Here is a 142,292-nt window from a genome sequence, read left to right on the forward strand (position 1 = left end):
GGCAGTCACTAGGAAGTAAAAAGGCCTGTGCCACAGGAGTCTGTTCCTTTAAATAATAAGGAGGGTCTATGCAGGTCAAAGAGATGGAAATTTCATCTCCAGGGTATATGGTCTGAACCTCAGGAACAGTATGAATTTGTCCTGGACAGTTAGTTGGATCCCCAAGTATTAAGATGTTAGAGGGACCGCCTGGTGGTCCACGTTTCCCTGTGGGGACTTTGTAAACACAGTCACCTTTCATATATAAAGAGAGTCTAGTTACCAGTTGACGCCGAGTTCCCATCTGAAGCGCTCCACCTGCTGGGTTTAATATTGGGGCCCCCGTGGAGGCAGGATGGTGGGTTTGGCAGGAGGGGTGGAGCGGTGCGGCATTTGATTTGATGTCGAAGCGCGGGGCCGTCCCGCGCTCTGCTTGAAGTTTCCCGAATGCCAGTTCTGTCTGGGGAATCGTTGGTGGGCTGGTGGTTGTATAGAATGTCTCTCCGGACAGTCTTTGAAAAAATGTCCAGGCTCACCACAATTAAAACAACAATTTCTATTGGGGTCTGCAGCATAAGCTCCAGATATTGCCTCTGCCACTCCTTTTGCCACTGCAAGTGCCACTGTATTCTCACTTGAGGCAGAGGAGTGTTTGGTGCAGGCTTCAACCATCTGATCTATGGTTGGTTCGGGGTCCAGAGGGAGGGCTCACAAAACTGCTTTGTACTCCTGATTAGCATTGGCCATTGCTATTTTTACTAATAATTCCTTTTGTGCCTGAGGGCTCTCTATCTGTTTTTCAATGGCTATTTTTAACTTATCAATATACTTAATAAAAGACTCAGTTGCCCCCTGCTTAATATTGGTGAAGCACTGCGTTGGCACTTTATCATCAGGGGTGGTAAAAAGAGATATCTTGGCAGCATTAGCTATATCCTGTAAAGCTGCTTCAGGCAGATCCCTGGCCTGATCTCGGGGCTTTTGGAAATCTCCTTCTCCTGCTAATTGCTCTAAAGTAAAATTGGGTCTGTTAGCATCTCTTGCATAAACATCTGCCAATTGCTTTAAATGTTTTTTCCACTGCCTCTCCCACAACATGTATTCTGCTGGAGAGAGGAGGCAGTTCATAATATTTTTGATGTCATGAGGGACCATGACGTGGGCAGAGAAGGAGGCTTCCAGCAAGTGTTTAAAAAAATGTGAACTCCTGCCATGTTCCTCGGCAGCTTTGCAAAGTTCCTGCAGTTCCCTATAATGAAGGGACTCTCATGCAGCAACCTGTGCCCCTGTCCTGTCTCTCCTCCTTATTACAGGAAAGGCAAGTATTTTCTGGGACAGAGCTGAGTTCCCCGCTCGTGTGGCTTCCCTCTGCACTTCAGCCCAGTGATCTTCATACTCAGAATCTGAATAAGAAGATTCACTGCTCTCATCTCCTAGTGGAGATGGGGGGCGCTTGCTGGCAGCGCGGGGCCGGCTCGGGTGTCTAGAGCTGGCCCTTTTGTGGCCGGGTGGGGAAGCTGAGATGGCCCCGCTCTGGCTGGAGCCGTCCCGGCCTCCGGGGCACAGGGACCCTGGAGCGGGAGCGCCGCTGGGGACGGGGCCCCGGCACAAAGGGACAGGACCGGGGTCCATGATGGGGAGGGGTTTCCCCATGGATGGGGGAGGGCCCGACGCGGTTACACCCAACGACGCAGTGGGGGGGGAGGAGCCGCAGGACGCGGAAGGAAGAGAAGGGGTGAAGGCGGGAAAGTGGCCATTTTGGGCATCGAGGACAGGAAAACCGGGGTGGGAGTGGGACAAAATGGCGGGGCTGGCCACGCTGCTGGCGCCATCTGTGCTAACGCTAGGAACTGGGAGGGACACAACCGGGTGTGAGGGCATAGGAGAGAGGGTAGAGGAAAGACCCAGAGCGGCACGGCCATTGCCATCCTGGTACCGGTAGAGAGACAGTGGGAAGGTGTCAGGGAGTCGGCAGCAGCTCTGTGCCTGGGGGCAACGTCCACCCGCCGACCGGCTCTCAGATAGGGAAAGGTGTTCGGGGGCACTTGGAGAGGTGGACGGGGTTGGGGGATTTAACTGGGGACCCAAAACTCCCTCTTCTTTTTTTCCCTCTTTTTCCAATGAGAAAATCATATTTTGAAACACAGGAAAAAACTTTGCAACAGAAAAATCCCCTTTAGCTTGAACAGTATATAACTTTCTCCCCACATTATCCCAAAAAATTCCCGATTTAGCAGAGTCCGAATTAATCTTAAAATGTTTAAAACCCCAATGAATAAATCTTTTTAAATCCCCTTTAGAAAACTTAAAAGTTCCTGATTTTAGGGTATTTGCAACTTGGATATAAAAGTCCCTCTCAGGTGGGGTCAGTCTCTGTACAGAGGACTGGTTTCCCATCCTTTTTCACTCCCCACCCAGCAGTAAAACAGGAAAGAAAAAAAAGAAAAAGCCCGAGGAAAAAAAACCTTTGACTTACAATTTCTCTTCAGCAGATGCCGGCGGGTGAAAAAAAGCTGCTGGGTAGGTGGTCACCTGGTGGCCGGTCCTCAGGGGCTCTTCCTTGCCCCAGATGGTCAGACGAGGGTCCCGGTCGCAGCCTCTGGGATCGCCTCTTGCTAGAACGCAAGAAAGGCTTCCTCGAGGGGCGGCGGCTCAAACAGCGGCTCATCTCGCAGGTAAACTGCGGGCAGACGCTTCTTCAGGGCTCCTTCGAAGGCCCCGCGTTTGGGACGCCAGTTGCTGCAGCGACGGAAAGCCCAGAGCACCACGACTTCTCTAGATATTCAGCCCTGATAAGGCTGGGCCGAGGCGCGTGAGCAGCTTCGAGCAGGCGAGTGATTCGGCTCAGGCTCAGCGGTAGTTGAGTGATTTCAGCTCAGCTTAGCTCGGCTCGGCAGCAGCGGCAGGCAGGCAACAGAGGAAGCAGGGACGGGAATGCTGGTCCAGCGTTCCACCAAGGCAAAACCTTTTATTCAGGCAGAGCTTCGGCGAAGGGTGCCGGCAACAGCGCATCCGTTGAACAGGGGAAAAGCCGGGGTATTTATGGGGAAGGAGAGGGGCGGGGGGAAGCCCGAGATACCTGTATCGGGATGGGACAGCAGGCGGGAACACCAATGGGACACAACAGTTTAACATATCTAACTCAAAGACCCCTGGGAGTGACACATTGTCTTTCTCTTACAGAGAAGTATCTTGTCTCCAGGGTAGAGCCAGAATCTCAGGCCCAGCGGGCTCCTCCTTACCCACATTTCAATGATGTTATTTTGCCTTATTATTTCCTTCCCATAGAGTTGCACAGATTTGGTGCTGGCTCAACACTCAGAACATTGACAGCACAAAGTCGAGTTTTCGCACCAACTTCTCCAACCTTGGCACCTGTTGCAGTCCGCAACCTCAGGATCTCGGCCAGGGAAGCCGCAGGGTTCTGGGGACCAGCATGGAACACCAGTGAGACGAGCCTTTGTTCATGAAACCATTTCTTCAGCATGGGAACAAACTCAGATCCAGAACAGAGAGCCCCAAACAGAGGCAGGGCAGGGGTTTTTGAGGGACAGAACTCATGAGCGTCTCCACCCTTGAGGCTGGAGTTCAGGGTCAGGGACCACTAGAAACACAGCAAGGGAGAAACCCCCCAGGGATTCAAACCCAATCTGAACCCCTGGGCCGTCCTTCACAAGGGGTTTGGAGTGGGACAATGGAATTCGTTGCCTCCCCTGAGGCACATCACAACATCTGCTCCTTTTTTTTTTTTTTCCCCCTTCAAATTTTAATTTGGAGCTTAAAAATGTTTCCAAAACTTACAGCATAAAATCTTACCTCCTCCACAGCGCACCCGCTTTGCTCTGTGGGACACTAAAAACTCAATAACAAAACACGTTAAGCAAACAAACAAACAGAAAAAAACAAAATTAAAAACAAACACTTAAATTAAACAGTGATGGTACTTAATACAAACGTAACGGTTTTTTAGTTCAGTCTCTTCCAGTTCTGGAGTTTCTTTCAGGAAGGGCGCAGCTCTTAGATCTCCTCTCACGAGGGGCAGAGTTCTTAGATCTCCCCACCTCGAGTGCTGTGTCCAGCTCTGGGCCCCTCATGAAAAACAACATTGAGGGGCTGGAGTGTGTCCAGAGAAGGGCAGTAAGGCTCATGAAAGGTTGAGAAAATGTCCCATGAGGAGTAGCTGAGGCAGCTGGGTTTAGTCAGTCTGGAGGAGGCTCAGGAGGGACCTCACTGCTCTCTCCAACTCCCTGCCAGGGCCATGCAGTGAGGAGGGCCCGGTCTCTTCTGCTGGGCCTGCAGTGAGAACCAGAGGAACTAGCCTCACGCTGAGAGAGGAAATTCAGGTTAGATTTTAGAAAAAAATTGTCACTGTTCAGGTGTTCAGGCCTGGGAATAGGTTGGCCAGGGAGGTGGTGGAGTTGTCTCATCGCTGGAGGTGTTAAAGAGGCCTCTGGATCTGATATTCGGAAATGGTTTAGGGTTTGCACTGGCAGATGCTGGGCTGACGTTGAACTGAGTGGTCTTAAAGATCTCTTCCACCCCTGACGGTTCTACAATTCCAAGAGCTTCCTACCTGGCTGAGGGGAAGGCTCAGGGCTGTCCCGAGTCCGCCGCGCCCTGAGGCGCTCGGGCGGGGCTGCGACTGCGGCGGCTCCTGAGGGGCCGAGCCGGGCGCTGCCCTCAGCACCGCGGGGCCGCCGCTGCCCCTCAAGCCAGAGATCCCATCCCTCAGCCCGGCGATCTCACCCCTCAGCCCGGCGATCCCATCCCTCAGACCGGCGATCTCACCCCTCAGCCCGGCGATCTCACCCCTCAGCCCGGCGATCTCACCCCTCAGCCCGGCGGACTCACCCCTCAGCCCGGCGGTCTCACCCCTCAGCCCGGCGATCCCATCCCTCAGCCCGGCGATCTCACCCCTCAGCCCGGCGGTCTCACCCCTCAGCCCGGCGATCTCACCCCTCAGCCCGGCGATCTCACCCCTCAGCCCGGCGATCCCATCCCTCAGCCCGGCGGTCTCACCCCTCAGCCCGAGGGGCAGCGCTCGGCAGCGGGGACCCGCCTCGCCTCGGGATCTGCCCGGAGCCCCCCGCTCCGCCGGGTCACAGGTACCTAAAGCCTGTGATCCTGACGAGCCTGTGCTGTGGCCGTGGTTGGTGTCTCACGCTTCTGCCGTAAGAGCTTCAAGGGGAAATTCACAAAAGTTTAAAAGCAGAAACCTGGACTAGTTCTGAGTGTAGTTTCAGAGCAGTTGGTGTGTGACAGGACTGGGCCTCAGCAGGATGGACCAGCAGTGGTGTTCCCAGTGCCAGGAAGGGCTTGTCCCCTGCTCTTTTTATGGCAGATACTCTGTGTGTCACAGCTTATTCAACTCTCTCTGGCTCCGTGCTGGAGCTGATAAAGGTTTCTCTAAAAACGTACACACTGTCAAAATAAAAATGTTTCATTTTTTTATTGCTTTTTTATTTAATTTTAAACCAGAAAGAACTATTTTTAGCAAGTTATCAGTTATATGAATACATATGCAAATGAGATCACAATAAAAATTTATCTAACTACCTAATAAATTAGGAGGAACAGATTGGATAGACCAGGATTAAAGTACTAATTTTATTATGCTAATTATAAACCTTGAGATTTTGATATTTCTGCATCTCAGACCTCAGAGAAATGTAGCTTATCTACTCCAGGAGCTGGTAATGGAAGAAAAGAAATACAGGAGTCATTATTTCAATGTTTTAGGACACAATTAAATGAGCTTGGACCTCCGTCCTGTAATTTGTCTCAGTCATCCTTTTGTTTTCTTACAGAAATCTGAGTTCTGGTCAAATCATCCTGTGTGATGTAAAGCTCTCCTGCTGTCAATGCAGCAGGCTCGAGTCTCTAATGAAAATCTCTTTTTCTACAGAAACTTAGAGAAAGTTGCCAGTATTGGCTCCTAAAATGAATGTAAGGTTAAGGTGTGTGGGGTTAAAACCAACCTATTCTCCTTTACCATGTCTTGTTCTAGAAGAAAACCAGTGTGAGCTGCTTCAGAACAATGGTCTGCCACTTATGATTCAGGTATTGACAGAATCTCAGGACGAGGAACTCATCAAAGCTGCTACTTTTGTGCTGCAGAACTGCAGACACATGAGTAAGCTTGCAGATATTGCTTTCCAAATGGTTCTGTCCATCTCTGTGTTCTGCTGCTTCCCCAAGTGATTTTAACTGTGGCAGCTTTGTAATTCTGTGTACTCCAAGAGATGTTTGTTTTCTGCATAGAAAGTTGCTTATTTGTCATCAAGAACTGACTTAGGCAGCAAAAAGAGAAGTAAAAATTCCAAGAGTGTTGCAGTAATGCATCTTTCCCAGTTCTGATTCTCCAAAATACCTGGTTTGTTTGCAAGGCCATGGTTTGAAACTTGTTTCCAGTTCAGTCTCTCTCAAGAACACCTTCTCTATTCCATGGCATAGCTCAGTCAGCAGACCTTATCTCTGAGTTTGCAAACAGATGTTTGAGACTATGTGAGCTTTCAGTCAGACTTTGAGAATCCTCTGTAATTCCATTTCTCACAGACAGGCCACTGGTTTCCTGGAGCCTCCCCAGTCCTGTGCTAACACTCCCTGTTTTCTACAGCCACAAGCAGATAGAAAGGTTTGTCTAAGGCAGGAAGGCTCAATGCCAGTGCACTGACTAATTTCTGTTTTAAATCTTCAAACTTCTGCTCATCTTTTCCCCTCCCAATCTCACCTTCTACTAGCTTTTCATACGAGAGCTTGAGGGCCTGAGTGTACCCTTTGACCCACAGCCTACAATATCCCAACAAGTCTAAAAGTCTGCTAATCTCTCTCTTGGTTTTCGCTTGCAGGAGTGAGACTATCCCCTTAATTCTTTCAGGATTCAGTCTCTGGTTCCCTTGAGAAATTATATGTCCTAAGTATTTTACCTCACATCCTACAAATTGAAGTTTCCCCTTTGATACCCTCAGTCCTTGGTTTCCCAGAAAATTTAATAATGCTATGGTGGATTCCTGAGCCTTCTTTTCATCTTCTCCTGAGAGAAGTAAATTATCCACATACTGGAGAAGTTTTATTTCAGGTGTGGTTGAGAAAAGTTGTAGTACTTCCCCTAGTGCTTGACCGAATAAATCTGGGGATTCAGAAAATCCTTGGGGCAGCCTTGTACACATACACCACTGATTCACCACCTGCTACAGCCTCTGTAGGTTTGATTGATCTGATGTGTGTTTGCAGTTAAAAACCCCACTATTCTGCCTAGTCCTTCCCTTTAATTTGACTCACAAGCTTCCCTTTTGCATCTCCCTCATTCCCCACATCTTTACTCTCATTGGTTACACCAGGGCTCCAACCCATTTTATTTCTAGTTAATCTGATTAGGTAAGAACCTGGGATTGTGATGTCATTGCATTAGCAGAAGGAAGTAATACTTCCTGCAGGAAAGATGACAATTTTTACCTTTGAGAAGCAAGTCATGATCTGACTGGAAGATTAAAACAGAGCAAGCCAAACTGTGGTAGTAACACCAACTCATTCTGCAGGAGCACAGCTCAAAGAGGGAATTATGGCTCATGGACTGCAGGTAAGAAAGCAAAATGTCCTTGTGTTTGGTTATTTGCCTGGAGGGGGCTTTGGCTGAAGGGGGGGAAAGGTCAGCTTTAGCAAAAATAGCAGAACATTAGAAATACTGACTGTGTTTCTTCTATTTACTTGGCAGAAAAGATGGCTTTCAGAGCAGAGGCATCTTGATAGACTCACTTTTCTACAAATGCATGACATTATTTGACTTTAACATAGCTATATTCATATTCTTTCATTCTGTGCTGATGAAACAATACTTATGAATTCCTCTACTGTACAAAATTGCTGTAGTTCATTTTGTTGTTTTTTCTGAAACTCAGAAATCGACATCAGTAATTGAACAACAGATGATACTGAAACTAAATGAAACAATTAATTCCTCAAGTTGTAAACTCATGAGTTAAAAATTTAATGATTTTGTATGATAGTTTAGTAGATTTCTTTAGTATTATGGGCTGTCACTGTAGTATTCAGCAATATGCCACAAAGCAAAGGCTTTAATGAGCCTGTAAGGCAGGTTGCTGTGGTGCTCAAACTGATGCAGTCCTTCAAGTTCTGGTTTTGAACCTTCCATTAGGCTTTAAGAAATGCTTCAGACAGAGGATATTGCAGCAGATATTGTTTGTACCCAAGACTCTCAGTGAGCAGAGTTGTTAAACCAAGTAACAGCTACAAAGCTGCACTGCTAGACTAGCTCTAAGCAGTAATGACTGTTTACATCTGTGTGCCTCAAGATTACCTTCATTCCACGGTTACATGCACACAGACAAAGCTCATCCCTCACCTGAGCTGAAGCAGTTGCAGTGTCACTCATCAAGTGCAGCAGGAAGCTCAGTTTTGGTAAGAAAGCTGACCTTCCCCTTGCTGTGCAGAAGAAATGCTGTGCATTTAGAAATGCAACAGCAGATTGTAAAGCTGAAGTCCATTAAATACCACAGTCAGGATCATGATTAGGCAAAAGAAGCTGCTCAAATTGCAGAGAGAATTATCACTGCATTTAAGCTGCAGTTAAGTAGAATGCAATAGACATGGGAATCTTGGAGACAAAACAAACCCAAACAGAACAACACAAACAGCACTTTTATACTGGTGTCAGTGACTATCCTTAAAGGTGCTTTTTTTTGATACTTCAAATGATACAGAGATGGTGTTTATGTGTTCCAGTAGTCTCAAATAATCATTGTCTTTGACCAATGCTTCTAATTCAGTCAGAATCTCATTCCCAGCATGAGCAGCCTCCCAGAGGCAGAAACGGGCCAGTTTTGAGCTGCCCAGCTGGGCTGACCAAACACCAAAGCATGAGCAGCTCTGCACTCACTGAAGCTGCTCTCAGTGCTGTGGCACAGCCCAAGGCACAGCCCATGCCAGTGTCACTGCCAGCGTCTCTCCACGATCAACGAGGCACGAACAAACCTGAGCTATGGGCACCCTCTGCAGCTTCCCCTCTTCTCACTGCCATCCCAAAGCTTCTCCTTTTGGGTGAGCCATCTCCCCTGTCCTCTGAGAGAGTTAATGGCTGGAATGTCAAAGGCTCAGCTGTGAAATCATGCTTGGCAGGCAAAGCTTTCTCTTTTACACAGTGGAGAACGATGGTCAAAGTAGAGCAGCACCCCAAAGTGACATGCTGACCTGGAATCCCAATCTCCTTGCCTTACATTTTAATTTTTGCTTGTCTACCACACGAGCAAGCTACTGAGCTCTGCAGAAGGGCAAATGGAACAAGAGGGAAGGTTGTTATTATTTTGGGTGGCTTTTTTAATGAGTTGATGATAGCCAAGAATTGATTTCATAATGAGTGGGGCAAAGTACTTGTTATGCATTCACAACTCCATTCACAACTCAGCCACCAGCTCCAGTTATCAGATTGTGAATTGTTCTAGCAGAAAGATCAAAAACTCTCAGAAATATTTTTATTTTGACACATTATTGGAGGGGAGGAATTTTTTCCTCACACTGTCACAGACTGGAAGCTTTTTCTTGAATGACTTTGTTGCTAGTTTTAGATGTATTTCCCTTTTCCTTGCAGATAAGAGATGAGGAAAGTGGCTACAACAAAAATCTGTTTTGCATTCCTAAGCATTATGAAGAGGATTTAGAAAGAGTCTTCATTCCTCATGGACTCATCCTGGACAGGTATGAGGGTAAACAGAAAAGAATAGGGACAGTGATGCCAATTTTTGTCCCTCCAAATGAAAAAAGCCTGAGGTCCTGCCCTGTGCAGCCCATGAGAAACGGGGAAACCCTGCAGCCCAAACACTTCTGTCCTAAAGTCTGGTATAAGAGGGGGTTCATGGAGAGGATTCCTCTGCAAGCCCAGTCAAGCTTCCATGTTCCATCAACTATCTTCAAGCCCAGCTATCCTGCAATATTTGTGTTTATGGGTTAAATCTGCTTATGCTGTGCAAATACGTAATTTATTTTCCTACGACTTGCTGTGCTCACAATTTGCTAGTTATAAAAACCTAACAGCAAGATCAGAGTTTTTACTTGAACATTGCTTAATAGATGCACAAACAGCTCTGATACACAGAACACTTTCCAGAATTGCCTTTTTTTTCCTTCTTTCTCCCAGGACAGAGCGTTTGGCTCGAGATATCATGCAAGACATGGGAAGTCATCCCATTGTTGCACTCTGTGTCCTTAAAGGAGGCTATAAATTCTTTGCTGATTTGCTGGACCAGATAAAAGCACTGAATCAAAATGGTGATAAATCTGTGCCCGTTACCGTGGATTTTGTCAGAATAAAAAGCTACTGTGTGAGTAACTTTCTTTTCTTTGGAAAATTGACTCTCTCCATAGACTGGCATTCTAAATACTGATGGTTTGTGTGAGAACCCCACAAAAATTGAGTTTATGTGTACATTCTCTTCAAATTACATACTAAAAAGGAACTGATTTACTGGTCTGCCCCAAAGGGTGGATATTATATATTCACTGGAAGAAACATAGCAGAACACTCAACATGACAGAGCCAGGGGCAGATCTCAAACTCCTTCCTCTTGCAAGAAGCAAGAGCAGCTCACCTTTCAAACAAATACAGGACAACACTTTGGGGCATGCTTTATGTGACTTCCATCTCTTCTTTCTCCTTCTAGAATGAGTCACCTGCAGAAAAAATCAGTTTTATTGGAGAGGAGCTGTCTACACTAAGTGGGAAGGTATGAATTGGCATCTTCAGCTTTTAAAGGAAAACAACTGTTCCTGTGTATTTTCCAGGAAATCCATCTTTATTAAAGATTTTGATACTGCATACTTCCAGCCTCTTAACACTGATTTAAAATGCTGGGCTTTGAAACAGTGAATAATTCCCACTGATCTCAGTGGAAACTTGAAGTGATCAGCAATGAGTGCTCCCAAAGGTCCCATTCCCCATTTTATTCCAGAACCCCCAGAAATGAACCACACTCAACTGATTCATTCAGTGCCTCTAGAATACAGTGCTGTACACAGAGCAAGATATAGACCTGACACAGGTGCCTTTAGCACCATATTTTAAGCTTTCATAAATACTTACAAAAAGACTCTTCAGTAAGCATCAAAGTCAGTCAGTAGTTCAAGTGACAATCTCCTTTGAAAATCAAGGCAATTTCCTTGTAACTGAGGGTTTTAGTGTGCTTTTCTTGGCTGTATGGTTTGCTGAAAATTGCCATTTAAGTATTTTTTTTTCTTTCCCTTCTTTCCCTATGTAATCTCTTCCAGAATGTGTTAGTAGTAGAGGTAAGTAATGACTGAAGGAGGGGTGGAATGACACAGATTCTTTTCTCCCTTCTTTTCAAATGAATACATATTACATATAAAATAATAATTAATGAAGTTACTGGGCTGCCAGGTTGGTATGCTCTAATTTAATCCACTGACAGTCTGATTTTCCTTTCAAACTTGAAGGATAATTTTTTTTTTTTATCACTTTCAGGACATTATTGAGACTGGTAGAACAATGAAAGCACTGCTTTCAAAAATAAAAGACAAGAAACCAAGGATGGTGAAAGTTGTAAGGTACAAGGATACAGCTGCTAACTAACACATTCAAATCATTTGGGTGAATAGTCATTGTATGCTGCCAAGTGCTTGTTTGGCTTGAAGTTTGGGGGGAAGAAAGCAAATGCAGGAAGCAATCCTTACCCAGCTGCTGGAAAATTAAGTGTTTCTTGAACTGGGAAATTTACCTGTGCACTACCATCCTCACTGCTCAAATTAATAAAGAAAGGTTTTATGGCTCTTTCTGTGCAGTCCATGAAGTCTGATGGATTCCCTGTTTCTTACTTTATGTCTGAAGGAAATTGATGTCTTTCCATAAGTTTTCTAACGTTGCCTCAGTTGCCTCAATGCTGGAATGACAACACTCAGAATATCCCTTACTATCCTCAACTCTAGAAGTTTCCAGAATCTGAGAGTCTGTCAGCACTTGGAAGATGACTTCAAGCAGCATTCTAGATCTGCTTATAGTAGGTCTCTAAAATGAAATTTTGTGGACTATCCCTATGTCTGTCAAGTAATCACAATGCTTTATAAGAACAGTTGCTTTATGCACCAGTTATTCAGACAGGCCTTCTAGGGACTGTCCAGGAGGTTCTCAGTTTCTTCTGAAGTGCACAGGCAAACCAAGAATAGATAAGATTTTGCAGAAGAAATGTCCTTTTCTCCCTCCCTCCCCACTAAAATCATTCCCAGCCACTTGGACATGCTTCCCCCTCTGTGCTATTCCAGTGTCCTGAGGCATTGCTACGTGGAAGGGCAATGACCTGAGACACAGGATTGGAGGGAACTGAATACAAACCAGAGCCACTTGGACATAAAGAATGAACCTAGATCAGAGCCTTTGCTTCTCCCTCCACGACAAGGCTGAACACCACTTCTTTCTGTGAAATAATCTCACTGTCTTGATTTAATTGCATGATTTTAGAAGCTTATGGGGAGGTGTGGCAGAAGGGAAGTCTACAGCTTAGACATATTTTAAAAACCAATCTTCTCTGCTCTGCCTTACAGCCTGCTCGTCAAAAGGACATGTCAGAGTCCAGGTTACAGACCAGACTGTAAGTATCATGTTTTTCTAGTATTTTCCAAAACACAGTCTTACAATTTCCCTTCAGGCAGCACATCTGACAACTGCACAGAAGTTTCAAGAAGGCCAAGAGAAATGGGGAGAAACTACATAAAAACTCGTGAACTAATGTCCAGCTATGGCATCCTGAGGCCTCATGACCACCTTCTGTTTTTCCCCTGGCTGGCCTCAGTGCAGGTTTAGCTATTTGATATATAAATTTAACTATTTAGATAGCAGAAATGAATCAAACCTTAACTGTGTGTTGCTTTGCTTTGGCCCTGGAGGGCATTTGTTTTGACTCTGCATTATTAAACTTGCCTTGTTTCCAAACTGAAAAGTCCTACTGAATCACAGTTCATCTACTTTCACTCAAGTAAAATCTCATTCCTTGTCTCTTCTCCCAGGACTAACTCATAACCAGGTTTTAAACAATTATTTTGTTAATAAACATAACTCTCTTAACACCTTAATTATATTGCTGACTGATGGGAATGGTTTAGATTCTAACCTCTCTCATCAATTTATAGCTCAGATTCTTAAGGGAGCACCCTGAAAGAGATGATGCCTATTACCCTTGGCTCAAGTGTGTGTTGAATACAAGCTCTGAATTTAAAAGCTATTTCCACCACTGAAGTATAAAAAGAACTGTATTTTCTTACAGATAGAGGCTTTGAAATCCCAGATAAATCTGTGGTTGGATATGCTCTTGACTACAATGAATACTTCAGAGATCTAAATGTAAGTACATGCACATTCCTCCACTGCCAAGTATCAGGTACCCAGCAAGAAGATTTGCTTCTACTCAGAGCTTCTCAGCAATTAAAAAACCTTCAACTCCAGCTAGAAACTTCCAATAAAGGAGCAAAACCATTTTTAAGGTGCCAAGTTGGTAATGCAGTGTAGGTGCATGAGAAATGTTTGTGCTTCACCTTTTTATAATTCTTCTCCACAAGTCTCATGGCTCAGCCGTGCTGCAGAACATTCTGAACCCCCAGGATGGTGAGCAGCACACAATCTGTGACCCCATCTGAAAATAACTTGTAATTTGACTTTAATTGGATATTTGTCTGACTTAGTTCAACCCTGTGTTGCTCTTCAGCCACCAGGTCTTTAAAGCAGCCCTGCAGGGACTCTGGGTGAAGGTTTTCCATACACTTAGGGATAACATGTCTTATATCTTACATGTCTGTAAGAAATCTTCCCTTATTCCATTACAGCTTCTTCAGGCTGCACAGAGTAGTAGCCATGGAAACATCATAAACTGATAGGGTTGATCATTTTTACCTCCTTTGTTTTCCAAAGTACTTCCTTTATTCTGTTTAACTCAGAAAGTTTTTTACTTCAAAGCCTTTTTCCTAAGACAAAGCAGTCCTGCTGAAGACACAAACAGTCTGTGCTACTGCTCAGCAGCATTGAGGAGCATGCAGTAATTTAATAAACCTAAGTTCTTTAGAATATATAAACCTATATATTACAAATAAACTTGCAAAGAATACTAAGAGCTGGAGTTTACTGCAAGTAGGAAACTTCCAACTATTACGGTTGTAGTGTGTTTTTAGTACAGTGCTGGGAATACAGCTGAAAATCAGTCTTACACTTCATTCCAAGATAGAGATTGATAAATATTGTACTTTTTATTTTTTCTTTTTTTTTTTTCTTTTAGCACATCTGTATTTTGAAAGAGAACGCCAAAGAGAAATACAGGATGTGATAATCTCAGTCTTCTGGAGCACTGATTTCTGGCTGCTGATTAGGGGATATAAAGCATCCCATCGGGAAATTCCTTTTGCTACTTGCGTGTCCCGGAGCAGCAGGAGAAGCTCCCCGTTAGTGGCAGGAGCTGCAGCTCGCTCATTCCCCGTGTGCTGCGCGCTGAACACGAGCTCTGGAGACGCTGGGATTTTTCCTGCTGGAAGCAGCAGCAGCAGCAGCAGCAGGAGCTGGGTGCGGGGCTGTGGCCATAGCGAGAAACGTGCCCGGCTCGTTCCGGGCCCCGCAGCGGATTCCTTCGGCTCCCGGCGGGGCCCGAGGGAGCTCGGAGGGCGGAACAGGCCCCGAGCGGAGGCCGAGATGGAAGCCAGGGGCACGGGCAGGGCTCGGGGTTACCTGGGAACCGCGGCCGCAGCGCCCGCGGCGCTGCTGTTCCAGCTTCAGTTGCGTGGAGACCGCGATCCTCGGTGGGTGTGCGCAGCCTGGCCACGGGCACACGGCTCCACTGGGCCATTCGCCAGGGGAATTGTTCACAGGGAATGGGGCTGTGCGGGGCAATTCCTGCTGCTTTGCTCTCACAGCGAGTCCCGAGTTCGCGGTGCTTTGCTTTCTGCCAGGGAGTCCCCAATTCGCGGTGCTTTGGTCTCACAGGGAGTCCCGAATTTTGTTTAAAATTTAAAAAAGTTAAAGATTGACTAAAGTTGTACTTTTGGGTTTTGTCACAGCTCTGCCATGAATTGGGTTGTGGGTTTTCAGATCTGTTGTGTTCCTTTGCATCCCCTGCACTCATCTGGTCCAAGGCCTCAGGCACGGCTCTGGGGGCTCGCTGCAGGTCTTGGCTGGGTTGTGACACCCCCTCAGCTGCTCCTCATGGCAATGTCCCCTGGATGTGGCCTTCTTGTGGGGGGAGGTTTTAGAGCTGAGCCAGTTTGTGGGAGGGAGGATGGGTGTCCACTGCCTCTTACATTGGGGATGTGGCACAGCCACAAAATTTCCTCCTTGCCCCTCTGTTGATGGGAGGTTTGTGCGCAAACCTGGCCTCAGCAGATGAGTCTGTGCCTGTGACTTCCCCACCCTGAAGCCAGACAGAGCTGATTCTCAGGACAGCTGCTGCCTTTGGCTTTGGTGTGGATGCATTTTTCTCCCTCAGTGTTGATTACTTCTGCCCAGACCTGAGATGATAGGACAATAGTGCCACCTTTATTTTCTCTCAAGTTCCCTTAGGTGGCTTAACTCACAGTCCAAAGTTCCAGTCAGCAGGCATTTTCAGGGAAGGGTGGGCTTTGGTGGGCACAGGGCAAAAAATCCTTTAGAACAAGATTTAAGCCATGAGCCGTAACATTCCAGTCTCTCACACATCCTGTGAGGAGCAGCTGAGAGAGCAAGGGGTGTTTAGCCTAAAGAAAAAGAGGTCCATTCTAGCTATTTTTAAATAATATCAATATTTAAAATAATAATAATAATAATAATAGTAGTAGTAGTAATAATAGTATATTGAATCTAATAATATTAAAGCTACAGCTTTTACAGTCTGTTCTAACTATTATTAATGGTATTCAGTATTTTAGCTCCAGGTTTCAGTGTGATTCATTTTTGAATTGCACAACATAGCCATGTAGTTCAACTAGAGGCCTAACAATCCTGGCTACTCACACCAAACAAGCACTTGGCTACTTTTAAATACTATAAATTTTTTAGCACCAGTATATCTCTTGAGTCTGCTGTGAATTGGATTCTGGATTTTCAGAGTTCCATTCTTGCTCCTTCCAGTTTTCTTGAGGCATTGTTGATCTTCTGCGACTTCCTCCTTTCAAGATGCCTTCTGGATTTCCAGAAAAGACAACGACACCTCCTGAGCTTTTGCTCAGGGCAAGACTGAAGTCTTTCAGTGTAAGTAGCCTCTGGGGCTGTGTTAAGGCTGGAAATGGCCCTGGTGTCCCTCCTCTCCCTGCCCCTGCTGTTGTCCAGCAGCACTGTGAGGCTGCAGAGCCCTCCCCAGCTCTCTGTGCCGTGCTCCTGTTGCTGGGGGCTGTCCTGGTGCACTTGGGAACACCGTGTGTTGCTCCAGGGACACTCCAGTGTCTTCCCTGGCTGTGCCACCGGGGCCAGGTGAAACCAATGTCCAGCTGGAGCCCTGAGCAGGCGCTTCTCTCCCTGCCCTGTGTCACAGCAATTCCTTCTGTCAGGCTGGGCACTCCCCTGTGCTGCTCTCACAAACCTGCCCTTGAGCACCTGGGCAGCTCCAGCTCTGCCCAAAGCCTGGAGAGACAGGGCTGGTGCCAGCAGCAGAGGTTCCAGAGCAGCTGTTCTCTCTCATCTCCTGCGTGGGGCACAGATCCAGCCCTGCACACAGCACTGGAGTCAGGGCCACAAAGGTCCCTTGGCTGTCTGGAGCTCACTTGACTGAAGATGCCCTGCTGCTGAGGCTCTGTCAAGGAGATCCCTCTGTTTTCTTCTGTGGAGGGCTGTGGGAGCCCAGACAGAGGAAGCAAATGCTAATTAACAGAGAGAACTAAAACCTGGACACTTTCCTGTGCACCTCACTCTTGGTACCACTTTGCTTTCTTGCATCTCCTGGACTCACCCAGCAGCGCTGTCTCCTCGCTGTGAGCTTTGAGTGTTGTGCAGGGATGGAATTAGGAAGTTCTGACAGCTCCTCCCCACTCTCTGAAAAGATCACTGCCTCAATCCAGTGAAACTAAAGAGGAAACAAATGCCCAGAGAGCAGAAATCCCTAAACGTGTCCCATCAAATCATGGGGAAGCTGAGGGACACAGCCATGTGGTTGAAGTATGTGTATTCTGCTCTATTATTAATTTATTGATGCTAAGTATTTCAACAAGTAACTTAGAGAGCTTCCAGGACTGTCCTAGATGATGTGATCACCAATTAGTCACCAGTGCCACTTGTTCAAGAAAAGCCTTTCTGAACAAGCACATCTCTGATGCTTTTGCTGGGTTTTTTTTGCCTTTCAGCTGCTTCCCTCTAGATTCCCGAGAGAGAAGCTCAACAGGAATGAGGCCAGTGCTGGGGAGAGTAGTCTGCCCAGAATTGGTCCATTTCTACCCACGAGTGAGACTGGTCAGAAGGTAGCCTTTTCCTGCTCTTTTCCTTTCTGTCTGATGCAAAGTTTGAAGAGGGTGTGTGCTTGTGACAGGCTCACCTCCAGCAAAATACCTCAGTGTCCAGGTGCTGTTGTCATTGCAAACTGCTGGTAGTGGTGGACTTGGAGTCCTGATCTGCACCAAGCCAACACAAATAACTTCTGCTGAAACTGCTGGGGTTTGCTGGAGTGGAGCTGCCATTGCTGAAACAATGGGGGGAAGGCTGGGGACACAAAGGCACAAATTTGCCATTTTCCATTTTCCTGCTGAAAGAGCCACCTCTTGCTTTGCTGTGGTCACCATCAAATGCTTGGGATCATAGGATTCCCTCCACAGTGGCAGTGCTGGCCTTTGAAGGCCAAGGACCTGCAGGAATTACTGCAGATTTAACAAAAGTAATTGCATGAATGCTTTGGGTTGGAACAATGTGTTGGGAGCCTGAGAGATTCTGCAGGCTGCCAGGTGCACAGGGGACTCGCCCTGGTCAGGGGGGAATGGATGTGCTTTCTCTGGATCAGTGCCTACTTAGAGGTGTGTTTAAAGCTGCTTTTCCTGCAGGACTGGCTGGGTATATTGCACAATCCAGATGTGGTAGGTGGCCGAGGTGGGTGTTGAGCAGGAAATGGGCAGCAAGAGACAGTAACAAAGTGGTGAAGGATTGCCCTGGAGAGGGAGGTCAGGAACAGCTCAAAGAAGGGCACAACTAAGGGACAGTGAGCTGCAGCCACTCCCTTCAGCAGTGCAGTCCCACAGGAGAGCTGCTGGTGTGTCTGGAGTGACAGCAGTGTGGCTGGAGAAGGCAGACAACAGGGGAGAGTTTTCTCAAAGCAGTGTCTCTGCTCCAGAAGCATTTGCTGCTGTTGTGTCATTTCAGACATGCCTCTAGAATGGTATCAAATAAGATAGCAATAATAGACTACAAGAAAGCACCCATTTAAAGCTCATGGAAAAAGGAGATACTAACTCTACTCTTACCCAAGTTACTGAGAAAAGAACTGACCCTTATCCTCATTCAGTATTCACCTCATTTGTCTTTTTCCTATTTTCTGTGTTATTTTATTTTTGCCTTTACCTCTGTTAGGAACACACTAACTTTTAAATACAATTAAAGGGGACAAAGTTGTTGAAGCAAAAGAAAACTGTTCATTAGTGACAATTCAGCTGAGCTGGGTATCTCCCTGCCTGAGAGCTGAGCACACACACACCCTCCACCAAAATGGCTTTTTTTATACCCTTTATGCCCTTTTATATGGCTTCTTTTATACCCTCTATATCCTTTTATATGGCTTCTTTTATACCCTGCTCTGTGTGGCCCAGCAGCTCTTGAGCAGCTCAGAGCAGAGGTGGCTGAGCTACTGTTTCCCCAGTGTGGCCTGGGCAGACGTGCTCACCCAGAGTCTGTACTTCACTGGGGATCAGAGTAAGAGTCTCCTTCATGAACATTCCTCCCAGCAGCTGAACCTCTCCCTGCTCTCTCTTGTCTCTCCAGTTGTTGCCAGTTCTCCCGAAACAGAGCTTGTTTCGTGTTTCCCCACCAGAGCTGGTGTTTCAGAACTTCGTGGCTCATGAAGTCTCTGAAATGGAACTGTCTCTCACAAATGAGAGCAAGGTAAGTGCTGGGGCCTGGAGCTTTAACACCGTGCTGGAAGAGGGGAGTGGTGTAATTCCCATGGTGTACAGCAAAGCAAGTTACCTGCTGCAGCACATCCAGAAGAAAATGTCTCAGCACCTTTGTTCTGCAGGATGGTGGAAATCTTGCTGTGCTGGGAATTCTCCCCTGAGTTTGGCTATGCATTGATGGTATCTATCCCAAAGGATTTGCTTTCTCTTGAAAGCTCTGGATTGATAGGAATGTTGAGGGCTGTACAGTTCTAGCCTGCTTTCATGCTTTGCCTTGGGTCTATACCACATCCTGTGTCTCCTTGGTTAATCTTGGTTCCTGGTAGGAATTTCTGCCTCTCTCAGCCTGTTTGACTCCCTTTGTGCAGCTCACAGTCAAAGCTCATGGGCTGAGTCTTCTCCACTTTCTGCTGGAATCACTTATCACTAATGGCATTGGTACTGCAGGAAATGTGTTGTGAAACAGCCCTGGAGTCAGACTGATGCAGCAGAAGCAGTGAGAGGCCTTTAGGTGCTACTTCAGGCTCCTGCTAAGCTTCATCCAGCTCTGCTCAGGTTTTCCAAAATCAACGTGGTGCTCTGCTTTCCCTTTGGAGAACCACAGCACATCCAAAGCCATGTGCTCCTGGAGGATTTCACCTTCACTTGAGGCAATTGTGATTATTTTGCAGTTTTCCAAGAGAGTTGAGAGGGGAAAAAGTTGAAAAATGTCAGCAGTTGTGTTCCACTATAAAGAGGAAAATTGAAGCCATTTGAATTTCAGTCGGGGAAACATTTCCTCAAATGAGGCTTGTGCCAAGCGTGGACTGGTGGGAAGAGCCAGGAGGGTCAAAATCATCTGGTTTAGACTTTTTGAGAGCATTTTGGTGCTCGGGGGTTGATATCTATGTGCTAGAAAATGCATGTTTGCTGTGTCTGTGTATCCCAGAGGGCAGAACCTGTCCTGCTGGCTGAGGGCAGGAATGCCCAGCAGCCCAGCTCACCTGCACAGGCAGCAAGAGCCCCTGGGGAGCCAAGATTGCTTTAATGCTGGAATGTGAGTCAACACTGGTCATGTTTGTCCAGGCAGAAAATGCCTTTGCAGCCCACAGTCAATAGGCACAGCCTGTCTGTATTTCCATCACTTTTGGCAAAGCGATTGCTGTCATGGCTTTATGATTCTTCCTTGCTGCTTTAGTTGCTCATTTAAATTCTCTTTTGCCATCTCCATGTTTTAGGGATTGTCTTGCTGTGTTCCTTCTTTGCCTTTTCAGGTTTGCTTTTATTCCCAGTGAGGCCACAGTGTTTGGTCTCTTCTCTTGTTGGTCTGTTTGCCTGACTGTACCCCCAGAACTGCCCTAGCCAAACCTGATCTGCTAGAAGGGAATTTTTTCCTTCTCCCAGGATAATGTGCTGCTTTGCTTTCAGGTAGCACATCCCCTGTCTGGAACACCACTGCATGGCTGTGTGCAGGCAGAAGCCAGCAGGTTTTTTGGCCTTGTTGAATATGCAGATGACTTGGTGCAGGTGCTCTGTCTCCATCCTGCTGGTGCTGACCTGCTGGGCCCTTCCTTCCCACCGGGCACTGCCCTACTGCCCCTGGCCAAAATGAGCCAGACAGAAGGGATTCAAGTTCTCCCTTGTGAATGATGTGCCTGTACCTCCACAGCTGAAAGTGCTCTGGAAAAGGGATCAAGGAAGGATGTCACCAGGGCACGGACAGGTCTCCTCTCTACCTGTTTCCACAAGTGGCAAAATCATTGTTTCATGTCTTCCCTGCAGTGTGTTCAGCTGGTGCAGGTCTCCATGCAGAGCTCACCTTGTTTCAGGCTGGTGTGCCCCAACGAGGCGTACCGTGCTGTGCCGCGAGGTGCGACTGCCCGTGTGCGCATTCAATTCACCCCCAACGAGAGCAAGGTGAGACTGGAGGAGCCAAAACACACAATTATCTCCAAAGCCACTGTTTTCCCTGCACTCTGGGACAGCCCATTCCATGCTGTGAGCTTGGCTCCAGGCTGGGGGCAGGCAGCCTGCAGCCAGGCTCAGCTTGGCACGTGCTGCCAGGCGCTGCAGCCAGGCCTGACAGGCCCTGCTTCCCTCCCTGCACATTCCTGAGCATTCCCAAGGGAAGATGCACAGGGAACAGGATGAAAATGACAGAGGGCTGTTGAGAGATGTTTGGCCATCTCTAGGTACAATGGAAGGGTTTCATTATTATGGAAAACACTGGAGGAATGAAGAGCTCAGAGAGCTTTCCTCCTTCCTGACTGGCAACAGCTTCCCTGCCTCACCCTGGGCTGGAGCAAAGTGGTGATTTCTGCCCCCTCTGTTGTCCAGCCTTGCAGCTGGGCTGTCCCGCAGCACAAGTGACCAAGGTACAGCTGCAAGGCCAGGGCAGAGGCTGTGCTGTGCCTGTGAGCCCAGCCTGGCACAGGCACACTGAGCTCTAGGTGCCCTTAGCAGGAGCTTGGTGAGCTGCAGGGGACTTGGACACCTGCTGAAAGAGCTGGTGTAGGGCAGGTACAACCTGCAGGCAGAGCTGTGAGCCCAGAGCCTGTGGCAGTGACACTGCTGTGGCTCTGTCTTCATGCCTGTCACTGTGGCTGCTCTGTCAGCTGGCACCCGTTCCGTGCCAAACGTGCTTTGGTGGGGAGATTTGAGCAGCAGTGCTGAGGCCCTGGAGCTCTGATCTCAGTGCTGGGATCTGGAGGTTTGTTCATACAGAAGGGTTTAGCACATGGCATGGAAGGGAGGAAGGGAAACAAACAACATCCAACAGCATCCTGCTACCTCTTAACACTGTTCTTCTGACTTGCTTGGAGAGGCAAAGTTAGAGGGGAGTTGTGAGCCAACTGATGTTTCTACACTAGACCAGAGGTGCAGGATCTTTTTGGGTGCAGCTGTTTTCTCACCTTCCTTTCCTTTTGCTGCTTCGAGTCAGTTTAACACTTTGTCCTATTCTCAAACAGCAGGAATACAGGAACCTAAAGAGGAATGGCCTGTGTTGTTCCCTAGCTCCATGTTCCTTAGAAGGGACTTGGAAATTATTTAACATCATTAAAATTTAGAGTAAAAGTTGTGGCCTAGGGCAGTTCTCTGTATGACCCTAATGGCATGAGAGCTTAATGCCACTGAGATATGTTTTGCAAAGTGCACTGGTGCCTTTAATAATAATAATATTGGTAGAACTTAGTGTTCATTTAGGGGTAGAATAGAATAGAATAGAATAGAATAGAATAGAATAGAATAGAATAGAATAGAATAGAATAGAATAGAATAGAATAGAATAGAATAGAATAGAATAGAATAGATGCCCTTGAAGGGTTCTAGGACATTGTTTTCTTCTGCCATGGGAATGGCACTAAATGCCCTATGCTGAGCTAGTTTCTTTTCCTGCAGGATTATTCCCATGAGCTTGTCTGCATCACCAAAACAGAAAGGATAGTTGTGCCAATCCAGGCCATTGCTGCCCGAGCTATCCTGAACATCCCAGACCAGCTGAACTTCTCGGAGTGTCCAGTCAAGAGCAGCACCAAGAGGACTCTGCTGCTTCGCAACACTGGCAGCCTGGAGGCTCATTACTACATCAGCACCCAGAGGTGAGGCAGCTCCCCTGTCCTTGTGCAAAACACCTTTGGGTGATAATAGGCTTGGGAAAGAGCAACAAAAGGAAGCTGAGCATCAGGGGTGCCCTGCAGCTCTGGCTGGAAGTGAGCAGGATGGATGGCATCTGCTCTTGCTTTCAGTGCTCTTAGCAGGATGCAGCCTTTGAGCTTTCTCTGTCCCACATTTCCTGGAGGGTGCTGGAACATGTGAGGAGCTGGCTTGCACCCTCCTGAGCACAAGCAGCTTCTGAAATGGTTCCCACTGTCAGCCAAATAGCCCCATTCTCTGGGAGGCCACAGGCACGTGGCTGCCCAGTGCTCCTCTCATGAGATGCCCTGCTAATGGTGCTTCATTTAGCTGGGGTTAGATCCTTCAGATTGTAAATGGCATCCTCCCTTTGGGTCTTGTTTCCATGTCTCTGTATTGCTCTAATCTGCATTTACACTCTTGCAGAGTTTTGATTGCTGCTTTTCTTAGAGCAGCTTTCATTGAAATGCTGATAAAATGTGCCCTTTATAGGCTAAATCGGGATATTTTCAAGGAAAAATAAACCAAAGAGCCACGCTGCAAATTCAACAGTAATTATTTCTTGGTCTTCAAGGAAAAGTTCCTTCTCCCTGTCTGATTCCTAGGCTGTAATCTCACAGGACAGGTAGTGCCCTAACATTTGCATCTCTTGAGATGAGGTTGATAGGCAGCAGGACAAGAGAAATTGCTGAGGCAGTGTCAAGTTGTGCATGCAGACAGCTCTTAATCCTCTCAGTGGTTTCCCAAACCATTCTCTGATGGGATTGCTGGCAGTGGGATCCTTGGGTCTCATTGCAGAGAGCTGGATGCAGGGTTTGGGGGAGATGAGGTCATTTTATCCCACAGGATCTCCTGAGGTCTGTATTTCCTCAGAAGTGGGTCAGCAGCTGTTTCTGATCCTGTTTTGTCTCTTTTCTGTTGCCTGTGGTTTCTTTGCTCCCTGCTTGCCCAAGGGACCTGCACTGCAGAAGGAATATCATCCCCAGATGTCCCCTGAGTCCTGATCTCTCTCTTTGTGTTGCAGTCCTTTCTCCGTGGTTCCGGCCATGGGAACTCTGGGTGCTGGTGACAGCGTGCAGGTGACAGTGGGATTTCACCCACTGACCACTGGTGCCCATTTTGGGTCCATGGTAGTGAGCTACAACACAGGTGAGTGCTGGGCACTGCACGGGGCACAGGACACTTCTCCACCACCACTCCCTGTTGTCCCAGCCTCCTCAATTCCCTCTAGATGTGCCTCCCCTGTTCCAGCTTTACCCCAAGGAAAACTGAGAACCAGTTGGTGTTTAGGGGGCTGATAAAGTGGATCCCCTCTAACAGGACTAAGAGTTTTGCTGAGAGTTGCTGAGTGGAGGAAGGAGGAGCCCTGATTCTCCACTGCCTTGTGGCTATGCCTGGCTGAAGTTTTGTTTTATTCTGGCCAGTGCTGTGTGTGAGGTGTGAGGTCTCCATCAGACTCTCTCCAATGCAGTGTATTTCTTGCACACCTCTGTCCCATAGGCTGCTGCTCCACTGGCTTGTCACAGACCCTTTTACTGTGTTGCCCTCTACACATATATATAGTTTCTGTCTAATAACATTTTCAAATCCTCAAGTACTTTTTGGTGACAAATCAAGACAATTTTTTCCTTGTCCCCATTTCCCAGGCCATTCATGCTGTTGCAAACCTCTCACATCTATCTCCCATTTGATTTCTAGACTGAGGAATCCCATTCGGTCTTCATGTAGAAGCTGCTCTGTACTTACTGATCTTTCCTTGGTCCCTTTTTTATTCAATTTGAAATGCTCCAGTTTGGTTTTTGAGATCAGAACAATATCAAATATTTCAAGACTGATGTGGCTGTGTGTTTGGACAGGGAGATGATGATGATGATGATTTTCATGGTGTTCATTTTGTAGTGGTTTGTCATATTGCAGAGCCAGGCTGGTTGTGTTTCCTCACCTGGGTCCCCTCCTGCTCTGGGCTTCACCTCACTTGTTCCTCTGGGCCTCCTTTTTCTGCTCACATGCCCCCAGGTGTATTTGCTTGTCAGCAACAAGGCATCCAAGGGATCAGGAGAGACAGGAATCTCATGGGATGCCCAGGGGAAACCCCAGACAAGCCAGGACTGAACAGGGCTCCTCAGCATCACCTGAAGGACTTGGATGCAGAAATCCTGGTGATCTGAGTGGGTCACCTGAGCACACCTGACAAACCTCACTGTACCTTGGGGCCCAATCTCCACAAACACACTCCAAAATCAGCTGTTTTAGGAGGTGCCCAGGACACCCTCACGCTGCACACACAGAGCTGTCAGGATGTTATAAATGTGCTGACCCATAGAACTGCAAATACAGCTAAAAGCTGTGACCCTTTCTTCTGTGACCTGTGGTTTGCTCTGTTCCTTGGGCTTTCATCAGCAACTGAGCTGAGCAAAGGCTCCCCTTTGCTTTGTTCCAGGTGAAGAAATGATCCACACAAACCTTCAGGGAGAAGCTGTAGATGTCAGCATCGGGTTGAGGACGTATTCCGTGGAGCTGAAGAAGACTTTCATCACCACGTCAAGCCACACAACCATGTTCATCGAGAACAGGAGTAACATCAGAGCCCAGTTCCAGTGGAAGACTTTTCCTAGTGAGGAAGATGAGAATGAAGAGAAGAGGAGGTTGGTTTGAAAGATGCATTTCAGTGAGATACATGGCCCAAGACTAAAACTAACGTAGGGCCTCAGGAGGGTGTTGGTGCTTTTGAATGGCTCAGGCCAAGTGAACCATCCCTGGCATCAGGGTGTGTGTCCCTGGGCTTCAGGAGCTCAGCACTTGACATTCCAGTTCCATTTATACCCCAACCAGGGATGGCATTTTGGGAAGGAAAGGTTGATGGCAATGACTAGCTTTCCTCAACTTCTAATTGGGCCTTTGCTTCTCTAATCTTCTTCCTGCATGACCTGGCAACATCCTTAAACATTTCCTGAGTTGCCAGCCCCTCTTTCCAAAGGTGATGCACCCTCTTTTTTCCCCTTAGTTTGTTCAAAAGCTCCTTTCCCATCCAGGCTGGCTGTCTTCCCTGCCAGCTCATCTTTCAGCACACAGAGACAGTCTGTTCCTGTGCCTTCAAGAATTCTTTCTTGCAATATGTCCATCCTTCCTGGACACGTTTGTTTTTAAGGGCTTTATCCCAAGGTACTCTCCATATCAGTCTCTTGAACAGGCCCAAGTCTGCCCTCCAGAAGTCCAGAGTGGAAGTTTTGTTGATGCCCCTCCTTGTTTCACTGAATATTGAGAACTCTGGTATTTCACAGTCACTGGACCCCAGACAGTGGTGGACAGATGAAGTTAATTCAGTTATTAAGGAATCTCCTGGTGATATCCTGGGCCCCAGGGAGGCAGCAGACTTCCCTGTGGAATGGATCCAGTCAATCTACAGGCCCTCAGTTCCCCTTAGAAGGGAGTTGCCCACTACCACTACTCTTCTTTTCTTCATCTGTCTGACAAAGTGCAACTGGGGAGACTCTCCAGACAGAATTTTTTCTTTAGTGTCATCTGCCTGACCCTCTGGATCCAGGGCCTCATAACTATTCTGTCAGGGCACCTGGGCAGGTGCTGGGGGTCAGGATGGATCCTACTACAGGATTCTACTACCATGCACTGGGATGGGACCTAAAAAGCTCTGGATCATGAAAAGGTCTCTCCAGGAGTTTACTGTCTCCCTCCTGCACAACAAAGTTCCTTCCCTTCTCAGGGCCTCTGTTTTCATGCATATAAAACCTTGAATACCATTGAAGGGATGCAGTGCCTGAATTCATCCATTTCCTTTGGAAGTGCTCTGGGATGCTCTTGAGGAGGGCAGAGCAGGGAACAGGGCAGGTCCCAAACAGAAGAAACAAAGAGTGATGCTGGTACCACAGAGCTGTGACCCAGCTTCATCTCCCCTTCCCAGGGAAGTCCTGCTCCATGATCTTTATCTGCCTCCCCTGAGCATCTCAGTGGTAGGAAAAGCCAGCTGAGGTGGCTGCTGGATTCTCCCTCAGTTTTGGCAGAGGCTTTGAGGCCGGAGGTTCTCTTAAGGGATGCTGGCTTTCTAAACCTCTCCTGTGTTTGCAAGTGTGCAGTAAAACTACCTGTTGTACCAGTGAACAAGTTATGCTCTGATCCACCTGGGACTCCATGGCTTGGGGTCAGCCCTTGCTGGGGAGCTGCTGCTGCTCCTCCCCAAGTGCTTTGCTCTCCTGCACTTCCACTTCTCTCTGCAAATATCGGGCTTATTGAGCCATCTGCTGGCTCTGTCTGTCCCTGTGGCTGCAGGCAGTGTTACCTGCTGCGATCACCGAGAGAGGCCTGCGTGGACAACACGACGGAAGAGAGAAGAAGAGCGAAGAAGAAGGGTTCCTGTGAAGATCGCCGCGCCATCCTGAAGAGCAGCGTCCGGGAGAAGATGATGAAGCTGAAAGAAGACCCCATGCTATTCTCCAGTGATGCTTTTTCCCTTGAGCCAATGGTAAGTGATAGCTGAGAGCCTCACTTTCTTCCTCTAACTAACACTCTAACACTCTAACACTCTAACTCTCGAACTCTTCCTTTTCCCCTTCCCCTTCCTCCTTCTCCTCTTCTGTTTATGCAAGCAAACCCCCACGTTCTCCCATCAACCAGAGCCCTGATTCTGAGGATTGGCATTGTGAGAGGTGATGAATGCCTGGTGTCTGCACAGTGCAAAATCCCTTCTCATCTTGGAGTAAACCCTAGAATAATCCCAACCCCTGCTTTCTTTCCAAACAGGTTAAACTAAGATTTTTATTTCCAAGGAAGGGGATCATGTTCTCTTCTTGTCAAGTGCACCAGTGCACAGAGGCAGTTACATTCTGCAGCTGACAGCAGCATGATGTGACCAACAGCTTGTGTCAGAGCAGTGGGAATGTTGTGGAGAGTGGGAGCTGATCAGCTGAACATGAACAGCTTCCAGTGGTGTATTGAGCTGGGTTTGGAGCGTTTCCTTGGGCTCCTTGTGTTGTTCACTCATCATTGATGCTCTGAATAAAGGCTTACAGGACTGTGGTTGTAAAGGAGAAATGGGAAGTTTGAAGAGAAATGTTTTGCTGTCTCTTTCTGTTTCAGGAGGGAGAGATCGAGCCAAACAGTTCAGTCCAAATCAAGGTGACCTTTAAACCCCTAAAGGCCCGAGAGTATCGAAGTGTGGCCTACTGCAACATCTCAGGTACAGCTCCTTTCCCCTGCTTCTCTCACCCCCACTGAAGCCATGGTGCAAGCCTGAGCCCTCTGGGCTCCCCTGGAACTGCTGGGAAGAGTCCCTGGGCAGCAGGGCAGTGCTGGCACATCCCACTGCCCCTGCAGCTTCCAGGGAGTCTCCTGTGCAAGGCCAGGGTCAGAATCCTGGGTCTGGGCTACTGATCCCAGAACAACCCAGGCAGTGCAGGGAGAAGTTTTCATGGCACGGCTTTGCCAGCATTTCTTCAAAGGAAAATCAGAGTCAAAGAGCTGCAGAGCAGAGCAGCTCTAGAGAACAAGCACCAAGCCCCGCTAGAGCACTGACCTCCAGGATGGGTCCATTTGGCATGGCTCCATCATCAGGCAGCAGGAGCTGAGTTAGAAATGTGCTCCCTGAGCCTGGATCACCTCCCACTGCCCACACACCACCAGACCAGAGGTGGCTGAGCCCCACTGAGCCCAGGGTCTTTGTAGAGGGACCACCCTTGGCCAGCACCTGCTTCTCTCCCTGTGTGGGAATTGGCACCTTGCAGCTCTCAGTCTGTGCAGATAGAACACAATGCTGAGTGTCAGAAGTTGAGGATTTTGGCAACAAAGTCTTGTGCTACTGGGCCAGGTAGTTTGGCAATTGCTGCCCAGCAATTTGCCAGGTACAATTGCCAAACTCTTGATGAGCTTTGTGCCTTCACTGAATGGATTTCAAAGCTCCTCTAGGTGCATGGGAAGGAAACCATAGAATCATGGTATGTTAGGGATGGAATGGACCTTAAAGATCGTCCAGTCCCAAGACCCCTGCCCTGGGCAGGGACACCTCCCACTAGAGCAGGTAGCTCCAAGCCCCAAGCAGCCTGGCTTTGAACACTTTCAGGGCTGGAACCTCCACAACTCCCCTGGGGAGCCTGCTCCAGTGTCTCACCACCCTCACAGTAAAAAATTTCTTCCTAATAGCTCACCTAAATTTCCCTTCTTTGCATTGATACCCATTACTCCTTGGGCTGTCACTACAGGACACCAGAGATGTTTTAAACTTGGCAAACTGGTGGCTAAAATTGGAAACCAGCCCAAGGAATGGGTTAGAAATTGGAAGTCAGCCCCAAGGGATATCTCCTGAGTGAAGAGAAGGGTCCATATCTTCTCTTGCAGTATCAGGAGCTGGTTTTATCCAGCTCAGAGTCAGGGGCTAGCATTCAGGCAGGCTGGAAAATAGAGTGTAACAGTGGGAATTATTGTACTGAAATGAGCATCTCTCCCCAGGCCGTGGGAGCAGGCTGCCCCTGCACCTCAGAGGGGAAGGCCAAGGACCCGTGGTTGAATTCAGCCGTCAAATGCTGAAACTTGGGAACATTTCTGTCAACACCTCCCACGTCTATGAGGTGAGCAGCAGGGGTTGGGATGGATCCTGATGGCTCCTGAGGCAGCAGCAAGCCTGGTGGATCTGTGGAATTCCTGACAACATGGGCAGTTGTGGGCAGGGAATACTGGACGTAGTGGTCAGATCTGGTGGGGTCAGAAAGGTGTGTCTGCTGTTCATGAAGCCCCAGTCCCTTGGCAATGCCAATTTTTGGCAGCTTTCCTTGGGGATCAGCTCAGAAGCTTCCTGAAAAACAACCCCTTGGCATATGAAACCCAGACTGGGTCAAAAAGCTGCACATACAGAGGCTTTTGTGGCAGCACCAGACACAAAGGCACCTTTGCATTGGACTGTTCAGAAGCAGCTGGAACAAATTGGCTGTGTTGAGCTTCAGTACCTTGCAAACAATTCTCAGTTGAGTGTCTCCTGCTTATTCCTGGGAGTCACAGGAAAGCCATCCAGCCTCCTGGCTCACTGCTGGCCCTTGCAAAGGGCTTGGGATTCTTTCCTTTGCTGACCACTCCCTCACCACACTCCAGCTTTGGTGCATCTCTGACTCTAGAAAGACAAAAGTGTTCCTGGGAATAAAGCTAAGGATCTTTCTAGCTATTTGCCTCCCTCTCAAAATAGTGTCAAGTTTGCAAAAAAAAATAGAGAGCAACTGAAAGAGGGAGAAAATAAGGCACTGCATCATGCCAGACTCTTTCAAAAGCTTGCCTGTGGAAAGGAAAAACACATTGGGTTTTTTTACCAAAAGATGGTGCTGTCTCTATATTTGATGGTGATGCCTCGTTATCAATGTGTTGTTCTCATGATTTGGGAAAAGGTGAATGAGTAGATGGTCCTGTTGGAGCTGTGCTAAGTGGGGCAGTGGCAGCTCTCTGGTGATTGACTACGCAGCTGCCCCACATTGCTCTCAGGGCCAGCTCTGAATGAGCTTGGTGATGCTGGCCAGAGCTGGACTGCTCTGTGTCCATGGGATAAGCCCAGGGTGACTCTGGTTATGTGCAGTTACTGCTGCTTTGCATGAAAACCCAAAGGCAGAACTTGTCCTGTTGTATTTTTTCACTTCTGCCTTTCAGCAGCACAAAGCATCTTCTGACTTTTCTGGCTGGGAATTGCATCATTAGAAAATAACTGACAAGAAGGGAAGATTCCACATGAATTTCCATTTCGCTTTCTTGCTGCTGCAGGTGAAACTGATGAACCGAGGAGCTATAGATGCTCCCTTCACCTATATCCCTTCAGCCACAAACGTGGGCTGCTGCTTCAAGTTTGCACCCGAGGAGGGCGTCATTGCAGCAGGTGGGATCCGGACGATTCACATCTCCTTCAATGCCACCGTACTGGGGAGCTTTGAGGAACAATTCCAGTTCCGTGTGGCTGCATCTCCTACGCCTGTGACCCTGACAGTCTGGTAAGGACTCTGGGAGCTTGCTGGGCACATCTGTAGCTGTCTCTGGCACATCCCCCACCTCCCTCATTTTGGGGTCGAGCAGAGGAAAGAGGAGTTTCCCGAGGTCTTCATCTCTGCTCTGATCCTGGCACTGCCCCAGTGTAGGGTGCCCGGGGGCTGGAATGACTCCTCCCTGCAGGGATCTCCCTCTGCCTTGGGCCATGGCAGGCAGTGGGATGGAGCAGCTTTGGGCAGTAGCTGCTCTGGGCTGTCCCAGCTGAACACCCAGCAAAGCTCCCAGGGCTTTGGAGATGGGGCAGCCTGGGTGATTCTGCACCAGCAGCAGTGTTTTTAAAAACTTCTGCTCATAATCCATCCCAAATGGGCAACAGCAGCCTCACCTCACCTGTCATGGCCATGCTGTGGGGGACAAGCTGTGCTCCCAACTCCTGTGCAGAGAGTGCTCCAGTCCCTCCTTTCCACAGCCAGGAAAGGGCTGGGAGACAGGGAACTGTGCAGCAGGAATGTGCCAAGGACATGGGCATCATCCCATGGTCTGGTGCCATTGCAAGAGATAATCCTGGCCCAGCAAAGGGAGAAGGGGTGATAATGGGGGAGGCAGAGCTCAGTCCTCAGTTCCACAGCAGCATGAGGGCTTGTCCCTGCTAGCCTGAGCCATGTGCTGGTAGGATAAAGTCGTGCAAGCAGGAAAGCTGATGCTGGCTGCTCTGGAGCTTTGGAGCTAGGCTGCTGCTGTTGGAAGGCACTGGATCAAGGCAGTAAAGAAATGAATGCAACCTGCACTTGATTATACCAGTGAGATAAGGGAGATGGATAAAAAATGAATAAGAAAATTATGACTTAGCAAGAGGAAAGTGGTGAGTAGGTCTGCCCGTAGTGGAGAAACAATTATGCTGGCTTTGTTTTTGGAGGAAAAGTGCTGCTCTTTTATTTTGGAAATCAAGAGGGAACCTTTCACCATCAATTGATTCTCCTCTGTCTCCCCCCAAACTGGTCCTGGGATATTATTGCATAAGCAGCTTTCTCCTTGGGCAAGGGCAGGTGTCTCTTGTAGAGATGTGTAGAGCAGAGCCAGTGGCAGTCCTGGGAACACAAGAGAAGGCACAGTTCACTGGTCCTTGATTTTTAACCAAAAAGCAGAGTGGGCATTGATTGGTGTCAAGCACAAAATAAACTCGTGAGTGTTGTGCAGCTTCAAGTGCTGATTTCAGTGGATGTTGGTGACTTTTGGAGCCTGTCTGCTGGGTTCAAGGACAGGTGAGGTGGCGTGGTAGATTCAGGACACCCCTGTTTGGTTGTTTAAGCCATTGCCCTTGGCTGTGCCGGCTGCTGCACTGGTGACAGGCTGGTCCTTTCCTCTAGGATTCATCTGCCCACTGTGCAGAACTGTTGCTGCTCTTTTCAGAGGATGCTTGGGGCTTCTCTGGCTTCATGTCTCTAAACTCTGTCTGTAATGATTGTGTGGGTCAAAATCTCCTGAGAAAGCTCCTCCATGGGAACACCAGTTGGAGCTAAGAAGCAGCAAAGCAGGGAGCCCGTGGCTGGAAAGGCTGGTTACAGAAGTTTGTGGGGACTTTTATGTCCATCACATTACAGATGGGGAAACTGAGGCAATGGAGCCATGTCTGGGTGTGTGTTCAGGGTCCTTCATGGCACCACCAGCACCTGGGGGCTTTTCCTGCCTGCCCTGTGCACAAATCCCCACCAGTGGCTGTTGGCTGATGGCCACTTGGCTTCAGCTGCCTCCTGCCCACACGGACACTGTGCTGAGCACATGGTGCTGTGTTGATTGGAAACCCACGGTGCCCCTGGCACCAGGCTTTATGTCCCCGAGCCACGGCTGCCACAGGCTTTGTGAGTCCCTTTAACCGAGGCATTTCCTCCTGCTCTGTGCTCGTCATCGCAGGGGCTGTGTCACTGGACCTGCTTTACACTTCGACCTCCATGAGCTCCACTTCGGTGACATCTCCTTTGGTGAGTGTTCCCTGGGCTTGGGCACAGCGTGAGGGACCTGTGCATTCCAAAATGAACCACTTGAACATAAAAACATCCATCACTCGTGTTCTGCCACAGCAGCCTCTTCAGGCTGTGAACTCCAGGGCTGCTGGTGCCTCAGGTAGCATTTTGCCATTGTAAGATCAAACAGAACCAAGGAATAGAAGCTCTGGGCTGTGCCTAAAGTTGTTTTTTCCCCCCATCTGTGTTCAAATGACTCTTGGTGAGCAGGCCTGGGAGAAGTCTCCTCCCCACAGAGCTGGCCAGCCAAGCCAGATGTGCACTGCAGAGCAGTGGTGGCTGGTGTCCGGGCTCTGCAGGACATCCCCACCATGTGTGGCTGTATCTCTGCCTTTCCAGCATGGAAAGCAAATCTCAGAGCTAAAGTGGGGTAAACCCTTGCAGGCAGCAATCACAGTGAGCAGCATGGGTGTGATGGCCCCCTTTGTTAGGTGAGGTGGGACATGGTTCCTAATCACTGCTCTCGAAGCAAGGCTCAGGTTTGCCTCCAGCTGAATGTGCTCTGAGCTGTCACCTGCTCAGTCTGTTTGGGCCAAACCAAGAGATGCCTTAAGGATGCTGCAGAGAGAAACTGCATTAGGGTGCTTTGCATCACGTTCTAGCTCCTGATTCCATCCTCACTTTCTTTTGCTGTAGCTTCTTCTCAATGACAACTCACTGTTTATACATCTTGCAAACAGAGGGAGCGTTGGCAGACTTAACAGGGAATTTTACAGCTTGAATTTTCAGAGTAAATGCTTGGTCTGGGTGCACAGTCATGAGGGAGAAATAACTGGTGCTGGTTTGGGGCAGGTGAAGGAGCTCTTCTCCATCAGAAAGAGAGACACTACCAGTGCTCAGCAGGGCTAAGAGTGGGCATTTTCAAGTTTGAAGTTTGGAATCAGTGTCAGAGGGAACTGAGTGATGATTAATTCCTCATGTAGCTTCTCGGTGAGCTGTAGTTCAGATAATAAAGAGCTAAACTCCAATCACCCTTTCGTCCTACCAGGGTATTCACACCAGGAGTCATGACACAATTGGTGCCTAAATGGATATTTGTGTCCTTTTCCCAGGCTTTCCCCGCACCATGACCTGTCGCCTCACTAACACCTCCCCGGTGGCCGTGACATTCAAGCTCCGCATGTCGGACGATGGCACGCAGCCTGCTGTCAGTAGTTTGGATCAGATATGCAAGGACAGTGACCCATCCTGGAGAAAGGGAATTCATTTCTATGTGGAGCCAAGGGAGTTTACAATGAATCCCAGCCAAGGGACCATCCTCCCCCAGGGACACCAGGATATCGAGGTATGGGAAGAGTCCAGCCACACACGCTTCAGCACCAGGGCTAAAGCTTCACTGGAGTGTGGGAGGGCTTTAGCTCTGCTGCCAGCTTTGAGGATCATGTGAGTGAGAGATCTGCACTGGCCTGAGGCCTCTGTTAGCTGGGTTACTCAGGATGTTCCTGAAGCAGCACTGTTTTGTTCCCAAAATCATACGCTGAGATCACATACTATATGGTAAAGTACTGGAGCCATTCTTGTGTTTTTGAGAGCAGTTTCTTTGACTGCAAGTGGGCAGAGGAAGGATGAGGACAGAATAAGAGATGTCATTGTAGAAAGCAGTTTGCTTTTCTTCTTGGTCTCATGTCTCCTCTCCTGGGGAGCAGAATGATTTGTGTTCATTGCAGGGATCTCCAGTAGAGACAAAAAGCTCTGCAGCCATGAACTGCCCAGCACCTGCTGGGCCACATTTGCCCTCAGCTTCCTACTGTAAAGCTGAACTCATTCTGTCCAAGTCAGCAGATTTCATCTGCATTTGTGTCATTGTAGTCAGATGAAAAATTGGCCCCTTAATTTGAGTACAGTGGTGTGTAGAGCTTTAGCCTAATGTTTTCATTTAGCTGACCTATGCCCTAATAGCAAGGTGTGTTTAATAAATCTGGGATTGCCAGAAGGCTTTTGTTACTCTCAGAGACTGTGCTCTACACATGGATCAGCAGAATAATGAAATTAAAAAATCCTCCCTTTCCTTACCATGAAACAAGAACTGGAGAATAGCACATGTGGGTAATGAGCTTTTATAAGGAAGAATTTAGTGCTCTTCTCTTCCACCAGGTGACCCTGTGCTCCAACACGGTGATGGAATACTACCGGAAAATGCTGGTGGACCTGGTGGACCTGGAGGGTGTTGGCAAGGAAGTGGCATCACTGATCATCTCAGCCAGGTACCTGCACTTCCCTGGCCTCTCCCAGCACACTGCCTTGCACAGGGTTTGCTGGCTGCAGCTCCCAAGGAGAAGTGTTGTTTCATGTTCTCATGTGGTGACCAGCTGGACATGAGAACAGCAGTGCTTGGAAAGCAGCCTGTGGTGAAAAGCAGCCCTGCTCACAGCCCAGCACAGTCCTGGGCCTTTTTCTAGAGGGACCAGGAATGATATCATTTATTGGCCTGGTTTTTGGTGCTTGAGCTGGAACACATTTCCCGAGGACCTGCTCTCCTTCTTCCTGCAAGAGATGGAGCTGTGCTGGGTTGAGACCCCCCTGCTTTGGTTTGGGGCACACCAAGCAGCCTGCTGAGAGTCAGGGTCTGGTTCTGTTCATGAGGGCACGTGACAGTGGGGAAGTGGCTCACAGCCAGAGTGGTGAGGGCAAGATCTTACAAGGGGAAAAGAGCCCTTGATGTGGCAAGTCAGCTCTAGTTTTTCTCCTTTCCTCTGCTTCCCATTTTGAGCTTTAATGTTTTCAGACTTAAACCAAAAGTTGTTCTTGCTGCAGCAGAATTCCATCCTGCCAGTTTCATGACAAGAGGGATGCAGTTCCCTGGTGCTGCTCCCTCTCTCAGGCAGAGCCATGCAGTCAGTGCCTGGGCTGCAGTTTTGTCAAGCAAGTGCAAATGGGGACAGTCAGTGCATGGAGCTGTGGAGTGAAGGACCGAGGGAGCTGTAGGAACTGGGAGGGGGTGATCACCCACTCTGTAGGGCAGGTGGTGTCCCATGCCCTCCAAAGCTGGGGCAAACAGCTGAGTTTTCAGGCAGGGCAACAGCCCCGTGGGAGAGAAGGGAGTCATTTTCACTGAGACACTGGAGTCGTGTGTTCCTTGAGCCTTAGTGAGCACTGATCCTTGTTGGGAATGCTCCCCCAGAGCTCATGGATCACAGACACTGTTACAGGAGTCCTTGCAAGCCTTCTTGGGTAAAGGAGAGGCTGAGGCAGCTGTGGGACAAAGAAAGTGCTCTGCCTGGGGCACTTGGCAGCCTCTGGGTGCTGCCTCTCAGGGTTTGCCCCTCCTTGACAAGACCTGTTTGAGTGGGAAGGCTTTGAAGGCAATTTATCACTGTAGGGCTGTTAAATGTCTGTTTGACAGTGACAAATGGGTTATCTATCTTTGGGGGTAAATGTTCTCTGTTCTCTCAGTATCTCTGATTCCCTTGGGGTCATCTCTTTGCCCAGATGTCTGGTTCCTGAGCTGCAAGTGTACCCCCAAATCATGCGCTGCAATCAGTGCCACCTGAAGGAGCCATACGAGAAGAAGTTCATCATCACCAATAAAACTGACCTTCCTGGCTGCTACGGGCTTATTCCCCAGGTTTGGCATTGCATCCACTTCCTCCTCTCAAATATTATTGAGGAGATTATTAGGGGAAAAAAGGGTTTGGATAAGACCTTGCTGGTTTCTATTCAGTCTTATTCAGATCTGCTGAGAACAGGATCCTACCTGAATGTAAACTTTAGGAGGCAGTTTAACCTCCTGAGGAAACAGTTTATGTTCTAGTCTTCAGGGTTTTTTCTGGTGGGAGATCTTAGAGGGTTGTGAAAAGCTGCTGCACCCCCAGACACCAACAGCTGTGCTGGCAGCCTCCTTGCAGGACCCCCTGAGAATGCTAAGCCTGCAATTCTTGTATCTTACTTGGGCCTTTTACCTTTGTCCTGGGGATTTTGAAAAATGTGTGTAAGTTGCTGTGGCAGTGGATGTTAAGGAGTTTAAAGTTGAATTTGGAGGTCCCTCTGAAGTTGCATTTGATTCTGTCCCTTCTAGAAACGCAAGGAGGACTCTCCTGTGTTGTACTCCAGCCCCAAACCCTGTGGCATTGTCCAGCCTCACAGCACTGCAGAGATTCCGGTTACAATCGAGGTCCAAACATTGGGCGATCATCGCACCAATGTTCTGATCGGCGTGTTTGGGGATGAAAGAAACCCACTGGTGAGTGCAAGGGGAGATGTGTGCCTTTGTGCAACTCCTCCTGGCAGGGTGCAGAGTGTGCAGGGATTCTTCTGGGAAAAACAGGCACAGGCTGCTGTGGAGAAGGACAGAAGGGATTGGTGGCATAAAGTGCTTATGCCTTATAGGTGGTAATCTCAGTGTCCACACAGAATGTAGTTCCTAAGATGGAATTGAGGATAATTTTAGTTAATTAATCTTTAAAATGCTATTAACTTTGGAAATATCTGTTTTCAAATGTCATCTCTTTAAGCACAAAAGATGATGTCAGAAGACTTCTGGGAACATTGAGCTTTGTGTAAAAGAAAGGAAAGCTGGCATTTGAAGAGTAGTTGCAAGGATTGAAACTTATATTAAAACACATTGAAGTGATGATGGCAAATTCCCTGGATGGCACCAAGTATCTGACCCTGGTCCATTGTGACACTGCATGTAAATCAGTCAGCAGGAAGGACAGGCAGTGCAGGCTGTGCCAGGGAGCCTGAAGTTTGACACAACAGTTGCTTTCAACTATCAGGCTGCTTACCTTAAGCAGGAGGGTTTCTCCCTACCAGAATAAGCAATTGTTTAACTGTCAGCCTGGTCTTAACTAGACATTTCTTGCAAAGCTTTTACCTTGGGCCAATAATTTGTATTTTGAAAGTTTCTTTTACCTTAATCCTTTTTAATTTGGAGGTGAATATGTTATTTTCTTATTTTTTTTTCCCCAAAAGCCCACCATTTCAGCTGGAGTGTGGTTAAATAATAAATAATAAATAACTTGAGTAGAGTTGAGCTGTTTAAGCTTTTTTAGGTTTCCCTGTTGTGGTTTGTTTTGGCTTTTTTAAAAATCTTTCTTTCCTGCTTCTTCCTGGAACAGAGAGCAGAACTCCTGAGCTCTGGAGAGCTGGCAGAAATCTATGGAACTCCAAAGAAGATAGACTTTGGCATGATCCCACCGCTACAGCCGAGCTCACAAACTCTTACCCTCTTCAACAAAGGTCTTGTCCCTGTAGACTTCAGGATAAAGATTGTAAGTACCTGTGGGGCTGTTTTCCAGGGAATTGACTGGTAAGTAGCAGCCATGACTTTTTATGACTGGTTTTTATATGCAAGATTTCCATCTGGCCCATGTGGTGTGAGAGGTGGCAGGATACTCCAATATTCCATCTGAGCGAGGCAAGAGGAACCTGGCTCTGGAGTGGTTTTAGCTGGGGCCCTCGGTGAAATCAGGTGCAGAGATGTTGGAGCAGAAACGAGTCTGGATTGTGTTGACAGGTCCTCCCTTAACTTTATGGAAGGTCTTTAGATGTGTGTGTCACATTTTTGGAGCTCTGAGATCAAGAGAAACCTGTGGTCCTTTGCTCCCCAGAGAGCCTGGATTTCCCTATGGTTTCCCTGTTCCAGCTCCATTTGCTTTGTGCCAAACTGCTGTTTGTAGTGGAGAGCAGGGTGTGAGCTCTGTCCTCAGGCTGCAATTGTCACACCTCCTGTGGCTCAAGCCAGTTGGGCTGTGCACACCAAGATGTGTGGGGGTTGTGCACCCCCCCAGCCTGGGATCTTTGTGCTGTTGAAGAGCATCTTTGGGGAGCAGCTGCAGAGAAAGGCTGTTTTAATATGTGGAGCTTGCACAGGGCAGAAGGAGCTGGGGCTGCTCCCCTGGCAGGGAGAGCAGGGCTGGCACAGCCGGGAAGGGCTTGTAGGCTGGGGCTGGGGCTGGGGCTGGCTGGGTTGTCTGCCAGGGAGGGGGAGATCTGGGAGGGGCTTGAGGTTGGTTTTTCTTCATGCTGGATGTGTTGAACTTGTGGAGCTGCTTCAAACCTGATACTATGGCCTTGTATTTCTTTGTGGATAAAGCATCAGGCCATGTGGGAGAGTCCAGCCACAGCCTCCTGGGCCAAGGAGGAGGGCTGTGAATTTGAACTTGCTGCTTTTCCAGCTGTCTGGGGGATAAATGCAACCTTCAAGTGAGGGGTTTTTCCAGGGCAGCTTTCTCTAACTCCACAATGAAATTCTGCTTTCAGCCTTTGCAGAGAGCAGTGCACCTTGGCTGGGTGGGCCTGGCATGTAAATGATGGGTTTCACATGCTCGTAGCAGGGCTGGGCCTGCAGAGCTGTGTCTGTACAGCTGTGCTGGTGCAAGACCTTTCCTCCCTCCTCTGAGCAGCTTCCAGCTCTCTTGCCCAATCCATGCAGTCCATGAGAAAGCAGATGACAAGAGTTCTTGGGAAGAGTGGGCCATGTGCACAGAGCACACATCATCCAGTTTCCTTTCTGCTTCTTGCTTTTCTGCTCTGCTATAACCATTTCGAGGTGGCTTTTCCAAAGCAGAGGGCACTGGGGCACCTCTCTACAGCTGATGGTCAGTGGGAAGTGAGGGCTTCAGTCCTTCAGGGGATCTTGAGAAGCACTGATGGCCCCTTGGGCAAGAATAGTTTGGTGTTGGGGTTGCAACTGGTATTGCAGTGATGTTCTTCAGGATCTCAGCAGTGTCCTCCAGCTGTGTGGTTTCTGGAGTGGGATTTGAGCAGTCCTGGCTTCCTCTGGCCTTAAGCCTTTGTGAGAAGGCAGGAGAGAGAGAAAGCAGCTTTCCTTGGCACACACTCCAGAGCAAGAGTGGGGAAGGAACACTCTCCTGAGGATAAACATCCCTTGGGTTGGGCAGAACTGGGTTCATTAGGTGAGTCTGTTAAAGGAGAGGAAAATACAGGTTGGATGAGCTCTGCTGTTGCCTGAGACTGTAGCTCAAATTTAGGGAAATGAAGCCTTTATGATTTTTATCCTCCCCTCTTTAGTCTGTCCTTTTCTTATATCCCACAAGAGATGAAGGTGTATGGTTTCCATCCTAAATGCATCTTCTGCTTGTCTTACAGGCTGATAAACCCCAGTGCTTTGTTCTTGAAACGGAAGAAGGAGTGATCCCCGCTAGGGGTGAGGTTCCTGTGACTGTCACAGCCATCCTGGATGACACTGGGCATTTTGCTGACTCCATCCAGCTCTTCATCGGGAACAGCTTTTGGTTCAGCTTCTTACTGAGGGCTATGGGCACTGGCACCACAATTGTCACAGACAAACCACTGGCCCCAGAGCTCAACTTGGGATACCAATTCAGGTAGGAGATCTCCCCACTCCCACCTCTCCTCCTGTCTCAACAAGGAGCAGTTTTGCTGTAGTCCTTCAGGCAAAATCTTCTTCAGTGTTCCAATCCCTGAGTCCTTCCCTGAAGGCAGAGATTCCTTCAGAAACATGTGGTGGCCAGTTGAGAGTTGTTAGATACCCTCAAAAGCCACTGAAAGGGAAACCAGTTGCTAAATGGCCACTGAATTGTCTTTAGTTGTAATACATTTATGTCCTCACTTGATCAAGCAGTGGTGTCACAGCTGCCCCAGAACAAAAGGTTCCCAAAAGGGCGCCCGGGTGAGGCGGTCCCTCCGTGGGGCTGAGGGACCAAGGGAAGATGGCCTCACACCCTTCCCTTCTGAAATGGCACTTCCCAGGCAAGCAGGGCCTGGGAACAGAGAGACAGGAGGGTACCAACCCCCCCAGGAAGGCAGGAGCCCACGGAGCAGTTCCAGGGCCAGATGGAAACTGCTGGTTTGTGTGGGGCCCGCACTGCCCCTGCCGCTTCCTCCTGCTGTTCCTGGGCCCTGCTGCTGCCCTGCTGTGCCCAGGGCCTCGATGGCTTTTTTGCTGCCAGCAGAGTTTGCAAAGTTCACTTCAAAACAGTTTCTAATTGTTCTACAAACGGTAGAACTTCTAAAAGTTCTACAAATGGCTATCAGTGCAAAACCAACGATGCTGCCAAGGAGAGAGGCCCTGCTGCCCTGGCTTCCTCTCCTGGAGCAGGCAGATGATTTTTACCAGCTTGCTGGGATCATCCAGAAGCTGCCTCTGAGCTGCCTTTTAGAAATGCCTGCAATCATACCCTACACACAAGGTCCTCAAGGGCAGCATCTCAAAGATTCACTGACAGTGTCAGGCATAGAAAAATGCAAAATACAGTAACAGGACGAATCAGCCCAGAACAAACATTTTGGAGGAAAACACCAGGTCCTGTTAGTCTCGCCTTGAAAATGCTACATTAGCATTATAAGCAGATTTCTCTTTGCAATAATGACATCAGAAGGGCAGCTGATCAGACAGTTTCTGGTCCACATTAAGAGCTGGAAATGAAGACAGTCTCCAAGTTATTAACACCTCAGATTGCTCATTGGGAGCAATCTGATGACCAGGGAAACAGCTGCTCCCACACCATCTTCCATCCTGGCTTCTCTTCTAGCCACCTTCCCAGTACTCATCAGTTCCAAGTAACAAACAGGGGCCACCATTTCCATCGGCTCTTCTGGAGCGTGGAATGCTGGAGGCCACCCAAGAAGAAGGGCCAGAGCGTCTCAGCCCTCAGCAGCCCCAAGGCCCAAGAGGATTTCGAGCCCCCCGGTCGTACAAGCGCCGTGTTCGGGCTGGAGCCAGGCTCATGGGAGCTGCAGCCAGGCGAGTCTGTGGACATGGTGCTGCGAGGCTTCTCCCACACCCCACAGGTGAGGTCCCCACCAAGGGCTGAGCCTGGGGAGCCCTCAGATCCCCTCCCCTGGCCTTGTTCCACAGTGCCTTGACATTTGCCTGGGGAAATGAGCAAGGGCCTTCAAGAAACTGGTTTAAGACCGCACGTTTCTGTGGCAGCACCAGTTGCTTTCCTTGCTGGCCACCAGCAGACCAGCTAAGGCTCTATTGGGATTCCACAGCTACCAAAACCCAGTGCTGATCCCAAAGCAGGGCTGGAAGGAAATAATGCTCTTTTGGGGCAAACAGTGTTGCATGCTGAGTCAGCAAAGAAGGGCAGAGAAAGAAATTACACTTAGGCTAGGAGCACAAAAAGAAAGTGAATTAAACAAGTGCCAAGTGGTTTCTCTGGGGTAAGCACAGATAAAACAAAAGCCATGTGAAGGGAGGGAAGTTCTCACAAGTGCCTTTTGTGGGCATTGGGGTGCAGTGTTAGAGACAACTGAGTGCAGAATAAATCAGCTGCATCACGGCAAGAAAAGGAGGCAGTGCCCACTGTAACTCTGTGGCAGGAATAGGGCCTGTGGTGGGTGCTGAGCCAATGCAGGGCATTTGCTGGTGCCCTGCCACCATCCACTGCTGACAAGTGACTCTTGCATGCAGGAGGTGCGGGATTACATGAAGTGTGAAGCTCTCGTTGGCACAAGCGTGGTGACAAAGAAGATAATAGAAACAATCATTAGCTGCAAGTTCATAGATCCCTCTATAGAAGTATCAGCCAGAAAACTCTCTTTCCGGGTGGAGAAGGTAAGTCTCTGGATTGTATCCTGGCATTGAACAGCATGGCTGAGGGGGGTGTGTCCTTGTGTTAAAGCCCCTCTTGGCTCTTCCTGAGGCACTTGGTAAAGTGAGTGAAGATGCTTTTAGAGATGAGACTGGTATTTAACTCCCCCAAAGTAAAACTGCAGTTACAGCTGCACTGCAGTGGGGATCATGGCCACTTCCAGGGAAATGCCAGTTTCTCTGCTCACTGTAAAGGGAGGTTTCTAAGGATCCTCCAAGGCACAATGATGTCTGTACACTGATGCTGTAGGGAAGCTGGGGGGAAGAATGGAAATATCTGTGAATTCCTCAGGCTAAAGAGGAAAAACCCATCATCTCCTGTGTCTCTTTGCCTTCTCTGCTGCTGGCATGGATGCTTTATGGTATAGCTATAAGGTATAGCTCTGTGCATTTCCCTAGGCCTCACCTGCTTCAAAAGACCCCCAGACATCCTGCAGTGATGATAACACTGAGGCAGAGCAGGTGCCCTTTAGTCTCTGGATCCCAGCTTCAGCATCATCTTTCCCTCTCCTGCAAGTTGTCTGAAAATGAGAAGATGTTTCATGATTTGGTTTCTGTAGTTTCAGGCCTCTCCTTTGGCTCCCAGGCTTCCACTGAAGTACAGAATCCCTGGGACAGGCAGTTCAGATGTAATTAGAAGCCTTTCAGCTCTCCCTGATTCTGCCTGGGTTCTGCTCGATGCCACACACACAAACTGATTCATTGCACACTATGGCACAGCACCTGTTTGATATCAGTACATCCAGAAGCAGTTTCCCAAAGTCTCTGGTTTCTCTAAACCATGCAGGAAGCCCAGCACAATGCCCAGACAGGAAGGAAGAGCCTAGGCTGATCACAGCTTTGAGACCACACACACCTTGTCCCTGTAGCAGGGGCTGCAGGACACGTGTTGCAGACTGACTGCTTTTATGAGGCTGCTAGAGCCAATAAGGTTGTAAGAAATGACAGCATGTGAGTGAAGATCATCCAGTGCTGTTCTGCCCAAGAGAGAGACAAAACTGGAGACAAATGGCCTGGATTCACTTTCTGCTTTAGGTCTTGTTCAAGCAGCCACCTCCTCTCCTATTCCCTCATCTGTACATGGGAGTGGTGCCCTGTCCCCAGAGGATGCTGTGGTTTCTAAACATGACAAGCATCTGCTATAAAGAAACATCTCCTGGAAAAGTAGAAACAAATAGAAAGGATCAATAGAATGTATGCACTTGTGGGGCTGAAAGATGTGAGATGCAACAGAAGCAGGAGGAGGTCTCTGGCTACTTGAGGCTGTTTTTCCTTGTTTCCATAGAAACCCAGTGATGTCCTAACTCTGCAGTACCAGCCTTTGGCTTTAAAAAACACCTGCTCCCTGCCGCTCCACCTCGTGCTGGACGTGGAGCAGCCGTTTCTGGTCTGTGATGAGGAGCAGCAGCCCCTCCCAGATGGCCAGGTGAGCAGCCCTGGACTCCTCCAGTGGGGTTGGAAGAGGAGGGATGTGCTGGTGCCTTTCTCTTGGGAGGCCCTTGAGTCAACAAGTTTATTGTGTAGTATCAGCAGTGGGCTGGCCTGGGCTGCATCAGCAGAGCTGCTGAAGGAATCAAAATATTACCTGAATTGAGAAGTTCCATCCTGGCTTTAAGGCACAAGGAGGAGGGAGCAGGCAATTTGGCCAGAGCAAGCCATGCAGTAAAGGTGTCTCCTGGAAAGCATCCCAGCTCTCCAGCAGCCAGCCCCTTGTATTGCTGCTGAGCACAGAAACGTGAGCCTGAGGGAATCCTGGACTGGACTGTGGTGCCTGCAGTCAGACCCTTGCTATAAAGAAGTGAACAATGAACTGAGAAGCCCATGCTGGGGCCACACTTGGAGCATTCACTGTTTCATGCTGTCAGACCTTGGCATGTCATTAATTACTGTTCATCTCCTTGCAGCCTGTGACAGTGGGTGTAGAGGAGACCTGCCATGTCTACATCGCATTTGACCCAGCTTATAAACTGGAGCTTAATAGCTGGCAAGAAAAGAAGATTCTGAAGATAGACATGGTTAGGGACCATCCTAATGTGGAGCATATCGAGCTTTGGGGAGAAGTCCACTTCCCCAATCTCCAAATCCAGCCCAGCAGCCTGGAGTTTGGCTGCATCGTGGCTGGCACGGAAGCAGTGCGCTCTCTGAGGATGAGCAACTGCAGCCCCCTTCCTGTGGAGTACCACTGGTCATTCCAGGCAGACAGCCAGGTGCACAAGTTCAGGTATGTGCACCTTTGCCCTCTCCTCTTCTTCCTGGTGTCCTGTTTGTGCTTTGCAAAGAACAGAGCTGTTTGTCTAGGATCTGACAGACTGCTCTGACTTCTCCTTGTGCAAATAACACTGACCAGCTGTGGTCAGGCTGGATGCTCAGGGAATAGGTTTTCCACCAATTTGGTGCTGTGTACCCCCATAGTGGTTTCCCTTGGGATGGAGAGCTGGGGCCAAAGCTGCTTTCTCAGAGCTCTGTGGCCTGAGGCAATGTCCACCTGGATGAGGGGCTCCTAATCCCAGCTCCCACAGTGCTGCTGGAGGCCCTTTTGGGGGTGCCCTTTTGGCCCCTCTGCTTTGGGATGGGTCCTCTCTGCAGGAGCTGCTCTCTGCTCCTTGCCTTCCTCCCTTGCCTTGTGCTGGAGGATGCCCAGAAAGTCCCAACACCAGAGAAAGAGCTACTCAGCACCTGGGCTGATGCAGAACATCTCGTTACCTTTCCTTCTTTTCTGAGACAACTCCCTTAGTGCCAGGGTGATTTCTTTCCCAAGGGTCAACTCTTGGTGGACACCTTGGATTCTTCACTCCCTTTTTTTGTGACACTTGTTACTCATTTTGACTTTTCCCCACTGCAACATGTCCCTTATGGGTTATGTACTGCTGGACAGCAGGACTTGTTCATCACACCATCTCCTATCCCTGCCTCCCAGAGAGTTTCTATTTTAGAGTGAAAAATGTCATTGTCTGGGCACCATGGTCCTGGGAAGTTGCCTCAAACCAATGATTAAAACTAAAGACAGTGGAATAGATGATATGGGATCTCTTGGAGGTTATGATGAGAGATCCTCTCATCCAGAAATGAAACCCAGCCTTAGATAAGAAGTCACAAAGCTAAAGACAGTTATTCTTTGGGGAGCAGGTCATTATTGGCATTGAATGCCTGTCTGGGAATGGAGCATTCAGGTTGTGTTTGACTGTAGGGGAGCTCTTGCAGCTCAGCAGGGTGACAGGCAGGCACAGCCGAACTGTGTCCTCACATGGCATTAGAAACACAAGCAGAGTTACCCTGAGCACCTGCTTCAATCCAAAGTGGGGAATGTGACCTGAGCTACCTGGGAGTGTTGGAAAATGCCAACCACCCCCACCTGCACTGTCAGGGAAACATTCCTGATAAACAGCTGGTAGAGCTGCAGAGTTTCTGGCACTGGGCATTGGCAGGGCTGTGCAGGCTCATCACTGTCTGGGTCTGCCCTTGGTGCGTCAAATCTCACTTTTTGCTCTCCTCCTTCTCTGTCTTTTCCTCTCCCACTGTGCTTTTTGCATCCTCACAAGCTGTTAATCCCTGTCCTCTGTAGTTCCTCAATGCAAGCAGTTGCAGCTGCCTGCACCACTGCTACCTCAGCGTCATCCCTGGGCTGGTTTAGAACAGACCTGCTCCAGCCTGGATTGGGAAGGGCTGGATCAAACCATTCCTGAGTTCAACGCCCCAGCACCCAGCCAGGGGCTGCATCCTGACCAGGAGCTCCTCATGCAGGTGTCCCTCCCTCCCACTGCAGCTCCCTGCTCACAGTTATGTTATTTTCCAGGTATGAACTTTGCCCACCTCAATTCAGACCCCCACCACCAAAGCTGAAGAGTTCCTGTTTGAATTGCTCAGCATCTCAATGGAGCCACTGCAGTATTAAAAATGTGGAGGAGCCAGACACAGCCCTGAAAGAACCACAGGATCTAGGCCAATCTTCAAGAGCAGAGGTAGATTTTCTTGTACACCGAGTGCTGTGTTGTCTCCCCAGCTTGCCACCACCAAGTCATGCTCATGCTGACCTCCCTTTTTGCTGCCCTGCTGTTTTGTGCCTTGAGAGTGGGCTGGGCAGCGGGGCCTGTGGATGGACATGGGCTGTGTGGGAGGGAGGAGCAGGAGAGTTTTCCTTGGAGAAGCCTGCTCAGATCCTACAGATCTAAGCTCAGCACAGATCTGTGTTGAGTGTGGGATTGTTTTGCCTTGTTTTCTTCACAATGTAAGATGAGGCTTTCATCTGCATCATGATGATAAGACCTCCAGCTTCCTTCCCAGAGCAAGCTGTGATGAGTCCTGATCTCCATGTACCCTCTTCCCAACCCTGCCAGAGCACCTGTTTCCAGGTCTCTGCTTTCACCTGAGGGCTGGTATTGCAGAGGTGGGCCTGAAGCTGTCTTATAAAATGAGACTTTGCAAAGTGTCTCTCTCTTCCTCTCAGCATAGAAAATGGCTTGTTTTTCAGCTGCCAACATATATTCGTGGAAGGCATTACATCCCAGTGGAGCTGGCAGGATTCAGTCACTCCGTGGATGTACCATGGACTCCCCTCAAAGTGGAGAAGGTAAGAGGGAATCTGTCTCCCTTCCACATTTTCAGTGTGGCAAGCAGGGCTGTAGCTCCCAGCCCCACTGGTGGCCCTCAGCATTGCCCACGGAGGGGCCTGGCATCCCTCCAGACCCATCACAAAGTGCTGCTGAAGCAACTGGTTATTGGAGAGGCCGTGCAGGACATGTTGTAGGGAGGCCCAAGGACGCTGTGCAGCACCTGTGGAGGGCATTGCTCCCCCTGGACATCATCAGCTGGTCCGTAGGAAAGTTTTGCAGGAGCTTTTGCTGTAGCACCTTGAAAAAGCAGCATATAAATCAGAGAGAGAGAGGGGAAAAGCCTCAGGAGTCAGATGAGCTGGGCTGGGGTCCTTCCCTGAGCTCCAAGAGCTCTCACTCTGAGTGTCCCGCTTTTCTAAAAGCAGTCATAAATGCTTTTTAAAGGCAAGTTGTGCATCAGAGAGAATTTCTACTGCCAGGAGACATCCCAGTTCACTTTAATGTAGTGTATTAGTGCATTGATCCGTAAGTATGGGAGAAGATTTTCCTCATGGTCCCTCCACTGGTCAGTGGCATGGATACAGGATGAGATCAGGATGATTCTGGCTGCGTTGTTTGAGGAATAGATCCCTCTGGCTACAGCTGCACTTTGCTCCAAGGTGCTCTTCAGCATCCATTTCCATGCTCAGCACCTCAATCTCTGCTGTTCTCCGTGCAGGCTTTCAGTATCCTGCCGCTGTCGGGTGTGCTGCAGCCGGGAGAGAGACAGCAGGTCTCCTTCACCTTCACTGGCCACCTCAACACCATGGCCCATGTCACAGCGCTGTGCCACGTGGAGGGAGGCCCCAGCTACGAGGTGAAGCTGAGCGGGGAGGCCTCACGTGTCAGCTACTCCCTGAGCGCCCGGGAGATCAACTGCGGCTCCCAGGTACCACACGGCTCCCCTGGCACAGCTCCTCGCCTTGCTGCCTTCCTGCCCCCCTCGCTCCAGGGCTCCCTTCCCAGCCCCTTTGTTGTCTCTGGGGCTTGGAAGTTCAACCTTTGAGGGACACATCTGGCATCCAAGCTTTCAAATGGCCGTCTCCAACCCTCTCCAAAATGCTGGGAATACCTCTTGTTCAGGGCACTTCACACTGCCTCCTGAGGCACCCCAGGGGGATGCTCTGGACGTCCCTCTGCTGATCCACTCCTAAAGCCTGACCTCCAAGGAGATGCTCTTGTCTAATGCTCTTCTTAATCCATGCAATAATCAAGGGAAGATCTTGGGCTTCCAGTCACTATAGTTGGAGAGACTGTCCCAGAATGATCCCCACTTCACTCTTTTTCAGCTGAAAGCCCACAGCTATTTCCAGCTGCTGGCCCTGTCTGTGTTGCTCTGTTGTGACTCCCTTGTTGCCTGTATGCTGCTTGCCAATACTTGCATGCAGGTGCCTTTTCTTTTGGAGTGCCTCAGTGCTGTCTCTGTTTCTCCTGGCTGTTGGTGACCCCTCAGAGGGCCTGTGTCCCCACAGTGAAATGTGTTCATTTATTACTGGCCCTCCCATGGTTGTTGCCACACCTCTGGGTGCTGCCAGAGCTCCCTGGTCCTGTGCAGGTGCCCTGTGCCTGGGGGTTCCCCGGGTTCCCAAGTGCCCCTATCTCCTCTCTGGTCCCTGCTCCCATCATGGGTCTGCTTTCAACCCCAGGAGAGAGGAAGGAGATTCCCAGCAGCAGGCCTGGGTCTGTAACTTCCCGCTCTCTGCCTTCTCTGCAGATGTTTAACGAAGTTCATCACAGCACGGTCATCCTAGCGAACACCAGCAAGATTAAATTCAACTGGGTGCTAGAACCCAGCACTGCAGACCAAGACCTGCCTGGTGTGTTTCTGGTCAAGCCCACCACTGTAAGTAGCACAAGTGACTGACCCCAGCCCTGTCAGGTGGCCCAGGAGAGTGTTAAAGGGGCAAAAGAGGGGGAGGGGGAAAAGGGAGAAAAATGTCCGAGGGGAAAACCCCAACCTCAGCCACGAGATAGAGAGGGCTGTAAGCAATTTCTTCTGGGGGCAGAGAAAGTCAAACAAGTGCTATTGAAAGTCAATAAAGCAAAAGGAACAGTGGTGGGTGCTTGGCTTGGGTGCTTAGCCACAGCCAGAGGCACACCAGTCAACATAACTACATCCATTATAGACCCTGGGTATTGCAACAGCCTAATACAAATTCACAAATGGTTACACATATTCAAATATTTTAATATAGTTCCTCCTCCATCCTGCCTTTTTGGAGCATGTACAGTTGCCCTAGTCCTGGTCATTTGGTACTTTTTGACAAATTCAACAGGTTTCCATTAACTTCATTGGTTAAATGTTAATATTACAGCAACTCTTCCCCAACACTGGTATCACCACAAAACATTTGCCTTAAAAAAATTCTAAACTTTAACAAAAATTCTTTGACAAAAGGCAGCATTATAAAACACACAGTATTTACTCTAACAATTGCAAAAGCCAACACTATAATGTATTTATCACAAAGGTGATGTGGTCTGATGGTTTCTTCTAGATAGAGAACTTGTCTTCTCAGCCTGTCTGTCCCCTGAGCCATCCCCCAGCAAACACTCTGATGTATTCCCTTCCTCCTCTCCCATTCCTGCAGGGCTCCATTGCATGTGGCAGGAAGCAAGTGCTGAGATTCTCTTACATGCCAGGAGTACCAGGAGCCTTTAGCAGGACATACCAGCTTAAAGTGGGTGACCTGGAGCCGGAAAAGATCTGCCTGAAAGGAGAAGCGTCCTTTCCTATGATCAGTGTGAACCTGCCCTGGAACATCAAAGGTGGGCACTGCCTGTGTGCCCCCAGGAAGGGCCCCTCTGGTTTTGTTCCCTACCAAATGTCCATAGGGCAGCTCATGCCCACCTGCACCAAGCCTGGAGGACTGCAGGACTCCCAGAGCCACTCAAGCCATCTGACTGCTTTGTGAGTCTTGAGCAGAGGATCCCAGGTGGGCTTTGTCCCAGGAACCATCCTGCAGAGCTTGCCAGCACATCTGGCAGGGTCCTGAAGGATGATGGCTGGACTGAAAGGCTTGGGAAAGCTGTAAGAGAGGCTGGCAGGGCTTCTGGCAGGGTTGGACTTGCGTGACATTGCAGGGGATGAGACGTTCCTCTGTGGGGAGGAAGATGGGTGGGAGCGAACATGAGGATTCCGAGAGGAGCAGCAGCATCCACTTTCCATAGATGGCTTGAGGGATTTCTTTCTGGAAGAAAGCGGTGTTTGGGAGGTAGGGACTTCCCAATTTAAGTGGGATTGGCACTTGGCTCACACTTCTCTTGGTGGATGTTTTCTTCCTTCAGGAAATGAGAAATGTGGAAAGCCACTACGGCTTGCAGAACACACGCAGCAATACAGTGAGACCCTGAAAATTCAGATCCCAGCAGCTCAGCCCTTAAAAAGTCCAGATGTGAAGACTGGGAAGCTGAAGCCGTGCATGCTTGAAGGCTCTGACATTGTAGTAAGAACAGCTGCAGCCCCGTTTGGCACATGCCACTGTCTCCATGTCGCCTGAGCCCCTTGCAGCCCACAGCAGCTTCCTGGTGCCCTGATGGCACTTGGGACCTCCCTGCCCACTTAGAACCATGTGTCACCTCAGCATTGTCCCTAGGGCTGCCACTCTGGCCATGGTCTCTTCGGGGGTTGGCTTGCACCAGCTTCCTGGCTACCCCAGGGACAGATCCTGAAAGCCATGCTCAAGGGATGGCATTGATGGTGTTTTGAAGGAGATGCAGGTCATTGCTGGGGAGTTTGTTGGTCCCAACCCAAGGCCTGCCAGATTTACAGACCTGAACAGCAGTTGCCTGATTGTGCCCTGGAACTGTGCTGGCTGTGCTCATCTCCAAGAGCCACCAGCTTGGGCTCGGTTCCCTTTCAAACCAGCTTTTGTCCAAGCTGCCTTGGTCCTGGCTGGGCACAGGCAGGTGTCTGGAGCTCTGGAAGATTCCTGGCTTGTCCGTCTGCCTGGCCAGATCAGCTTTGCTAACAATAGCTGGGCAGGCAGAGATGCTGGAGTTACTTCCCTGGAGATGAGGTCCTGGCTAAGAGAGCAGGAGGTGTCAGACACAGAGCAGCCAGACAGGAGAACCCCACACCCCTCTCAACAAGAGCAGGGTGGGATCCTTTCTCAGATGCAAACCTTGGGAAAGACCTTTGCTAACCTGACACTGTCTGTCTTCTGTTTCCTCAGGCAAACACTCGGCTGCAGATAAAGATGATCGAGAAGGCTGCTCTGGAGCTGCAGAAAAAGCTCACATCCCATCCCCCAAAGACCGAGTTCCCTGACAAAAAGCTGTGCCAGAGCCTTGTCAAGTGAGTAGGGACTCCCATCCCCATCTCCAGGTGCCCCGTGGGGAACAGCCAGCAATGTCCCCTTCTCCTGAGAGCTCCTTGTTTCTGCAGAGCTGGGAATAGCCTGGACTTCAGAGAGGCTCTTGTCCTGGTGGCTGGGACACGCTGCCTGTGAGCAGCTGAGTGCCCTCCCTTCCCCAGCACCACGCTGAGCTTTGGACTCGGCTCCCCACAGCTGTGGGGTTCTGTCCCTAGAGCTGAGGGGACCCACTGCAGACCTCCAAGCCCTTCCAGACAGCATCAATTCTGTCCCTGCTGACTAGCTCTGAAAGAGACAATTCCCAGCTGATGTCTTGGTTCCAACTAACAGAGCACGCTAAACAAAAGGAGGAGGGAATTGCACATGTCAGCAAACCCTTGAAAGCCCAAAATCAGATGCCTTGAATCCTGGTGGGGTGGCAGGGCTTATCTGATTAACTTGGTCTGTCCCTTTGCACCATCATGATGCAGCACAAGCACGGGAGGCTTCAATTCAGGAAGATGCTCTGCAGAACAGATCAGGTGATCTGGCTGCAGAGCAGTGAAGATTTCCTGTGCAGGCAAATCTTATTCCTAGGCCCCAAAGCAATTTCAGGCTCAGGCTGTACACCAAGGCTAAGTAGTTTCATTTAGTCCAGTGGAGACCCAGTGGACTCACCTCTACTGGCTTTTCATGGCAGAGGAGCTGTGGACAGTTTCCATTTTAAACTAATTTTATTTCCAGGTACCATTAGTAGCTGATAAAAGCTAGGACCTGCACTCCTCCTGACTTCCCAAAGTCATTGCCAGCTGGTCAGGCCATGGGTTTCATAGGCTTGAGCTGAGTTTTTACAGCAGTGAATAAAGAAATAGCCACTTGATTTGTATCCTCCATCCACTTGGACATGTAGGCAGGCTGTGGTTTAAGGACTGCCCTTACTCCTCCTTGCAGAGTTGAGCTGCCAGAGTATGTCCTGGACATGGGCACTGTCCTGAAGGGTTTCACTGAGAGACGCACCCTGGAGATCACCAACCCTGGGCAGATCCCAGTGTCCTTCTGGGTCGATGCATCTGTCCTGCAGGACACAGGTAAGCAGTGCTGGAGACACTTCCTGGGGGCATGGAGGAGGTGTCTCACACAGATTAGCTGAAGCCACTGAACTTGGGGAGGTTTTTCAGTTGTTTCTTCTCACTGCCCCTGCTGGGAGCTTCAGAGGCAGAATTCTCCTGTCCAGCCATGCCCAGGGACCTGGCCTGCCTACAACTGCCCTGACACTCCAGTGTGGGGGGCAGATGGGCTCATCACCCTGGTCACCTCTCAGCATCTTCTGCCCTTGGCTCCCACGAGCATCAAGTTTCTTTGGGCACTCTTGTTTTGTGAACCAGTGAGGTCTGCTGTGTTTTGGAAGTGCTTTGTTTAGAGTTCACACTGTCATAGCACTTGTATTCAGCCTTTATTGAGGAAACAGCCTGTGAGATCCTCTGGTGGATCAAAAGAGGCTCCCAAAAGAGGCCTTGAGGCAAGGCTGCACTTCCATCACACAGTGGCTCGCTGTGTCGAGGCGTGTTCAGGTGCACTCTTAAGTTTTTGTCCTGGTCACAGCACAGCATGGGGTTTTTCCCAGACCTCTCAGCCAGGACAGCTGTAAGGCTTTAACGTGCTTATGACACATTGCTTGTGTTTCTTGTGTATCTCAGCTGCTTTGTTTTCATCTGTTCAAGGTTTCAGCGTGGACCTGGGCCAGATGAAGAGTCTGCCCCACATGCACACCCTGAGGTTTGATGTGAATTTTGAAAGTGCCCAGCAATCACAGGGTGATGTGGATGTGCTGCTGCCCATACAGGTACCACAGCTCTTGGGGCAGGCAGCAGGCTGGGCACAGCAGCAGATGTCACCTGCACCCTCTGCTGAATTCTCTGTCCTTCTACAGGTAACAAAAGGCCCCACGTCTCACATCCGCCTCCGTGCCACTGTCTTGGAACTGTCGCTCGACCTCTCCAAGAACACACTGCACTTCCCCAATGTCCTCGTTGGGCAGGGCCAGGTTGAGACAGTCCAGCTCTACAACGGGTTCCAAGTGCCCTGCAAATGGTTCATCACTGCCATCAAGCCTGTTATGAAGGTAAAGCACAGGCAGCACTGAACACGTCACTTCTCGGTTGGGTTTTCTTTGTGTCTCCTGCCCTTTCTGCTCCTGTGGCTGCCCAAGCACTTGGGTCTCTGGCGTGTTTGAAGAAGCTTCTGAGGGTCTAGATCAAGGCTGGTTTTCCCAGACCTGTTCCATTAGCTGCTGCTTTGCTTTGCTGCCATCTTCACCCATTCCTCCTCCTCTGAGGACAGTAGTTCCCTTTGCCTGCCCTGTCTACAGGTTTTCCCTCCAGCTCTAGGCTATGGGGCCACACTTGGTTTGGCTGTGGGTGCTCTCAGCACTGTATCAGTGTCTCAGAGCACTACAGGAGCTGAGGCTCTGTCCTCACAGACTGAGGAGACCTCACACCATTGGTTTCTGTGTCCAGAGCAATCAACTCAGATACCTGACACGAGCCCAAGGTCAGAAGCAGCAGGCGCTGGAGGAAGGGCGCTGTCCCTTTGAAGTGACGCCCTCCAAAGGAACCCTTGATGCAGGAGCGTGGCAGAACTTGCAAATCCAGTTTGCACCCAAGGAGGAGGTGAGATTGGCAGCTGTCAGCCCAGGAGGCCTGTCAGGGCTATCTGGAAATGAGGGCCTGCTGCAGAGAGTGTGGTATGAGCTCTGCCTTCACAGGGGGCTTTCTGCAAGCGCTGTGCTCAGCGTGGCTCAGTTCACCCCACAGAGCACTCCTGGGAGATGTGCTCTGAAATGCCCACAGGGAGCTTGCACAGAGAGCATCAGGGCTCTGTGGCTGCCTCTCGGCACAGGGGAGGGATGTGCCCAGCTCCCCTCAGCCTCCCCCTGGCCTGGCCGTGTTTGCAGCTGCGACACTCGGTGCAGAGCAGCTGCACACTCGCAGAGGATAATCCTGGAATGGCCGCTCTAGGCCCATCCTGCTGCAGAACTGACTGGCAAAACAGCCACCAGACACCTTCCTGAGCATGGCAGGACAGTCACCTGTAGTGGTGTGCTGCCAGCAGTCAGTCCCTGGGGCTCTGGCCTGCCTGCACATTCCCACCCAGCTGGGGATTCAACTTAAAAGGATGGAGCATTCCCAAAAGTAGTTTGCCTGAGGCTGCTGGGTCTTGGAAACTGACAGTGTCTACCAATATGGACACAAGTGCTTCTGTGCCCACAGACAGTCCCAGGGACCTTTTAATTGCTCAAGAGATGTAAACATCTTGTGTCTGGCTTTGATCAGAGCCAAATACTAAGCAGACAAGGTGACCCTTATTTCTGGCCAGCGAGAGCTCATTTGCCTCTCTCCTGGATCTGGCGTTTGCCTGATGCAGCAGTGCCAGGACTGGGTGTGGACACTGTAACCCCAGGGCCCTTCTCTTGAGCACTGCACTCCTGCATGACTGGGTGAAAACACCTGGCACTCCATTGTCCATCCATCTGATACCCAATACCCAGTTACAGTGCACACCAGGACTCATCCCAGTTACTCACACCCAGACACAGGCACTGTAGTCCCTCGCATAAGTGAATATCTGGTTTCTGTTTACCTTGGAGGGACTGATAACACCCTGACCTTGGGGCAAGCGTTGGGGTCCTGTCACCTGGTGCTTCATGGACAAGTTTTCTGCACTTTTCTCTTTTCAGAGGTCTTACAAGTATGAGCTGAAGCTTAACATTCATGGGAGCAGCAATCACTTAAGGCTGCACCTCTTGGGGCAAGGTCTGGAGCCACGGCTGGAGTTCAGTCCCCCAGCACTAAAGATGGGATGGGTGCTGGTGGACAGCGATGGGGTGGAGGCCACAGTGGTGGTGAAGAACCCATGCGAATTCCCCATCGAGTTTTACTGCCTGGATTTTGATGAGCAGTACCTTGAGGAGGAGAAGGTGAGAAGGCAGGTCTGCTCCCCGTGTACATGCTGCCCAAGCTTCACAGCACTCCAATATTGCCAGGCTTGTGTCAGGGAGATGGAGGCAATGCCCAGGGCAAAGCCAGCTCTGCTGATGTGCTGTGGGAGGATTTAAAGAGTTTGTGTTGTTGGGAGGAAGGGAGGAGACAGCAAACCTGAGGTAAACATGATCTGCCCTGGTTGATGCCTGGGACCTTTGCATTGTCCTTGAGATGGGCAGGGGCTGCTTACAGTGGAGGCTCTGTCCCAGCCAGGGCCTGGTATGTGGGTCCATGGTGCCAAGCCCAGCTGGCAGGCTGGGCATGACTTGGGCTGGGAATGTGCTCTGGCAGAAAACTCCACTGGTTCTCAGGGCTTTGCTGGCAGAGTGCAGTCCTGGCTAGTGTGGCTAGTGTGGCTGCAGGCAGTGAGCAGCTCATGGTCATTGTTTGCTTCAGATGAGTCGCTTGGGAGGGGTTTCTCTCCCAGTCCTGCTTGTAGCTCTTGCCTCTGCTCTGGAGCCTGCTCACCCCACTGGGCATAACAAAATACTTGTACTTGATGGAAATCAAAAAGCCCATTTCCAAAAGCTCAGTGCCTTCAAAGAAGGAGTTGTGAGGATGAAGGTGACAGAAGTATAAACAGGATTTTCTCTTCTCTTTCAGATGCTGAGGCATCTGGGACTGCATCCCCAAGGGCCTCCCCTTCCCCCTGCTGCTGTCCTCTCCAGAGCTGACTGCCCAGAGGAGCAGCTGGGCTCTGCAGAGCATGTGAAGCCCTTCACCATTGTTACACCTGAAGACAATCTGGTGGGTACTGCAGTGGTGCTGGCACTGAAGGTGCCAGGGCAGGGACCAGGCTAGATGGGGGCATGGGGGACAGGTTGGATGGAAAAGGATCATTGTGGAGAGGTAGTGAAGATGTGATGGGGCCCCACATCTGCAGGTCTCCTTTCTGTCAGGGATGGGGCAAAAGAGACAGCTTTGCTGGAGACAGAGCAGTTCTGTAAGAGGGGAAAAATTACTTAAAAACATTAATTTCCTTTGAGGAGAAGATCCTGAGTTAGAAGGGGTGTCCTAGACAAAACAAACACCAGTAAGGAAAACCAAGTTCCTGGGCAGGTGCACTGATTTATTCTCTCTTCCACTGGTTGATGAAGGCCCATTTTTCTTTCCAGGATGGGAATGTCTCAGGGCTCACCCCTCTCTCCCTTTTCTCTCTCCCTTTAGGCCAGGACCCCAGATGAGAAGGGCGGTTCTGCTGAGGGCCAGCCAAAGACAGGTAAAGCAGTGAGCAAAGACAAGTCTCCAAAGGGGAACCAAATATCTACAGAGAGAACAGAAAGTCCCTCTTTTTTCCCAGGAAAAATTTCCCCCTGGGAATCCTCCAGCACAAGATCCAAAAGTACACTGGAAAGTGCCTCCATCCCCACAGAATTCCTCAGGTGAGCTGCACAGGAGGAGGTGATGCCTCTGCTTCTTGGTCCTCTTGCCAAACAAAGTCCATCGTCCCCAGCTGCACACGGACCCTGTGCCAGTGCCTCCATGGGATGGCCAGTGCACCCTCCTTGTTTCATTTGCTCCTCAGCAATGTCTGAAGCCTCCTCTTTAATTGCCAGGCTGAAACGGTACCGGTGGATAGTGCCTGCCCTCGGTGAGGTGGAACTGAAGGTCCACTTCTCCACCAAAAAGCCAGGGAAGTTTGAGCAGACGCTGAGGTTTGAGCTGGTGGGGACAAAGCGGCAGTACGAGCTGCCCTGCAGTGGCACCGGCCTGTACCCCAGCATCAGCCAGAACCCACGGTAAGGCTGGCCCCTGGCAGCCTCCCACACTGCTGCCCCCGAGCTCACAGCCAGGGCTGCTCCTTGGGCATTCTGGCCTGGCCACATGGTGCTGCCTGACGTCACCCAGCATCTCTTTCTGTGCTGGGAGCTGGGAAGGCAGATGGTCCCTGAGCCACCAGGATGGGTTATGGCTTTCTGACTGCATTTCCTACCTGGAGCATCTCATAGCTCCTCCTTCCCTGCTTTCTCTGCCCAGGCTGGTGTTTCCACAGTGGAGGAAGACCATGAAGGAAGGTGAAATCATCTTCAAGGAATATGTTGAGAGCACCAAGCAATTCCACTTTGGACCGCTGCTGTGTGGGAAATCAAGAGAGTGGTATGTGCTCCCTGCTGGCTGTTGTACTTTTCTGGACACGCTTGGAGACGTGCTGTGCTGGTGGCACGATCCAGGGCAGTCCCTGGCACAGTCCTGGCACACACCTGGGTTTGAAGGAGCACAGATGTGTGAACCTGAGCATACAAGAGGCAAATGAGCCTTGGGGGAGCCGCTCTGCCTGCCTGGTGGCTGCCTTGGCCAGAGCCCCAGGCTGCTGCCAGTCCAAAGGGCACTTGGGGCAACTTTTGTCTGCCTCCACATCTCAGCTTCACCCCTTAAGAAATGTATGGTGGTTTTTGAAGTGCTTTGAGCTCTGCAGTTAGCCTGACTGAGCAATTATTCTGTAGATGGTTTTGTAAACCTGTCATTGATCTGTAATTATTAATAAGATTTTATGGTTGACCTGCCAGTGGGTGTCAGGGGCTATGTACAGCAGGAACTACATTTGCCTGTAATGACATTGCATCATCCCTGCTGGATAAAGTCTGCCTGAAAACGTTGTCATTGAACCTATTGTGCATTTCTACTTTTACTGTCACTTTTTAAAAAATAGTATTTAACATTAAGTTCTTGTCTCCATGGGAGCTCTGGAGGGCTAAATCTATTTTGACAACATAGTTTCAAAAAACAGACAATCTTTAGCCAGCTTTATGGGATGGTCTGGGATTTTTGTTTGCCTCTTTAACCCTTCCACTCCAAAGTTATTTCCACACCTGAGAGAAGGGTCATTTGTTATCTTTTTGCATTCCTCTTGGGAAATGATGCTTTATAGTTCTTTCTCAGACTTTGAGCTAACCCATGAAATCCAAAGCAGTTTCATGACTTTTTGGAAAGAGATCAGCTAAACTCTTTTTCCAAAAGCCTTTCTTTACACCCTGCAGGGAAGGCACCCCAAGAAAGAAGGGGAAAGCACCCATGTGCCTGGTGTACTGTTATTTTTCTAAGCACCTTTGAATTTACATTGTATTAAAACCACTTGAAGTGGCCTGAGCATCACCAGGCTTCTGGGGTGGAGGCACCAAGTACAGGGGAAGGCATCAAAGTCAGGCAAGGATGAGCACACGCCCACGCCCCTGGCTGGGATCCACTTCCCTCACTTGTTTGTTAGAGCAGGCTCTTCCAGCACCGCTTCCTCGGCTGCACACGGTGCTTTCCTCGATGTGTGGCAAAGGCAACAGTCTCCTCTGCAGCCTTTTCCCCTTTTGTGGACAGGTACAAGGCCCAGAACTGTCCTAGCAATTCGGAGAATATAACCATCCTCAACAACTCCCCCATGGACGTAGAGGATCCTTTGAGGATGATGAGAAAGCAGAGACCTTCCTTCTGGACCCTCCCAGCATGACCCTGAAACCAAAGAAGAAGCAGGTAGGAGAAGGGCAGGTAGAGCAGGCACCGTAGAAGTGCCCAGGAGCTGCTGCTCCTGCTCACACACAGTGCTCTTTCTGTTTCTTTCCATGGGGCCGGGTCCAGGAGCTGACCATTTGGGCATACCCCACTTCCCCTGGCTTTCTGGAAGACAAACTCATCTGCTGCATTAACAAGAATCCAGAGCCAGTGGTCTTCAGCCTGTGCTGCCATGGGGTGCACGTGAAGCTGGAGGTCAGCCCCCTGGAGCTGTCTTTTGGCAAGCTGCTTCTGCACAGGTCAGTCATCCCACACGCACTCCAAGACTTGTGACAAAGACAGAACGTTTGGCTCTGCTTTCCAGGGCTGGGATGGAGCTGCTCCAAGTTGCATTCAGTGGCGAGGCTGGTGTGACCAGCCAGCAGCTGATGCCAAGTGCCTCCTGTCTCTGCAGGACTGACAGCAGGACCTTGGTCCTGAAAAACAACACCCTACTGCCCATGGCCTGGCAGCTCAGTGGGCTGGATGACCTTGTTGAGGACTTCTCACTGTCACAAGATAACGGCACCATTGATCCCCGCTCAGAGATTGAAGTGACAGTGAATTTCAAGGCCCAGCAGATTGGCACCATTGAGAAGAGCCTTCGACTCGAGGTGAGAGGGACTGTGCCCTGCCTGGCACAGTGAGCAGCCACGTGCTCTTAGGGACAGAGTCAGGAAGAGCTGCTCCTGACAGACACAAGGGTGCTGTGACCCCAACTTCTGCCTCTACACAGCGTTTGCCAGAATGTGCAGTGCATCCACATCCCCCCAGATAACCAGACACTGCACCCTGAGCCTGTAGCACAACCACCTTGGCCCTGTGAATGGTTGAAGGTTGTTGTTTGGTTATACAGACTGCAGCGTGATCTCTACATTTCTCCTGGAGCTTGTCCAAACCTCTGGCATCGTGCAACAAACTCTGCCCCTGGCATTTTGTTCCCCATGGTTTAGGGGCTGCATTTCAGAGAGGGTGCTAGGTGATTGGAAAGGGTTGTCAATGCCACCTGCTCTGAGACACCTCACACTTCCTGTGGTTGTTCTTACATCCCTGTGCCTCTCAAGGATGCTTTAGCAGCAGCATTCCCTGCTGTAGGAATGCAGAGTTGGGCTGATGGGGTTTATACTGCAGCAGAATCCCACTGGGACAGCCCACGAGATGAACGGGTTAGGAAAGCTTGGGTATCCACCAACACTTGTGAAGCCAGGGAGGCCATAGGGGAAGCAGCCAGCAGAGACAAGGACTTAGAGGCTGTCTAGCAAAAGAATAATCTGAACAGTGTTTGTTTCTTGCTGCCTCAGGTTTCAGATACAGAAAACATCCTGGGGATTGTTCAGGTTGAAAACATCAAACTGTCTGCAGAGGTGTATGATGTTCTCCTGAGCATGGTCCTGCCTGAAGGTCAGTGGATGTCTCCCAAACAAAGCAGTCCAGGTGCACTGCCTTACCTTGGGTGCTGGGTGACCAAAGCACTTGGGATGGGATGGGATGCAAGGATGGCATGGATACATAAAGCACATACCCTGCAAGCTGCATGGAATAAAGCATTGTCAGGCCACTGGCAGCCTTAAGTCTCTCCCCTCTGAACTTTGAAGTGTGCAGCTTCACGTGCAGGTTGGATTTGGGGGCTTTGAAACAACAGTGACGTGAACAGGCAGTTGGCAATTCCCACAGGCTCAGCACAGCATGTAAAGTGATTGGATTTGTGCTTGGAAGTGAGGAAATGGAAGCCGAGCTCCTTAGCTACTGAGCCTGCAGATATCTTGAGTAAGAAGAGAAAGGGCAGACAAGTAGCTGGAAAACCCTTCCAAGAACAGCAACTTGCTGAAAAGGGTTTTGTGCTGGGACCTCCATGTAGCTTGGGACCTGGTGTATTCTGCAGCAGCTCACAAATACCACGTCTAATCTCGCTCTGCACATTGTCTGCAGATGGAACCTTGGATTTTGGAACCATCAATGTCCAGGATAATGTGAAGAACATCCTGACTCTAACAAACAAAGGGATGTACAACATCGAGTACAGGTGAGTCCAGCTGCCTGGTGGTGAGCATTTCCCTGGGTTCCCAGGCCTGCACTCTCCCTCTGTCAAAGGTTAGAACCTGTTTCCATGCAGGCTACCTCACGATAAACACAAAACCTGGGCTCTCTCATCTCAGCTATTTTACCAGAGAATCCAGCCACAAACCAGCAGTTCTCCCCAGTTCAGCAGGGAACCCAAAGGAGAGCCCCAAGAATTTCAGGCACTGAAATGCTGAGATTCATTGCCTTTCTTTGATGGTCACCTCCTTTCTCCTTCTGAGACTCTGTAAAAGAGTGAATGAAAAATTTCAGTGTCAAGGTTTCTTGCAATAACCTCGTGACCGTCTGTGCTCACTGTCAGGATCCAGGATTCCCTGAGCAGAGCTGCACTCTCCCTTTTCTTCTTTTTCTGGTCCTATGCAAAGTCCTGGCTGTGCTGGCAGCACCTCTACTTGTAACTGCAGAGATCTCCATTCCTTCCCTTTCTGCACAGATTGATGCTGAAGGGTGCAGGTCCCAGGATGCGAGACTTGGCGTCCCACTTCACTGTCAAGCCTCAGTCGGGCAAGCTGATCGCCTCCCAGCCTGGTGTGAATATTGAGATATTCTTCCACCCCACAAGGGAAATCCTCCTCAAGAACAGCCCCATCCTGTACTGCCAGGTGAGCTGCCTGGGCCAGGCTGTGTTACCACACGGTGTTTTGGGAGCATAAACAGGAGAGGTGTCTAATGGAAGGAGGGCTTTAACTGGAGAATCCTCTCTCCTACGTACACAAACAAAGTCTTCAAAACCATTTGGGAGGCTTCCTAAGGGAGCTGAGAATCTGACTCTGGAGGAGGTGCTTTAACAGGGATGGGTGAACTGATGGAGGCCTGGGGTGGAGGCTGGGGACTGGGGTAGAGGACTGGCTGGCCCTCTTTGCTTTGTTTACCACCCCTTCCTGTGGACACAGGTGATAGATGCCATCTCAGGGGAAGGAGGCCAGACTGTCGCCAGCATCCCAGTGAGGGTGTCAGCAAGAGCTGCCTACAGCAAGTTCAGTATTGAGCCTGCCTCACCCATCAATTTCGGTGCCGTGATGAAGGGCAGCAAGAAGAGCCAGACTGTCGTGCTGGAGAACACAGGCATGATCAGCTTCAAATTCCGCATCCACCGAGCAACTGAGGATGAATCTCCTTTGGAAAGCAAAAGGTACAAGAAGCCCTGCACCACCCTTCCTGCCTGAGGAGGCACCACCCCACGGCTGGCATGTGGCAGGCAGCCAGGAGACCTGGGCTAGCGCCCATTTGCATCCCTGCCTTGGGGAGAGGGAGCAAAACACGCCTCAGTGTCCCCATGTGTAGTAGGAAGCTGGTGCTAGAGCTGCTCTGTCCAGCAATGGGTGCTGCAGGCTGCTCTCTGGGAACCATGTGGAGCAGGAAGGCTTTCCTCTGTGAGGAGGAAGGCCAGCTTTGGCCTCAGAGAAAGGCAGGGGAGCTCAGCATGACAGATACCTCTGCTTTCTCCTCTCAGTTCAAAGCAAGGGGAGTCTGTTCCATCAGCTAGAAAGCGCTCAGCGGGAAGGAAATCAAGCTTGACACAGGTAGGTGACTCCTGCTCCCCAACAATGCTGCTGCAGGGGATGTGAGAAGATGCTGCTGTGCCCAGGCTGGGGGCTCATCTCCACTGGGTGGGACATGGTCTGCAGGATGGAGTCCAGGATCTGCTCAGTCCCACTGACAGTCCTGTACTCTGGCTCTGACCTGCAGTTGTGGGGTCAGCAGAGGGGAGCAGGTCCTGTGTGTGGTAGCTGCTGGCCAGCATAGGTCTGTGAACACCACAGAAGCAAAAACATCCCCCCCCCGAACTCCCAGTCCACAGAGCTCAGACAACTTTTTTTTTTCTTCTTTTTCTTCTTCCCAGTCCCCTACCTCTGTCCCATCATTTCTCACAGCTGTTTCTGCTCTCCTGTTACCTCTGGAGGCTGAGGATCACAGCTACCACCTTCATTCTTTACGCTCCATCTCCTTTCTCTCTGCCACTTGAGACAGGCTTGCAGCTCTTCTTGGCTTGTTGGGCTCAACCTGGAGCTGCCTTTGGGCCATGGAGTCATCCTTCCCTGCCCTGGGACTGGCTGCTTGGGCCCAGCTGGAGGCCAAGGCAGGACATCCTCTTTGCTGGGGTGCTCAAGGCACAGCTATTACCCTTCAGCCTCTCCTGGAACTTCTTCTGCAGGGTCAGCTCAATGTGGGCATGTTCACGGTGTCCCCGTGCTCCGGCTCCATCGCTCCGTGGGGCCAGCAGCAGATCACGGTGGAGTGCCTCGCAGGGCAGGAGGGGACTTGTGAGGAGCAGCTCTACATTGACATCGTGGGCAGAGACCCCAGGGACAATCCCCTCGGCATTCCCTTTACCCTGACTGCCGAGTCCTGCCTGCCAGGTACGTACTGTCCACAGGTTCCCCTGGTCAGACCTGCTGCTGATCAGCACCTAAACTTGCTGCTTGGATAGGGAGGCATGCTAGCCCTGGTGTCCCCCCTTGAAATCCTCAGAGTTTCCAGCCCTCTTAAGTCCACTGGTGGATTCATCCCTCCCGGGCTGAGAGGGATGCATGGAAGGATAGAGGGAAAGCAATGCTCTTTAAGACTGAGGTGGACTGAGCTCCATCTTCATAGCCAGCTCTCCCACCCAAAGCTGGGTTTAGCAGTTACCTGGGCAGAAAGAGCTTACCAAGCCTTCTCAGAGGCCAGCAAGGCCCAGATGAATTCATCAGGGAGGCTTCTGCATGCTCATCCCTCTGGTCTCTCCACAGCATTTGCTGAGGATGCCATGTTAATCTTCGACGAGTACCCGATCTGCAGCAGCACTGACCTCAGCCACAAGCTGCTCTCTGTGCACGGTGTGGGCCTGTTTGTGAGAGATGACAACAAGTTCATCTTCAACAAGATTCTGGTTGGGCAAGAGGCTGAAGCCCATTTCAACATCTACAACACAACTGCTCTGCCGTGTGACGTGGTCCTCTCCATCAACCCCCTGCCTGGACAGGTAAGAACAGGAGGCCAAGGAGATGGTTGCCCTCTAAGGGCCGTGTGAAAGCTGTTTTGTTCTCCAGATGCATTGCTTCCTGTGGCCCACACTAGCTCAGTGTAGGTCAAACTTCAGGGCAGAGCAGCAGAGCCAGGGAACAGTTGTGTTCAATTCTCATGTCTTGAGCAAGCTTTTGGCTCACACCTCTGGGTCTTTGGTGGGAGAAGTGAATCCTTCTGAACCTCTCTTGGAAGCACACTCAGAGAGGGGCTGTTATGAACTGACATGCCAGGGCTCAAAGCAGAGCATTTCCTCAGGCTCCCTGGCTTTTCCTCTCTTTGAAGGCCAGTTCTAGGTTATTTGCAGGGTTTTCCATGCAGTGACCACCTCCCACATATGGCAGGGCAGCTGCCAGCACTCAGAACACACAATGCTTTAGCACAAGGTCAGCGTTCCCTGCTTGAACAACTCATCCTTAAAACAATACCCCCTGAGTTCACAGCCCATGAACACACCTCTAGGAGGGCTGTGAAAATGGGAAGAGCTGTCACAATGCAAGATTTTTGCCTGGCTGGCTGCTATTCATAGAAAAGAGAAGCCAGGAGAAAACTGCTTCTTGTAGAAAAGTCTCCATAGCATGACAAGAAAAAACTCTTCTCCTTACAAGAACTGATCAAAGACTATTGTATAGTTGATGCTGCTTTACCGTCCCAGGTTTTGTCTCCCAGTGGTCAGCTGGGAAAAGAAAAAGTTGGGTAGGGGGAGAAAAAGTGTTCTGGAGGTTTTATTTTGATGTTTCTTATTCCTGTAGTCCTGTTAGTAAAGTTTCTTTATTCCTTTTAAGTTTTAAACCTGTTTTACCCTTCTCCTTATCCGTATTTCACAACAAAAAATGAGTAAGTGCCCTGGTGATTTTAGCCAGTGCTAAACCCCACCACGTTATTTAGTGCATTGACTGAGAAACTCCAATTAGCAAATCTAAACCACTACAGACATGCTGTTTTCAGTAATGTATTTATGAATAAAACTGGGTCGTGTTGGAAGGTGTTTTCTCCTAACACTGCTCTCTGGCTTCCCCCAAGGAAAAAGGCCCTATCACCGTTTTCAAGTTGCATCCTGTCCAGATGTCCATTCCTGGCTCATCCCACGCTGTTGCTACAGTGACCTTCACCCCACCAGACGAGCAGAACTACGACTGCACTTTTAAGGCTTCCCTTGTCATCCCCAAACGGTAATTGACCCTGAGAAATATTGGGGGAGGCCTCACTGACAGCTGCCTCTCCACTGGGAAGGCACAGACCTCTTGTTAGCTCTAATGCTCTCAGGAGCCTTAGGCAGAGTACTCGGCATGAGATGATTTGGGAGGCAGGAACTGTTAGATAGAGCAGAAAAATGAGGCTGATTTGTCATACAGGTTTAGCCTGGATGAGGAAATAGGAAGACAGGGAAATATTCGGTAGCCAACTGGAAGTTACTGAGATGTGCTACAGCTGAGCTGGGCATTTCCAAGGACAGAAGCTTAGATGGATCAGTTTCTGTGGCAGCAAGTCAGCAGTCACAATTTCCTCTTTGTTTCTGTGAAATTAAGTGATCCTCTGTGATTCCCTGCATTCATGAAGCTATTTCATGTGAGTGATGGGAGCTGGTATGAAAGAGGAGCCCTGTTCCTCTGCACTGGGACCTGTGTACAGGGGCTTGGACCTGCCCTTCCTCAAGCCTTTAGTGGCTGAATTGGAGCAAGAGAAGTCTAATTGCTAATAAGCAATTGCTTTTATATTGTTCTTGGAAGTGATCTTGGTGGATAGTGACAATGATTTCTTTTTGCCTTCTTGCTTTTGTTCTGCTTTCATGCTGTGCTTTTTTTGCTTGTTGCCTATGTCTCATCTCACTGCAGCCAGGGGATTTGCCATATCTCATCTGGTGCCTCATTATGTATCTGCTGTACTGCATGATTCAATGAAGTGAAATTACTTTTAACTGTTACTGTGGAAGGCTCTGGCTCTTTGGAGCAGATTCCTCTTGTGAATGGCCCTGAGGGGACTGGGAAGAGGCTGGTGGGGGGCTGTGTTGTGGGGTACAGGAGAAGCAGGCAGGGAAAACAGTGTGGATTGCCCTTGCTGCTTGGCTTGCCCAGTGAGAAATGGGTTATTGCCAGCTGGAATTGTTTCTGTGCCTCTCCTGCAGCTCTGTGAAAATCAAGCCCCAAACCCTGAGCTTCACCATCAGTGGGAGGGGGCACGAGCCGCAGGTGACAGTCGTGTGCCCAAGAGCTCGCAGCAAGAGAGGAAATGCCGTGCTGCGCTTCCAGAGGCTCCAGCTGGGGGATTTAGAGATGCTCCCCCTGGTCGTCCGTAACAACGGCATCGTACCTGTCAAGGTGAGCACCTGCTCAAGGAATGGTCTGGTTTGGGAATAAGTGCTTGTGGCACAGGGGAAGGGTCCCAAAAACCATGGCTGACTTGGCAAGAGGTGTCACAAATTCTTTTTAGCAAGTGACTGACATCTGTTCTCCAAGAAGGGAGTTCTTGAAAATTTTCCATCCAGTCTTTCTTCTTTAAGTTGAACACAAGAAAGGTGGTGGAGTATTTTCCCCATCTTTCAGGTTTGTTCTCATGGACATGTGTGATTTTCCAGTTCCATTAGGCTGTATTTTCCAGTTTATATTTTAAGCAAACTTAGTTGTGGTTTAATTATATTCTGCTTATTGCTTTCTGTCCTGTTTGGTTCAGTGTTGGTTCAATCCAAATGCCTCTAAACACCCCTTTTTCCCAGCTGGTTTGACTTAACTTTTGTGCTCAGTGCTGTTTGCAGTGGGAGAGGTGCTGGGTTCCTATGCAGGACCAGCAGCACTGTGGTGTCAGTCCCTGTGCCATCCTGTACTCACACCAGTATCATTGTGCTCTGTGTTCCCTTTTCTCAGTTTATGTTACACCTGGAGGATGAGCATGGAGCATTCTTCTTGAAAGGCAGGCGCTCCACACTGGAGAGATTCCACACTGAAGATGTGGGAGAGGACTCTGTTGGAAATGGTAAATTTGTTAACCATGAAGTTCGATCGTGCCCAGAGGGAAAACGTGTGCCCTGCTCTTGGCTTCTCTGAGCTGCAGCCAGATGTTAGACACACTTTGTTTCCTTGGGCTCTCTGTCCCCCGAGCTTTTCATGGGGACTTTTTGCAGGGTTTCCTCCTAGCAAGTTGTAGGAAGTTCTTGTGTTCTTCTAGACGTGGTGGGCTGGGTTCTGGGGGACTGTCACTGCCTCAGGGGAGCCTCTGAGGTATTTGCAGCATGTGGCAAGGTCCCAGCCTGAACGGACACAGCCCTTGAGCACACAGGCAGCCAGCAGAAGCCAAAAGTGCTCTTTGGCTCAGCTTTCCATGTGGCTGGAGCTGGCTGGAAGCGATGGAATGAGGGCTGGGCATCAACCTGAGGTTAAGCTGCTGAAGTGGTGATGTGTCTGGAGATGGCAGCCTGGTGAACATAAGAAGAGGGTCTGGAACCACTGCAGGTAGAACCTGTGCTCAGAAGGCAGCTGGTTTCAACCTTCTGTTCCTCAGATATGGAAATATTTCCTCTGTACAACTGTATCACTTAATTCTGATTTCCATTGCTGTGCAGAGAGCAAGCCCCCAGAGAAGCCTCTCCTGCTTCTGCATCGTGGGCAATCGGCAGAGTTTGATGTCATTTTCAATCCCACCCTGGCTCGACGTGTGGAAGGGAAGATCCGTGTTTTAGTGGGGGACACCTACTCTGACAAGACCCTGATAGAGCTGGTGGGTGAAGGCCACAAGGATGAATTCACCCTCAACTGTCTAGAGGAAGACCCACAGTTGAGGAATGATAAGAGCAGCTGGAACAAAGACATCATTGATGGTAAGAGAGGAGAGGCTGCCAAGGGGGAACAAGGAAGAAGAAAATATCTGATCATGTGTGTCCTCTCTCTAGCCAGGCCTGGGCTGTCACCCCTGGACATGGAGGCCCGTGGGTGTGGCAGCCATGCATGCAGAGCAGTGTGTGCTGTGCTGCATGGCACTGGCTCAGGGGTGTGCCAGGGTGTTTCCCTGACAGTGGTGGGATGGGGAACTGCCTGGGGAGCTCCCTGCCAGAGGGAGGAAGGCTTGGAGCAAGCAAGCATTGAACATACAGGAGTCTGTGCATGTGAGGGGGGCGGGGTGGAACTCCCTGCATGCTGAGATCCCTTGCTTTCCTCCTTAACAGCTGTCAGACTGAACCACATCCAGTTTGGGGACTGTCCTGTTGGGAAGCCCTGCCACAGGACCTTCACCATCACCAACCACACCGGCATGACGTTCATGCGCTTCGAGTGGGAGGCAGACGTCCCATTCCAGTTCTGCCCCAGGGTGAGTGGGGGCTGCTCTGCCTTTCCCCATTGCTCAAGCCCTGCCCTGGTGTTCCTGGGAGCTGGCAGGGAGACCTCCCATGCCAGTGCTAGCCCATTCCAGTGCCACATGGGAGATGCAGTCCCTGGCTTGGCTGGGCCAAGGCTGCCAGCCTTGCAGAAAAGGCTTCACGTTATGGGAGGTGGTACCTTCTCTTCATACTTTTGTCTGTCCAACTTCACATAAATCCACACTGAGGTGCAGGTTCCTGGCACAGCTGCTCACCACATCAGTCCCTTTTGCTATCAGTCCTGCCCTTGGCAGTGCTTCCAGTTTGGTCTTGACTCCCTGATTCTCCCTAGGTGGGACATCTCCACCCTGGCTGCACCAAGGCCATCACAGTGACCTTGAAATCAGATGTCCCAGCCACCTTCAGGAGGCACCTTGTGAAATGTAAGGTGACCAAGATCAAGTTTGAGCTGCCACCATGGAAGGTTCCAGACTGGGACGACGAAATGTGCATTGTCGTGTGGAAGGACATCACCGGGAAGGACCCAGCAGCCCAATGGCCTGAAAAAGAGAAGGTAAGAAGCAAAATGGCAAAAAAAGCCACCACAGCTTTTCCAAAAAGAACCACCATAACACCATCGCTGCTGGCTGAGCAGCTCCTGCTTCCTCTGGACATTGGACAGCCCTGAGCTTCACCAGCAGTGCATTCTAGGGGAGAGGTGGATGCACACGACCCTCACACAAGAGGAGAAGCCTTTAGACAAGAGACCATTAGCCACACACTATCAGTCTGTGCCACAAGCACAAGTGCTGCAGCCCATGTTGAATGGGAGACAGTGTTTTATGATTATCTCATTTTATGGTGTTTGAAATCTCTCCATATGATTTGGTGCCCTTTCACCAACAAGGAGTTAAGTCTGCTGCACTCTGTCTCTTCTTTTGAAGTGGAGACAAATACACTTCTGCTGCACCTGCTGGTGAACTCCAAGTTTTGTCTCCATGGATACCAGAGATTTTGGTTGTGGTCTCTGTATTGGGAGGGTTATCTCATGGAGTAGCCCAGGCACTGTATGACAGTATGGAGGAGTCTGGAGAAGGATCATGTGTGGAGACTCTTGCTTTTATTGTCATTATTGCCAAACACACTCAGCTTGGGTGAAGGTTCTTTCCAAGTTTCTGGACCATTTGAAGGCCTCTAAACCATCCTCTTTTCTATCAGAACATCTGCAGTTGGAGACTTTCCCAGTGAGATCTTTCACGTCCCAAAATGCCCGTCCCCAGCTGCCAGCAGTGTGGCTGTTGCTCCACAGGTGACATCTGGAGAGCACTTTCTCCTAAGACAAGAAGATGCTTCCTAGAAGTCTTCAGTCATGGGGTTCTCCACCCACAGAGCTCCAGCAGGGGAACTTAACCCTAATTTTGAGACCTGCTGGATTTCTAGGGGACCAGGGAAAAAGTCAGTCCCTCGCCAAGGTTGAAGTACAGGGATTGGAACACCGCTGTAGTCTCCATGGGTACATTAACAGCTGTGGTAGGACTGCTTTGATTAGTGGGCAGAAACAACTCCTGCAGCACAACAGTCCCAATTCTGTCATCTTTCCAGGGAACTAAAAGTGAATGGTCCTTTCTAGTCCCTCTATGAGGCTGATCTTGGAGGCCAAGAGATTCCCTTCTCAGCCTGACTTTCTGGGCTCTGCTCAGTGATTCTTTTCTCCTCTGTTTGCAGACAGTGGAGACAGTCCCGGAACCGGCTCACACTGTGCTGAAGAAGAGCGGCCAGGAGGCCGAGCTGTACCTCAGCGCCTTGGTTGCCTACGCCCAGTTCAAACTGGACACAGTCGTGGTTCAGCTCAAGGACACCTTGCCCTTCCAGACAAGGACAGCCACGTGAGTGCTGAGGCCAGGCAGGGCCCTGCCAGCGGGAGCTGCCTTTGTGTAACTTTGTGCTGGCCGTGGGTGGGGAGACAAAACTCAGGACTCCAGGTGCTCCAGGTGCTCAGGAGACAAAACAGCCTCGTTTATTATTCAGAGCTCACTGAAATACCCAGTGCAAATCTCCCGGGCTAGACAGCCATTGGCTGAGATCTCTCTCCCTGCCCAACTTCCTGGCCAGGGGTGTGCTCACTTCTCAGCTTGGATGGGGCTGGCCAAGGGTCCCCTGTAACTTATCTGGGAACACGTTCAGGCATGAGCTAGGCCAGCTGAATTGGATTTGTGTTATGGCCAGATTCACTGTGTCCAGTCCAGACCAGCTGTACTGTGACAATGCTGTGACACCTTTGCCCAGGGCTGACCCAGTGCCTGCTTCCCAGAACTCCACCCTAGCCAAAACCAGCACAGGCTTGTTCACATGCATGCCAAGGCAAGCAGGAGAGGCTGGTCAGGAGAGGCTCAATGCTGCCATTTTCTGCTGAGAACAGCCATGGGTTTGCTTTCGCTGCGTGTCACCTGTCCTCATCTGCTCAAGAATAAGTTTGCAGTCAAAGCAAGACCTAAAGAAAGTCCAAAGTAAGCCCCTTAGCTTCAATGTCCTGGGCACCATGTTGGCCCTTTCCCCTTAAACTTCCAGACTTTGAAATACTTTTCTGGGCCACCCAGGACAGCAGTCTGAGCATGGCAGGGTTGCCTGGGGAAGAAGATGCTCCTCAGCAGAAAGTGGTAGCAGGAGCCCCTCAGACAATGTTACTGTACTATTTGCTTTCTATTTATTGGACATTTTTTTTAAATTCCTCCTTCTTGCTTTTCAGTTTCAGGATGCACAACACAGGGAAGGTGGCCCTGGAATACTTCTGGGAGGAAGCTGCACCTGCAGATAGTGAAGCAGTGAGGATGCCATATTCAACCACTCTGATTAGTAAGGGCATTTCACTTGGTAGCTGAGGGCCTGGGGAGAAGACCCTGCCCCTTCACCCCAAGACTTGAATTGCTTTTTCCTTCTTGTCCACATGTCCACTTTCATCAGCATCTTCCCAGCTGCAGCTGGAGAGTTTTATCCTTTCCCCCTCTGCCTTTCCGCCCCTTTTGTTCTTGCTCTGCCACTTCTGCTCTGCAAAGGAGCTGAGCCAGGCTCTGGGGAGAGCCACGTGCTGGGTCAGGACTGGGAAAGGGGACATCAGGTCATTGCTTTGAGAAGTCTGAGACTGGGCAGAGCAATGGTGTAACGAGTGAGCTGCCCTGCAGCCACTGTCTGTGTGCAGTCCCCCACTCCAGGGCAGCTGCAAAGTCACTGTCTAAAACCAACTCCTGCTTTGGCACAGGAGTGTGTGCTGCAGGCAGAGACCCTGCTCCCAGAAGCTCTGTTCCCTGCTTGGAACTTGGCCAGAGATGCTCCGAGTGCATCCCAGCTCTCTTCCACCTATGTGCTGCAGGACGCAGCGTTGCTGGGAACACAGATTTTGTCTTTGAATGGTGTCCTCTTCCTCTCTGCAGGTCGGCTCAGCTCTGCTCCTGTTGTAAGGCAGCGCAGAAAGCTGGTGCTTCGTTTCCGGAGGGAGCAGGACCATCCTTTTGAGACGCATCCTTCTGAGCTGCGGCGCCTACAGTGGCTTGCCAAGGAGCAGCAAGATTCCGAGCAGGAACAGCTGCAGGATTCCGAGCAGGAACAGCAAGATTCTGACCAGGAGCAGCTTTCTGAGGAAGAGCAGCTGGATGCCAAGCAGAAGCAGCGTTCCAAGAAGTGGTGCCGCTCCAAGGAACGGAGTCTCTCCCCGCAGCGTGCCACTTCCTCCCTGGAAGTCCTCCCAGATGTCACCCATGACCAGTCACTGTTCTCCATCAACCCCAACTTCGGCACCATCACTCCTGGCCAGAAGAAGACCTTTCATGTGCTGTTCTCCCCAAAGGATGTGGGGAACTTTGAGACCACCATGCTGTGCAGGTGGGAAACATTGACACACTTGCCAACTCACACTTTTGATGGCTGTCACTGAATCACAGGCTGGGACAGGGTGGAAGGGACCACAGGAGGTCATCTGGTCCCACTTCCCTACTCAAGCGGGGTCATCTCAGAGCACGTGGCACAGAGCTGTGTCCAGAGGGCTCTGCAATAATTCCAGTGAGGGACACTCCACACCCTCTCTGGGCAGCCTGTCACCCGCAAAGGGAAGAAGTTCTTCCTCAGGTTCAGGTGGAATTTCCTGTTCAGGTTCTGCCCGTTGCCTCTTGTGCTATTGCTGGGCATCACCAAGCACAGCCTGGTTCATCCCCTAACACCCTCCCTTCAGTCCCTCTGACTGGGATGGGGAGGTGGGCCTGGAGACAAGCAGCCCCAGAGAGGCAGCAGCTCCCACAGGAGCGCAGAAAGATCATCTGGCCTTGGGAGGGAGACACTGGCAAAAGACACTGCATGAAACATTAAGCTCCTGAAGGGTTGCAAGATGTAGAACGAGAGACCCAGGGACCAGCCAGTCCCCAGCTCTGCTTCTTGCACAGAGCTGCTCACTGCTTGCACAGAGGGAGGATGCAACGCTGGGTGCTCTGCAAGGAGACAGAAAAGCGTCTGGCTGGAAATGTTTGTCTGGCTAATACCAGTCCCTTTCTCCCCAGCATTCCTAACCTGGAGCAGACTCACAGGATGGTGCAGGTGGTTCTAAAAGGCAGAGCCCGGGAGTGGAAGCGTTTTGGAAAACCAAAATGCTCTGCCTTACAGCAGACAGATGAAGGCCAGAGACACAAGAAGCAGCTGCACTGGCAACCAACACCAGAGTGACAGCATCTGTGTCATCTGGAGCATCCAGCAGGAGCTGGCAACATCTTGTTTCCTACTGCTGATGGTCTCCCACCCTTTACGTGACACCTCTGCAGCTCCCCTTCCCAGCTCCAGTAAACATCATCTTTTAATTAACTTTGTTAATTAAATAGTTTGTTAATTTGTTAAATAACTTAAGTTTCAGTTAACTGTTAATAAACAGTTGCTAATAAAACGTTAACTGTTAGCCATGGTGCCAGAGATCTTTCCTTAAACCCCACTACCCCAGTTCAAACCCCCAAGTTAGTACATTTTGAGGTTCCCCCCAGTTCTCCCCAGTCTCCAGTTACTCCGTTCACCCTCTCCTCCCTGGTGTACCCAAAATGGCTCCTGGAGAGCACAAGATGGTGGGGACCACATGGCCAGGCCCCTCCCTTGTACTTCTCCTCCCCAAAATCCTTTCCTTCTTCCTACCTCCAACCCCTTCTTCCCTGATGCTCCTGCCCCGTTATCTCTCCTCCTCCAGTTGTCCCTCCCCTTCCTGTCCCCTCAGACCCCTCCTTCTCCACTTGGGCTCCTCCTCCTGAAAAGGTCCCCACCCCTTCCTTTCATAATATCCCCTCCTCTGACCCCTCCTCTCTCCCCTGCAGCACCGCCAACCTTCTTCTGACTTGCAGTTCCCACGCCCCTCCTTCTGCTTCCCACACCCCGTGAGCCACAAGTGACGAGCCCAGGAACCAGAACCCAGAACTGGAGACCCTTCCTCTTGCCACTCCAGTTATGTTCAGTGGTTGTGGGAGTGCGCTTCCAGAATGGGAGCCATTCTCATTTCAAAACAAGAGAGAACTTTGCAAAGCCCAGAAAGAGTTTGGAAAGGGAAGCAAATATTTTAAGGGCCTTTTAAAGGCCACCCTCTCCTCCAATCTCTCGGTCCCGTATGACCTCCATGATTTATTTTCGTGCCTCCTTACCCCATCAGAATATCTTGTATGGGAGGGGGCATGGAAGAGGTCATTACAGGCCGTATGTTCTGAGCTATTGCAAAGTTCTGACAGCGCCCTTGATGCCACTGGGAATAAAATAACAACCGACCACTTGAGCGGCGATGCGGAATGGGCACAGGGGAAGGACCAGGCCCGGGTTTTGCCAAGGCCGGTCCTTGAAAAGATCAAAACAGCTGCAGAGAAAGCGTTCCTCACGTTACCATCCAGAGAACCCCAAGCTAGTTATACAATCATTCTGCAGCAACCTAATGAGGTTTTCCTAGATTTTATTGATAGGTGGTGGGTTCACATGGAGAAACAGGGGGAAGAGCCAGGGCTGCATTCTGCCTTGCTGTTGGAATTAGCAAAGGCAAATGCCAGTGATACATGCAAGTAAATCATTATGGGAATGCCCTTGGATCCTCTACCCACCCTCACCACCATCATCGAGGTGTGATCCAGAAGGCTGCCAGCTTAGGGGCTGACCATCATAGACAGCCAGGAAGGACGGTGGCTCCAGCAGCGGTGGCGGTCCCACCACCACCTGTAACACCATGGGAACCACGGTGCCATCGCTGTGGGCAGCGAGGGCACATCACCCATTTCTGTCCAGTGCCCAGCCCCTGCGGGCCAGGACAAAGGAACTGGAGGGGAGGGGAACTTACAAAAAAAACCAGAAGGGCAGCATGAACCTCCTCTACGTGTGGATAGAAACAGAGCAGGCTTTGCAGGGGGAGGGCGGCTCAGATAAGCCATTTCTAACTGGACTGACTTTCACCAAAGGACAGATAATACCTTCAATAAAGTATGGCCGCCTCAATAGCCACTCCATTTAGCAGCAGCAGAAGACCATCTTTTTAGGTCCTGCCATTGGACTGTGATTGCCGTGGACCTACTGGGCAGAAGATTGACTTTCCCTGACCCAGGCTGTAAGTATTTTGTTACTGGGGACACCAAGCACACACCCACAGAGACTGAAGTCTCTCTGGTCACCCTCAGGGTGATCTGGATGGACCCATTCTCTTGGTGCGATGCATCCACCCACTGTTCTACTTGGCCAAGGGGCAGGTCATCACCCAGGCCATCCCTGTCGCCCTGAAAACTCAGCTTCTGAGCTTGCTAACATAGTTTTCTATAGACTTTCCCAGGACAGTAACTGTAAACATAGATATGTGTGCATTCTTTCTGTTACACGTCTTGTGATGGGCATCTCTCATGGCCAGTGCAGTGAGAAAGTGTTATCCTGACCATCCAATCCCTGGCTGTGGTCAGGAGCCTATAAATCCTGGGAGGGAAAATAAACTCGGCTCTTCTTTTCACCACACCTCGACCTGTGTCCGTGTGATCTATTCATCTTCAGCGGTGTCGTGGTTTTAAGCTAGTAACAAAAAACTACTTATTTCTTGCTAGAGATATGGATTAAAATAAGAGCAAAACAGGCTTAAAACTTAAAAGGAATAAAGACAGTTTATTAACAAACTACTAGAATAAGAATACCAAAATAAACTTTCAGAGAACCCTTTTACTTTTCACTACTTGATCATTTCTTTGTACACATAACAACATAGAGACAAAAAATTTAGAATCTTGGTGGTCAAAAACAGTCTCAATTTTAGAGTCTTTTCATCAGTCTCTGCAGAGAAACAGAAGTCTCTTTCTGCTAATCTATGGAGTTTTTAGAGTCTACTCCTTCCATTGTACACTCTTCCGAGGTGTGCAGGGGTCATTTTAAGTCCTGGGATGCTATTTTTAAGGATAAGTAATTCAAAGGTAGAAATCTTCTTCATTTCTCTCTGTGAGCCCTCCTGGAAAAACAGCCATCTCTTTGGCTCTTTTAAAGCTTCAAAATCTTCACTTCACTCCTAAGTTCCAGCAACTCACAGTTATCACAACTACTTTTCTCTAAAGTCCACACTTTGAATACTCTATTCCTCCCATACTCTAGTCATGAATTAAAGGAGTCTTTAAACTACTGTCCATCTCCATAGCTGTAACAGAAAGACTGTTCAGCAACAAGCATCTCCTTTTCTCTCTTTCTTATTTAAACTTAACTCTTTTCTTCACTGTTTTTGGTGGTTTTATGATGTCTTACATGTTAATTGTCTCTCTCTGTCTTTTCTAAGAAAAAGGAGTAATCTGTTTGTTTATTCAGGTAGTAAAAGAATTAAAAGTTTTAAGAAAGCTGCAAAAGTTCATAGTGTCAGGTTTCAGTCTAACAGCAGACCTTGAAAACTAAACAAAAGTGTTAAGCTCGGCTTTTCTCTCCTCCTCCCCCCCCATCCCTGCGGCCTTGTCCCGGGCCTGGGAAGGGGGGGGGGAAACTAACACAGAGCTTGTTACCTCTTAAACGCCGGAAACCAGAAAGAGAACGAGACAGCTCTGAGTGTACTTCTTAAGGGGGTGTTTACAAGTTGAATTCACTTTTAATGGTCAGATCTGCTGTCAATTCTTGAAAATGACTGATAATTGGTCAGGAAGAAAAACTCCCATCAGTCATCAGTAGCTTCAACTTCCTCTTTTTTTTACTCGGTCTTAAAGGTGAAGCTAACCCATGACACTGGTGAAGTTGGCACAGCCAAACTCCAGAAAATGTAAACCAGGCTTGACTTTCCAGAAATGACTTTTGGCTGGCTTTAGCTGCATTCCCCAGGATCAGAATCCCCAGGAGATATTTGCAGGTTTTGCTCTGCATCTTCAGCTTGCCCTGACATTGCTCAGTGTTTCACCAATGGAGAAGACAATGGATATTTTGCCAAACCTCCTTTCAAACAACAAAACTTGGGGCAGCACGACAGAAAAGAAAAAAAGAAAATCTTCGCCAGTTAGAACAGAGCCAGAGTCCCACCATTTTCCCCTCCACTTTTCTTGATTTTCTACATTTAGAGGCAAAGCTTTGTTACCGCTGAAGATGAATAGATCACACGGACACAGGTCGAGGTGTGGTGAAAAGAAGAGCCGAGTTTATTTTCCCTCCCAGGATTTATAGGCTTTTGACCACAGCCAGGGATTGGATGGTCAGGATAACACTTTCTCACTGCACTGGCCATGAGAGATGCCCATCACAAGACGTGTAACAGAAAGAATGCACACATATCTATGTTTACAGTTACTGTCCTGGGAAAGTCTTTAGAAAACTATGTTAGCAAGCTCAGAAGCTGAGTTTTCAGAGCGACAAAGCTTCCATCTCTCCCTTCCTGATGCTCTTTGCTACCCTTTAGCCTTGACCCCCACGGATCTGAGTGCTGTCCATGTGGGGCTGGGGATGCTCAGCCTGGAAAGAGAAGGTGCTGGCGAGGCCTCCCTGCAGCTCTAGGAAAGATGGGCACAGAGAGGAGAAGGCTTTCAACTGCAGGAGTGAGATTGAAGTTGCATCTAATGAAGCTGCTCTTTTCCACTCAGGCTGCTGGGGCACTGGCCCAGGCTGTGCACAGAGGCTGGGGATGCTCCATCCTTGGCAACATCCAAGGCCAGCTGGGAGCAGGGCTCTGAGCAACCTGTTCTGGGGGAAGATTGCTCAGCTTGGAACAAGATGGTCTTTAGGGTCCCTTCCAAGCCCAGCCACCCAGGGATTCCATCATTCTAGGATCTCCCTTGTCCACTTCAGCCTGGGCCTGGACTCCTGGCAGTGATGTCACAGTGCACGCTCCAGCTAGAACTTCCAGCATCCAGCAACGGCCACAACACAACCCTTGGCTCCTTGTGTCAGCACGCTCTTCACCCTGCTCCAAGCCTACCCCTGTCACCTTGTTGTCACCTGCTCCCTCATACCCCCAGCAGTCCCTAAAGCTCCCCATTGTGTGCATTTTGCTCTCCATCCCTGCACGATGTCTGCATTTGCTCCAAAGAAGGTATGGTACTATTCCACGGAGGTGGACACCCCGCAGCTGCCTGGGTGGGCTGGAGCTGTGTGGGATAGTGTGGGAAAGGGACCCCACTCAGAGATTTTGCTGCCTCTGCAGGCTGTCACAGACACAGAGGAGGAGATGGAGGTGGATACACAAATTAATAGTGAAGAGAAAATGGAGGTGGATGGAGAGAACACCGGAGAGGAAGAGATGGAAGTGGATGTGGATGAGACAGAGGAGGAAATGGAGGTGGACATGAAGGACGATATTGAGGAGATGGAGATTGATATGGGAGACGAGCAGCAGGACATGGTGTTGGGATGAAGACCGATGCCAGCAGCAGAACAGGCAGGTGCTCCCCACGGGCAGAGCGGGTCCCCTGCTGCCAGGCTGGGGCTGGGGCTGGGCTGGGCACTCCCTGCTCAGGGACACGCTAGCCCATGCACTGGATTCTGGTGGCCATCCCTGGCCTGGCCTGGCCTTGCTTTGGGCCACACAAGCCCTGTTCCAGTGCCTGGGCCACAGCCCCCAGCCCCAGCCAGGCTCACTTCTGGCAGCAGAGTCCCCCTGTGCCAGTGTCCCAGCCTGGCAGCACATGGAACACCCCTCCATGCCTGACTGCACTGACCGTGCTACTTGTTTTTCTTCCAGGACCGAGGCACATCCCGGACAGAGATGCCACCCTGCTGTATATACGTTTTACAGTTGTTGTGTTCACATAGACGTTTTAGAGTTTGCTTAAGTCTTCTGTAAATACGTTCCATGTAGTTTTGTTAGATATGTTCTTAGGTCAATAGGTTCTATAGTTTGTTGTTGTTGTTACCAATATTCTTACAATGTAAATATGTTGTGTAGTTCATTTTTGTTCCTTTTCTTCTACAAATAAACATTCTTTGTTTTGCACACCCCAGTTCTCTTTGCATTTTCTTCGGGCACATTTGCAAAGTTGTGGATTGTTTTGGGAACAATGTTTTCAGGACTCTAAAAAGAATATCAAAACCACTCTGCCACACTCTCAGCTGCTGCAGCCCCAAAAAGCACTGGCTGTCTTTGCTCACAGAGTCACAATTGTGCTGGGATTTCTACCACACCACAGGACAGCGATTTTTTTCTTTTTCTCCTGGAAATACCTACAGCACTTCTGGCTAGCAAGGCAAACATGAGCCTCTTTTAGTGGCCCTTGAAATTGGACATGTGAAATGAGGTACACAAAGCCACAGGCCAGCTGAACCTGGCATCTCTGAATGGGTCTTCACATTCTTCCCAGGAAGATGAATGGCAATCACTATTTTGGCAGGGAAACTGCATCAGCTGGCAATTTGGTGTAGAAAATGTGCTTTCTGCTCCTCTCAGAGCCAAAACTCCTACCCATTTCTTGGAAGTCCTTCTTAGATAAGGACCATGTTCAACTGAGTGACAGTGAAGCCAAATGGCAATCCAGGAATCAATTGTCCTGTACACAATCTTCTCCATCCACGTGGAAGGTTACTCATGGGCACACAGGAGTAAGTGTAGTGGTTTAGATTTGCTAATTTCATTTTCCCGGGCGGCGCACCAAAGTTATGTCGTGGTTTTAAAGCAGTAACTAAAAATTCATAGAAAACTCACTTATTTCTTGCTGTGAGATATGGATTAGATCAAGAGTAAAACAGGCCTAAAACTTCAAAGGAATAAAGAAAGTTTGTTAACACAACTACAAGAATAAGAACACCAGAATAAACTTCCAGAACAACCCTTTTATCTCCCACTACCCACCATTCTCTTGTTCAGGTGACAACATAGAGACAAAAACTTTGGAACTTTGGTGTTTAAAACAGTCCTAATTCTTGCTTGAGCCTTTTCATCACCCTTTGTTGAGAAACAGAATTCTTCTTCTGCTAATCTATGGAGTTTTTAATGAGAAAACTATTTCTGTTATAGTTTTCTATTTCTCTGATGCCAGCTGCCCAGAAATCTGCCATCAGTTCACTTCTCCCATTTCACATCACTCTGAGGTGTGTATGGGTCATGAGTCTAGGGATGTCATTTTTTAAGGATGAGTTATTCAAAGGCAAAAGTTCTCTTCTTCATCTCTGTGAGCTTCCCTGGAAACCGAAGTTTTCTCTTTGCCTCTCCAACGGCCTCAAATCTTCAACTATTACTTCTCCCCCTCTGTTCCAGCACCTCGCTGTATCACTATTACTCCACCTTTTGCTCAACATCCACCCTTTGAACAGTCCATTCATCCCAATATACTCTGTCATGAATTAAAGGAGTTTTTTCAGAAAACTATTGTCCATCTCCATAACTTTAACAGAAAAATATTTCAGCTTAATTAAAGCATCTCCTTATTCTCTACCTCTTCTGAAACTTAATTCTTTTCTTTACTGTCTCTGATAGTTTATAAAGTCTCTTTACATGTTGATTCCTCTCTTTTTCTCTCTCTGGGTAAAAGGATTGATCTGCAAGTCTCATCTGGGTAATGAAAAGGTTAAAATCTTGCCCAGGCTTTGTAGATGGTTCTGTGCTCTCTTCCGGAGCAGCGGCTGGAGTTGTCTGCGATGGAAGATTCTTCATGGCTGCTCTGGAGAGTGTGGTCACTGTCTCAGCCCGCCGCAGGTCAAGAGCTTTTTCTTTCTTTCCTCGGCAGTCTCTGGGGTGAATTCAGTCCCAGCAAAAACTGCAGCCGAGGCAGGGACCGGCCTGGCCCGGCCAGAGCCCGGGGCAAGCCCCGCAGGCCCCATCTCCCGGCCGGGAGCCGCGGCAGGCCCAGCCCAGCCCCTGCCCGGGCCGCATGGGCTGGGCAGGGGACGGGAAGCCAGCTAAAGCTCAGTTACCTTTCACAGCCAGGACACCAAGAGACAAAGAAATTCCCAGCCTTAGGGCTTAAGGTGCTGTTCACAGGTTGATCTCACTTTTCACTGGTTAAAACTGCTGTCAATTCTTAGAAATGGCCAGCTGTTGGCTAGGAGACAAACTCCCATCAGCCTCCAGCAGTTTTAACTTCCTTAGGTGTTTCTCTTTGTTTTCTACAATGCCAATCTATCACAACACCGTAGGACAGCCTGGGCTGGAGAGGGCACAGGGATGGGCAGCAGCTGAAAGGCCCTGCCAGAGGCAACTTGTGCAGCCCTTTGGCCATGGCTGCTGGCCCTGGGCCTGAGGCCAGCAGGGGACAAGTGACCCTGGCAGCCCTGGGGCCTCATTGCCTCCTTGTCCCTGCTCAGCAGCCTGGCAGGGGCCGCCCCATGGTGCTGCCCTTGGCATTGCACATCCCCACATGCCAGTGGCCCGGGAAGAGCCCTGAGCAATGAGGGAGGGACAGCATCTGCCTTGCCAGGGGCTGGGGCTCAGCCCTTGGCCCTTGGCATTCCTGAAACACATCCAGCTTTGCTCAGCACCACAGACACCTTTCCCTTGCTTGTCCCCAGCTGCCATCAGGGCCTCCAGTGTTCTGCTCTGCCTGCAACCTGGGGACACTTTCTCACTCGTGTCTCTCATTTCAACTACAAGAAACTTCAGTGTTTCCATCTGACTTGGAGCTCTTGAGAAGTTTCTGGAGCACACTCTGAGGGACTGAGTGTGATGCAAAGAGCCCCAAAGGCCCGAGAGGGTGATGAAAGTGCTGGTGCTGTGTCTGTGCTGCTGAGCTGGGCCGGGCTCCTGGCCCAGAGGCAGCTCCTGGCAAGGGCAGCGCTGCAGAGAGACAGCTCTGGCCAGGAGCAGCTCCTGAGTACAGCCCAGCAGGGCTGGGGCCCTGCCAGGGCATCTCAGGGACACGAGCAGGCCCAGACAGAGCTCCCAGGGGCTCAGCACTGGCAGGGGCTGTGGGATGTCCCAGAGGGGGCTGTGTCACAGTGGCACCTCTGGGGCTGTGTCCTGGAGCCCCAGAGCAGCTGGGATGTCAGAAAGGGGCTGTGTGACAGCTCAGAGTGGGTTGTGTGAGGTCACAGATGGGGCTGGGACATCCCAGAGTTTGTTGTGTGAGGTCACTGAGCAGCTACAGCATCATAGAGGGGATTCTGTGACATCACAGAGCAGTCTGGGACATCACAGAGAGGACTGTGACATTAGACATTAGATATATGACATCACAGAGCAGACTGTGACATCATGGCATGGCTGTATGACATCACAGACCTGGCTGTGAGATCAAAGTGTGTTCTGTGACATCACAGGGTGTCTGTATGACATCACAAAGAGGGCTGAGTGACATCACTGATGGGGTTGTGACATCACAGAGCTAGCTGTGACATCCCAGAGGAGGGTGTCAGGCCATAGAGCACACTCTGCCATCATAGAGGGTGGCTCTGTGACATCAGAGAGTGGTTTGTGACATCAGATTATGGCTGTGTAACATCATAGAGCAGGCTGTGACATCACAATAGACTGTGATAATATCTGCTGTCTTTGTGACATCACAGTCTTCTGTGACATCACAGCACAGCTGTATGACATCACAGGATGACATACCAGAGTTGGCTCTGTGACATCACAAGGGCTGCCCAGAGTGGGCTGTGACATCACAGGAGCAGTGTGACATCCCAGGTGTCTGTGTGACATCACAGGAACAGTGTGACATCCCAGGTGTCTGTGTGACATCACAGGGGGCAGTGTGACATCACAGGGGGCAATGTGAGGTCACTGGGGAGGTCACTCCACCCCAGCCCCCCTCACAGTTCCCCCCAGAGAAGTCCAACACTGCTCCTGCACAGCGGGGTCCCCTGTCCCCCCGGGTTCCCCCACCCCTGGTGCCGCAGCCTCCCCCAGAGGATGTTCCATCAGATCGACCCCAGAGCCTGACACAGGGATGGGGCTGGGGCCGTGGGGGTGGGACAGGGGGACAGGGACCCCCCGGCAGCATCCCTGTGTCCCCCAGGGCCAGAGCCTGGGCCAGGGCTCCTTCACCCTGTCACCAACGAGGGCTTGAGAGCGCTTGAAAAATCCCCGGCAAGGGAGCAACAAAAACCAGATTTAATATTAAGTGACAGCAACACAAAGTTCCTTGGCAAGAGTCACTCTGGTCCTGACTGGACACTTCAGGCACAGCAAGGAAACAAAGCAACAACAAAACCAAACAAAATTCAGGCAATCCATCCAGAAATGAACCCAGAACTGTCCCTGTGTGTGTGTGTGTGTGTGTGTGTGTGTGTGTGTGTCACAAGAGGACAGTGAGGGCAAGGATAAAAGGAATACGGCCTAAAAGCTTAACAGAGCTCAAACTTAACAGGACTTAACCTATACCTTAACCTTAATTGATACCTTCAACTTCACAGTTTAACAAAAGATCAGCACTTTACAGTATTTATACTAACTTATAACCTATGACTTCATGATTTAGCAGAGGAAAAACACTTAACGTTATTAAACATAACTTACAACTTCTATTAAATGTGACAACATAACAAGAGAACCATTCTTAGCAGCATTTAATTTAGTTTATACCTCGTGACTTACCCTCACTCACAGGCCTGACTGACTCAGATCTCCAAGGCACTCCAGCCCCTCTGAGAGCAGCATTTCTGCCACATTTGCCAGGGCACAGCGCTGGTGTGTGCACACAGACACAAAGAGGCAGTGCAAGGCAGCTGTGAGAAATTCCCCTGCAGGGCAGGGAAATGCTCCCTGTGGATGCTTTGGCATCTCCCCAGCGGGCGAGGGGCTGAGCCTGGAGGAGTGCGGGGATCAGCCCAGGCTCCGTCGTTGTTTGGGGATGCCCCGAGTGCAGCAAACGGGAGAGTTCCCGGCTCGCAGAGGCCCCGCTCAGAGGGAGGTGGCTGGGCCAGGAGAGCTGCAAGGGGCTCCTTTTGGAGCGCTGTTTGTAGGGCCCCAAGAGAGGGGCTTCAGGCACAGCAATGTTTCATCCTGGCCGCACTTGGCATCAACAGCTTTCTTTGCAAGGCTGAGAACAGGGATGTTGTGCCACGGAGGGAACAGAAACAGTTCCCAGGGCTGCTCCTGAAGCAAGCAGGAGCTGGTTGGCAGCAGCAGTGCCTGGGAGCACACAGTGTTTCTGATGAGCTGCACAGGAGCTGAGCCCAGGGGCTGTTGGCCAAGGCCCAGGCCCAAGGAGCATTTCTCAGCTGGCAGGGCGGCCTGAGAAGGGGAGGGGGGAATGCACCAGCACAGGGCCCATGGAACCAAGGGACCATTGTGACACTGTGGGGCACCATGGAATCATGGAGACCACTGTGACATTGCTGGGACTCATGGAACCATGGAGAGACCATTAATTCACTTCACAGCCTCAAGGAACCAAGGGGCCATTGTGACACTGTGAGGCCACATGGAACCAGTGAGTCCTGCACGCTCACCCAGGCTGAGATGGACACTGCTGGTTTCTCTGGCAGGCTCTCTGAGCCCAGCCCAGCTCCCTCCAAGCTGTCCCAGCTGCCCTGAGCTCTCGGCAGCAGCCAGGGCCTCTCCCCAGCACAGCCCAGCCGGCTCTGGCCCCACAGCTCTGCTCAGGGCAGGCTGCTCTGGGCACTGCCCCACGGCCTCAGCCCCTCTGCAGGGCACAGCAGCAGCTGCAGCTCAGAGAGGCCTCAGCTCCAGCCATGGGGAAGGTGCTTGGCCAAGGGAAAAGGAGGCTCCCTGGGTGCCCTGCTCTCCTCTCCCTGAGGTGCTGAGAGCTCTTCAGCCCCTCTTGCCATCCCATCTGCCCAGGCCAGCACCACAGCCCCGGCCTTGGGGCCCTCAAGAGCTGCTCCTGCTCCAGGCCCAGGGCCCATCCCAAAGCCAGGATAGCCAGAAATCTGTGCCCAATTCTGTTCATTCCTGTTCTGATGAGGAGGGATCCTCAGCCACTTGGAGGTTGTTGATCAATTTTACTATTCCAGAGGCCACCTCTTTCTTGGGCTCTTGGAACCAAGAGGCCCCTGTGACATTGCAGGGCCTTGTGGAACCATGCAGAGCATTGCAACAGAGCAGGACCTCGTGTCATGGTGGGGCCATTGGGACACTGCAGGGCTCCATGGAACCAAGGGGCCAGTGTTACACCTCAGGGACTCATGGAATGAAGGAAACATGTTTGACACCATGGTGCCCTTGGGACCATGAGGCCCAGTGGTGACAGTGTGGAACCAAGGAGAGCATTGCTGCACTGTGAGACCTCATGGAACCAAGGATCCACTGTGACACTGCGGGGCCTTGGGGGACCAAGGTGCCATTGTGACACTGCAGGGCACAAGGATCCTAGGGATTTTGTGACACCAAAGGGTCCCATGGAACCAAAGGGACATTGTGACCCTGGGAGGCCTCATGGAATCATGGAGACCATTGTGACACTCTAGGGCCCCATGGAACCGTGGTGACACCAAGTTGGCTGGGGGTGTTGATGTGCTGCAGGGTAGGAGGGCTCTGCACAGGGACCTGGACAGGCTGGATCCAGCGCCCAAACCCAACAAGGTGAGGTTTAACAAGTCCAAGTGCCAGGTCCTGCACTTTGGCCACAACAACCCCTGCAGTGCTCCAGGCTGGGGACAGAGTGGCTGGACAGCAGCCAGGCAGAAAGGGACCTGGGGCACTGACAGACAGCAGGCTGGACATGAGCCAGCAGTGTGCCCAGGTGGCCAAGGAGGTCAATGGCCCCTGGCCTGGATCAGGAATGGTGTGGCCAGCAGGAGCAGAGCTTAAGTGCCACCACTGACTTGCCCCAAGCTCTGCATACAGACATTGCTGCTGCAGCTCCAGAGAAGGGAACAAAAGGGAGATCTCTGGAGAAAACTTTGCTGGGAGACCCTTTAGTTCCTTTAAAGCCACCAAGAGCGCAGCCCCTCGTGGCCACAGGGAAGGTGGAGAGAAACAAAATGAGAAATGGCACAAACAATGACATTTATTTGTGTACAAGATTTAAACGTAAAACAAAGAAAAAGAATCTCTAAAATGAAAACAACAAGAACTATCAAAGATGACTTTTCTTACAAGTGATTTGCAGAAACTGGCCAGCAGTTTAATGTTTTTGAAATTTTCCAGTCATCAGTGTCCACACTGCAGCCTTGAGCTCCTGGTTCCTCAGGCTGTAGATGAGGGGGTTCAGGGCTGGAGCCACCACTGAGTACAGAACTGACACTGACAGATCCAGGGATGGGGAGGAGATGGAGGGAGGCTTCAGGTGTGCAAATGAGGCAGTGCTGAGGAAGAGGGAGAGCACAGCCAGGTGAGGGAGGCAGGTGGAAAAGTCTTTGTGCTGTCCCTGCTCAGAGGGGATCCTCAGCACAGCCCTGAAGATCTGCACATAGGAGAAAACAATGAACACAAAATAGCCAAGTGCTAAACAGGCACTGACTGCAAGAAGCCCCAGTTCCCTGAGGTTTGAGTGTGAACAGGAGAGCTTGAGGATGTGTGGGATTTCACAGAAGAACTGGCCCAGGGCATTGCCCTGGCACAGGGGCAGGGAAAATGTACTGGATGTGTGCAGCAGTGAATAGAGAAAGCCACTGGCCCAGGCAGCTGCTGCCATGTGGGCACAAGCTCTGCTGCTCAGGAGGGTCTCGTAGTGCAGGGGTTTGCAGATGGACACGTAGCGGTCATAGCACATGATGGTCAGGAGGAAATATTCTGATCCAAGCAAGAACATAAAGAAAAAGAGCTGTGCAGCACATCCTGTGTAGGAGATGTCTCTGTTGTCCCAGAGGGAATTGTGCATGGCTTTGGGCACAGTGGTGCAGATGGAGCCCAGGTCACTGTTGCCGCCCATATTGCTTGGTTTTATTAAGTTCAGAGGTGGTTTACCCCAGTTGCTCCCCGGTCATAAAGAATGGTTTGTCCCCAGGTGCCCATCATGGTAAACCCTTCCCATTTTTCCAGATTGTTCCCCATCCATCACCCTAATCCTGCCCCTAAGCCCTGTCAATCTATGTGAACCCCCACCTTTTGTTCCAGTTCTTTCCTTGCCTATCATCCCTTCCTCGACGCCCTATTGATTGTACAGTTGCTTTCCCTCCCCCCGGGTCCCTACCATTGGTCCTGCATATTGTAATCCCCACCCTTAACCCCTCCGTTGCTGTTGTCCCATTGGTCACCATACGAGCCGCCCACGGTCCTTAAAACCTGGCGCATGGGGGTGCCCAGGGTCTCGGCTCAGACCTCTCCCCTGTGATCCCAGCCCTGCACCTGTTGGAATAAACTTGTTCCTGGGAAATAGGGAGAGCCTGAGTACTCTTTCTCCCTTCGTCACAACCTGTGTCGCCCTGCGAGCCACGACGCCAGAGCGCAGAGGAGCTCTGGAGGTTCCAGGTTGAGCCTTGCAGTGCTTGCCTGGTTCCCCACTCCTGCCGCTGACATCGGCCACAGCTAGCCGAGGCAAAAAGGGGCCGAGCGGGCAGCGACAGGTCACTGAGGGCCAGGTTGAGCAGGAAGAAGAACATGGGGCTGTGCAGGTGGTGGCTGCAGGCTATGGCACTGATGATGAGGATGTTGCCCAGGAGGGCAGCCAGGGAGATGCCCAGGAAGAGGCAGAAGTGCAGGAGCTGCAGCTGCCGCGTGTCTGCCAATGCCAGCAGCAGGAAGTGGCTGATGGAGCTGCTGTTGGACATTTGCTGTGGCTGCACATGGGAACCTGTTCATGAAGAAAAAGAACAGTGATAAGTCAGGAGAGGCTGGGACTCACCTTTGTTCCTGCTCTGGGAAAACCTTCACCCAGGTCCCTGCCTGAGCTCCAGCTGTGCTGGGTGTGCCAGGAGCAGCCAGGCCTGTGCCTGGGGGCTCTCCAGGAGCCATCCCTGCCCTGCTGCCCTGGGTTTGTGGCCATGTGGCAGAGGGACAAGGCTGGAAATTCAGGATATGTCAGGGGAATCACTCCTAATGCAGAAGGGATTGATAGCATCTGCACACACAATTCTAAAGTAAGGCAGGAGTTGGTTTTAGGAATTGTTCTCCTGCCCACACATCATTCCTGGTTCTCTGAGGTCAGAAATCCCCAGCTTTTCTTCTGCACTCAGAGTTTACCACTGAGAGATGTGAGAGGCAAAGGATTCCCTGTGGCTTAGGGAAGGGGAGGGGCTGGATGGGCTTGTTCCCAACTGCTCTGGGTTTGCATCTTTGGCTGGAATCAGAGCACAATCACACTCCTGTGTCACCCTGGCATAAACCAGACCCTGCCCAGGGCAGAGGGATCCCTGAATGTCTCACCCTCTCTAAAGGTCTCTGGGCAAGGTCTCAGCACCCTCCTCTGCCAAGGACACTCACGGCTCCCTTGGCAAAGCCAACAGCATTTCCTCAGCTGTGACATCTCTGCCCTTCCCCGTGGGACATTCAGGGAACTCCAAGAGGCTCTGGCACAGATTTGCAGCCAGGAGGGCAGCTCAGAGCTTGGAAGGACACAGCAAGGAGATCCCCAGGTGTGCCCATGATGGGATCTCAGGGAGGGGGCTCAGCTCATTCCCCTTTCCCATGGACTGCTTTGCCCACAGCCCCACAGGTCACAGGGAAGCTGGGACACCCCATTCCCATGGACACACCTGCCTGGCAGCAATCCCAAGGGCAGGGCCTGACTCAGCTGCTGCAGATGCCAGAGGCTCCCTGAGAGCCCCAGGTAACAATGACAATAGCAGAGCAGTGCATTCAGGCCATTTAGGAGGCTCCCAGCAGAGAGACTGAGCACCCAAAGTTACAATTCTGGCATCTCTGTAAATGTTCCAACATTACTTTGCTGATCCTGGTGTGTCCCTTTAAACTCAGAATGTTCTGTGATTCTGGGATTACAATTCCTCTTCTGCTTCTCTCATCACCCTGTTGTCTATAATCAAAAGAGAAAAAAATAATCCAAAAACCTTTTGCAACAGTGTTAGAACAGTAAAGTAAAAACCAGCTTTACTGGAAGCTTCCGGGTGTCCCAGTGGGGATGTGGCACACCCGGCCCCTTATTTCAACAATTTATGAAGGTTGATTAATTAGGGTATTTACCAGAAACATTCAATAGGAGATCCATTGCCCCAATTACACACCCCTCACTCAACCCACTGGAGTAGGTCCAAGGGTTTCTTTGCCCCACTTTTTGTTATGACCGCTCACATTCTGGTTAAAAACAAAAATGTTTTTCTTGTAGCTCCTCTTTCTGATGATAAGACTATATAGTATTTCAGAAATCTATTTAGAGGGTCAGTTTATTGTTCTAAAATCTAAGAGAAAGGTTAGGAAATGTACTAGAGCTAAATTCAGTTATAGAAGTATATAATAGTAGTTTAATAGAGTTACTTAAGGATTATGATTTTATAACTATACAATAATAGTTTACATATCTAAAATTAAATTTAAAATATATAAAAAGTAAAAATCCTTTTGTCATCATTGCAACTTTCCCACCCTGCTTAAAGAAAGAAATTGAAAACAGTCTCAGGAAATCTCCTGATCTTTACAGCAATCCCAGTCTCACCTTCCTTTGGGAAGTGTCCTCCGGAGCTGTGTCCAGGCAGGTGTGGAGCTGGGAGCAGCCCTGCCCCACACAGCCCCTCTCAGCAGCAGCCCCTGCCCTGCTCAGGGTGGCTCCTTCCCCCCACAGCTTCTCCCCAGCGCTGGGAGCAGCTCCCCGGGCCGGCTGAGAGCTGTCCCTGGCAGGCAGCAGAGTCCCTGCCCCAGCACAGCGCCCTGGGCTGCAGGACCCTGCTCTGCAGGACAGCCCTGGGCACCCCTGGCTGCTCTACACAAGGGACAGGCAGAGAATGTACTCACAGAGTCTGGAGGCACTGGCATGTTCCAGCTTTAGGAGATGCCTGCAGGAGCTGCAGCTGCATTGTCCTGCAGCCAGAGGCTTCCTGTGTCAAGGGCTGGCAGTGATTCTGCCCCAGGCACTTCTCAGCACCTTCCCAGCCCTGACTGATTGAAGCTCTCTGTGCCTCTGGGCTGTGCCCGGGGTGGCTGCAGGCAGTGCCCCAGCCCTGCTGGGCTGGCAGAAGAGCTGCTCAGCAAGAGAAATGTGCTTTTGAAGCTCTTCTTGGTTTCCAGGATTGCCCTCTGTGCCAGGAGCCCGGCCTAGCTGAGCAGCACAGACACAGCAGCAGGACTTTAATGAGCCTCTTCGGGCTTTGTGCTGAGGCCCTGAACATCAGTCCCTGAGAGGGAGGGGAAGAAACCTCTCAAGAACTCCAAGTCAGAATGGAAATCCAAAGTTTCTTTTACTTTTAATGGGTCCCACTGAGGGACATGACTGAGAAAGTGTCCCCAGGCCCCAGGCAGAGCAGAGAACTGCAGGCACTGATGACAGGTGGGGACAAAGAGAAGCCAAGTCTTGGTGCCCTGGGCCACAGCAGCCTCTGTGCCACCAAGGGCTGTGAGGAGACACCTTGTCCTGAGGCCCTGGGGCCTCCTGGCACAGCCCCAGCAAGGCTGGCCACTGTCACCCCCTTGGCCTGCCCTCAGCATCCCCCCTAGCCCACATGCCAGTGGCCTCAGGGATCTGCTGGAAGGAGTCCCTGGGGAGCCTTGCTCAGGAATGGCCCTGGGGGGCTCCTTCATGCTCCCAGCAACTGCAGCTTCTTCAAAGGACTTTGGCTTTTGTCTTGGAGTCTTTGAGAGTTTTGTGCAATCCTGGCCTCCAATGATCTGCTGTAATTAGTCCCTTGAGAGGCTTTGTCAGTAACAACACTCAGTGGGGCTCATTAATGCTTCAAGGTACTTCAGGTTCTTAAGGTACTTTCCTTTTTCCTTCCCACACTGAGTCTCTGAGAAGTTTGTGCCATCATGGCCCCAATTATCTGCTTTAATGAGTCCCTTGGGAGCTTTGCATTGACACTCAGTGGGGCTCATCAATACTTTGAGATACTCAGGGCTTTTTCAGCTACTTTGGCTTTTCCTTTCCACACTGAGTCTCTGAGAGGTTTCTGTGCAATCCTGGCCTCCAGTTCTCTCCTCCAAGGAGTCCATGAGGAGCCTGTGTTGGGGATGGACCTCAGTGGGACCCATTAATGCTTGGAGAAACTTTGGGTGTTTTCCTCTGACTTGGACTCCTGGAAAGGTTTGTGCAATAATCTCCCCTCAGGCCCTGAGGTTCCAGGGCTCATCTCCAGATGCACCACGGGGCTCATTAGGATCAAGCAAGTCCTAAAAAACCATGGCTGTGCCTTGATTTCCCTCTGGTCTGGTGCAGTTCATTAGGAAATTTTCCTACAATAGTTATGGAGAAATAGTTCAAAGAACTTCTGAGAAATATGTATTTCTATTTTGAAGTGTGTCTTTTATTCCTGTTCTCTTTAGAGCAGAGGTGATTGCAGCATTCAGTGATCAATATTGATCCAGGGTCTCTCCTAAGGAGGTCTGGCCAGGTCAGAGAAGCTGTGCCTTGAGGTCTGACCCAGTGTGGACAACCTTGCTCCACCTTCCCCAGCCCCATCCTGTCTCTCCTCCCACACCTGGGACCTGCTTTGCTCAGAGAACTGGCTGCACTCAGGCAAAGAGGGGTTTTCTTCTTTTATTTTAGCCATCTAAAACTGCTGAGTTTCCCCATGGAAAACAGACACCCTCCTCAAGTGTGTGCTAGCCCAAGGTGCCACCAAGGAGGTTCCCCTTCCCCAAGGCAGAACCAGGCAAGGAATGTTTCAGACACACAGGGAGTTCTGCAATAAACACAAACCCAGAGTTGGCTGAAGGCAGAATTCGAGCAGCTGCTGAAGGACAGACAAGCTTTGAACTCCTTGCAGCTGAAAGCACCAAGTGGGTGGTTGGGAGGTGTGTGAGTGAGCCAAGAGTGAGGGAAGGGAAATGCAGAGAGCCCTGGAAGTGCTTCTGTGCAGCCAGGCTGTGGGGAAGGGCACTGCAGAGCTGCCCTGGGCCAGCTGTGAGGGTGGATTATCATCCCAACCTGCCCTGGGCCATTGCAAGGGGCTGTTGCCATGGACACTGCACTGACCCCACTGTGCCAGCCCTTTGCTCAGGGCTGCTGTCACTGCCCAGAGCCAGAGGGGATCCCTTGCTGGGGGCTTGTGCCACGGCCACCTGCCCTGTGCCGCGCTGGCTGCTCAGGCGTCGTGGAACCAGCAGCAAACGCCACTGCCAGGGCCAAAGGTCAGCTCAGCCAGACAGAAAGGGTCAGTGCTGCCACCTGTTTCCATGGCAACCCTCCCTGGGACACCACACCTGGGTCACCTGTCCTGGCAATTGCCATGGAAACCCGGCTCATTGGAAATGCAACGGTGGACAAAGGTTTTAGTGGGGCCTGCCACAACAGGACAAAGGGTGGTTGTTGCAGTGTGTTTCTTGTTCATGGTCTGTTCTGTTATTGCCCCAGTTGAAGGTTTGGTCCAAATGAGACCCTCCCACATCACTTGGTCAATTTACCCTGAGTCACCTGTAAATTCTACCTTAGACCCACTGCACGCTTGGAATTCCACTTCAGAAATCCCCTAAATTTCAACATTTGATTAGTCCATGTGACCCAATTTCCCCCTTTACCTCCCTCATTGGATGATGATTTTGTGAACCCTGCCTTTTACCCTCCCCAGGATATCTCTGATTAGCTGACGCTTTGTACCCTCCCTTTGAACCGCCTCCCTATTTCAGCATTTTCTGTCTTTTGTCCCCAAGATTCCCCAGAGCAATAAATCCTCTGTTATCCCATCCAAAAGACCTCCCTCTTGTCCTTGTCTCCTCAGAGCACAGACTGACAGCCAAAAGCCACAGAGCGAGTGCTCCAGTCACACCTGGGGTCATCCTGCTCCTGGGCTGTGACCCACTCCTGGTGCGGCCCAGAGTGACAGAGCCAGATCAGCTCCAGCCCAATGTGTTACAGAGTGACTATTGCCAAGGAACTTTGTGCTGCTGTCACTTAATATTAAATCTGGTTTTTGCTGCTCCCTTGCCGGGGATTTTTCAATTGCTCTCAAGCCCTCGTTGGTGACAGGGTGAAGGAGCCCTGGCCCAGGCTCTGGCCCTGGGGGACACAGGGATGCTGCCGGGGGGTCCCTGTCCCCCTGTCCCACCCCCACGGCCCCAGCCCCGTCCCTGTGTCAGGCTCTGGGGTTGATCTGATGGAACATCCTCTGGGGGAGGCTGCGGCACCGGGGGTGGGGGAACCCGGGGTGACAGGGGACCCCGCTGTGCAGGAGCAGCGTTGGACTTCTCTGGGGGGAACTGTGAGGGGGGCTGGGGTGGAGTGACCTCCCCAGTGACCTCACATTGCCCCCTGTGATGTCACACAGACACCTGTGATGTCACACAGACACCTGGGATGTCACACAGACACCTGGGATATCACACTGTTCCTGTGATGTCACACAGACACCTGTGATGTCACAGAGACACCTGTGATGTCACACAGACACCTGTGATGTCACAGCCTACTCTGGGCAGCTCTTGTGATGTCACCGAGCCAACTCTGGTATGTCATCCTGTGATGTCATACAGCTGTGCTGTGATGCCCCAGTGAAGGCATCCACGCCCGCATCCAGAGACCCCAACACGCGGTCCAGGAACTCCAGACTGAAAAGGGGCCCCAGTGGTTTGAAGAACTTTTTGGGAGCCGGGGACTCAAAGGATGGGTTGCCTCCCTCCTCAAAAACATTTTTTGAGTTTTCCTAATTATTATTATTTTCCTACATATGTTTTCATGTTTTAAGAAGTTACTAGCCAAATCTCTGGGAGATGCCTTTTTAAGAAGTAAAGAAGGGGGAGTTGTGGGGGCCAGGAAACCGGCTAATTCAGAGATGCTGGCCCTCCCTTGGAGGCAAGGCACTTTCTCTAAGAGAGAGAAAAGTATCACTCCCAGCAATCTTTGAGTTAGTTATGTTAAACTGTTACACTCCATTGCTGTTCTCCCCTGCCACCCCACCCCAATACCTGTATCCCAGTTTCCCCCAGCCCCTCTCCTCCCCTATAAATACCCCAGTTTATCCCCTGTTCCAGAGAGCTGCTGTCACTGGCTCCCTTGGCCGAGGGCCCGGCTGTAATAAAGGCCAGTTCTCTGCGGAACGCCACACAGCGCTCTGCTCTCTCCCTCCGTGTCGCCTGCACGCTGCCGCTGAGCTGAGCTGAGCTGAAATCACTCGCCGGGCAGAGGACGTGTCTGTGCCCCGGGCAGCCCAACCGCGGACCGCTTTTCCGGGAGTCGCGGCACCCCTGCCACCTCCACCGCCGCGGCAACCTATGAGAAAGCACAGCTGGGTTCTGCTCAGGGCATTTCAAACTACCTGGGGTGTTTGGGACTTGCCCTTGCAAAGGCAGCATCTCAGGAAAAGTCCAAGTTTCTCTTCATGGACTCCCAGGATGTGTTGGCTTGGAAGGGACCTTAAAGCTCCTCTTGTTCCAACTCTCAGCACCCTCAGGACACCTTCCCCTAGACCAGCTTGCTCCAAGCCCCATCCAACCTGGCCTTGAACCCTTCCAAGGGTCAGGCAATCACAGCTTCTCTGCAACCTGGTCTATTCCTCCCAGATGTAAAATCATACCAAACTTTGCAGCCTCAGAGATAGATTTCTATTCAATATCTCCATTTTTCTAGGAAAGAAATATGGCAAAACTTGTTTACATCTGACTTTGCAAAATCAACACGAGCTCTTCAGAAACGGCTGCCGCCCACCCACTTTTCTTATCTTTGCCCATTTGGTGGAACATTTGCATTCTGTTGTTGTTTGGAGCAGTATTTTAATGTATCTGGCTGAGGCTGCTTCAAATAGTCCAGTGAGATACCAGGGGGTGAGGGGTGGAAAACTGGGCTCTTACACATCCAGTACTTCTCTTGTTGGGAGTCTTCAATCCCACCTCTCTGCTGGGATGAAATAGGTGCTACTCATCCAATTTCTAAAGTATCGTGCATCAAGCTGACACTATTTGAAAACTTCAAAATAAAAAAGCCAATTGAAACAAACTTCTGCTCCTTTCCATTTTCTCTCTTCCACGGTTTAGGACAAAAGAGAGGAGAGAAAGATTGTTTTGGCAACAATGTTTTCAGGACTCTAAGAAGAATATCAAAACCACTCTGCCACACTCTCAGCTGCTGCAGACCCAAAAAGCACTGGCTGTCTTTGCTCACAGAGTCACAATTGTGCTGGGATTTCTACCACACCACAGGACAGCGATTTTTTTCTTTTTCTCCTGGAAATACCTACAGCACTTCTGGCTAGCAAGGCAAACATGAGCCTCTTTTAGTGGCCCTTGAAATTGGACATGTGAAATGAGGTACACAAAGCCACAGGCCAGCTGAACCTGGCATCTCTGAATGGGTCTTCACATTCTTCCCAGGAAGATGAATGGCAATCACTATTTTGGCAGGGAAACTGCATCAGCTGGCAATTTGGTGTAGAAAATGTGCTTTCTGCTCCTCTCACAGCCAAAACTCCTACCCATTTCTTGCAAGTCCTTCTTAGATAAGGACCATGTTCAACTGAGCGACAGTGAAGCCAAATGGCAATCCAGGAATCAACTGTCCTGTACACAATCTCCTCCATCCATGTGGAAGGTTTCTCAGGGGCACACAGGAGGAAGGTAGAAACCCAAATGCATCATTGGACATAAAGTCAGACGTGTTGAGGGATGAAGAAATCTTGCAGAGCTATGGAAAGCTCCCCTGAAAAGCCAGTTCAGGAAGAGCCTGAGCTGGTTTGTGCTTCTAGGCCTGAAGATGCTCAGGATCTTTCCCAGATGCTCAGCAGGCAGTAGGATTGTGCCTGAATCTGGCTCTGGAAATGCCAGTGCCTCAACTGAGAGCTGTGGCAATGATTTCCATTGCTTTGAGAGGGGCCACAGTCCTGCAAGAGTCTTTCAGCAGAGCAAACAGCAGCCTGGAGGGTGGGCAATGCTGGATCTGTACCACTGCATGCTCATCCTTCACCGTAATGTAGTGTCGTGGTTTTAAGCTAGTACCAAAAAACTACTTATTTCTTGCTAGAGATATGGATTAAAATAAGAGCAAAACAGGCTTAAAACTTAAAAGGAATAAAGACAGTTTATTAACAAACTACTAGAGTAAGAATACCAAAATAAACTTTCAGAGAACCCTTTTACTTTTCACTACTTGATCATTTCTTTGTACACATAACAACATAGAGACAAAAAATTTAGAATCTTGGTGGTCAAAAACAGTCTCAATTTCTAGAGTCTTTTCATTAGTCTCCACAGAGAAACAGAAGTCTCTTTCTGCTAATCCATGGAGTTTCTAGAGTCTACTCCTCCCATTGTACACTCTTCCGAGGTGTGCAGGGGTCATTTTAAGTCCTGGGATGCCATTTTTAAGGATAAGTAATTCAAAGGTAGAAATCTTCTTCATTTCTCTCTGTGAGCCCTCCTGGAAAAACAGCCATCGCTCTGGCTCTTTCAAAGCTTCAAAATCTTCACTTCACTCCTAAGTTCCAGCAACTCACAGTTATCACAACCACTTTTCTCTAAAGTCCACACTTTGAATACTCTATTCCTCCCATACTTTAGTCATGAATTAAAGGAGTCTTTAAACTACTGTCCATCTCCATAGCTGTAACAGAAAGACTTTTCAGCAACAAGCATCTCCTTTTCTCTCTTTCTTATTTAAACTTAACTCTTTTCTTCACTGTTTTTGGTGGTTTTATGATGTCTTACATGTTAATTGTCTCTCTCTGTCTTTTTTAAGAGAAAGGAGTAATCTGTTTGTTTATTCAGGTAGTAAAAGAATTAAAAGTTTTAAGAAAGCTGCAAAAGTTCATAGTGTCAGGTTTCAGTCTAACAGCAGACCTTGAAAACTAAACAAAAGTGTTAAGCTCGGCTTTTTCTCTCCTCCTCCCCCCCCATCCCTGCGGCCTTGTCCCGGGCCTGGGAGGGGGGGGAAACCAACACAGAGCTTGTTACCTCTTAAACGCCGGAAACCAGAAAGAGAACGAGAAAGCTCTGAGTGTACTTCTTAAAGGGGTGTTTACAAGTTGAATTCACTTTTTAATGGTCAGATCTGCTGTCAATTCTTGGAAATGGCTGATAATTGGTCAGGAAGAAAAACTCCCATCAGTCACCAGTAGCTTCAACTTCTTCTTTTTTTCACTCGGTCTTAAAGGTGAAGCTAACCCATGACATATAGAGCTGCCCCCAAAGCTGCCATGGATCACTTTTTAGATTTCTCCTGTTGGATATATTTGGGAGAAGTTGTTCTAGGTGGCTTTGGATGGTGATCCTGTAGGAAGCAGCCATTCACCTGCTGTGATATCCTTACAACTAATCCTAACTTCTCATTCCCTTTGGTTTTATTTGGGGTTTTTTATCCATTTGTTTGATTGGTTCCTTTGGGTTTGTTTGTTTGTGTTTTTGTCTCTTTTGGTTTGAGATTTTTTCCTTTTTTATAAATGACTGCTGAATGTGGCACAGCCAAACTCCAGAAAATGTAAACCAGGCTTGACTTTCCAGAAATGACTTTTGGCTGGCTTTAGCTGCATTCCCCAGGATCAGGATCACCAGGAGATATTTGCAGGTTTTGCTCTGCATCTTCAGCTTGCCCAGACTTTGCTCAGTGTTTCACCAATGGAGAAGACAATGGATATTTTGCCAAACCTCCTTTCAAACAACAAAACTTGTGGCAGCACGACAGAAAAGAAGAAAAAGAAAATCTTTGCCAGTTAGAACAGAGCCAGAGTCCCACCATTTTCCCCTCCACTTTTCTTGATTTTCTACATTTAGAGGCAAATCTTTGTTACCGCTGAAGATGAATAGATCACATGGACACAGGTCGAGGTGTGGTGAAAAGAAGAGCCGAGTTTATTTTCCCTCCCAGGATTTATAGGCTTTTGACCACGGCCAGGGATTGGATGGTCAGGATAACACTTTCTCACTGCACTGGCCATGAGAGATACCCATCACAAGACGTGTAACAGAAAGAATGCACACATATCTCTGTTTACAGTTACTGTCCTGGGAAAGTCTTTAGAAAACTATGTTAGCAAGCTCAGAGGCTGAGTTTTCAGAGCGACAAAGCTTCCATCTCTCACTTCCTGATGCTCTTTGCTACCCTTTAGCCTTGACCCCACGGATCTGAGTGCTGTCCATGTGGGGCTGGGGATGCTCAGCCTGGAAAGAGAAGGTGCTGGCGAGGCCTCCCTGCAGCTCTAGGAAAGATGGGCACAGAGAGGAGAAGGCTTTCAACTGCAGGAGTGAGATTGAAGTTGCATCTAATGAAGCTGCTCTTTTCCACTCAGGCTGCTGGGGCACTGGCCCAGGCTGTGCACAGAGGCTGGGGATGCTCCATCCTTGGCAACATCCAAGGCCAGCTGGGAGCAGGGCTCTGAGCAACCTGTTCTGGGGGAAGATTGCTCCGCTTGGAACAAGATGGTCTTTAGGGTCCCTTCCAAGCCCAGCCACCCAGGGATTCCATCATTCTAGGATCTCCCTTGTCCACTTCAGCCTGGGCCTGGACTCCTGGCAGTGATGTCACAGTGCACGCTCCAGCTAAAACTTCCAGCATCCAGCAACGGCCACAACACAACCCTTGGCTCCTTGTGTCAGCACGCTCTTCACCCTGCTCCAAGCCTACCCCTGTCACCTTGTTGTCACCTGCTCCCTCATACCCCCAGCAGTCCCTAAAGCTCCCCAGTGCCTGGAGTTCTCTATCCATCCCTGGAGGATGTCTGCATTTCTTCCAAAGAAGGTATGGTACTATTCCACAGGGGTGGACACCCCGCAACTGTCTGGGTGGGCTGGAGCTGTGTGGGATAGTGTGGGAAAGGGACCCCACTCAGAGATTTTGCTACCTCTGCAGGCTGTCCCAGACAAAGAGGAGGAGATGGAGGTCGATCCACAGATAGATGCAGAAGAAGACATGGAAGTGGATGGAGAGGAGACCCGAGAGGAAGGGATGGAGGTGGACATGAAAGACTCCATTGAAGAGATGGATGTTGATGAAAAAGACGAGGAGGAGGACATGGTGTTGGGGTGAAGACCGATGCCAGCAGCAGAACAGGCAGGTGCTCCCCACGGGCAGAGTGGGTCCCCTGCTGCCAGGCTGGGGCTGGGCTGGGCACTCCCTGCTCAGGGACACGCTAGCCCATGCACTGGATTCTGGTGGCCATCCCTGGCCTGGCCTGGCCTTGCTTTGGGCCACACAAGCCCTGTTCCAGTGCCTGGGCCACAGCCCCCAGCCCCAGCCAGGCTCACTTCTGGCAGCAGAGTCCCCCTGTGCCAGTGTCCCAGCCTGGCAGCACATGGAACACCCCTCCATGCCTGACTGCACTGACCGTGCTACTTGGTTTTCTTCCAGGACTGAGGCACATCCCGGACAGAGATGCCACCCTGCTGTATATACGTTTTACAGTTGTTGTCTTCAGGATAGAGCTTTTAGGGTTTGCTTAAGTCTTCTGTAAATACGTTCTATGTAGTTTTGTTAGATATGTTCTTAGGTAAATAGGTTCTATAGTTTGTTGTTGTTGTTGTTACCAATATTCTTACAATGTAAATATGTTGTGTAGTTCATTCTTGTTCCTTTTCTTCTACAAATAAACATTCTTTGTTTTTCACACCGCAGTTCTCTTTGCATTTTCTTTGGGCACATTTGCAAAGTTGTGGATTGTTTTGGCAACAATGTTTTCAGGACTCTAATAAGAATATCAAAACCGCTCTGCCACACTCTCAGCTCCTGCAGCCCCAAAAAGCACTGGCTGGCTTTGCTCACAGAGTCACAATTGTGCTGGGATTTCTACCACACCACAGGACAGCGATTTTTTTCTTTTTCTCCTGGAAATACCTACAGCACTTCTGGGTAGCAAGGCAAACATGAGCCTCTTTTAGTGGCCCTTGAAATTGGAGATGTGAAATGAGGTACACAAAGCCAAAGGCCAGCTGAACCTGGCATCTCTGAATGGGACTTCACATTCTTCCCAGGAAGATGAATGGCAATCACTATTTTGACAGGGAAACTGCATCAGCTGGCAATTTGGTGTAGAAAATGTGCTTTCTGCTCCTCTCACAGCCAAAACTCCTACCCATTTCTTGGAAGTCCTTCTTAGATAAGGACCATGTTCAACTGAGTGACAGTGAAGCCAAATGGCAATCCAGGAATCAATTGTCCTGTACACAATCTCCTCCATCCACGTGGAAGGTTACTCACGGGCACACAGGAGTAAGTGTAGTGGTTTAGATTTGCTAATTTCATTTTCCCGGGCGGCGCACCAAAGTTATGTCGTGGTTTTAAAGCAGTAACTAAAAAATTACTCGAAAACTCACTTATTTCTTGCTGTGAGATATGGATTAGAGCAAGAGCAAAACAGGCTTAAAACTTAAAAGGAATAAAGGAAGTTTGTTAACAAAACTACAAGAATAAGAACACCAGAATAAACTTCCAGAACAACCCTTTTATCCCCCACTACCCACCATTCTCTTGTTCACATGACAACATAGAGACAAAAACTTTGGAACTTTGGTGTTTAAAACAGTCCTAATTCTTGCTTGAGCCTTTTCATCACCCTTTGTAGAGAAACAGAATTCTTCTGTTAATTTATGAACTTTTTCATGGGAAAACTTTTTCTGTTATAGTTTTCTATTTCTCTGATGCCAGCTGCCCAGAAATCTGTCATCAGTTCACTTCTCCCATTTCACATCACTCTGAGGTGTGTATGGGTCAATGAGTCTAGGGATGTCATTTTTTAAGGATGAGTTATTCAAAAGCAAAACTTTACTTCTTTATCTTTCTCTGTGAGCTTCTCTGGAAACAGAAGTTTTCTCTTTGCCTCTACCATGGCCCCAAATCTTCAACTATTACTTCTCCCCCTCTGTTCCAGCACCTCACTGTATCACAATTATTCCACCTCTTGCTCAAAATCCACACTTTGAACACTCCATTCCTCCCAATATACTCTGTCATGAATTAAAGGAGTTTTTTCAGAACACTATTTTCCATCTCCATAACTTTAATAGAAAAATATTTCAGCTTATAAAGCATCTTCTTATTCTCTCTTCCCCATCTAAAACTTAACACTTTTCTTCACTGTCTCTGTTGGTTTTATGATGTCTTCTTCATGTTGATTGTCTCTCTCTCTGTCACTCTGGGAAAAAGGAGTAATCTGTATGTTTTATCCAGGTAGTAAAAGAGTTAAAGTCTGGGAAAGCTGCAGATGTTCATGGTGTCAGGTTTCAGTCCAGCAGCAGAAACTGCAAACCAAGCCAGGCCGGCCGGCTCCGTTTCTCCCCCCCCGCCCTCTGCGGCCTTGTCCGGCCTGGAGGGGGGGAGGAGGCCGAGACAGAGCCTGTTACCTCGTCAGAAGCCAGAAACCAAAGAGAGCAAGAGAGCCCTGGCTTTACATCTCAAGGTGGTGTTCACAAGCTGATCTCACTTTTCAATGGTCAAAACTGCTGTCAATTCTTAGAAATGACCGAGAATTGGTCAGGAGAAAAGACTCCCATCAGTCACCAGCAGCTTCAACTTCCTCCCAGCCCCCAAAGTTATCTTAAAGGTAAAGTCACCCCATGACACCGACAAAATCTCTAATTCCCACAAACTCTAAGAAAAATCCCACAAAATTCTCCAAGTCTCCTCAAAATCCCACAAAATCCCACAAACATCCCACAAAAATCCCACAAAATCTCCTCCAAATACCACAAAATTCTAGAGAAATTCCACAAAACTACAGAAAAATCCCACAAAGTTACCTAAATCTTCTCAAAACCCTACCAAATTCCTGCAACATCTCACAAAATCTTTACCAATTTCCACGAAATCTAAGAAAAATCCCACAAAATTCTTCAAGTCTCCTCAGAATCCCTCAAAATTAAAGAGAAATCCTCAAAATTCCAGGAAAATGCCACAAAATTCCCTATATCCTTTCAAAACCCTACCAAATTCCAGAAACATCCAACAAAATCTTCACCAATTCCCACAAAATCTAAGAAAAATGCCTCAAAATTCTTCAAGCCTCCTCAAAACCCCAAAAAATCCCACAAACATCCTACAAAAATCCCACAAAATCTCCTCCAAATCCCACAAAATTCTAGTAAATTCCACAAAATTCCAGAAAAAATCCCATTAAATTTCCTAAATCGTCTCAAAACCCAACCAAATTCCTGCAACATCTCACAAAATCTCCACCAATTTCCACAAAATTCCAGAAAAATGCCTCAAAATTCTTCAATTCTCCTCCAAATCCTACAAAATTTGAGAGAAATCCTCAAAATCCCACAACATGCCACCAAATTCCCTATATTTTCTGAAAATCCTAGCAAATTCCAGAAACATCTGACAAAATCACCACCAATTCCCACAAAAACTAAGAAAATTTACTCAAAATTCTTCAAGTCGCCTCAAAATCCCACAAAATTCAGGAGAAATCCTCAATATTCCAGGAAAATGCCACCGAATTCCCTAAATCCTTTCATAACCCTACCAAATTCCAGAAACATCCAACAAAATTTCTTCCAATTCCCACAAAATCTAAGAAAAATCCCTCAAAATTCTTCAAGTTTCCTCTAAATCCCACAAAAATCCCACAAAAATTCCAGAAACATCCCACAAAATTACCTCAATATTCCACAACATTCTGGAAAAGCCGCACAAAATTGCAGAAAAATGCCACAAAATTCCATAAATCTTCTCAAAAAACAACCAAATTCCTGTAACATCTCACAAAATGTCCACCAATTCCCACAAAATCTAAGAAAAACCATCCTCAAAATTCTTCAAGTCTCCTCCAAATGCCACAAAAATCCCACAAAATTCCAGGAACATCCCACAAAATCTCCTCAATAACCCACACAATTCTAGAGAAATTCCACAAAATTCCAGGAAAATCTCACAAAATTCCTTAAATCTTGTCAATACCCTACCAAATTCCAGAAACATCCCACAAAATGTCCAGAAATGTCCTCAAAATTTCAGAAAAATCCCACATATTTCCATAAATCTTTTCAATATCCCACAAAATTCCAAAACGATCTCACAAAATCTCCACAAATTTCCAAAAAATTCCAGAAAAATCCCACAAAATTCCCTAAATCTTCTCAAAACCCAACCAAATTCCTGCAACATCCCACAAAATCTCCACCAGTTTCCGCAAAATTCCAGAGAAGTCCCTCAAAATTTTTCAAGTCTCCTCCAAATCCCATAAAAATCCTACAAAATTTCAGAATCATTCCACAAAATCTCCTCAATACTCCACAAAATTCTGGAAAAGCCCCACAAAATTCCTGAAAAATGCCACCAACTTCCCTAAATCTTCTGAAAATTCTACCACATTCCGGCACCAACTCACAAAATCTGCACCAATTTCCACAAAATCATGTAGCCTTTCAAGCAAGGCAGACACCCTGGTTCAGGAGCCAGCACGGTGACCACACCCAGGCCACTCGGACCATTTTACCCACAAGACATCAATGTGATGGAGGGCGAAGAAATGGCGTTTATTGCAGGAGAATTTGACATTTTATAACCTGGGGTCACTGTGTTACTCCCATCTGCTTTCATCACAGCCAGGTGCTATTGGCTAATTGCAGGGGTCATTACCATATTACGGAGAGGGCGTTCACTAACTTTCCGTTACATCCCGAGATCTTCAGAACGCCAGACCTTACTACTACAACATCTAAGAAAACTCCCTCAAAATTCTTCAAGTCTCCTTCAAATCCCACTAAATTCTGGAAAAGCCCACCAAAATTCCAGGAAAATTGCATAAAATTCCCTAAATTTTCACAAAACCCAACGAAATTCCAAAAACATCCCACAAAATCTCCACAAATGGCCACAAAATTCAAGAAAAATCCCTCAAAATTCTTAGTCTCCTCCAAACCCCACAAAATCCCACAAAATCTCCTCAATATTCCAGAAAATTCTAGAGAAATTCCAAAAAATTCCAGAAAAATGCCACAAAATTCCCTAAATCTTCTCAAAACCCAACCAAATCCTGGCAACATCTCATAAAATCTCCACCAATTCCCACAAAATCTAAGAAAATAATCCTCAAAATTCTTCAACTCCTTTCAAAATCCCATAAAAATCTCACAAAACTCCAGAAATATCCCACAAATTCTTCTCAGTATCCCACAAAATTGTGGAAAAGCCACACAACATTCCAGAAAAATGCCACAAAATTCCCTAAATCGTCTCAAAACATTAAAAATTTCCAGAGGCATCGAAAAAAATCTCCACCAATTTCCACAAAATCTAAGAAAAATCCCACAAAATTCTTCAAGTCCCCTCCAAATCCCACAAAATTCTGGAAAAGCCTTAAAAAATTCCCTAAATGTTCTAAAAATCCAATTTAATTCCAGAAACATCCGACAAAATCTCCACCAATTCCCACAAAATCTAAGAAAGATATCTCAGAATTCTTCAAGTCTCCTCAAAAACACAGAAATACTCATAAAAATCCCACAAAATTCTGGAAACATCCCACAAAATCTCCTCAATATCCCACAAGTTCTTGAAAAGCCCCACAAAATTCAAGAAAAATTTCACAAAATTCCCTAAATCTTCTCAAAACCCTACCAAATTCCTGCAACATCCGACAAAATCTCTACAAATTTCCACAAAATCTAAGAAAAATCCCTCAAAATTCTTCAAGTCTCCTCAAAATCCCACAAAATCCCACAAAAATCCCACAAAACCTCAAGAACATCTCACAAAATCTACTCAATATCCCACAAAATTCTAGAGAATATGCACAAAATTCCAGAAAATTCCCCCAAAAATTTCCTAAATCTCCTCAATATCCCACAAAATTCCAGAAACATATCAGAAAATTCTTCAATTTTTTCAATATCTCACAAAATTTCAGAAACATCCCACATCATCTCCTCAATATCCCACAAAATTCTGGAAAAATCTCACAAAATTCCAGGGAAATCCCAGAAAATTCCCTAAATCTTCTCAAAACCCTACCAAATTCCAGAAACATCCCACAAAATGTCCAGAAATGGCCACAAAATTAAAGAAAAATCCCACAAATTTCCATAAATCTTTTCAATATCCCACAAAATCCCAGAATGATCTCACAAAATGTCCACAAATTTCCACAAAATTCAAGAAAAATCCCACAAAATTCCCTAAGTCTTCTCAAAGCCCAACCAGATTCCAGAAACATCCCACAAAATCTCCAAAAATGTCCACAAAATTCAAGAAAAATCACACACAACTCCCAAAATTTTCTCAAACCCCAACCAAATTCCTGAAAGCTCAATTTTCACAAATTCTAAAAAAAATCATCCTCAAAATTCTTCATGTATCTTCAAAATCTCACAAAATCCCCCAAAAATCCCACAAAATTCCAGAAAAATGCCACAAATTTCCCTAAATCTTCTCAAAACCCTACCAAATTCCTGCAAAATTCCACAAAATCTCCACCAATTTCCACAAAATCTAAGAAAAATCTCACAAAATTCTTCAAGTCTCCTCCAAATCCCACAAAGTCCCACAAAAATCCCACAAAATGCCAAGAACATCCCAAAAAATCTCCTCAATATCCCACAAAATTCTAGAGAAATTCCACAACATTCCAGAAAATTCCCCCAAAATTCCCTAAATCTCCTCAACATCCCACAAAATTCCAGAAACATATCAGAAAATCTCCACTAATTTCCACAAAATTCAAGAAAAATTTCACAAAATTCTGGAAAAACCCCACAAAATTCTTCAATTTTTTCAATATCCCACAAAATTGCAGAAACATCCCACAACATCTCCTCCATATCCCACAAAATTCTGGAGAAATCTCACAAAATTCCAGGGAAATCCCACAAAATTCCCTAAATCTTCTCAAAATCCAACCAAATTCCTGCAACATCTCACAAAATCTCTACCACTTTCCACGAAATCAAAGAAAAATCCCACAAAATTCTTCAAGTCTCCTCCAAATCCCACAAAATTCTAGATAAATTCTCAAAATTCAAGAAAAATCCCACAAAATTCCCTAAATCTTCTCAAAACCCTACCAATTTCCAGCAACATCCCACAAAATCTCCACAAACGTCCACCAAATTCAAGAAAAATCACACACAACTCCCAAAATTTTCTCAAACCCCAACCAAATTCCTGAAAGCTCTGACAAAATCTACAATTTTCACAATTTTTACAATTTATTGATAAAGCAGCTGCAGCTATAGAGCAGGCAAGTGTTCCTGAATATATGAGGGGAGCATTATTAAAACAATGTGCATTACAAAATTGTAATCCAGCAACCAGGTCAGTTTTAAATTCCCTAAATGCTAACTGGACTATTGAAGAGGCATTAGAGAGGATGTCTAATATACCAGTGGGGTCACAGGCAATGTTAGTCCAGGCAATTAAAGAACTAGGGCAGGGGTTAGAAAAGCAGGCTGCATCTACTCAAAGTCAGGTTTTAGCAGCTCTTGCACCCCTACAAGCAGCTACAACCAACAATGGCAAGATTCCAGCCTCCCGACTCAAATGTTTTCGCTGTGGCAACCTTGGACATATTCGGAAGGAATGTACTGTACCATCTGTTTGGTGCAATCAGTGTTGGTCCAATACCCACACTGACAGTGTTTGCCGCCGGAGATCGGGAAACGGGAAGGTCAGCGCGAAAAGCCGCTACACCACGACACAAATAGCAGCTGCCGGAACATCAGTGCAACTTCCCCCCAGCCTGCCACAGCAGGGAGCCTCAGCCTGGACCTGGCAGCCTCAGTGACTGTGGATTTATTGACATCTCAGCCTTACAAGATTCCCACGGGAATTATTGGACCAGTGATAATAAATGGAAAAGCCATGGGTGAAATAGTGTTGGGACGTTCATCTGCTAGTCTAATGGGATTATTTATTTCACCTGGAGTAATTGATGGGGACTATTCTGGTGAAATATATATCATGGCATATACACTGGCACCACCAGCCAGAATTGATAAAGGACAGCGAATTGCACAATTTATGCCACTACTGCAATATACCCATCAATTGACACCATTGAAAAATCAATCACAGGGTACAGGTGGATTTGGTTCCACAGGAGGACTTACATTACTTACTCTGGACTTAAACACTCGACCCAAGCAAACAGTTGTTCCCAATTATAACGGAGAATCCCACCAATTAGAAGGACTATTGGATACTGGGGCGGACTCAAGTATTGTTGCTCCACAATATTGGCCCCAGGAATGGCCTTTGTTGCCTAGTATGGTTACTGTTACAGGGGTGGGAGGCTTAACTTTGGCAAAAAAGGTCTCCACAAATCCAGATTCAATTAGACGGGAAGGTCATCAGTTCTGCTTTGTCAATTGTTCCATTACCAGACAAGGTTCAATGTCTAATAGGGCGAGATATTTTGTCACAACTTGGTGTTATTTTGACCAATGAGCACCCTTTAGAATAGAGGCCATTGTTTGGACTTCCCCACTCCCACTTAAATGGATAATTCAGGAACCAGTATGGGTTGAACAGTGGCCTTTAAAAAGGGAAAGTCTGCAACAAGCTCATCAATTAGTGCTGGAACAATATCAACAAGGACATTTAAAGTTGTCAACAAGTCCTTGGAATACTCCTATTTTTGTTATAAAAAAGAAGTCTGGAAAATATCGATTGCTGCACGACTTATGTGCAGTAAATGAACAAATGGAGCCAATGGGGGCACTACAACCTGGTTTGCCCAATCCTGCAATGTTACCAAAAGATTGGCCCTTGTTAATAATTGATTTAAAGGACTGTTTTTTCACTATCTCACTGCATGAACAGGATACTTGCAGATTTGCTTTTACCTTGCCGTCATTAAATCGAGCAGAACCTGACAAGAGATTTGAATGGACAGTTTTACCACAGGGTATGTGTAATTCTCCTACCTTGTGCCAGCTTGATGTTGATGCTTTGCAGCCACTACGTGTTTGGTGGCCTACAACTATTATTTATCATTATATGGATGATATTCTTTTTGCTCAATCACAAACTTTTACAGATAAACAAGTTAAAGACATTCAAACACAACTACTTCAGAATGGACTGATTGTTGCACCTGAGAAAATACAGCTGTCATCCCCATGGAAATATCTTGGGTGGACTCTAACTGAGCAGTATGTTGCCCCTCAGAAACTGTCATTAAACATGTCACTTCATACTGTTCATGATGCTCAGCAATTGCTAGGAGATTTACAATGGCTTAAACCTGTTGTAAGTATTCCTAATGAACTTCTACAATCTTTACGACCTTTGTTAAAAGGTACTGATCCTACAGCACCTATACAGGTCACCAGTGAACAACAAGAAGCTCTCAATAAAATAATGGACTGTATCCAGACAGGTGTTGTTCGTAGGCGAGATCCAGACTTGGACATTAATCTTACTGTATGGTTTGGACCTCTACATCTCATCGGTGCCCTGACACAGCAACAAAAGAAAACAGGGGAGATATGGGTATTAGAGTGGTTGTTACCACCACTACAACAGAGACATACCTTAATTCAAAAAGTTGAAATTTTAGCAAATTTAATAAAACAAAGGTAGAAGTGATTGTGACAAATTATGGGTGCAGATCCAGCTGTAATTCAGATACCAATAAAAAAGACATTTTAGATTGGTATTTAATTCACAGCTCCACACTGCAAGAAGCATTGCTTGACAACAGCAGTGTGGTCAGTACTGAGGAAGTGCCTCGAATACCACTACGATGGATAGGCCAGCAGAATTGGATTGAGAAGCCCAAACGATCATTTGTGCCATTACCAGGGGCATCAACTGTGTTCACTGATGCTGGAAAGAAATCTCGTACAGCTGCTACATGGCAAGATTCAGAAAGACAATGGAATCATCACATTATTCCAGCTTAAAAGGAGGACACATTACAAACTCTGGAATTAGTCGCTGTTGTTTGGGTTTTGGTGAAGTTTAAGGGTCCTGTTAATGTGGTAACTGATTCTTTATATGTTCCAGGAGTAAGTGAACGTATTGAAAATGCAGACATTAAGGAAGTAAAAAACCCTTGTTTATATGAACTGTTTTTGCAGCTTCAAAGAAGCAGTAAAGTTGAGGACTGCTGCCTTTGCTATTATCCATATTCGTAGTCACAAATGGGATGTGGGTTTAAGAGAAAGAAATGCTAAGGCAAACTGATTGGTCTATAAGGATCCAAAAACAGGTCTGTGAGGAGGTCCTAGCAAGGTACTCTATTGGGGACGTGGTTATCTTTGTGTGTCTACCCCCACAGGGCCTGTCTGGGTGCCGAGCCGATGGACTAAACCTGCTGATCCCAGTGATTTACCTTCAGCTGATCCAGAAAATTCAGCAGATACTTCTCGCTCTCTACCATCAACATAGAGACGGGATCTGATGAACTCTCACATGCAAATCTTGTGTACAGTACCAAACTGTGAATGTTATCCTTTTGTATGTTACATTTGGAAAGTGTGTAAAGAAAAGTGGTGGATACATTCTAAGTGGGGTTGATCCCCAAGAGGGATTTGTACAGAGTGTTACAATTTTGAAAGAAATTTGACTGAGATTGCATTACAGGAAGGTGTGCAAACAGGACAATTTGAAAAAGGATCTGATAGATGGTGGGAGATTTTTGCTTTTGAAATAAATCCAGAAAACTATTGTTATCATCCTAATACCCCTTTGCCGTATATTATTGAAATATCCACAATACGCTGTCATAAGACACAGGTCAGGTGTGATATTCCAGGGGTAAAAAATAAAAATTGGGAGCAATTCTTAAAACGGCAGTCTCGAGAGAAAGGGCCCTTCCCTGAAAGTTATCCCTGCTGCCGAGAAGATGGAACACCCCATGGTTCGAAGCAACTGAATCGACGGGCGAGGCAGAGGGGTAAAAGAAAAGGGAAGCAAGATCTCACATGGGATCCAGCCAAGATGCTGGCTGAACTGCCACAATCCTTTTAAAGTCCTTAAAGGACTACCTCTGATCAGGTTGTTATGGTGGTTTACCATGATAAAGGGAAATGAAGGGTTTTTGATTGACATGGATGAGAGGCAAAATATGTGGGTAATGTGGGCTAATCAAACTGGACAGGATAATTTTTGCCTTTCAATGGCCACCCCTTCAGATCCTTTTCGAACTCGTTTAGTGGGCGTACCTTTAGGCGATTCACTCAATGCCACAATGTTTAAAAAATGGACAAAGAATTGGAAAACGCTCGAAGAAGCAAACAAAACATTATGTGAAATCCCATCAGGTAGATTCATGATCAATATCTGTTTGACATATGTTTAATCCCAGCAAATCCCATTGGTGCTCAAATTTGGTACATTGCTACAGGTTTAAATGTTACTGGGTCAGAGCCACAAGAGTTAAGACTGTTAGGTTCAGCCCCTAGCAATTACTGTTTAAATTTTGTCAATTGGGCTAGGAACAATCATGCAAAAAAGTCTCATGGACCAAATGGTACAAATATTTCTCCACGAAATTTGCTATATTTGCAAAATAATGATGCATACTGTGGCAATTGGTGTCACAAAGTAAATTCTAGCAGTTCACCTCTCCAATTACCACCTGGTATTTTTCTAATTTGTGGAGATCGTGCATGGCAAGGACTGCCAGCAAACATTTATGGAGGGCCTTGTTATTTTGGGAAATTGACATTGTTTGCACCCACTATACAGCAACTATTAGGAGCCAATAGAACCAGGTTACGAACAAAGAGAAGTGTGTTCCAATTGGGGCCAGAATGCAAAGATCAGGTTGAACTTTGGGAACGTCCTACAGTGATTGCGTCATCTATTTTTACACCTGGAGTATCTAGTGCTCAAGCCTTAACACAGTTACAACGAATGGCATGTTGGACAGGAAAACAGTTTAATATTACATCAAAGGTTTTGTCTGATTTGCTTTTGGATATGAACAGTGTTAGGCATGCTGTATTAAAGAATAGACCTGCTATTGATTTTTTGCTATTAGCACAGGGCCATGGCTGTGAAGACTTTGATGGAATGTGCTGCATGAATCTTTCTGACCATTCAGTGTCTATTCATGCTCATCTTCAACAACTACAGAAAAATATGAAAAAATTAACCATGGAAACAAATCCATTAGAGGAATGGTTTCAATCCCTAGGTCTCACAGGATGGTTAAAACATTTGGCACAGATAGCAATTCTTGTTATATTGATCATTGTGATTGTGTTACTGTTTATTCCTTGCATACTGCAATGCTTGCAAAACATGGTAAAGAAGGCTACTTCTACAGTTTTGTTAGTACAAAAAGAACACAGGGGAATTATAGAGGAATGGCTAGAGAGCAAAGGTCATGTTCCCATGCAGCAGTTAGCTGGGAAAGAATTAGACAATAGAGTACAGTTGGTGTGAGATGTTGCAAAGTCAGGAAGACCTTAGTGATAACTGTTAACTGAGAACAGGACACTGTGATCAGAAGAATGTGAATTCAGCATAGATGAGCGATCACAGGAATGTGGAATTAGGTGGAGTTGACCTTAAATAAAAATATCCAATAATGAGCTTGCTTTTGCACTATGTATGAGTCTAATTATTGATGCTATATAAGTGGTTTTAGAGTTACCAATAAATGAGACTTGCTGATCGTTCATATTGAGTGCTGCATTTCTCCCGCCAAACTCATCATTTAGGTCCAAGTTTCAAACTGCAAAATTTTTACACATAAGACACAATCATGAAGAACATGTATTTCAATTTCCTATTCCTTTAACTGCAGTGTAAAATATCTTAATATTGGAAAACATCCATAAAATCTCTAAAGGAAGGCAGCTAATGGATCCTTTTCACTAGCACGTCTACAAACTTAGGAAATAAAATCAAAGCTGAGTTCTCTTTTTCAAAAGATCAGTTACCTCTTTCTTACTCCAGTGTTATAGAAGATTTTTCACTACACATTTGGGGGTAATTTTTATCTTTCATATTTTTTTCGTATTTTTTTGTTTGCATTTGTTGTTTTTGTTGTTTTTTTTTACAGAAAACATGTCCTAGAAAAGGCATGTCCTTTGCTCCTGATTCCCGTGTGGAGCAGCTCCCTTCCCGCTGTCTGAGCTGCTCAGGCAGAGCCCGGCAGCTCCAGCCTGCAGGGCTGAGGCTTTTCCCCGTTGCTGGGCACAGACTGATGGAGCAGCACTGCTGAACACGGGGACACGCAGAGGGACCAGAGCAGCTGCCTTTGCCCACCTGAAGCACCAAGGCCAAACTCTGAGCAGGCACGGCTGGAAGAGACTCGCAGGCTCCCTGTTGGCTCTGCTGCCCCACTTGTGCCCGGCCCAGCTCTGTGTGAGGCAGAGGGAGAACAAGGGGCAGCTCCCTCCCAGCCCCAGCCCAGGGACCCCTCCAGCCCCGGGCCTTGGGGCACTGTCAGCACCCGCTGCTCCAGCCACGGCTTCTGCTGGCACTGACAGCAACAACCAAACTGGGGCTGGTCCCGAGGGAGCAGCAGCAGTGCCTGGATCTGATCCCTCAGTCTGGGGCAGCCCCCTGGGGGAACAGAGGGCACAGCAAGAGGGACAAAACCAGTCAAGGTCAGAGACTGGGAAGAGCCAGAGCTGGGAGCAGGAACAGCTGCTTCACTGAATCCTGGAGAAAGCTCTTGGCTGGTTCAAAGCACTGAAAGGTGTGAAGGGCAGAGAGGAGGCCACACCAAACAATGCTCCTGTTTTCACATTTCCCCTCTCCGTGTCCCAGAAGGAATTGAATGAACTTATTCTTCTCTCCCAGTTGTCTCCTTCAGCTTGAGCAGCTCAGCACCAGGAGCTGAAGGAGCTGAAGCCTCAGGCCACAAGAGCTGAGCAAGAGGGGGCTTTTGGACTAAAGTAATGCTGCTAAGTAATGGAACCAGCTGAATGCAGCAGATAGAATCCTGGTATTATAGAATCCATTCTGCTGGAAAAGACCTCTGAGCTCATCCAGTCCAGCCAGTCACCCAGCAGTGTCAAGCCCCGCACTAAACCTCGTTTCTCAAGTGCCAAGGTCTGCACAACAGGCCCTGAGTGAGGCCTGAACAACAGGCCCTGAGCCAAAGGTGATCTCTGGATGAACCTTCCAGCCAAAGGTTATCTGTCCATCTGCTCATTACTGAAATATGCATGGTCATGAACACTGTGATAGATGCATTCACTCATCAGTGAAACATGGATTGACCTTTCTGTGAATAGAAGCCAGACAAGGCCATGAAATCCGACATCTGGCCTTGTTTGGGGTGTATGATCAGAGTCAACTCCCTTGGTTCCTCCTTGAGCCCTGGCCAGGCTTTGGTAGGGACCCAAGAGGAGGATGAAACCAGATGTTCCCACACCAGAAGTGCTGTCAGTTTGTTTATTCAGCACTATCAAAGCTGGGCCCTCTCTCACAGCAGGGGTTGAGCCTCACCTGTGGCTGAAAGGCACCTGCAGGAATTCCCAGGTCTGGAGTGGCTCTCCAGCCCTTGGCTGTGACAGCTTCCCCAGCTGATGTGTGGATCTGGGGATGGCAAAGTCTGAGGGGAACTGGTGCTGGATCTTTGTTAATCCCTGCAGGCAATCTTTGGCAGTGATGATTGGATTCATTGCTGAGCTACTCCTTTTGTGATCCTTAGCTGCTTGGAGCTGCAGTAAGTGACACTGATTCCTTCAGGTGGTGTTTGTGCCTTTGGTGCTGACTCTGCCCGCTGGTGAAACAAAATAGGCAAAGTCTAGCCAGATCACAACAAAATGTCACTTTTAAAAGGTAAATGTAAGGAATCAGTCCCATCTGTAATTCCCGGAAGGGAAGCCCTCCCCAGAGTTCGCTGGCTCTGGAGTGGGGCTGAGGTCGGAGCACCGTGCAAGCAGTAGGGCAGTCGGTTAAAAGAGGCTGAACCGCTGGATGTCTTAAAATGCATCCAAACATTGCATATGGAAAAAGGAAAAGAACTTATGGGTTTGGGAAGATAAGGATGGATTTTGTTAACGGCACCAACAGAAGGAACAATTGTTTTCGGAATGCTCCCACGTGGAGTGACAGAAGAAGGTTTTAGTCTTTAGCTCAGGTTTGTTTGTCCAAGTAAAATAATAATAACAATAACAAAACCAATAACAATAACAATATCAAAAACAATAACAACAACAATAACAATAATAATACAATAATATATATTTATATATATATATAACTAAAAATCAATAATGTGAAATAATGCTGACAATTCCAATTTGTTAACTTTGGCTGTTCACTGTAACACTAAAATACCCTACAATAAAGGACTAGCAAAGACCCAAATGTCAATGGTAAACTTTGTGAATTGTATACAAGGAATAAAGGAGGAAGGGATAAAACTGGCTATTTTTATAGGGTTTGGCAATGCTGTGATGTGGAATGCTTTGTCTGTTCCTGTGAAAAACACAGTGATTAAGACTGCTGGGTTTTTCATGTACCACACTATCCACAAATGGCAGGATTGGTTGAACAATTGTTAAAAGAGCAGTTGATAAAATGAGGAGATGGGAACCTGTCCCGGTGGAGAACCCATCTCCCAGATGGGCTCCATGCCCTTAACAATGGGCCCACTGGGAAATGGAAACCCCTGGGTGTGCACGGCTGCACCCAATTTGCAAACACAACCATGCACAGTGAGACTTGGACTGCCTGGGAAATTGTTCTGGGTGTGATGGCCCCCGCCAGGGCCACCCCAGAGGCTGCAGGGCTGGACCTTCATGCACTGGAATTCATTAGGATCAATCAGAAGCAAATGAGAGTTTACAATACAGGAATAAGAATTCAGATTCCTCCAGGACACTTTGGTTTGGTAACTGCTCACTGGAGCTTGGCCTTACAAAGTGTTCATGTCATGGGAGGAGGAATTGATGCAGATTATCAAGGAGAAATTGAAGTCAGTCTGTTAAACAATAGTGAACAAGATTTGATTGTTCAACTCCATGACAAGGTAGAAGAAATATTGATATCGCAATTTTAAAAATAATTGTGAAGAAAGGACATCCACCTCAAATCACCTCCATTCGTGGAGATAAAAGGTTTGGATCCAGCAGTCCTAATAAAGGACCATGAGTGTGGGTCCAGAGGCCAAATGGCCCTCCCGAGCCAGCTAAAGGAACAGCTCTGAGCAAAGACAACACTGTTTGAATCCTGAGACCTGGGCAGGAACAATGGCAATATGTCCCTGCAGCCAAGTGTTCTCTGCCAGAACAAGTCAATGGGATGGGATATTGTTTTACAGATGCTGCCAGACCAAATCTCCCTGTTTGCCCCAACAGCCCCTTTGGAAAATGCTCAGATCCACGGGGCTCCATGTGAAGGCTGATGGGACCCTGAGGGACTTCCACACCAATTCCAGCCAGGAGCCTGGCTGTCCCTCAGGGACTGGGACCCGGCACCTCTCCAGCTGAAGGGGAAAGGACCCCAGCAAGCCTTGTTAGCCACAGACAGCGCGGTAAAGCTGAACAGCAAAGGACCTTGGGGACATTATTCTGGAATTCAAAAGGTGCCAGCTCCATGGACAACAGAATTATTGTTCCTAACGTGAATGAGGGTGAGGAAAAAGAATGAGTAAGCTTGTGATGGTAAAGCACAGAAATCCTTTCACATTGTGGCCTCCAACTAGAACAGGGCTTGGTTTCTCCTGAAGGGAAATCTCAGTCAATCCTGTAAAACTGATAATTGCATTCCTGTGTTCCACAGCACAGTTTTCTGTGAGTGTCCCTGCACTGGATTTGTTATGAATCAGAGCCCATTGACAGAGTTCTGGCCACCCCACAGGGTGAGCCCTCCGAGGGAACCCCATTCCTCCCAACCTGAGCTGAGAACATACCCAGCAATTAGTTACATTGAGTATTTTGGCTACTTTGATCTTTAAATTTACAAAATAATTTTCATGACTAATGCCTTGATTAAACTTCAGAGGTGTTTCTGGCAAACAAAGATCCTGGCTGACTCTCAAGATACAACTTACAGGTGTTGGGGGTTAGGTGTCCTTTATTTTTTATTTAGTTCTGGCTTGCCTGTGGAATTTTTACTCATGACTGGCAGGGAAAACTCAACTGCGGGTACTTGGTGGGTGCTTGAGGAAATACAAAGAGTTTGGCTGGGCCCAGGGGGGGAAGGGGGCAGGAAAAGGGGAGGGTGGGGACAGTTTGGTGGCTTCTTCAGCTCTGGAGAAGAACACTTTGGGTGCAGAGCTGTTGTGGTGAGGAGAAGGGAATTTCGCCATCACCCAGATGGAGCTGCTGCTTCTTTTCCTCCTTCCCTCTTCATTGGTGGCCTCGCACCCCCTGTCCTGCCGGGACGTGTGGCAGTGCCAGCCACCACCGTGGAGCTGCTAATCCACCTCAGCCACTGGCCCGGGATCTCAGCTCATCCCTGCTGTTCCAGCTGAGTGTTCCTCAGAGCCCTGCAGGAGCACTGGCACTGACTGCCAACCCGAGGGGGTTTGTGAAACAAAGCCTCTCCTCCATCCTTTCCCGTCTCAGCCCAGAAAGCTGTCACGGGGTCCCTGGTTCTGTTTCCTTGCTAACGCTGTAGTTATTGTTGTTTGTTTGCCTGGTTATAAATATTAGTAAAGAACTGTTATTCCTAATCCCAAATCTCTGCCTGAGAGCCCCTTGATTTCAGGATTATCATAATTCGGAGGGAAGGGGTCTACATTTTTCATTCCAAGGGAGGCTCCTGCCCTCCCTGGCAGACACCTGTCTCTCAACACCGAGACATTTCCATGAGTAAATTTGACAAAGTTTTCAATAAAATTCTTACTGATAAATTTGGGTCCATTTCATTTCTAACAAGCTGTTCCTAAAGATCCCATCAGGCTGTCTTAGACACTTTGGGCAAGGGATTCCTTCCAAGCTGGGCCACTTGGGGGGGGATGGGGGCGGCCCCAGGGCGGAGGGCAGTGTGTGCAAGGGCCCTTTGTGACACGCTGCAGCACGGTCACCATGGGATGGTGGCAACGGGAGCAGATGTCAAAGGGCCCTTTGTGACACGTGCTGACATAGGAGCTGGCGGTGACAGGGCCACGCCACAGTGCTCGGTGCACGCGACGGGACAGGACGCGGCAGAGCGGTGCTGTGAGGAGCCCCCGCACAGCGCACTCCTTTGTGTCTGACCCGGAGCCTTTCTGAGCGCTTATTCCTGCAGCTGACCTCAGGACCACACCGCAGCACTTGGGGACTTGGAGCTTGTCCCAGGCATCTCCAATCCCTGCAGTCACTGCCCCTGAGGCCACACCACAACCAGGAGACTCCTGTCTTTGTGGTAGGAGCCCTCAAGAGCCGAGTGCAGGACTTGCTGTCCTGTAGTCTTGGCAGGACTTGAGTCTTGCAGGTGCCTTCCAGGCACGACTGCAGCTTCTCCCAGCTGGGAGCTTCTCCCAGGCATCTCTCCTGCAGGTAGCCAGAAATCCAGGCACTGCCATGGAGCGGCGACCCCCGAGAGTGCCCAAGTTGGCCTGGGTTGAAGAGGAGGAGGAGGAAGAAATCCCTCAAACTGCCCCAGCAGTGGAAACTGAAGAGGTGCAGCCGTTCCAGCCACTGGAGGAGGGTGAGTGGCAGAGATGGCCAACAGGGTTCTGAGTGTGGCCGACTTGGCCCCATCCCAACCCCTCCCATCCCGTCCCCTGGAAAAGGCCACAGAAAGGATGGAAGAGAGGCCAGGGCTGCCTCTCCCCGCAGTGACCGTGCTGCATCCCCTGGGGCATCCCGGGACTGTCCCTGCCTGGGGAAAGCAGGGCTGGGCTGTGTTCTCCGGCCTCTCCCGCAGCCCCTCAGCTCTGGCTGCTCTTTGCCAGATGCAGCCATGGACGGGACACAAGAGCAGGACACCGCCCGTGGCCGCTTCCGCAGAGCAGCGCAGGTACCTGCAGCCATCCCCACCTGGGCTGGGCCTGCTGGCACTGCTCAGCCCAGCACCACACTTGGAGCACTCCGTGCAACTTCCCTGCCTTCCTGCCCTTCTCCTACAGCTTCTTTACCAATTCGTCACGAGAATTGGCAAGGAAGAGCCCAGACCCATGGACACTGAGGTCAAAGCATCCTCAGAGGTCCTGGAAGAACAGAGCAGCGCTGCCCAGCTGGATTCGCTTGTAGAGACGGCTCTTTTCAGTCCAGAGCAAGTAAGCAGCCTGTGGCCAGCCTTTGATCCTCCAGCAATTGCTTGGCTTTCCCAAGCCACGCCTGCTGCTCACTTGAAGCTTTTGAGGCCATGGCAGCGTGGTGGAAGAGAAGCACTTGTCTGGGGAAGAAGCTGGGCACATTGCTGACTCCCTCTGCTAGCATTCCAAGGCTCCCTGTGCCTTCTCCAGGTGCCCGCCGTGGTGAGGTACATCCACCAGTGGCTCATGGCCAATGAGTCTGCTGAGCACAGGATGGACTGGGCCCTGATGCAAGTGGCCGAGGCAGAGCCCGATGATGTGGCCATCACTCTCCTGCGGGTGGCCCCAACGTGTGACAGGTATGGGGCCCACCTGCCCCGAGGCCTCAGGGCTCCCCAGCCCATCACCCTGGACAGCCCGGCCCAGGGCTGTGAGCAACACAGAGTTCCAGGGCCCTCTGGCTGCTCCCTTTGCCAGCCCTGCTACAAAGTCGGCCCCCGAGCCTGCTGCCGTGCTGCCAGCCTGCCCCTCAGGGGCCTGTCCCCACAGGGCTGGGCTGCCTGGCTGCTGCTGCCGCTGAGGGGCAGTGGGCACAGGCAGAGCTGGCGGCCAGCTCAGCTCCCCGCTGCTGCCCAGCCCACGGTGCTGTGTCTGACCCCGCAGAGCTGCTATGGCCATGTGGACGACCATCTTGCTCTCGCCCTGGATTTCTGAGGAAGTGACACCGCTCCTCATCAATGTGGTGGGGAGCTGGCCGCAGAAAAACCTGGGCACCTCTGATGGGGACAAGACGGCTGTCTTTTCCCTGGCTGTGAGTTTCTGCAGCTGGCCTTTGCTCACCGCAAGGCCGGCCGCCTCTCCAGCAGCTCTCTTGCCTCCTTCCCCCACTGCATCTCCCTGCTTCAGGCACTGGGCACAAACCTGGCCTAGGGGCAGCTTCAGGGCCACCAGGCCCGCTGCTCCCCCTGCGTCTCCCCCGGCCTCTCCCTGCCCCGCTCAGGCTCTGCCACACGGACGCCCCAGCACTGAGCGCTGTCTCGGGCTGCTTTGTCCTCTGCAGGCAACTCTGGTGATGTGGAAGATCCTCCAGGGGCCCTGTTGTCCACAGATCCTGACAGTCTATTTCCCCCGCCTCCTTGTGCATCTCCTCTTCCAAATGCACTTCAGTACTTTGTATATGACAGAGGACGTCCGGACCTTCTGGAAGGAATGCCAGGAGCAACACGGCCTCTCCACCAGCCCCAACAGGTGCTCCATGCCAGCCCTCCTGTCCCTGCCACTTCTCCAGCCTCAGAGCCAGTGCTCCCAGCGTCACCTGGGCTTTGCTGTGCACACAGGTTTGCAGTGCGGACCCTGAAGGCCCTGCTCTGCAGTCTCCACTTTGAGCATGTGGTGGTGGCAATGGAACGCAAGCGTGGCTGGGACACGCTGCTCTGTGCTGACACCCACCGCTATGCCGTGGGTCTGCTGGCCAGGTGAGCCCCCCTTCTCCCCACTGCCTCTGACATTTGTGCCCCCGGCCCGGGATGCCCCCCACAGTCCCCGTGGCCATGGGCCTGAGGGCCTCGTCACCGAGGGATGGGCAAGGAGACTGGAAAAGGCTGTGAGAGGAGGGTGTCCAAGAGCAGCCACATCTCAAGGGCCCACATCCCCTCACAGGGTGCTGGGGCAATATGACAACCGTGTCAGTCAGTCCTGGGAGAGGTTTTTCTCCCCCTTGATGAGGCTCTTTGTGCCGTTTTCTGCCTTCCAGGGAAATGCGCCGTGCAGCTGTCCACTTGTGTAAAGGCATCTCAAGCTACCTGCTTGAGCTGCTCAGCAAACCGATGCCACACTGGGATGTCCCTGCCATGGCATTCCTTGTGGAGGTGAGCTTGATGGCCAGCACTACCTCGCTCAGCTCCCTGCCAGCCCTGTCCCCTGGCATAGCCACAGCTGCCTGGCACGGCACCCGCGCCCTGTGCTGCTGCCTGGGCCCAGCCCTGCGCACTTCCAGGCTCCTGCCGGCCGGCTCCCCTCTCACTGCCCTGTGCCTTTCAGCTCCTAGATTGCCTGGACTTGAGTGAATGCGGTGACAGCCTAATGGAGATCTTGTACAAGTACCTGTGGTTCAATAGCAGGAAGATGCATCACCAGGTTCTCAGGGCTCTCCTCCTGCTAAGGGACCATCCCTCCATGGTGAGAAGGGGGCAGCAGCTGAAGCCGTGTGGGCAGCATGAGGCTGGGCAATGCTGTCACTTGGCCTTGGCTGGCCTTTGCCTTGGGCGCTGAGGCAGCTCCTCCCAGCTCTCCTGCCTCCTGCTTCAGCTGCCCGAGTGCTTTGGGACAGGCCTTTGGCCTCTGGGCCCTGCCCCAGCTGCCCGGGCTCTCACACCCTTGTGTTCTGCACAGGCTGAAAGAATTCAGAGCCTGACAGGAAGACTAGTGCACCTCCTGTGGGACACAGATAATGACGTGGTCAGGATGAGCATTGTTCTCCTCGGCTATATTTTCTTGGATATAGACACCCCAATATCCTGGCGCAGGGCCCTGCAGCTGGCTGAGCCGCTCCTGAAACTCCTGGACAATGTAAGGCTCTGTGCCCCAGCCACGGCCACTGGCCACTGCCCGGACACTTTGTGCCCTCTGCATTTGAAGGGCTGTGCCAATGTGGGCCAGAAGAAGCCAATGATGAGGTCATTTTTCCTTCCTTTCTTTCATACAGCCCGATAGCCAGGTGCAGCTGCTCTCCATGTCTCTCCTTCAAAGAATAACATCTTTGGCAGAAGAAGAAGGAAGAAAGCCCCTGAAGAAAAAAGTGTACCAGAGCCTGCTCCCACTCTTTATCCACTGCCAAGATGAGAATCGGCATGTGGCAGAGGTGAGGACTCCTGGGCTGCTGCTGCACCTTGGCAGGGGGCTCAGCTGCCTCCTGCCCTGACGCAGGCTTGCAGGCTGCAGCCTCCTCCAGGCCTTGGCACTGGGACACTCCTGTGCCCTGGCTTGTGGGGCCATTTGCGGCTCTCTGCTGCTCCCCAGGCCTCTCGGACAACGCTCCTTTGCGCGGCTGAATTCCTGAAGAGGCCAGACCTGGAAAAAGCTGTGAGGAAGGAGAAACTGTGGAAGTTTGCCAAGCTCCTGGTAAGGACGGCCTGGAAGTGCCAGCCTCAGGCTAGAGAAGCCCCCTGGCCCCGGTGCTCAGTGTGTGGGGCTGGCAGCTGTGCCCCTGCCCACTGCTGCACCCGGGGGCCGCACGGCTTCTTCTCCAGCCCCCTGTGGCCCCGAGCCGGGTGCCGATGGAGCCCCGGCCCAGCGGGGCTGCGGGCCGGGCCGGCACCGCGGCTCCCCGGGCAGCAGCCGGCCCTCTGCCCCCTCCAGAGCCCGGCGCCCTGGAGCGGCTGCTGGCCGGGCCTCAGGGCTGGCCGGGCACGGGAGGCCGGGGCTGGCCGCGGGCAGCAGCGCCCGGCCGAGGGGCAGAGCCCGTGCCAACCCTTCCCTCCTGCCGCTCTCTCCAGCTGGCAGACAACAGGATCCCCTTGGCCGAGCACCTGCGCCGGGCCCTGCAGTACCTGCAGGACCCACAGGAGACCCTGCGAGCGGTGGCCATCAGGGTCATCGGTGAGTCACGAGCCCCGGCTCCCTCCCCACCCCGCCACAGCTCGGCCCCAGCCCCGGCTGCTGCCCCGGCAGCGGCACTCGGGCCCGGCGCCCTGGAGCCCCGGCTGCCCTCGGGGCTGCTGCTGCCGGCCTCTGGCAGCCGTGCCCTTGGGCTGAGTCAGGATGCAGCAAGGGCCCGGGCTGAGCCCTGCCGGGGCAGGAGGCCGTGTGGCCACAGGGCTGGCAGCGCCGCTGGCAGGGAGCTGTGCTGCTGGGACCCTGACAGGCTCTGTGTTCTCAGGGATGGCCGGGGAGCAGCTGAGGGGGCAGCAGGCAGAGCTCCAGGACTTGTGCAGAGGTGAGGCAGGGCAGCGGGCTGACAGCGGTGGCTGTCGGGGGCAGCTGCAAGCCTTGGCCTGGCTGTGGAGGGCTCTGCTCCCTGTGCCGATGAGGGACGGCGTGGGCAGAGCACAGCGAGGTTTCAGGGCCACGTGGGGTATTTGTGGCCAGCAGCTTCGGGCTGATCCCCTTGGTCCCTGCTCCCTCCTGGCCAAGGCAAGAGCCGACTGGCATGGCCCTGGCAGGGGGCTCTCACTGGGCCCCCACAGCTCTGGGGTCTGACCGTGGCTCTGTTCGTCTCTCTTCCAGCCCTCGAACACCTGACGGAGGACAGAAGTAGTGCCGTGTCAGACCTGGCACTTGAAACGTTGTATGTCCTCCGGGCCATCGAGAGTGCCCGATATTCCATCCTGCAGAGGATGCAAGCTCAAATCCTCAGGGCATGGAGGACACGGCCTCGTCTGTCGGGCCTGGGCTGGCTGCACTGCTGGAGATGTGGTCAGAGCTGACCTGAGAGGCTCTGTCTACTGGGGCTACCTGGGCGACATGGGATTTTTATGTTATATAAGAATTGTTCTTTTCCTTTTTTCTCTTCTTTTTAGTCTGTAAATAATATAGGATATGTTGTAATACACAAGAATCCCAGGACCTTTCTTTTGCTGCCCAGGGTGTGCGGGACATAGGGGAAGAGAGGGAAAAGGGTGCTTGTGTTCAGCAACCTGCCGGGGCGTGCAGTGGTACAGGGGAAATGGGCAGAAGCCCCTTGGCCTTTGGTGGCTGTGCTGAAGCCACAAGCCCTGTGCCAGGCAGGAAGCGCCATGTGTGTCCTGCTGCCCGTGTGTTGCTGCCGTGATGGCTGAGGAGCTGCTGGAGCTGCTGTGGGGCTGCGGCGCTGCTGCCGGGCCAGGCTGGGGGAGCCCCTGAGGGCACGGGGTGCTGGGAGGCCGTGAAGGGATGAGGGGCTGCGGAGGCCCAGACGGGACAAGGCAGTGGGAAGGCACGAGGGGGATGTGTGAGGGAGTGGGTGGCAGGAGGTTCCAAGGGGACAGAAGGCCCTGGAGGAGCCGGGCTGGTGGGAAGCCCTGAGGAATTGGGTGTCAGAGGCCATAAGCGGCCCCCGGGCAGCCGCCTGGTTCCTGACACCCGGCTGCTCCGGTGCTTCCCCAAAATGTCCCCCAGGCCTGCAGCAGAAGGCCTGGAGGCTGGACACCACCGCAGCGGGAGGGTGGGGACAGCCCGAGGTGGCCAGGCTGGGCTGGCTGGGGACATGGAGGGCAGGGGGGTGCTGCCAGGCCACGGCCACAGGGTGCCTCCAGGAAGGGGCAGTGGGCAGAGGCAGGGCTGGCGGCCAGCCCGGGCCCTCGCGGCTGCCCAGGCCACGCTGCTGTGACCGAGGCCCCCCTGACACAGAGCTCGGGGCCCACAGAGCTGCTGCCACCATGGGGAGGGTGGCGATGTCTCCTCCAGCAGGGCTGCCTAGTCGCTGCTGCCCAAGCGGCTCTGGAGCCCACAGAAACAGCAGCAGAGTGTGCACAGGAACAGCAGCAGCCCCAATGTCGGCACCTGCGCACTGAGGCGTCCGCAGCAGCCGGGTGCCAAACAGGGGGAGGCTGTGGGCACAATTGCCTTTGCTTTGGCAAAAGGCTTCAGCAGAGTTGGCCACAATGGCTTTCTCTTCATTTGCAGCCTCACAGCAACGCTTGCCAGCTTCAGCTGCTGCATATGCCCGTGACTGACTTGGATGGCCGTGCTTGAGGGCGAGGTCGCCTTCCACACTTAGGGGTCCCAAGGCAGTGGCATTGGTACCATTGTGAGAAAGAGAGAGAGAGAGAGAGAGAATCTTATGGAGCACGAGCCCTGTGCTGCAGCTGCCCTCCCTCTCTTCTTTCCAGGCACCTTAAAGACACATGAAACAAAATCCTGGACTTGCTTGGAACAAAGGAAGAAGCAGCATGCACTGAAAAAAAGCAGGGACTTACATGGATCAGTTTTGCTCTTCACTTGGGCAATCCCAGAATCCCTGAGCACTTGGTGTTGCAAAGTATCATCAACATCATCCAGTCTCCAACCACCCTGCCATGGGCACAGGTGGTGTGCAGGCACAGCCGTCACTAGAATTGGAAGAACACTTTTCCATGTTGACCTTTTCCTCTCCTGGATTTCAAGCAAAGATGAAAAAATCATCTGGTGAATGACAGGGGAATAGTGTAGCTCCCAGAACTAGGAGTAGGAGTCTCCAGTGGCCCATGCTGTGTCCATTCAACCATTGTTAGATGGTCCAGTTGGAGCTCAGCCCGGTGCAGCGTGGGCACAGGCACCAGGCTGGTCCATTTCAGCATCCCAAAGTCTTTGTGGCTCCCTGTGCACCCATTGCCTCCTGAATCCATTCTTGAATTCCCAGTTACTGCTGTGCAGGGCATGAGAACACAGGAACAGCTTGTTTGGCTCATTCTTGCCTTTGCTGCTCCTGCCTAAAGGAATCATCAGGACTATATGCTGATGGAATGTTATGACCGAACAGCAGGGACTTTTTCTATAGTGTCTAAAATTAAAACCTTGTCTGACTGTTCAGACACTCTGAAATCCAGGTTGAAAATGACTGTATGGAAGAATCCTAGAAATCTTGACTTGTGATATTTCTAGTCAAGGATTTTAATACCAATGTGGAAACTACAAAAAATATTCAAACTTGTTTTCATTGGCAACCCCTTTGAAATGGCATCAGCAGACCTCCAGGGAACAGGGTGTGACAGTGGGGACAGTACTTGGTAGCTCATGGCTTCAGATGTGGGAGGTAAATATTTTGCCTGGGTACAGCATGAAGTTCAAGTTTTCCCAGGGTTTGGATTGACTGGTCATTGCAGGTAACTTTAATCAAAATGATGTAAAAGCACCGTTTCTGGAGAATTTGCTCTAGGGAGAAAATAGGGAGAAAAGCTTGAACACAGTCAGCAGCCTCTGGAAAAATTTCAAAATTTAAAATTAAGTATAGATGTAGCTCTCTGCCTGTTCAGGCAGGACTTTCTCTCTGGAGGTGATCGTAAAACATTTTAAAATCTTAGGAAATTCGGGAACTCAGAAAGAAAGTTGGGTTTTGCAAGCCTGGGAAAAGTAGGCCCTGGGAAATGTTAGGCCTTGTGCTTGCTAAAGATCATGTGAAACTGCACCTGTGTAATCAATATATGAGAAATGATAGAATTGTTAGATGTGATTAGATATAATTATTGTTTAAAGAACATGAGGAACAATGTTAGGGGGTTGAGGGGGGAACACGAGAAATTCATGCTTGGGTAAAAACAATGCATACAATAGAACAGTGTAAGTTTAATAATTAATATGTAAATTGTATAATGATAGAGTATAAAACATGTTCAGCTCAAAAGCAAGATGGGTCAGATTTGGGTCTGTGCACCCCTGACACCCAGAGCTCTTCAATAAAGCACCTTCATATAATCATTCTGTGATGATGTGTGTTCCTGAACTCTAACATTTTGGTGACCCAGATGGGACCTTGTGAGTGCTGCTGAGCGAGCTCGCGACCCGATCCTGCTCCAGCCGGCACCGAGGGATTCTCGGGGAGCCCATCGGCCGCGACCGTCTGCGCTGCTCACAGCGTCCCCAGGAGAAGAGGTAAGGTGCTTTTACTTTGGTTTGGGTGCCTGCCAATAAGAGGCAGCAAAAGCTGCGCTTGGTTGGGCTAAAGGAATTCCTGTTGGTATTGCCCAGGCGCCGTCCGTCAGACGACTGCGAAAGCGCTGCAGGTTCGGCATTTGTGGTGTATTGTAGTTGTGACATGGAGAAGCTTAAAGGGGTTTTGGGCAGCAATGCTCTCATAGCAGGTACTTCTCCTTTGGGGTGCTTATTAGCACATTGGAAACAAGGTCACTTTGGGGAAGAATTACATAAGGCTAAATTAATTTTGGCGAGATCTCCCCACAGAAAAAGACCCCAGCGACCCCATCTCGTCTGTTGGTAGCTATAACCTCCTCTTCTCTCTTTCTTTACTTTGTTTTCTTTATCTCTCTCTCTCTCTCTCTCCCTCTCCTCCATCATATAACCCTTGTTATCACTAAAATAAAGGTACATTATTGTTGTTGTGATTTAAACTGAAATCCCTTGTGTCCTTTTTGCACTCTGAGATCAAACAAACTTCTCGTGACTCCCACTCATGTTTGTGAAATGTGCCATTTAAACTGGAGTCACAGACAGGATTTCTGACAGACAGGAGGGGCTGCAGGTTTGTTGTGCAGTCTGTATTAGGGGAAAGACGTTTTGCTCCAGCCGCACCCAGCCCAACACTCCCAAAAGAGTGAGCGGTGTCTAGAAAGCAAGGGGGGCGACTCGAATTTCCCACAAACTGCACACGCCGAGGTGAAAAGCACCCCACACTCACTTGAGAGCTCTGTCTGCAGAATTTCACAAAAGATCTCTTAGTGCAAACAGACAGCAATGTTTTTGTTGTTGTTGTGGTTATGAATTTTGACTGCTTGGTGTACCGAAGAGACAATCAGAATTTTAAACTGAAAGAGTGCCTCCCAAGCAGATTTGGTCTTTTTACCCATACAGGGAAGGAAAAAGCAGTGTGTGTGTGTGTGTGTGTGTGTGTGTGTGTGTGTATAATTGAAGTTTATACCTCCCTGTAGTGGTTTTCCCTTTGTAAAAATGACTGAAAAGGGCAGTGCAGAAGTTAAAGCTGCATTTTATGCTCTGTTAGTAAAACACAATGCCAGACCTTCTCCAAGAGGGGAAAAGTGAGCGCTTAGTTACTGGTTTAATTTGGAAAATGTGATTGATAGAGTATGTTCTTTACAAGATGAAAGAAAATTTAAACTGGGCAAAAATAAAACTATATTCTGCTCAGTTTTGGGAGCTTGTTTTACAGCAGCTCTAGAAACTGGCTTTAAGCAAAGAAGTGAGGAAAGAACTAGAATAGACTCCCTCCAAAACCCAGTTGAAATTTTGCAAAAACAATTCAATGAAGAAAAGAGTAAGATCAATCTGTTGCGAGCAGCCCTCCATGATGAAAATTCAAAAATGCTGACTCGCTAAAAGAAACAGAAGAGGGGCAAACCCCTCTCCTGAATCAAATTTACCCTCCAAAAGAGATAATTCATTCCAGTAGAAATGATGGACCTGTAAAAATGGCAGAAGAAAAATCAGAGAAAGCAAAGGTGTTAGATCCATTGGTTCTCTTAAGGAAAACCCAGAGAAGAGAAAAGAAATCTCTCACTGCCAGTATTGGTGGTCACTAGAGATAAAGAAGGGGGTCCCCAGAAAGGTCCTAGATGGCTTCTCACTTCAAAGTTGAGTAAAGTTGTTTCTAATTGGCACTGTCCCAAGTTCATTGTATGGAATGCCCCATTGGATAACCCAGCACAGCTCCACAGGCTCTGGGCTGTGAGCCAAAGCCGTCTCCTTCTCAGCTTCTGGGAGTGGAGCCCAAAGAGCCTCAGAATCAGGGAAACTGGGAACTCTGCCTCTCACGGGTGAGCAGAGAGGCAGAGGTTGCTTTTATTTCAAATGCTCACTAGAAAGAACAAAACTGGAGACATACTGATTACAGCAATAGTGTGTAGAGAATATTTGAACAGAAGGTGGGCATGATAGTTTAGTAAAGGCCTGTCTGCACAAACCAGCCTTTGGTATAAGTCGTGATATTAAAGGCTCATGACCATGAAACTTTCCTGAAACAGAAAGAATGAAGCAAAACAATATCCTTGTGTATAAGAGAAAAAATGTAAACCTGTGTGGATTAACCAAGAGTAACTTGCTTAGCCCGGGGACCCTGTAAAACCCTATAAAAGTGTGCTAAAGATAGAAATAAACTATGTTCTCCATACTTCTGTGACGACTAGGCTGAATAGTCTGAGTGGTTTCTCAATAATAGTGGGTCCTATACATCCACTTTTTACTTTTGTAGTTAACACTGGAGCCCAAATTTCTGTGTTGACCAATAAAGACTAGTGCAGGATTTGAGAGTAATAAATGGAATAACTGAAGATATTTGCCCAGTGGTAGCTAATCCTTGCACATTGTTAGCATCTAGAAAAGAGAAATAGAAATGGTTTACTGTACTTGATTTAAAAGTTGCCGTTTTCTGCATACCCTTGCCAAAGAAAGTAGGAAACTGTTTGCCTTTGAGTGGAAAAATCCAGAAAATGGAAGGAAAACTCAGCTCACCTGGACACGACTCCCACAGGGATACAAGAACAGTCCAACCCTATTTGGAAGCCAGCTGGGGAAGGAGCTGGAGATTTGGACTGAGAATGGGCAAGTACTGAGAAAACAATACCTGCTGTTACAGTATGTTGATGATGTACTGATAGCTACAGAAGAGAAAACAACCTGCAGAAAGGTAACAATTGAAATTTTAAATCAGCTGGGAATGGGAGGATATAAGGAGTGTAAAGAAAAGGCACAAATTGCCTGGCAGACTGTGATTTGCCTGGGATGTGAAATCTCACAAGGGCAGTGTAAGCTGGGTACTAATTGTATTCAAGCTATTTGTGCTATTGCAGAACCCCAGAACCTGCATGAGCTGCGAGTCTTCCTTGGGATGACAGGGTGGTGCTGCCTGTGGATCATGGACTATGGACTAATTGCAAAAGCCCTGGATGAGGCCCAGAAGACGCAGCCGTTTACCTGGGGCAGAGCACAGAAGGAGGCCTTCCTCAAACTGAAGGAGGCATTGACAACTGCTCCGGCGTTAGGATTGCCAGATTTGTCCAAAGATTTCCAGCTGTTTGTGCATGAAAGACTCCACCTAGCACTGGGAGTGCTGACCCAAGGTTTGGGAAGCTGGGAAAGGCCGGTAGGCTGCTTTTCCAAACAGCTTGACAAGGTGAGTGCTGGATGGCCTTCATGCCTGCGGGCAGTTGCAGCCAGCGTGATGCTGACACAAGAAGCCAGGAAACTCACGATGGGGAGACACATAGATGTCTATGTGCCACACATGGTGAGCACTGTTTTAGAACAAAAGAGGGGCCATTGGCTATCTGCAAGCAGGATGATGAAATTCCAGGTAATCCTGACTGGGCAGGATGATGTCACACTAAAGACAACTGACCTCTTGAATCCAGCTTTGTTCCTAGGTACCACAACTGAAGAAGGCCCATTAGAGCATGACTGTGTAGAAGGAATAGAGGACACCTATTTGGCAAGAGAAGACCTGAAAGACATCCCACTGGAGCAAGCAGAGTGAGAGCTATTGACAGATGGAAGCAGCTTGGTGGAGAACGGGACCAGATATGCTGGATATGCGGTAACAACAGTCAGTACAATGGTGGAGGCAAAAGCATTATCAGCAAATCCATCTGCCCAGAGGGCAGAACTGGTTGCCTTAAGCAGAGCACTAGAATTGAGTACAGGGAAAAGGGTAAACATCTGGACTGGCTCAAAGTGTGCTTTGGAGTAGTGCATGTCCACAGAGTACTGTGGAAAGAAAGAAGACTGCTGTCTTCTCAAGGCACGCACATTAAACATCAAGATGCAGTCCTGCAATTGATAAAAGCAATACAAAAACCTGAACAAGTAGCAATTATGCACTGCAAAGGACACCAATCAGGAAATTGTAACATTTGTGAAGAAAATTGAAAAGCAGACTGGACAGCTCGACAGATTGCTCGAAAAATGCAAAGAACAATGGCATTGATATCTTTAAAAGTTAATGTATCTCAATTTAATTTGCCTCCAAAACCAAAATATTCCATAGAAGATGAGAAATTGGGACATTTGCTAAATGAACAAAAGAATTCAGAAGAATCGTATATAACTGCACAAAGACAAATAATGTTAACCCCTTTGATAATGACAGAAATTCTATAAATTAAACATAACAAATGTCATTGGGGTGCAGAGGCATTGGTAAAATGGAGGAAACAAAAATTTATCTTGGTACGGATGCTAACAATGGCAAAATCAGTAATGTCAGAATGTGAAATCTGCTTAAAAACAACTCAGTAGCTAGGCACAGGCATAGCTAGGGAAGATTAGGATAGGAACAGAATCAAGATGACACTTGGCAAGAACCCTCTAGTGATGTGAAATTTGGGTGGGCCCTGGAGTCTTTGCTCGGTCCTATAGCAAACTATCAGAATAAAGAAATGTACAAACCTACAGGTCAGGCAGATAAATTAGCAAGAGTGACCCAGGAAAGATTTAAAGAACTAAACATACAATTACAATTTACTACTCCTGAAAGAGCATGGAGTGTGTGGGTTTTTAAAGGGATGGATTGATCATTGCTGTGTCCACATCCCAAATGTGACTGCAGATGTAGAATATGACATCAATCAGTTGCAACAAATAGAGCACAAAGCACAGGAAGAGCAAAAGGATTTGTCTACAAGTTGGTTAGGCAAAATCTTCAAAGGGTTAGGGTGGAATGTGAGTTCATGGATTAAATCTATCATTGACAGTGTGATAATCTTACTGATTATATTCTTAGCAATTTGGTTAGTTTACAGCATCTTAAAAGGAGAAATACAGAAGAAAACGTCCTGGAACCAGAAAATAATAAAGGCACTGAGACGGGATCCACCCCCACCATCTTCTGTTTCTCCAGTTCCTGACAGCATCCAGGACAGCGCTTACACCAATCAAGAATTCGAAGAACATCGAGTGTAAACTCAGAAACAAAGGACTGTATCCAGTGAAAACATTTGAAATTATAGTGAAGTGAAAATGCTTTCAAAAGGGGGAATGATAGTAAAAGGTTTTAAAATCATAGAAAATTTGGGGACTTAGAAAGAAAGTTGGGTTTGGCAAGCCCTGGGAAAAGTAGGCCCTGGGAAATGTTAGGCCTTGAGCTTGCTAAAGATCATGTGAAACTGCACCTGTGTAATCAATATATGAGAAATGATAGAATTGTTAGATGTGATTAGATATAATTATTGTTTAAAGAACATGAGGAACAATGTTAGGGGGTTGAGGGGGGATCACGAGAAATCCATGCTTGGGTAAAAACAATGCATACAATAGAACAATGTAAGTTTAATAATTAATATGTAAGTTGCATATTGATAGAGTATAAATCATGTTCAGCTCAAAACCAAGATGGGTCAGATTTGGGTCTGTGTACCCCTGACACCCAGAGCTCTTCAATAAAGCACCTTCATATAATCATTCTGTGATGATGTGTGTTCCTGAACGCTAACAATTTCATCAGATTTTACTGGAATTTTGTGGGATTTTTGTGAAATTTTGTGGACATTGGTGGACATTTTGTGGATGTTTCTGGAATTTGGTAGAGTTTGAGAACATTTAGGGAATTTTGTGGAATTTTTCTGGAATTTTGTGGGGCTTCTCTTGAATTTTGTGGGATATTGAGGAAATTTGGTGGGATTTTTCTTGAATTTTGTGGGATTTTTGTGGGATTTTGTGGGATTTTTGTGGGATTTTGTGGGATTCAGAGGAGACTTAAAGAGTTTTGAGGGATTTTTCTTAGATTTTGTGTGAAATGGTGAACATTTTGTGAGATGATGCAGGAATTAGGTTGTGTTTTGAGAAGATTTAGGGAATTTTGTGGGATTTTCCAGAAGTTTGTGGGATTTGGAGGAGACTTGAAGATTTTTGAGGATTTTTTTTTAGATTTTGCGGAAATTGGAGGAGATTTTGTGGGATGGTTCTGGTATTTTGTGGGATATTGAGGAGATTTTGGGAATTTTGTGATATTTTTCTGGAATTTTGTGAGGCTTTCAATAACTTTGTGAGATTTTTCTTGAATTTTGTGGACATTTGTGGAGATTTTGTGAGATGTTGCAGGAATTTGGTTGGGTTTTGAGAAGATTTTTCTTGAATTTTGTGGGATTTTTCTGGAATTCTCTAGGGCTTTTCAAGAATTACTTTTTTTGCGATTTTTCTGGAATTTTGTGGCAATTCTCTAAAATTTTATGGGATATTGAGGAGATTTTGTGGAATATTTCTGGAATTTTGGTGGATTTTTGTGGGATTTTGTGGCATTTTGAGGAGATTTGAAGAATTTTGAGGAATTTTTCGTGGATTTTGTAGGAATTGGAGATTTTGTCGGATGTTTCAGGAATTAGGTCTGGTTTTGAGAGGATTTAGGGAATTTTGTGAGATTTTTCTGGATTTTTGTGGGGATTTTCAGGATTTTTGTGGGATTTGGAGGAGACTTGAAGAATTGTGAGGGATTTTTCTGGAACTTTGTGGGGCTTTTCATGAATTTTGAGGGGTTTTTCTTGAATTTTGTGGACATTTGTGTAGATTTTGTGAGATGTTGCAGAAATTTGGTCGAGTTTTGAGAAGATTTAGAGAATTTTGTGGGGTTTTTCCGGAATTTTGTGGTGCTTTTCCAGAATTTTGTAACATTTGGAGGAGACTTGAAGAATTTTGATGGATTTTTCTTAGATTTTGTGGAAATTGGTGAACATTTTGTGAGATGGTTCTGGTATTTTGTGGGATATTGAGGAGATGTAGGGAATTTTGTGGGGTTTTTCTTTAATTTTGTGGACATTTGTGGATGTTTTTGTGGGATCTGGGATGTCAGCAAAGGAAGGCCCCAGCGAGGTGGAGCAGGCAGGGGATGACGACAGCCTGCAGGGACAGAGGCACAGGGCATGGACACCGTAGGACAGCCTGGGCTGGAGAGGGCACAGGGATGGGCAGCAGCTGCAAGGCCCTGCCAGAGACAACTTGTGCAGCCCTTTGGCCATGGCTGCTGGCCCTGGGCCTGAGGCCAGCAGGGGACAAGTGACCCTGGCAGCCCTGGGGCCTCATTGCCTCCTTGTCCCTGCTCAGCAGCCTGGCAGGGGCCGCCCCATGGTGCTGCCCTTGGCATTGCACATCCCCACATGCCAGTGGCCCGGGAAGAGCCCTGAGCAATGAGGGAGGGACAGCATCTGCCTTGCCAGGGGCTGGGGCTCAGCCCTTGGCCCTTGGCATTCCTGAAACACATCCAGCTTTGCTCAGCACCACAGACACCTTTCCCTTGCTTGTCCCCAGCTGCCATCAGGGCCTCCAGTGTTCTGCTCTGCCTGCAACCTGGGGACGCTTTCTCACTCGTGTCTCTCATTTCAACTACAAGAAACTTCAGTGTTTCCATCTGACTTGGAGCTCTTGAGAAGTTTCTGGAGCACACTCTGAGGGACTGAGTGTGATGCAAAGAGCCCCAAAGGCCCGAGAGGGTGATGAAAGTGCTGATGCTGTGTCTGTGCTGCTGAGCTGGGCCGGGCTCCTGGCCCAGAGGCAGCTCCTGGCAAGGGCAGCGCTGCAGAGAGACAGCTCTGGCCAGGAGCAGCTCCTGAGCACAGCCCAGCAGGGCTGGGGCCCGCCAGGGCATCTCAGGGACACGAGCAGGCCCAGACAGAGCTCCCAGGGGCTCAGCACTGGCAGGGGCTGTGCGATGTCCCAGAGGGGGCTGTGTCACAGCGGCACCTCTGGGGCTGTGTCCTGGAGCCCCAGAGCAGCTGGGATGTCAGAAAGGGGCTGTGTGACAGCTCAGAGTGGGTTGTGTGAGGTCACAGATGGGGCTGGGACATCCCAGAGTTTGTTGTGTGAGGTCACTGAGCAGCTACAGCATCATAGAGGGGATTCTGTGACATCACAGAGCAGGCTGGGACATCACAGAGAGGACTGTGACATTAGACATTAGATATATGACATCACAGAGCAGGCTGTGACATCATGGCATGGCTGTATGACATCACAGACCTGGCTGTGAGATCAAAGTGTGTTCTGTGACATCACAGGGTGTCTGTATGACATCACAAAGAGGGCTGAGTGACATCACTGATGGGGTTGTGACATCACAGAGTTGGCTATGACATCACAGAGGAGGGTGTGAGGCCATAGAGCACACTCTGCCATCATAGAGGGTGTCTCTGTGACATCAGAGAGTGGTTTGTGACATCAGAATGTGGCTGTGTAACATCATAGAGCAGGCTGTGACATCACAGTAGACTGTGACAATATCTGCTGTCTTTGTGACATCACAGTCTTCTGTGACATCACAGCACAGCTGTATGACATCACAGGATGACATACCAGAGTTGGCTCTGTGACATCACAAGGGCTGCCCAGAGTGGGCTGTGACATCACAGGGGGCAGTGTGACATCACAGTTGTCTGTGTGACATCACAGGTTGCTGTGTGACATCACAGGTGTCTGTGTGACATCACAGGAACAGTGTGACATCCGAGGTGTCTGTGTGACATCCCAGGTGTCTGTGTGACATCACAGGTGGCTGTGTGACATCCCAGGTGTCTGTGTGACATCCCAGGGGACAATGTGAGGTCACTGGGGAGGTCACTCCACCCCAGCCCCCCTCACAGTTCCCCCCAGAGAAGTCCAACGCTGCTCCTGCACAGCGGGGTCCCCTGTCCCCCCGGGTTCCCCCACCCCTGGTGCCGCAGCCTCCCCCAGAGGATGTTCCATCAGATCCACCCCAGAGCCTGACACAGGGACAGGGCTGGGGCCGTGGGGGTGGGACAGGGGGACAGGGACCCCCCGGCAGCATCCCTGTGTCCCCCAGGGCCAGAGCCTGGGCCAGGGCTCCTTCACCCTGTCACCAACGAGGGCTTGAGAGCGCTTGAAAAATCCCCGGCAAGGGAGCAGCAAAAACCAGATTTAATATGAAGTGACAGCAGCACAAAGTTCCTTGGCAAGAGTCACTCTGTAACACATTGGGCTGGAGCTGATCTGGCTCTGTCACTCTGGGCCGCACCAGGAGTGGGTCACAGCCCAGGAGCAGGATGACCCCAGGTGTGACTGGAGCACTCGCTCTGTGGCTTTTGGCTGTCAGTCTGTGCTCTGAGGAGACAAGGACGAGAGGGAGGTCTTTTGCATGGGATAACAGAGGATTTATTGCGCTGGGGAATCTTGGGGGCAAAAGACAGAAAATGCTAAAATAGGGAGGCGGTTCAAAGGGAGGGTACAAAGCATCAGCTAATCAGAGATATCCTGGGGAGGGTAAAAGGCAGGGTTCACAAAATCATCATCCAATGAGGGAGGTAGGGGGGAAATTGGGTCACATGGATTAATCAAACATCGAAGTTTAGGGGGTTTCTGAAGTGGAATTCCAAGCATGCGGTGGGTCTAAGGTAGAATTTACAGGTGACTCAGGGTAGATTGACAATGTGCTGTGGGAGGGTCTCATTTGGACCAAACCTTCAACTTGGGCAATAACAGAACAGACCATGAACAAGAAACACACTGCAACAACCACCCTTTGTCCTGTTGTGGCAGGCCCCACTAAAACCTTTGTCCACCGTTGCATTTCCAATGAGCCGGGTTTCCATGGCAATTGCCAGGACAGGTGACCCAGGTGTGGTGTCCCAGGGAGGGTTGCCATGGAAACAGGTGGCAGCACTGACCCTTTCTGTCTGGCTGAGCTGACCTTTGGCCCTGGCAGTGGCGTTTGCTGCTGGTTCCACGACGCCTGAGCAGCCAGCGCGGCACAGGGCAGGTGGCCGTGGCACAAGCCCCCAGCAAGGGATCCCCTCTGGCTCTGGGCAGTGACAGCAGCCCTGAGCAAAGGGCTGGCACAGTGGGGTCAGTGCAGTATCCATGGCAACAGCCCCTTGCAATGGCCCAGTGCAGGTTGGGATGATAATCCACCCTCACAGCTGGCCCAGGGCAGCTCTGCAGTGCCCTTCCCCACAGCCTGGCTGCACAGAAGCACTTCCAGGGCTCTCTGCATTTCCCTTCCCTCACTCTTGGCTCACTCACACACCTCCCAACAACCCACTTGGTGCTTTCAGCTGCAAGGAGTTCAAAGCTTGTCTGTCCTTCAGCAGCTGCTCTAATTCTGCCTTCAGCCAACTCTGGGTTTGTGTTTATTGCAGAACTTCCTGTGTGTCTGAAACATTCCTTGCCTGGTTCTGCCTTGGGGAAGGGGAACCTCCTTGGTGGCACCTTGGGCTGGCACACACCTGAGGAGGGTGTCTGTTTGCCATGGGGAAACTCAGCAGTTTCAGATTGCTAAAATAAAAGAAGGAAAACCTCTCTTTGCCTGAGTGCAGCCAGTTCTCTGAGCAAAGCAGGTCCCAGGGGAGTGAGGAGAGACAGGATGGGGCTGGGGAAGGTGGAGCAAGGTTGTCCACACTGGGTCAGACCTCAAGGCACAGCTTCTCTGACCTGGCCAGACCTCCTTAGGAGAGACCCTGGATCAATATCCATCACTGAATGCTGCAATCACCTCTGCTCTAAAGAGAACAGGAATAAAAGACACCCTTTAAAATAGGAATACATGTTTCTTAGAAGTTCTTTGAACTATTTCTCCATAACTATTGTAGGAAACTTTCCTAATGAACTGCCCCAGACCAGAGGGAAATCAAGGCACAGCCATGGTTTGTTGGGACTTGCTTGATCCTAATGAGCCCCGTGGTGCATTTGGAGATGAGCTCTGGAACCTCAGGGCCTGAGAGGAGATTATTGCACAAACCTTTCCAGGAGCCAAAGTCAGAGGAAGACACCCAAAGTTTTTCAAAGCATTAATGGGTCCCACTGAGGTCCATCCCCAACACAGGCTCCTCATGGACTCCTTGGAGGAGAGAACTGGAGGCCAGGATTGCACAGAAACATCTCAGAGATTCAGTGTGGCAAGGAAAATCCAAAGTAGCTGAAAAAGCCCTGAGTATCTCAAAGTATTGATGAGCCCCACTGAGTGTCAATGCAAAGCTCCCCAGGGACTCATTAAAGCAGATAATTGGGGCCATGATGGCACAAACTTCTCAGAGACTCAATGTGGGAAGGAAAAAGGAAAGTACCTTAAGAACCTGAAGTACCTTGAAGCATTAATGAGCCCCACTGAGTGTTGTTACTGACAAAGCCTCTCAAGGGACTAATTACAGCAGATAATTGGAGGCCAGGATTGCACAAAACTCTCAAAGACTCCAAGACAAAAGCCAAAGTCCTTTGAAAAAGCTGCAGTTGCTGGGAGCATGAAGGAGCCCCCCAGGGCCATTCCTGAGCAAGGCTCCCCAGGGACTCCTTCCAGCAGATCCCTGAGGCCACTGGCATGTGGGCTAGGGGGGATGCTGAGGGCAGGCCAAGGGGGTGACAGTGGCCAGCCTTGCTGGGGCTGTGCCAGGAGGCCCCAGGGCCTCAGGACAAGGTGTCTCCTCACAGCCCTTGCTGGCACAGCATTGGCTGCTGTGGCCCAGGGCACCAAGACTTGGCTTCTCTTTGTCCCCACCTGTCATCAGTGCCTGCAGTTCTCTGCTCTGCCTGGGGCCTGGGGACACTTTCTCAGTCATGTCTCTCAGTGGGACCCATTAAAAGTAAAAGAAACTTTGGATTTCCATTCTGACTTGGAGTTCTTGAGAGGTTTCTTCCCCTCCCTCTCAGGGACTGATGTTCAGGGCCTCAGCACAAAGCCCCAAGAGGCTCATTAAAGTCCTGCTGCTGTGTCTGTGCTGCTGAGCTGGGCCAGGCTCCTGGCACAGAGGCAGCTCCTGGAAACCAAGAAGAGCTTCAAAAGCACATTTCTCTTGCTGAGCAGCTCTTCTGCCAGCCCAGCAGGGCTGGGGCACTGCCTGCAGCCACCCCGGGCACAGCCCAGAGGCACAGAGAGCTTCAATCAGTCAGGGCTGGGAAGGTGCTGAGAAGTGCCTGGGGCAGAATCACTGCCAGCCCTTGACACAGGAAGCCTCTGGCTGCAGGACAATGCAGCTGCAGCTCCTGCAGGCATCTCCTAAAGCTGGAACATGCCAGTGCCTCCAGACTCTGTGAGTACATTCTCTGCCTGTCCCTTGTGTAGAGCAGCCAGGGGTGCCCAGGGCTGTCCTGCAGAGCAGGGTCCTGCAGCCCAGGGCGCTGTGCTGGGGCAGGGACTCTGCTGCCTGCCAGGGACAGCTCTCAGCCGGCCCGGGGAGCTGCTCCCAGCGCTGGGGAGAAGCTGTGGGGGGAAGGAGCCACCCTGAGCAGGGCAGGGGCTGCTGCTGAGAGGGGCTGTGTGGGGCAGGGCTGCTCCCAGCTCCAGACCTGCCTGGACACAGCTCCGGAGGACACTTCCCAAAGGAAGGTGAGACTGGGATTGCTGTAAAGATCAGGAGATTTCCTGAGACTGTTTTCAATTTCTTTCTTTAAGCAGGGTGGGAAAGTTGTGATGATGACAAAAGGATTTTTATTTTTTATATATTTTTAATATATTTTTAGATCTGTCAACTATTATTGTATAGTTATAAAATCATGATCCTTAAGTAACTCTATTAAACTACTATAATATACTTCTATAACTATTATCCTGATTTAGCTCTAGTACATTTCCTAACCTTTCTCTTTGATTCTAGAACAATAAACTGACCCTCTAAATAGATTTCTGAAATACTGTATAGTCTTATCATCAGAAAGAGGAGCTACAAGAAGAACATTTTGGGTTTTAACCAGAATGTGAGCGGTCATAACAAAAAGTGGGGCAAAGAAACCCTTGGACCTACTCCAGTGGGTTGACTCAGGGGTGTGTAACTGGGGCAATGAATCTCCTATTGAATGTTTCTGTTAAATATCCTAATTAATCAACCTTCATAAATTGTTGAAATAAGGGGCCGGGTGTGCCACATCCCCACTGGGACACCTGGAAGCTTCCAATAAAGCTGGTTTTTATTTTACTGTTCTAACACTGTTGCAAAAGGTTTTTGGTTTTTTTTTTCTCTTTTGATTATAGACAACAGGGTGATGAGAGAAGCAGAAGAGGAATTGTAATCCCAGAATCACAGAACATTCTGAGTTGAAAGGGACACACCAGGATTATCAAAGTAATGTTGGAACATTTACAGAGATGCCAGAATTGTAACTTTGGGTGCTCAGTCTCTCTGCTGGGAGCCTCCTAAATGGCCTGAATGCACTGCTCTGCTATTGTCATTGTTACCTGGGGCTCTCAGGGAGCCTCTGGCATCTGCAGCAGCTGAGTCAGGCCCTGCCCTTGGGATTGCTGCCAGGCAGGTGTGTCCATGGGAATGGGGTGTCCCAGCTTCCCTGTGACCTGTGGGGCTGTGGGCAAAGCAGTCCATGGGAAAGGGGAATGAGCTGAGCCCCCTCCCTGAGATCCCATCATGGGCACACCTGGGGATCTCCTTGCTGTGTCCTTCCAAGCTCTGAGCTGCCCTCCTGGCTGCAAATCTGTGCCAGAGCCTCTTGGAGTTCCCTGAATGTCCCACAGGGAAGGGCAGGGATGTCACAGCTGAGGAAATGCTGTTGGTTTTGCCAAGGGAGCCGTGAGTGTCCTTGGCAGAGGAGGGTGCTGAGACCTTGCCCAGAGACCTTTAGAGAGGGTGAGACATTCAGGGATCCCTCTGCTCTGGGCAGGGTCTGGTTTATGCCAGGGTGACACAGGAGTTTGATTGTGCTCTGATTCCAGCCAAAGATGCAAACCCAGAGCAGTTGGGAACAAGCCCATCCAGCGCCTCACCTTCCTTAAGCCACAGGGAATCCTTTGCCTCTCACATGTCTCAGTGGTAAACTCTGAGTGCAGAAGAATTCTGGGGATTTCTGACCCCAGAGAACCAGGAATGATGTGTGGGCAGGAGAAAAATTCCTAAAATCATCTCCTGCCTTACTTTAGAATTGTGTGTGCAGATGCTACCAAGCTCTTCTGCATTAGGAGTGATTCCCCTGACATATCCTGAATTTCCAGCCTTGTCCCTCTGCCACATGGCCACAAACCCAGGGCAGCAGGGCAGGGATGGCTCCTGGAGAGCCCCCAGGCACAGGCCTGGCTGCTCCTGGCACACCCAGCACAGCTGGAGCTCAGGCAGGGACCTGGGTGAAGGTTTTCCCAGAGCAGGAACAAAGGTGAGTCCCAGCCTCTCCTGACTTGTCACTGTTCTTTTTCTTCATGAACAGGTTCCCATGTGCAGCCACAGCAAATGTCCAACAGCAGCTCCATCAGCCACTTCCTGCTGCTGGCATTGGCAGACACGCGGCAGCTGCAGCTCCTGCACTTCTGCCTCTTCCTGGGCATCTCCCTGGCTGCCCTCCTGGGCAACATCCTCATCATCAGTGCCATAGCCTGCAGCCACCACCTGCACAGCCCCATGTTCTTCTTCCTGCTCAACCTGGCCCTCAGTGACCTGGGCTCCATCTGCACCACTGTGCCCAAAGCCATGCACAATTCCCTCTGGGACACCAGAGACATCTCCTATGCAGGATGTGCTGCACAGCTCTTTTTCTTTATGTTCTTCATCTCAGCAGAGTTTTATCTCCTGACCATCATGTGCTACGATCGCTACGTGTCCATCTGCAAACCCCTGCACTACGAGACCCTCCTGGGCAGCAGAGCTTGTGCCCACATGGCAGCAGCTGCCTGGGCCAGTGGCTTTCTCTATTCATTGCTGCACACAGCCAATACATTTTCCCTGCCCCTGTGCCAGGGCAATGCCCTGGGCCAGTTCTTCTGTGAAATCCCACACATCCTCAAGCTCTCCTGTTCACACTCAAACCTCAGGGAAATTTGGCTTCTTGCAGTTAGTGTCTGTTTAGCACTTGGCTGTTTTGTGTTCATTGTTTTCTCCTATGTGCAGATCTTCAGGGCTGTGCTGAGGATCCCCTCTGAGCATGGACGGCACAAAGCCTTTTCCACCTGCCTCCCTCACCTGGCTGTGGTCTCCCTGTTTGTCAGCACTGGCACATTTGCACACCTGAAGCCTCCCTCCATCTCCTCCCCATCCCTGGATCTGGCACTGTCAGTTCTGTACTCAGTGGTGGCCCCAGCCCTGAACCCCCTCATCTACAGCCTGAGGAACCAGGAGCTCAAGGCTGCAGTGTGGACACTGATGACTGTATGGTTTCAAAAACATTAAACTGCTGGCCAATTTCTGCAAATCACTTGTAATAAAAGTCATCTTTGATACTTCTTGTTAGTTTGGTTGTGGGTTTTTTTCCCTTTCTTTCTGTTTTCCATATTTTCCGCAAAAAAATTGTCATTGTTTGTGCCACTTCTCATTTTGTTTCTCTATAGCTTCCCTGTGGCCACAGACTGTGTCCATGAGGGGCTGCACTCTTGGTGGCTTTAAAGGAACTAAAGCATCTCCCAGCAAAGTTTTCTCCAGAGATCCCCCTTTTGTTCCCTTCTCTGGAGCTGCAGCAGCAGTGTCTGTGTGCAGAGCTGGGGGCAGATCAGTGCTGGCACAGCAGCTGTGCCCAGGAGCAGCAGCACTTGGTGTTGCCAGTGCTGTTCCCGTGTCTCTGCCCCGCTGCCCTCCTGTCCCTGGTGTTGCTGCAGGGTCTGAGTGCTCTCGGGGCCGGGCACAGCCCTGGGGGTGGCAGTGCCGGGGCTGCAGCAGGGACAGGCCATGGGCACTGCTGGGGCAGCGCTGACGCCTCAGGGCAGGGCCTGGGGGCTCCAGGCTCCTTGTCCAGGCTCTCTCAAGAACACGGCCAGGCCAAAGCTCAGCACAGAAAACCCCCGTGAGCAGCCCCAGGGTGGCCGTGGGCAGGCTGGGGGCAAACAGCATGGCTGGGGCTCTGCAAGGTCCCTGGGGGAGACGGGAAGGAGCAGCAGAGCAGGGGCTGATCCATCCCCACTGCGCTGGACACCCCAGGGCAGCGTCCCAGAGCGGCCTCATGGAGCTGCCAACAACATCCCCCCTGTGCAGCCCTGGCCTCTCCCCCAGCTCAGAGAGGTGCCGCATCCTTGCAGGCACAGCCACGGCAGCACTGGCTCAGGAGCCCCTGTTTGCACTGCCCAGAGCAGGCGTCAGCACCCCCATGGTGCTGCTGTGGGGAGATGAACCTGAGGGAGCACAAATGCCATCAGCCCCTGGGGCCAGGAAGGGCTGGGGGACAGGAGGGAAACCACTCAGGGCTGTTGTGGCCTCTGAAGCCACACAGAAAGTTTGTTCCCATGAGCTGTGAGTTTCCTGTGCCACTGCAGACATTGTTGCTCAGAGCCAGGGCTGCCTGGCAGCCACTCCCAAACTGCCCTGAGCATTTCCTTTGCTTCTCCTTTGCTTTCTTTACTCTTCCTGATCCAGATTTCTTCCTATTGCCCACCCCTGTTCCCTCCCCTGCTAACAACACATCCCTGTTTGCCCTTTCCTCTCTGACCCCACTCCCCATTTCAGTTCCCCAGTTGGCACCATGGGAACATCCCTTGGGGAGCAGGATCATCCTACAAGTGCTTCAGGAATTGTCTGCAGGGTCCTGCAGTGCCTTGTGCTGCTCCCTTGCCAGAGGCAGCACAGGCCAGGGGGGCACATCTGGGCTGCTGTGTCTGGCTGTGGGGCTCCCTGTTCTGGGCAATGAGGAGGAGCTGCAGAGGCTCTGCAGGACTGACAGGATGGGCTTTGGGGCCTGTGTGGAGAAGCTGAGGGACCTGGGCTGCTGCACCTTCTGAAAAGGAGGCCCAGGTCTCATCCTGCACCTGCTCCAAGGGTGGTTTAAGGTAATCATGAAATCAGCAAGGTTGGAAAAGACCTTGAACATCATCAAGTCCAACTTCTGCCCTGACACCGCCTTATCTTCCCTGAGCCTCCTCCAGGATAAACAACCCCAGCTCCCTCAGCCACTCCTCACAGGATTTGTGCTCCAGATCCCTCATCAGCCTTGTTGGCCTTCTTCGGTGTCATGGGGTGACTTTACTTTTAAGATAGCTTTGGGAGCTGGGAGGAAGTTGAAGCTGCTGGTGACTGATGGGAGTCTTTTCTCCCGACCAATTCTCGGTCATTTCTAAGAATTGACAGCAGTTTTGACCATTGAAAAGTGAGATCAGCTTGTGAACACCACCTTAGGGTGTAAAGCCAGGGCTCTCTTGTTCTCTTTGGTTTCTGGCTTCTGACGAGGTAACAGGCTCTGTCTCGGCCTCCTCCCCCCCTCCAGGCCGGACAAGGCCGCAGAGGGCGGGCGGGGAGAAACGGAGCCGGCCGGCCTGGCTTGGTTTGCAGTTTCTGCTGCTGGACTGAAACCTGGCACCATGAACATCTGCAGCTTTCCCAGACTTTAACTCTTTTACTACCTGGATAAAACATACAGATTACTCCTTTTTCCCAGAGAGACAGAGAGACAGACAATCAACATGAAGAAGACATCATAAAACCATCAGAGACAGTGAAGAAAAGAGTTAAGTTTTAGGTGGGGAAGAGAGAATAAGGAGATGCTTTAATTAAGCTGAAATATTTTTCTGTAAAAGCTATGGAGATGGACAATAGTGTTCTGAAAAAACTCCTTTAATTTC

At 49.5% G+C, this 142,292-nt stretch overlaps 2 protein-coding genes and 1 pseudogene across 3 annotated transcripts; all 3 read left to right on the forward strand.

Annotated features, from left to right (window-relative positions):
* Window positions 1-7,540: 7,540 nt before the first annotated feature.
* LOC131590714 (hypoxanthine-guanine phosphoribosyltransferase-like) lies at window positions 7,541-14,312 on the forward strand. Of its 2 annotated transcripts, none has more exons than XM_058860983.1 (9): window positions 7,541-7,558; window positions 9,584-9,690; window positions 10,130-10,313; window positions 10,653-10,715; window positions 11,257-11,274; window positions 11,471-11,553; window positions 12,544-12,590; window positions 13,263-13,339; window positions 14,265-14,312. In XM_058860983.1, exons 1-9 carry the CDS (start codon window positions 7,541-7,543, stop codon window positions 14,310-14,312), a joined length of 645 nt encoding a protein of 214 aa, XP_058716966.1. The 2 variants fall into 2 exon arrangements, with proteins under 2 accessions (XP_058716966.1, XP_058716965.1); XM_058860982.1 differs by lacking the exon at window positions 7,541-7,558 and adding an exon at window positions 9,179-9,205.
* A 359-nt stretch (window positions 14,313-14,671) lies between these two features.
* LOC131590669 (hydrocephalus-inducing protein-like) lies at window positions 14,672-72,637 on the forward strand (annotated as a pseudogene).
* Window positions 72,638-138,987: 66,350 nt separating this feature from the next.
* LOC131590670 (olfactory receptor 14J1-like) lies at window positions 138,988-139,920 on the forward strand. Its single transcript, XM_058860931.1, has one exon. The coding sequence runs from the start codon at window positions 138,988-138,990 to the stop codon at window positions 139,918-139,920; it is 933 nt and encodes a 310-aa protein (XP_058716914.1).
* Window positions 139,921-142,292: the final 2,372 nt, after the last annotated feature.

The sequence above is a fragment of the Poecile atricapillus genome, chromosome 34, assembly GCF_030490865.1.
Source record: "Poecile atricapillus isolate bPoeAtr1 chromosome 34, bPoeAtr1.hap1, whole genome shotgun sequence".
NCBI lineage: Eukaryota > Metazoa > Chordata > Aves > Passeriformes > Paridae > Poecile > Poecile atricapillus.

Coding starts and splice junctions, on each gene's coding strand:
- LOC131590670 (XM_058860931.1), top strand. CDS start 138,988: ATGTCCAACAGCAGCTCCATCAGCCACTTCCTGCTGCTGGCATTGGCA.
- LOC131590714 (XM_058860982.1), top strand. CDS start 9,179: ATGCTGACCTGGAATCCCAATCTCCTT. Junction 10,314..10,652: donor TCAGAATAAAAAGCTACTGT/GTGAGTAACTTT, acceptor TTCTCCTTCTAG/AATGAGTCACCTGCAGAAAA. Junction 12,591..13,262: donor TCCAGGTTACAGACCAGACT/GTAAGTATCATG, acceptor ATTTTCTTACAG/ATAGAGGCTTTGAAATCCCA.